The 137,159-nt window shown below is 38.2% G+C and overlaps 5 protein-coding genes across 13 annotated transcripts; 3 read left to right on the forward strand and 2 right to left on the reverse strand.

The window, feature by feature from the left end:
- Window positions 1–463: 463 nt before the first annotated feature.
- Window positions 464–5,387, reverse strand: csrp1b (cysteine and glycine-rich protein 1b). 2 transcript variants are annotated; one of them, XM_063473527.1, is made up of 6 exons: window positions 5,280–5,387; window positions 4,342–4,451; window positions 3,723–3,891; window positions 3,347–3,476; window positions 3,160–3,253; window positions 464–2,324 (listed from the first exon to the last, which is right to left on the reverse strand). In XM_063473527.1, exons 2-6 carry the CDS (start codon window positions 4,448–4,450, stop codon window positions 2,248–2,250), a joined length of 579 nt encoding a protein of 192 aa, XP_063329597.1. In that variant the 5' UTR covers window position 4,451; window positions 5,280–5,387; the 3' UTR covers window positions 464–2,247. The 2 variants fall into 2 exon arrangements, with proteins under 2 accessions (XP_063329597.1, XP_063329596.1); XM_063473526.1 differs by having other exon boundaries at window positions 3,347–3,494.
- A 6,848-nt stretch (window positions 5,388–12,235) lies between these two features.
- nav1b (neuron navigator 1b) lies at window positions 12,236–82,506 on the forward strand. Of its 3 annotated transcripts, none has more exons than XM_063473529.1 (31): window positions 12,236–12,544; window positions 26,872–27,680; window positions 27,980–28,068; window positions 43,154–43,256; window positions 45,356–45,715; window positions 59,701–59,851; window positions 61,229–61,529; window positions 62,799–63,558; window positions 65,284–65,694; window positions 66,375–66,416; window positions 66,502–66,662; window positions 67,154–67,327; window positions 67,906–67,958; window positions 68,331–68,354; window positions 68,887–68,964; window positions 70,706–70,789; window positions 71,225–71,336; window positions 71,431–71,552; window positions 72,605–72,783; window positions 72,988–73,144; window positions 73,353–73,551; window positions 74,045–74,145; window positions 74,245–74,340; window positions 75,721–75,889; window positions 77,166–77,401; window positions 77,531–77,682; window positions 77,768–77,839; window positions 78,200–78,396; window positions 78,506–78,624; window positions 78,847–79,044; window positions 79,145–82,506. In XM_063473529.1, the coding sequence occupies exons 2-31, from the start codon at window positions 26,899–26,901 to the stop codon at window positions 79,226–79,228; spliced, it is 5,766 nt and encodes a 1,921-aa protein (XP_063329599.1). In that variant the 5' UTR covers window positions 12,236–12,544; window positions 26,872–26,898; the 3' UTR covers window positions 79,229–82,506. The 3 variants fall into 3 exon arrangements, with proteins under 3 accessions (XP_063329599.1, XP_063329600.1, XP_063329601.1); XM_063473530.1 differs by having other exon boundaries at window positions 74,048–74,145; XM_063473531.1 differs by lacking the exons at window positions 12,236–12,544; window positions 26,872–27,680; window positions 27,980–28,068 and adding an exon at window positions 36,916–37,898.
- Window positions 82,507–82,868: 362 nt separating this feature from the next.
- On the forward strand, window positions 82,869–93,095 carry mybphb (myosin binding protein Hb). Its single transcript, XM_063472857.1, has 13 exons — window positions 82,869–83,064; window positions 83,320–83,340; window positions 84,032–84,169; window positions 84,341–84,475; window positions 85,102–85,269; window positions 88,360–88,448; window positions 88,533–88,728; window positions 88,809–88,948; window positions 89,120–89,279; window positions 90,301–90,437; window positions 91,651–91,837; window positions 91,969–92,022; window positions 92,712–93,095. The coding sequence occupies exons 1-12, from the start codon at window positions 82,869–82,871 to the stop codon at window positions 91,998–92,000; spliced, it is 1,599 nt and encodes a 532-aa protein (XP_063328927.1). The 3' UTR covers window positions 92,001–92,022; window positions 92,712–93,095.
- A 3,649-nt stretch (window positions 93,096–96,744) lies between these two features.
- Window positions 96,745–124,064, forward strand: LOC134627454 (synaptotagmin-2). Of its 5 annotated transcripts, none has more exons than XM_063473534.1 (10): window positions 96,745–96,897; window positions 97,003–97,062; window positions 114,065–114,293; window positions 114,411–114,571; window positions 116,553–116,684; window positions 118,314–118,481; window positions 119,394–119,561; window positions 120,622–120,739; window positions 120,952–121,085; window positions 121,226–124,064. In XM_063473534.1, exons 3-10 carry the CDS (start codon window positions 114,089–114,091, stop codon window positions 121,439–121,441), a joined length of 1,302 nt encoding a protein of 433 aa, XP_063329604.1. In that variant the 5' UTR covers window positions 96,745–96,897; window positions 97,003–97,062; window positions 114,065–114,088; the 3' UTR covers window positions 121,442–124,064. The 5 variants fall into 5 exon arrangements, with proteins under 5 accessions (XP_063329604.1, XP_063329606.1, XP_063329603.1 ...); XM_063473536.1 differs by having other exon boundaries at window positions 97,040–97,062; XM_063473533.1 differs by having other exon boundaries at window positions 96,745–97,062.
- Window positions 124,065–126,294: 2,230 nt separating this feature from the next.
- LOC134626954 (protein phosphatase 1 regulatory subunit 12B-like) lies at window positions 126,295–133,735 on the reverse strand. Of its 2 annotated transcripts, XM_063472858.1 has the most exons (7): window positions 133,422–133,735; window positions 129,445–129,461; window positions 129,129–129,267; window positions 128,608–128,709; window positions 128,373–128,423; window positions 128,243–128,293; window positions 126,295–126,697 (listed from the first exon to the last, which is right to left on the reverse strand). In XM_063472858.1, exons 1-7 carry the CDS (start codon window positions 133,521–133,523, stop codon window positions 126,611–126,613), a joined length of 549 nt encoding a protein of 182 aa, XP_063328928.1. In that variant the 5' UTR covers window positions 133,524–133,735; the 3' UTR covers window positions 126,295–126,610. The 2 variants fall into 2 exon arrangements, with proteins under 2 accessions (XP_063328928.1, XP_063328929.1); XM_063472859.1 differs by lacking the exon at window positions 128,243–128,293.
- Window positions 133,736–137,159: the final 3,424 nt, after the last annotated feature.

Here is a 137,159-nt window from a genome sequence, read left to right on the forward strand (position 1 = left end):
CAGGAAACCCTCAGCTGCAACTGGATCACCTACACAATATTAGCCATAACATTGTGGTGACTAGTGTATATTTATGTAAGCATATCAACAAAATGAGATTTTTTTTTTCCACATAGTCATTATGAAAAGTAAATACATGAATTGCTATAAAAGAGTGACGGTTTTCCCTGTAACACTTTGATGTTTGCGTGACTTTCGGCTGTAGTTTTGTTGCCTATGTGACTCACACATATTATAGATGGTGCCAAAATAAACAGCTCCTTTACAAATACCACCACCACAGCTGCATAGCGCTTTGGCCAGTGTGCCAACTCCTCGGTGCAGCCAGAGATGGGGCTGAGTACTATGGCTCTGTTGTTCACCACAACAATTGGCATGTTGCTAAGTTAGATGATAATTTAGAAAGAATATCAAGCACACTTGAGATCACATAAACATGCATGCTGATTTAATCAGATCTCAGTAGCAGACAAAAAAACAACAATGAAAAACTTTGCACTACAACAAGTAAGGAAAACTTTCACTGTTTGCTTTTGCCATTACGTTTATTTTGTGTTAGAGCAAAAAATGAATTTCTTAAGACATTATTTATAACACTTAGCAGTAAGAAAAGCTTCAGCACCAATGTAACTGAGGCATGATTTAAGACTGTTTTCTCACAGTTGTCAGTGTATAAGTGTATTTCTTCTTTTGTTCTTGTTGTCTGTTGTTTTTAGATGTTATTTAAATTTAGCACTCGATAAGCCAAGTTGCTTTTGTGTACGTGTTCTAGTACTGTTTAAGCCAAATTGTTAACTACTCAGTGAGTGCACACTTTGTGTTTCTACTAAAGTAGAATTAGATGTCAGTGTAACATTTGTAGAAGTGTTTGCTACACTTATGTCAATGTAGCAAATGTCAGGTAAATAGAATGCAATGATTTGCAAATCTCAAACTCACATTTTATTCACAACAGAATATAAAAAACATAGCAAATGTTTAAATTGAGAAAATGTACGATTTTAAAATAAAATATGGTCATTTTGAATTTGACAGCAAAAACATGTCACAGTGTTTACCGTGTTTACCACTGTGTACCAACTCGTCTTCCTTTAACGGTCCATAAAAGTCTGGAAATTGTTTCTGTGAACTCTGTATTTGTCTTCCAGCATCGATGGTGTCTTTCCAGATGTGCAAGCTGCCAATTTCACTGCTAATGATGTGCCCCCATACTATCAGAGATGCAGGCTTTAAAATGGAGCACTAATAAAAAGTCAGATGGTCCATTATTTAGTCCACAGGATGCAGTGCGCATGTTTTCCAAAAAGAATTTTTAAACTTTTAATCATTTGACCAAATAAATAACTAATTTGATTTTTAAAGGAGTTTTGGCACAAGTTAAGATGGCTTTTATTAGTGCCAGAATTGGGAAATTCTAATTGTGACAGTGGTGTTTCTGGATGGTATTCACATCTGGCACTTCTTTGGATAATAGAGGTTTAACCTGCATTTGTGGATGACACAGTGAACTGTGTTGAGAGACGATGGTTTCTAGAGGTGTTCCTGAGTACATGCAGGTGATATCCATGACCGTTATGTTTTTAATGTCATCTCGCTGAGGTTACTGATGATCACATGATTCCAGTACTGATTTTCATTTTTGTCCCTTGGACACAGATTTCTTCAGATTCTCTAAATCTTTTGATGATGGTATATTACTTTCTAGTAAAATTTCAGAATACTGATCATCAATTTGTGGATGCAGTGTTTTCCAGATTGTTGAATCTCTGTTCCTACTGCTTTGTGTTTTTAGTATTACGTTTGCACTTCTTTTGCTGTCGTCATCCCAAATTATTTGAAAGATGCTGCAGCCAGCAAATTCAAAATGACCTAAAATGTTAATGAAATAGTAAAATACCTAATTTTAAGCATGTAATGGCTTTTCTGTGTTCCGTTATGAATAAAATATAGATTTATGAGATTTGCAAATCACTTCTGTCCGTCTTTATTTATAACACATACATATCCCAACTTTTTTGGACTTGGGGTTGTATACACTGGAGTCTAATGCAACATCAAGTAAGGAGCAGACTCTGCTTGGTGAATATTTTCAAAGAGCTGCTGATGTGTGCTTCTTTCATTTTTCATTGCCTGTAGCTAAAGTGAAAGGGCAGAGTGAAATAAGCTACATGTTGACTGAGAGATCCCAGAAGCTGTGATATCAGAGCCCACCAGATGTCAGTCCCAGGTGAGCTAAGGCTTCAGGCTTCACTGGGAATGAGCAAGAGCGCCTGCACCCTGACCAAAGCCAAAACCCTTTGGACCAAAGTTCTTTGCATAGCAACCTGTAAAGGAAATTAAAATGAATGAGAATTCCTGTGCATAATTTGCATATAGAATATATAACTAATGTTGGAATTATGAGCTTGATAAGGATATCAACATTTAAGCATATGAAATATTAACTCTATACCGGGAAAATATATATATTTTTTGCTGTTTGTCAAGGGGTTTACTACGAATGCATGAAATTAGAACTGAGAAAGACCTATAGTGGACCATTTTGCAATGCATAAACATGTTAGTGCTTTCTGATGGAAGACAGAAGGAATGTGTGGAAAACATATTCTTAATTATCTACTGACATGTTTCTGTGATTAATGAATATCACACAAAGCATTGGATTGGCCTCATTGATCATTGAATATTGGATTGGCCTTACAGTCATAAAATCAATGAGGCCTGTCATTAGAATTGGTGTTAATTTAAAAAAAAAATGAATGCATAAATCTAATGAAATCTTTAGATCAGTGTGTTAGAGCTGCTGCCATTTGAGCATCTGTCTCAAGTAATTTGGCAGTGGACATGCAGTTCAACTCAAACATAGTTACACATTACCAGAGATATCATTGTGTTTTTCAATGTTATTTTGTCTTTTAACTAAGTTACTCAGTTGAGTGACTTTGAACAGAGAGATGGGAAGTGTTTAATATGCTTATTATTTTGTCAGTTATAAACTGACATGTGTGTTTATGGTCTTTATTTGGTAATTAAAATATGGTAATATCATATAAATGTACTATACACTTATTACACAAGGAAAAAATTGCATTTTCTATATTTAATCAGTGTGAACCAGGGGATATTTTTGTCTTTTATACAATACTTTTATACACAAACCTTTACAGTAGATCTCCCCATCTCTGTCAGCAAGGGTTGTGGACTCCAGTCCTTTTCCACATTTGGCACAGCGAAAACAGCTCTTATGCCATGACTGAAGAGAGATGAAATAAATGTTTTAAATCGTCATCTACTTTTATTTTGAAACAAGACTGCACATTGAGACTGCAGCTTTTCTCTTTCTTACATTGCCTCCCCCAATAACCTTCTCTGCTGCATACACTGTTTTCCCACAGCGTGGACACAAGTCTGAGCCTCCTGCTTTCTGGGCAAACTTGGAGGAGTTGGGGTTATTTGTAGGGCGATGAGGAGCTTGTCTGCCATTAGAAAAAAAGCTTTTCATATGGAATTAAGAAAAAGAAATTCAATGTATTTCTTTCCTCGTACTCATCTGTCATTTAAGCTTTAAATACAGAACCTGAAGAGGTTTGGTGTGTTTTATTATATCATGTGGTAATTCAAACATAAATAAAATATTAGTCTTTGTTTTGATTATAGAGTTCTTTGTTATATATCTGAATGTTTCAGCAGTTGAAGAAAGGAGTAAGCTATGTTTTTCTCACACTTCAGGCTTGATTCCAAGACCCTCTCCCGTATCCATATTCAGCGTGCCAGCTCCACCTCCGTAGCCATAGCCTTTTGGCCCATATTTCTTGCCATAGCAGGATTTGCAGTAGATCTCATCCACATGAACAGCCACAGTTGTGCTGTCCAAGTTTTTCTTACACACCACTTAAAACAGAGATAAAGGGAGAAAAACAAATATACACATAGTTTTCTTTCGTTAGTTCTCAAGCATCTACAGCATCAGCTTATCTTTCAAAAGCAGTCACCCACCGCAAGCCACCATTTTTTTTAAAAACAGATGTTTAGCTGTGGCATACCCACAAACTCTGTGTGACAGAAGAGAATGGTGTATACCACAGTGGCTGTCTCAGATAAATACTGCTCAGTGTTTGAGACTGAGTGTGTGTACCTTCCTTCGCCATAAAAGGAAGCCCAAGTATTTGTCACATGTTTGCAGTGGATCCAAATAAGGACTGAGATGTCTTAGTGAAAAGCTGTGGATGCTCACTTTACTCCTCTGATGCCAAATACTCTGCATTCCTGCCGGGCACTTCTTATGATTTAAAGAAGTTGTTGATCAAATGATTCGGATTACCTTAAATTCTCAATACTTACTGCACAGAAAACAGGATTTATGCCAGCTCTTTCCCTCACACTGCACTTCCTCAGCAAAGTAGACAGGTTTCTGGCAGCAGCCACACTTATTTCCTCCCCCTAAAGGCATTCTGCAAACACACAGGAGAGCTGCTCATGTATATTTCTCATCCATTGTATATATAATGTTCAGATCATTCTTGGTCAGCAGACAGAGGCCTTCTGCAGCACTTGAGGCTAGATACAACAATTCCTATAAAAGGAGAAGCACCAGTTTTCTCTGATATATTGCTCTTTCTTCCGTTTTCCAGTTTAAGCCTGCTGGGTGGAGTGGATAACAGAAGGGCTGTTCAGACCTTATTGTAAAATGCAAAGTATCTTGCATTTTTTAGATAGCACTAAACCACCTTACTCAGATAAAATGACGTCAGGCTCTGTATAAACACCACATCAATATCGCTCTGGGTTTCAAAAATTCAAAGCATTTTAATGGCAAACACACTATGTGACATTTCAGATATGCCTGGCTCATGCTGTCATACACACAGAAATCAAATAATCTACTTTCAATTCAACAGCATTGTTAACAACTTTTGGCAACCCAACATTGGTTTTTTTAATGTATAGTTAATTATTTCTAATCACACATAAAGCTGTCTCAAAAAATGAAAGTTTGCTTGAAGGTATTTTTTTAGCTATTAAACAGCAGTTATTTCTTATTGGATGTCAGTGCTACTGATGCTCAGGAAAAGCCTCTTGACTATTTCTAAATTGTATGTCTACAGTGCTTCTTTTATGTTAATATATTTACTTCCCAATTTAAAAAAAAAAAAAAACCATTTCAAGTAAAAATTCCATCGTGCATTTCTTGCTTGCACAAAGTAAAGACAAGTTTGTGCTGCAGCGTGAAATTGTATGATTAAGTGCTGAGATATAAAAATTATTCAAATTTATCTTACCTGTAACAAGTCAAAGCGACGCTCCTCTCGGTGGGTGTTTGATGAAACTGTGAGACAGCTGAGCTGAGAAGAGACACTTGTTAGCAGAGAAACAGAGGGAGGCCCATGTTGAAGTGAGGGAGGAGCTGCGACAAAAAGACACAGAGGGAGAGAGATGCAGGGAGGAAGAGGAGGAGGAAGATAATGAGTAGTTATCGAGAGATGGGAGGGTGGGAAAGAGAAGGAGTGAAGATTCACTGTCTTGACATGTGTTTTATATTGTGTCCTTGAATCAAGGTGTGTGTGTGTGTGTGTGTGTGTGTGTGTGTGCGCGCGCGCACACACACACACACACACACACACACACACACACACACATGGTCAAAGCAGCAGAGAGACAGGGCTTACATTGTTTGCACATGTGCAGAGGAGGAATAGTAGGTATTCTGGGTAAAGGATGTTGAATATGGAGCTGCCAGGCAAGAGAGAATGATTAAGACCTCATAGAAGGATGAATGTGGTGATGAAGGAAATGCAGAGGGGTGGTGTGACAGAAGATGGTCCTGAGGATAGAGTAAGATGGAAGCAGATGAGCCGTTGCTGACCCCTAAAGGGAGCACCTGAAAGAAGAACAAGAGGAAGAAAGGCAGGGCAATGGAAATGCATTTTTTTCAAACACAATGTATTTTGAAGTACGTTACATAAGCAAAGAAAATCATTAGAATATAAAAAGACTGAATAAAATTCTGAGAAAACTAAGCAAGATATAAAGTACATGTACATCCTCCACAAGTCCCAGTGACATAAAATATATGCTTTAGGTTTACCTTCTTTGTAACCATAGAAGTAAGAGTGCACTAGAGAAACCAACAATTAAATAGCACAAAAGAGCAGCAGAATTTTTCATTTAGCTGTGTGATTTGTCAGGAATAAAGAAACCCATTAGAAATATTTAGGAACCCTTTTTAAAAAAAAAAAAAATCCATTTGTCTGCCATGTTGTAGCTGAGAGCAGCTTTAACTGTTTTGGTTCTGACTTTAGATAAGAGCATTACTATTATTCTTCAGGGAGAAAGACATTTGTGTTTGTCTAAATGGGAAAAGTGCACATCCTCATGAAATTACTCTGAGTTTTCCTAGTGCTTGCACACATTCCTTCTCTCAGATAAGCATGAATAATGGATAAAATATGTACAGCAGTGACATCAGAGGCTGCCTATAAATCTGTCCAATCAAAAAAGAAAGAATGGGGCTGTATCCTTACAAGGTGTTTTACTAACAAGGTGAACGCACGCAAAGCTACTGGTCCGGACGGGATTCCCGGCCGCGTCCTCAAGTCATGCGCAGCTCAGCTGGCTGGAGTGTTTACACACATCTTCAACCTCTCCCTCTCTCTGTCTGTAGTCTCAGCCTGCTTCAAAATGGCCACCATCGTCCCTGTACCCAAATCCTCCACCATCTCCTCATTGAACGACTGGCGACCTGTAGCCCTGACCCCCATCGTGAGCAAATGCTTCGAGAAGCTGGTCAGGGACTTCATTTGCTCTTCACTACCCGACTCACTGGACCCTCTACAATTCGCATACCGCCACAACAGGTCCACTGATGATGCCATAGCCCTGACACTCCATGCTGCCCTGTCACACCTGGAGAAGAGAGACACGTATGTGAGAATGCTGTTTGTAGATTACAGCTCAGCATTCAACACCATCGTTCCCTCGAAGCTAGACAGGAAACTGCAGGATCTAGAACTGAGCAGCTCCCTCTGCAGCTGGATCCTTAACTTCCTGTCTGACAGACGCCAAGTGGTCAGGCTGGGCAGCACCACCTCATCCCCCATCACACTGAACACTGGTGCTCCACAGGGGTGTGTACTGAGCCCTCTCCTGTACTCACTCTACACCTATGACTGCACGGCCACTAACAACTCCAACATCATTGTGAAGTTTGCGGACGACACTACAGTGGTGGGTCTTATCACCAACGGTGATGAGACGGCCTACAGGGAGGAGGTCAGCGCCCTGACCCACTGGTGTCAAGACAACCATCTTACCCTCAACGTCGCAAAGACAAAGGAGTTGATAGTGGACTTCCGGAGGTGCAGAGGAGTACACACCCCCATCACCATCAACGGCGCTGCTGTGGAGAGAGTGAGCAGCTTCCGCTTCCTTGGTGTACATCTGGCTGAGGATCTTACGTGGTCATTACACATAAAAAAAACAGTGAAGAAGGCGCAGCAGCGCCTCTTCTTTCTCAGGAGACTGAAAAGATTTGGCATGAGCCCCCGCATCCTCAGGACCTTCTATCGCTGTGCCATTGAGAGCATCCTCACTGGATGCATCACCACCTGGTACGGCAACAGCACCGCTCACAACCGCAAAGCTCTCCAGAGAGTAGTGCGGTGCTCTGAACGGATAATTGGAGGTGAGCTTCCCTCCCTCCAAGACATCTACAGGAAGCGGTGCCTGAGGAAAGCGGGGAGGATCATCAAGGACTCCAGTCACCCCAGCCATAAACTGTTCAGACTGCTTCCATCAGGAAGGAGGTTCTGCAGCATCCGGTCCCGTACCAGCAGACTGAGAGACAGCTTTTTCCACCAGGCCATCAGACTGCTGAACACGTCATAGACACCTCACCCTCACTACTGGAACTTCAACATTATGCACTCCACACTGTATATAAATGCCACTTGTTTTGCACATGTCCAACTACCAACCTCTGTATATTTTATATATTTTATTTTATTGTTTACTCTATTTAATTTGTAAAATATGTATACACACACACACACACACGTAGAAAAACATATTTAGTATACACATCCAGTAATGCATACACTCTTATATTGTACATATATTTATTACTCTCAGATTTAGCCATTCTTATATTTTGCTTGTTTTATGTTATTGTATTTTTTTTGCACACCTCTGTTGCTTGTGAAGCTCGCACACAAGAATTTCACTCGCATGTACTGTACCAGTGTACCTGCACATGTGATGTGACAATAAAAGTGATTTGATTTGATTTGATTTGATTTGATTTGATTTAAAGAGATGCAACATTCTTTTTCCCTCGGTACTTTCTCCAAAGACATCCTTGAGTTTAAGTGATTGATGCAACTTTGTGGGCAGTAGTTTAGATTTTCTCTCGAGTTGCATTTACTTCACATGTACACTATATGGACAAAAGCACTGGGCCACCGTCACATTACACCTACAGGAGCTCCTTGGCCATGAAGCTACTGGTGCACAGTTTTTGTGCTGATGTTAATGCCAGAGAAGGTTTAGAATTCTGCTGTTGAGTCAGCAGAGCATTGGAGACTTTTATGCACAATGCGTCTCAGAACTTGGAATCCCCACTTTGCTGTGGTTCCTAAATGCTCCCACTTTGCAATAATACCGCTTACAGCTCATCGTGGAAAACCTAGGAGGAAAGTGACATCCTATTACAATGCCATGCTCAAATTTGAATTCTTTAGAGCAACCTGTTATTTCACAAACGTTAGTAAAGGCAGTCTGCTTGATTTAAGACTGAAAACACTTTAATTTAAAAGTTAAGAGCTGTGGTGCAATACTTTTGCCCATAATGTATGTTTAGGAATGCACTAGTTGTGACATTTTGAACCAGTGCTGATACCAGTGTGTTTGATTATTTTGTTTCTGTTCTTTCATTATTATTATCTCCTTTTGTACCACTGACATAAAATATATGTTATTATCAAAAAGTAGCTGAACTGAAATGAATTAACTTAATCGCGCTATATTTAAACATTCAGCCAGCTGAAAGCTGATCTTGTTTGTTGAAATATAAAATTTCATAAAAGCAAAAGACATTATGTGAAAAAGAACTGAAGCTAAACATGTCTGTACGTCTATTAAGGCAGACTAGCAGCTTTGCATATTGCAGCATGTGCATTTACCTGCTTCTGCTTTAAGAACAGTTGCTGACATTTTGCTGCTGATCTTGTGCACTGTGACATTCAACAATTGTAGAAGGCATTCCCCTTCTTGGTGGAAAAAAGAAATGCACGCATGACCTTTCAGATGGAAGAGATTGATGCATGGTATGATATAAATCATCCCACTATTCAGTAAATCATAACACGGAGTCACAGTTTCTTGTTTTTTGGATTATTTTTTTAATCTTTTGCTTTGTCGTTCATTTGTAAAAATGATTGATGCTAGGTTCAGATATCTCCCTATGAAAGAGACAGATAAGGAGAAGTGAAACCGATATGGAGATTACAGCCGATGCAAGGAGAGAAGTAAAAGCCAGCAGATAGTGATGCTGTGCCTTTCTCCCTCCCTCTAAGCCCTCCAGGCTCTTCACCATCATACGAAGAGACAATGATGAACTCAAGAAGCCTATTTATAGCCTGCCATTGGCTAACACTAGCCCTCTGTTTCTGCTCTGTGGACATCCGCCTTGGCTAGTTGTAGAGTATGTCTACATGTGATTAGCTCATGACAGAGAGGGAAACAAGAGGAAGAGAGGGGTGGAGTGACAGCTACTCAATGGATTAATCCAGAGGAAGAGCACAGACTGAGAGGGAAAGCATGATAAGAGGCAGTGACGGAGCTGGGCTGTGGTCCATCCATCAGTGTGTGGAGGAGTAGTGATTGCTCTTGAAGTCTCATGGAGGAATTTGGTCCTTTTTTTAAAAAAAACAAACAAAAAACACCTGACTTAAATCCAGCACTTCTTTGCTAATGATCTTGCTTTTGGCAACATTTCTTGCAGAAGCTTTGCCAGTTATCAGGTGAGGAGGAAGAGGTGAGCTGACTTCACACTGAGAATGTGTTTGTGTTGTGTTGGTGTATTTGGCTGGGTACACAGCAGTGTTTCGTATTCAACTGATTGATATTCATAGTTTGGTTCATGTTGTCATGTGTTACTTCTGCCAAAACAACCTCATGTAGCCTAATTTTTTCCAATTTTTCACTGGTTGTTTTTGTGTTTGTTTTCATTTCACTACTTAAGATTAAACTGTTTAGTTGAGGAATCTTTAAAAGTAATCTATGTCATTTTATAAGCAAAATGCCCCAAATTTACACAGCTGAGCTTCTCTAATGAGAGTACTTTCTGGTTTTATTTCACCTTATGTCTTTAGTTTAAACAAGCGCTTTAATATGTTACCTTCATCTTTATAAATTTTTATGGCAAGTTTTTACTTTTTGCTGACCTTTTCCACACCATTTAATCAAACAGAGAAAAAGGAAAAAGAAATAATAAACAATATTGTTTTGTAATTTTCTGATTAACTTCCTTAAATATTGCATTTAAGGATCAGACTGATGCAAAAGTCATTGGTTGCACTAGGTGCCCTTTTCGGCACATTGAAAAGTGTATTGAATTTGAACTTTTTAGCAGTAAACCTGTTCTCCCTCCATTCTGAATCTCTATTATTTTGTGTGAGAAAGCAAAAATAGCTTTTCAAACACAAGTAACCAAAAGTGTTTGCAATGTTTGGTCTAATGTCATTAGAGCAGATTATGATGGAAAATTATAACCGTGATTTATTCAGCAAAAACACTGGATGTGTTTAGGGTGGGGTGGGAATGAGATAATTGTGTTTAGAGGGATTTTTGGCAGGATTTCAGCACTGAACAATCCTCTCTGTCTGATTCAGGGAGCAGCAGTTTGATGTTTTACTGAATCCATTGCCAAGTCCTGCTTTGCAGCACGCACTGTGGCCATAATGAGAGGCGTAGAGATGTAGCTACACGAATTAGCCAGCAGAGGTCACATATGGGCAGAGCTTATGTTTGAGACACACCCGTATTTCTGTCTGTGTTATATGTGCTGTATGCTGCTGCAAAAGGTGACAAGGCTTATTATCTGAGGCAGCACATGCAAGCATCAGAGTGTGAAGTGCACAGTTAATAACGTGCAAGGGTACGTAAGACGATGAAGGATTTTTTTTATCATTGCAGTTCACTTGAGATGTTTGTACCTGCTTGTAATACTACTGATTGTTTATCTTGGCACCTTTAATTAAGCTGTGACTATGTTCAGCCCTGTGCGAGGGATCTTATAATGTAGATAGCAATTTGTATCTCTCAAGGTCAGACAGCAAACGTGTGGAGTATCTGTGCAGCATGAGGATTAATTACAGTTTTCTGACAATTTCTGCGTCCAGCCAGTGCACATCTTTGACTGTAATCCTCACTTATCTCCTGTTTAAGACTCAGACACAGAGGACATAGGGGTCTAATTTCTAAACTGCCACAGTCTATAATCTCCCCTTGTGAACTTAAGTCATCCTGCAGAGCGATTTAACTTCAAGGGCAGGCAATTTTCTCAAATGTGCGAGAATTATGGCGTACCCCACCATCAAATCACTCATTGCCCTCTGTCTTCACACCCATTTGAAGTGTGTAGTTTCATTGCTTTCAGCACAGGTTAATTTTAGTTATATTCCACTACATGTCCTTAGCCTGCACATATTCAACCTTGTAAGCTGATCATATGACTCGCTTTCTAATATTTGGTTGTACCACACAGAGAGGGGTGTCTTAGTCACAGTTTGTAATCCCAGCCTCAAAGATTATGAGGAAAAAAATGTGTGAACCCATGCTGTCACCATATCATCGCTCCTGTCATTCTTTTTTTTCCTGAGCTGACACCTCTGAGCCGGCTTCCTTTGGCCCAGATTCTCAGTAGGGGTCGTGCTGAGGGAGCCTGTGCCCCGTAGGCAGCCAACTATAAACATGCATTGACAATTCAAATTAGTCCAGTTCACTGGCTCTAGCTGTGACTCAGGACATTGAGCGCCAGGCAGAAAAGATGCATACGCAACCCGCCAAGCTATGCAGTGACAGAAAGCGCCAGAGATTACTAAGTGCAGAGTATGAGGCTGTTTTATGAGCGTTTCACCAGGTATATGACCCAGTTTAAGCTCAGCACTTTTGTTCAGAAAGACTTGGACTGGAACAGTGCCAGGTCCATTTGCAAGTCAGAGAGAGATCGCCTGGTAGCTAAGTAGTCCCATCCCCAGGCACCAGCAGCAGCTGAGGATGTGTCTAGAGTATTGTTATGCAAGCGGGAAGAGAGCAGTCCCACTTTGATCCAGGCATTGGACAGAGGCTGAGATGCTTCAGAGCTGGAAGCTGCTTCTTTGGTGTTCTGGGTATTTGCATACCGGACAGTAGACTTCCACAGGACTTTGAGCACATGGGCTGTAACGAGGATGGACTGATGGAGGTCTGGAGATATTGCTCATCACTCAGCATCCACATGTTCTGAGCTTGCTAGCATCTCATTAAGTTTTTTCAGCGTCAATTATAGGTAAGTTTGGGTTTCTTGCTTAATAAATAGAGAAAACAATGTCTGTTTAATAATCCGTTATAATAAAAATAGACTAGCAAGAAATATGCTACCTGTTAAATTATTTTGAATTAAACTGGACTTGAAATCATTTAGTTAATACTAGCTTTTTATTTCCTGTTCTCTCTAAACATCTCAGTTGAATGATTCTACTACCATAAGTGCATTTTGATGTAGTATTTGTTGAGCATGCGAGGAATCGGCACACACAGTCCTTTAACAGCAGTGTCCTGTGGAGAGATTTCTATCATGTGTATGACAAAAAAGAAAAAGAGCCTGAGGGGAATAGGACACAGTCAAACAGCTCAACTAATTCCTGCAAAGATTTTTTTTGTCCGTGCCTTGTACGGGGAGTCATATGCCTAGTAATTGTCTGGGATATACTGCTGACTCATAACTGTTTGTGCTGGAGGCTACTTCTGCGTCAGGCTCATCCATATCACTGCTAATCTACTAAGTTTACACTGAGCTCCAGTAGCCTGTGATTATTCATGTTTTGGTTTTTGATGTCCTCATCAAAGACTGAATCAATATGAGCTCTTGTTTCAGTGCTGGAAGACAAGACTTCCTTTGAAATTTAAAGATCCTGTGATGGCAAAGTTTTAGTTTTAAGGAGGGAAAAATGTTTAAATATGTCATTAAAAGTCCATGTGCTAATATATTGTGTGATTTTAATGGCTGCTTCAATGCCAATAGGCCTAGATTCAGCAGAGTATTTGGCAGCCCAAAATTCAAAATATTTCTTTGAGAGGCTGATATAAATTCAAATATTGGGTTTTCACTGAGCTCACTGAGTTCTTTTCATTGACCAGTAATCCAACTGAAAGAAAATATCTTTATAACTGTTTACAGCTTTTCATCTCCGAACGGCCAAGACTCAGCTACAGTTTCAATGGCAGATTAAAACAAAAACAAGCAAACAAACAACTTCTCAGATGTTTAATGGTTTCCCAAATGATATATAAAAACTCTTCCACAATGCAGTGGAAAACAAAAAAATTCCTGGAGACTCTGTGAGGTGGTTGTGTAAGCTACATGCTGCACTCATCATGCTAACGTACTGTGTGCATGCTGGCACTTCCACTATGCTGATGTTTAGAAGGTAAGCTTCAGTATCTTAGTGTAAAGTGTTAGATTGATAGATTTCCTATCTGTGTAACATCAATGTGATGTTTAGAGGGATAAAAAAAAAACAAGAAAACAACTGACAAAGCATGCTCTATCAGCACTTTTTTTTCAATTTGGTACTTGGTAGTGCTTTTCCGCAGACACATGCTGGTCTGTACTAAACAGAACTGAAGTGCCATTCAACATGAGCATGCACTAATGCATACAGTGCAAACCATAAAGTAATTCAATTCTGCAAAGGGAGTCCATACATGGGGCTTGGCATAATACTATAACACTAATGGTGGGTGATGTCATTCTAAATAAAACAGATCTATCATGTATGCAACTTGAACTTAACTAATTTCAGTGTTGCTGGATTATCATGACACAACACAGAAACAGTGGTCTGTGGTGAGACATTTATTACGGTGATTTTTTTAAAAAATGTAGCTAAGGGCATATTTTAGCCTCTTCCCAGGAGTACCCATCATGTCCAAAAGACTTTCAGACCCGCTGCATTTGCAGATGCTTTGTAGTTTCCTTTTCATCATCCTGTCAAAAGAAGTAGCAGTGTAGGCATTCTGGTCAGTGAGCTACTGAACAGTAAAATAGCTCATTTCAAGTTACAAATACCATCAATAACAATGACAGTTGTGATGTAACATCACACGCATGCACAATGATGTTATGATGGGATGTTTTCAAATGCTGGAGACCATGATGTTCAAAGGGTGATTTATTTATTTATTTTCCCTTCTCGTAAATGCCACGTCTCAGAGCGTCCTGAATCCAGTGTGTGTATGTGCCAGTGTGTGTGTGGTTTGTCTGGTTTGGAAAATCTCGTCCACAGACACGCTCCAGTAGCAGACATGTTCCACCTTGGCTAACCGAAAATGACATGTGTGCCGGCTTCGGAAAACTTGATACATATTTTATATGTTCCATATAAAGCTGTTATATAATAATGGGTGTTCAGAATAAACCTTTGTCAGAGCTCAGACATGACAAGAGGTGACTTCTCCCATTTTGTGCATGTTCTAGCTTGATGTTGTTTATGCAGGGTCAGTGATGGCTGCCAGGGGAAGCATGCCAAAGATGGCAATCGTGGGCTGCTTCTGGGTGACAATGTCAGGCTGAGCTGTGCACTCACATACGGTTTTTCTGGATCATTTTTATGTAAATGGCGTGGAGGAAAGATTAATGCATGTCATGACTCATTCTAATTGCTTTTTGTTAAAGTGTACACATATAAAAATAAAGAAATGATTGTTTCGACTAAGAAAACCTCCAGGAAGAGCAGCGCCTCAGTTTTAAGTCTTCTGGTTACAATTTATGTCGCTGTTGTCAGCTGCTGAGTGACATGTTGCAGGCACACTGACATTTCAGCGCAGTTGCCCCCCCCATTCTTCCCCTATTCTTCCATCAGTATCTGCTTAGCTGAGCAGATACTGATGGAAGAGCATTTTTGGTGTACTGTTAGTGAAAACAGTATGCATATTAACCTAGGGAGGTTCAAATTCTTTATTAAGTATTCACAGGACGCCACATTGCTGGATGTGTGAACTGTGTTGAACATCTGGCAGCTGTGGAGGTCTCTTGCTGGCAGGTATGTGGCTGAAGCAATGGACTGTGTTTTAAGTTAAACAGTATCACCAGTTTCTGGGAAAAGAACACAAACTCTGAACCCCAGATGTGCAGTAGCACTGGGACAATGCATTAAAAGGGAGAACTGTATAACAAAAGCACGACTGTTTCACTTTTTTCTTGTGTTTCATGTGGAAACCTTAGCTTCTTGCGGAAAAGTTCAGTTTGCTGACTTGACATGCTTCAGCTAGGATTATGTTAAGACCCTACTAGGAGGAAAGCTCAGCCTTGTTTGAATCTGGACTGATAACACTGACAGATGAAGAAGGTTAAAATTTCCCTGAGTTTTTGTTCACCAGTGTTAATGTACACAGTTTTCACTACAACTTTGTAAACTGTTGTAAGCAGTTTATTCCTTTCTGGCTAAAGGTGTGTTGTAGTTAAGAGAATTCTTAAGTGAATGACAATTACCATAGATATATCATAGTGAAGCACCTTGGCATACGGTACAATTTTCAAGTTTGTGTCAAGAGAAAGGAAAAAAAGCCCTGGCTTTACTCTGCCATTCATTTTACTGCTGGCTATTGTGACAAGCTGATTGTGCTGACAGCTTTCGGGAATGACATGAGCAGATGCTCAGTCGGTCATATCAGCTTTGACTTTGACTGTGGCAAGTGAAAGAAGGACTTTGGTGATTCTGAGTTTGACCATGTACTGTAAAATAAATGTCTGCAAAGTAAAGACTGTCACTGGCAAACTATCTGCTTTATTGTACATGGTATGGTGTAAGTTAGTTCAGTGTAGTCAGTCAGTCATCAATCATATAGTTTCAGAATGTAGATAAAGAAAAGAAACTTGTAAATCTTTTAACCTCAGGCAGCCTGGAAGATGAAAGTAACAAATCATGTCTTACTTTCTTATGCATGATCTGAATCACTGTTTCTATTTTGGGTGTTGCTGGAGTTTGGTCCATGATTAAAGTATATTTTTGATCCACATTTCCCCTCCTACCTGTTCTAATAACCCAGTTCACAAGGCTGTTGAACCATCACAGACAACTGCCCACACTTAGACGCATCACGGTGCTGCAGCATGCTGGGCAAACGCTTTCATTTTTCTATATGAGTTTCTGTTCACCTCAAACAACCGTGTCAGTTGCATAACAGCTCCATAACTACAGCAGCAGGTTGTTTTAGTGCGCTTAAGGGATTTCACAGCTGAACATACCGCACTGCTCATAATCCTTCAGGGCTGTGTATACTTTTGTTTGTTGTAATTCAGATAAATTAAATCATTTATGTCAAAGAGGCAACATGATGTGACATGTCTACATGAAATGACCTCACTCACTTTTTTTAAACGACAACTAATTACTAAATAATACAGTATGTTACTTAATTACTTCTTGGAGAAAGTAATTTGCTACACTACCCGTTACATTGCTTTCAGTTTACTTCCTAAGATGTCACATAAGTGCCAGTTAACAATATAAACCGTAGGCTGCAGTCCCACATGCTACACAAACCTCTATCCTAATGAGGGCACACATCCATTCTTTCTTTTAGTGTATATGTATGAACACTGAAAAGCTGAAAACCAGTTCAACACAATTACAAAGTGATTATCACTGTAATTCTACTATAGAAAGATGTACAGGTAGAAATGCAGGCCACAATGCTGCAAACCTGACTTACTGCCTTTGTGACTTGTTCAAGTTCAGGGTCTGGCTGCTGGGTTGGGGTCAACATAGACTCAGCTTTGTCATCACTCTGGGTTATTGGCTTGCTTTGTGTTAGCATGCTGTCTGTGTGGATAGTTGGAGTCGATGCTCTTTCTAAGCATCTGCAATATAATGTAGCTGTTTCTATTCTGGATGCAGCTTGCACTTTACCATCATGCGCCTGTTCCCCCTTGTTTGTCCTCCTCCATGCGCAGGAACCGAAATCGGCTCATAATAGCTCAAGTGCACAGAAAATTACAGAGATTAGAGCCCTATTTTATACATGGCACTTGCAGTATCTGTAAGAACTGCTGCTGACATGCATCCAACAATCACTTTAATCTTAAGCTTGTAATCTGTCCTCTGATCCCTTATTTGTAGCAGAAGGTTTTCCTGGATGCCCCCTAGGTAATTCCACTATAGGATCCAGTACACTGAAAGGAATTTAGTTCAAACTCATTTATAAAGAAATAAATGAACAAAAAAATGAATAGTTTACACTTGAAAGTATAACAAGATAGTCACATTTTATCCAAAAAAATTCTCTGAATTGAGTTTGTGGTAAGACATCTTTTGGTAGAAGGAATCATTATATATTTGCTGGTTGTGGCGATTATTCCTTATCATGAAATCATAGGATTTTTCATGATAGCATTCTCGTTGTTGGAGCACTTGGCAACATATGCTTCTGTATTGGTTGCCGCCTCATGAAGGCATTGCATGATGGCTCAGAATTTGACATCAATGAACTGCACAGATCATTAAAGCTAGCAAGATAATCACTACACATAAGGTGATAAACTACAAGCAAACCCATGCATAAATAAACTACTATTATATGCAGTTAACATCTCCCCAATACATATCCATTACAGTTCCTCCCCTCTTCATCTCTGCAAGCCATGCATTGGTCGTTGACAAGAAATGCATAACTACCAGTGCAGGGAAAATATGCTGGGATGCAACTATGAAATACTGTTCAGTACTGAGAGTTTTACTTCATTCTAATAGGATTAGTAAGCATTTATTTCGCCTATTTGACAAGAACATGAATGTATTTGATGCTCATTTATAAGGACAAGTGCTCCACTCAAGCTTTAAAACATATAGATCAATACATCACCAGTGGCCCATAATATGGACTTAATATGTAACTTTTTAATGCTGTTGATCCTGCCATGGCATTATTGACCATGGTTAATTACATAAAGTGACTAATAAGGGTAAATCCCTGGATTAATGCACTTGCCTAAATGTCCCCTCTAATCTCAACATCACAAAAAGTACAGCTTTAATAAAAAAAAAAGACAATATGTCAGTAGTTAATAGTTTCAGGGTAACATTTCACTAATTGAAGAACAACAAATATCTACAAGACTAAATGAAGTGATGAGAAGTTGGAGATCACAAAACTCACTTTACATAACAATGTACATGCCTTTCTATGTAAGCAGACACACACGGCAGATGAGTGCTCCTGCAGAGTGCTATAAATGTGTTAGTCAGTGTGATGGATTGAGGAGGGATTACTTAACTATTGTGTTGAAATTAGGGAGGTGATGTGATCGCTAAAAAACTTGCAGTAATTCCCAAAATAGAAATACAGCGAGTTTTTCAGTTGGGCACTTAAATAGTTGCTGTAAATATATTAGATGTTCACAAAAACGTGTTTGAAAACAAATCATAATTTGTTCTTAAAATTAATTAATATGTCATCAAACACACAGGAATAAAATGTGATTTGTTTTTTATATGATAGATGCATAGAACCACAACATCTAGTACTCGTCATTTGTTAAAATTAACATCTTCCATATTACTTAAACAAACAACGGTGCAAGTAATGTGTACCTGCCAACACAGATCAGGATCCAGTGTACTGGAGAAGGGCAGAAGTTGCAGATGAGAGGCAATAACCATGGGTGGGTATACTTGTGTCCACTATTCAGGTTTTCACAGGTGAACATCAGGGGTACTTCCTTGCTTTTGTTTATTTTTATGCACCGGCCATCTTGGTATCTATCAGCAAGGTGCTGAATCATGCCCAATTTATAGACTCTTTGTGGCAGTGGCACTGAAACCTTGAGGGATGTGGTTGGTAGGAAAGACCTGCTTGATTCAAACATGAGTGGCTCTTTGGTTATTGGAACTCTGCTGCAGTTTTGTTACAGTGTTCCACCATAAAGATGTGTAGTATTGGTTATTATTTATAAGTGTAATATTGGGTATTAGACACATGATTGCGGGCTATTTGGTCCAGGTACAACCATAGAGTGTTTGGTTTGCATTAAAAGTCAGACTCAGTTCCCAATGGAAGTTAAGCTTCACCAGGGCTGCACTTTATCAGGATGTTGTTCACAAGTAAGGGGGGATGGAGAAGGAAATTTAATTTAAAGGACTGATGCCATGTCTGCCATGGTGCTTGTGCCATACAGCTTTATTGTAGTGTAAAGAGAGCTGCATGTGAAAGCAAAGCTGTCAGTTCACCAAACAGTCTGCCTTCCCCATTTTATCTATGACCACAAGCTGTGGGTAGTCAACAAAAGGATAAGCTCATGGATACAAACTGCAGAAACGATCTCCTTCTGAAGGGTCTCTGCACTTACTAGATAGCTTACAGTAGCACCACTACACATCTACACATTGCAAGTACCTAGTTTTAGATAGTTCAAGCCTTTGACCTGAATGCCTCCTGTGTTTTATGATTGTCAAAATGGGAGGAGGTTCAGAGGCCCCGTGGACTTGTAGAGATTATGGCTCTTGGCTGGTCTGGGAATGCTTTGGTCCCCCACAACCACTCTTCCACCACTCCAAGAAAAGCTGGAGGAGGTGGCTGGGTAAAAGCAGATCTGAGTATCTCTTCTCACACTGAATATGAATGAGTGAATACATTGTGCTAATCAAAGTTCACTCAGTTTACCCAAATGTGAAAGTGTAAAGTTAGTCAATTGACTAACTTTGTGAGCTCCAGTCACACAACACTAATGTGGCTAAACACAAAACATTGATTATTAAGCAACAAGATAAATCAAATGCTACTCTTATTTCAAAAAGCTGATTCTTTTTATTTAGATAAACAGAACCAACTTTTTGGGATGTCCTTGCCTGGATGATTGAGCATGCATCACGATATTTCCATCAAACATTGAATGGCTGCAAATTTCGTCCAACTCAACAAGGGGAAAACTGAAGTCCTCATATGCGCTCCGGACAGATTTTTATTCCAGATAGTGAAAGCCCTTGGTCTTTCAGTGTATGTTAAATCCTCTATCAGGAATTTAGGTGTCACTTTTGACTCGACTCTCACATTGGATGGGCATGTGAAATCTCTGGTTCGGTCTTGTTTTTATCATTTAAGAAGTGTGGCTAAGTTAAGCCCTATTTTATCTCGCCCTGAAGTGGAGATTGCTATACATGCATTTATTTCCTCACGCTTGGACTATTGTAAATCTATGTTTATGTGTCTAAGCAAAGGTTCTCTGGATCGTCTGCAGGTTGTGCAAAAAGCTGCAGCTAGGCTGCTGACAAAATCCTCCAAGTATTCACATGTGACACCATTGCTATTTCAACTACACTGGCTTCCTGTTGAATTTAGAGTACATTTTAAGATCCTGGTCTTGACATTCAGAGCCTTGCATGGACTGGCACCACCCTGCATCTCCGATCTGCTACAGGCCTATGTCCCTAGCAGGTCCCTGAGGTCATCTGATCAGGGCTTACTTGCTGCTATAAAACAGACTAAGATGAGGACTAAGGGTGACAGAGCTTTTGCCACTGTGGCCCCGAGACTCTGGAACTCTCTCCCTCATACATTAAGAACTGTGGACTCGGTAGTTGTTTTTAAAAAAACAACTCAAAACTCACCTTTTTAAAACTGTTTTTGGTTAATTTTTGCCTGTTTTATATTGTCTGTTTTACCTTTCTATTATTTGTTATCTTTTGTGCAGCACTTTTTGACTCTGTCTAGAAAGGTGATATATAAATAAAATTTTATTTATTTATTCAATTTTTTTTTAATTAGCAACTTTGATTTAACATTTTTTTGTTAACTGGATTAAATTGTATTCTGGAAACTGGATCACTTACACTGTGCCTTATACCAAATATAAGAAGAACCTTCCATTAGTTACATATTTTCATAGTGCATATGCATATATTAAATTTGGATGTGTGCATCTGTGTGCTGCTGATCATTCTGAGCTGACCTCAGTTCATATTTCCCCCAGCAGAGTTTCTCCTTGGCAAAGCTAGGTCACAGAAAGAAATGGTGAAAATCAGGAATCTGGGCCTCGGTGCTATATATAACAATTAGATCAGGCAACTTGCAAAAGTAGATAATATGACAGTCTTGAGAAAATTGAATTATGTAGATAATGTAATGATGTACTCATTCAGCTCTTATCTATTGGTGCTGGGCTACATGGGGAGAAACGTGAGCAGCAAAGAGATTGGGACTGTGCATTTCTCCAGCACCAAAATTAGGCCTTGCAAGCGAAATAAAGTAGTTACTATTTTGCATATGATATTAGACCAAAATAATAATTATATGTGGCTTGATAAGCATTTAAAAGGTTCACTGAATGTTGATTATTTCTAGATTTTTTTCATCCGTATTTCAGACATTTTCCAAAAATGGCGTTTCATGAAATTTAATCTGCTGATGTGTTATGAGTACATTATCAGTCCTGACATTATCAGCTGTACAGGGCTCCTGGGCAGTCTGGAAACTTTAGAGTAGAGTAAACTGATCCTCTGCAGACATGATGTTGGTCTGTTTAAGTATCTTTAGTCTGGCCTTCTTGCTTGATGATAGGTTTGGAAAACTGGGGTAATTTTAGCTCCTCGTAGAGTTGGCAAGGTGCTTTGATGATGGCTTGCTGAAAGACTGGCATGTTTGTTTGTTTGTTTGTTTTTGTTTTTTTAAAAAAAAAGCTTACAGTTACGTTTAAATTGTGACACATGATTCCAATGGCAAAAGACTTAAGTATGACTCACTAATCTCTGGTCATAATAGGTAAAGTGGGTGTGTGTATATGTGGCCTCGGGGAAGAGAAGAGAAACTAGAGATTGTTGAGCTGTTGGAGACGAAGGTTTCCCTCTAGTTTTCTCACTGACTTCTCATTTGCCAAAGCTCTCTGCAAAACAGCACTCTTAATTTAAGTTGCATCTCCCTATTAGGTGTAGCTCATCTATGAGATCCAGTTAGCCTGCACATCACACTGCTTATTGTCTCTTTGTGGAAGACAAATTTTGGACATTCCTTTATTCAGGTAAGATGAAGAATTTATTTGGCTATGCCAGTGTAGATTTAAAGCAGAATATTCATTTGAGATACAATTAAAAATGTAACTTTTTTCAATGAGGATGATACCCTGCTATTTATTTAGAAAATGTTCAAAGTGAAACTTAAATTAAAATAAAAAATAACAAAATGGAACTAATATAAGTTATCTTTAGCATTATGATTTGGTTCACATTTGCAATCTTTTAAATTATCAGTGGTAAATTGTTTGTATTTGTGTGTTGTGGCCTTAATTTCAATATGACATGAAAACCATTGTGTTTGTGTGTGCATATCCATATGCATGTATTTATCTGTGTGTGTGTTGGTATAAGCTGTATTTCTCATAAACTGAAAAAAGAGCATGTTGGATTTACTTAATTCAATAGTGGATATTGGTTGCACACAATTGTTTTGCTTTGACAGAAACTTAAACAACTGAGTTAAATCAACACAATTTAAACCTGTGCATTTTGTGTTGATAAAACCTGATTGAAACATGTTTAAATGAAGTAAGTTGAGCTCTTGGAATATTTTAGTCCTTCACAGTTTTGTCACTTTATTCCAACACTATTCAATAACTTTTACCCCAATACTGCTCGGTCACTTAAATACTTCAATAATTAAATGTTGTCTTCATATTACATAATGTTCAACAAAGTCTAGAGTCTGGTTAACATAAAAATTGAATGGATTTACAACAACTTCCATCCTCCTGTCTTTATCCGTGTTGCAGGGGGCATAACCCAGAAGTTATAGGGTAAGAGGCAGAGTACACTCTGGACAGCTCGTCAGTCTATCACAAAGAGACAAACAACCATTTGCACTCACATTCACACTTATGGGTAATTTGGAATCACCAATTAACCTAACTCTAATAACTGCATGACTTTTAACTGTGGGAGGAAACCAGAGTACTCAGAGGGACCCCACTGCAAAGTAGCCAGATTGTGGTTTTGGACCCATGACCCTCTTGTTATGAGGCAACAGCACTAACCACCACGCCAACAAGCTGTAAATCGAGGCTTAACAAAAGTAGGAAAGCTATGATTTCAAGGCTTGATGCAGAATTTTCTGTACGTTTTTGTCCTTGACAGGTTAAACCACAATAAATAGTGATTGAAATACATATGGTGTGTGTGTAGTTGTCTGCCTCTTATAACTCCACTGATTTTCTTGCAGTTTAAAATGTCATGCGATCTTGTGAATTTCATGAGTCCAGGCAACTAACCACTCTTACTAGATCCTATCATGTCATCTCAACAAGAACAAATTAAGTTGTTGAATTTCATGCACATCCTACATGATTTCATTATGTTCACCATAGAAACATGAAATTATTTTGTTCAAATTACAAGGTTAGACTTTAGTAAATGTAACAACCACCCAATTTCCTTATTTTCAGTGTACGTATCAGGGTTTCAAGGCATCACTCAAGTAATACATAAAAAACCCAATAAAACACATTCAAGTATTGTGCAGATTTTAGTACCAAATATTATTTAAAACTATCATTAAAGCTACTAGTAACAGTTATTTATTTAGACTAAAGTCACATGTTTAATCACATTATAGACTAAATTAATGGAATGAGCACTTGCAAAACTGAATCTCGGCAAACTATTGGGAAGCATGTACTTAACTCACACAAATACAGTAAACACAAAATAAATATGTTTTTTAAATGCCAAAAAGTACCTTGCTTTGGAAAAAGAAAAATGCAAAAACCAGTTGTTACACACTGAAACAACTAGTGCAACAAACTGAATGAATGATTTCTATATTAAAAGACAAACATGAAGCGCTTGAAAACATTTCAGGAACTTTTTTTTATGAGCATTGTGTAGCTAATGGAATGTCTACACTACAACTACACCAATGTATATTGCAGCATTCCCACTGTTAATCATAAAAAAAAAACAGATACTAGAGTCATGTGAACAAAGGAGGGGTTTTTTTTTTTGTGTGTGTGTGTGTGTGTGTGTGTGTGTGTGTGTTTTTACATTGGCTTAAATGAGGTTTTGTATACATATTCAGAAAGATTAAAAGGGCATGCACATTATTTTCCTTTCTGTGTATATTTAATCTGAATCCACTGTAGTCTTTGTAGTTATCTGATTATAGGGCTGAAACCAATTCTTTGTATTATCTACAAACCATAAATTTTATATTTATATCTATGAAACTGTGTCAGAAAACTGTGAAAAGGTGCATCATCCCCTAAGTGAAATGTCCAAAACAGATAACCATCTAGATTTTAATTTACAATGATGTAAATAGTCAAATACTTGCACAATATTTGTTTTAGTTGTTAAATGAACTATAAATGTGTGATTATTCCATCAATTTTATCTGTTTTGGTGTTGAATGTAGCCTTATGCAATGTTGAAAGGGGTTCAGAAACATCACTATGTCTGATCCAGTGGTTGGGCATTTTGATTTCCATCATTATTACACAGAAAATAGTTAAAATATAGAGAATTAAAGTTGCCGAGCTTAAAAAGGATTCCAGTTTTGGCTGAGGACTTTAATTACAGAAAGTTTTTCTAGTAAAGAAAATGTGAATCTGCAACACCTACTATACAATCCATTCAGGAAAGTCATCCTCATTGAGTCCATTGAAGTGGTATATATTGTTGAATCACTACATTGTATCTTTGGAGGAGAGGTGCTGTCTGCTGGCCATGACAGGGACAGACGGTGTTGGCATGGCCTGAAAGGAGCCATCCTCCTACCGCATGTGCCAAATGGTGTCAGTCTGCCACTGGCTTTCACAGCACGTTTCACACTGGAGGTTGTGGGTAAAGGACCAAGAATACATTAGGCAAAGCTGTTGAAGCATATGGCACATTTTGAAATGCACATGGTGCTTTGATTAATTAGAAATTAGGCAGTTTAATTGTTTTCTTCTTATTTTGATCAAAACTCAAATTAATCTATTGTATCTTTTTAGTGTTGTTTTCCTTTCATTATTATTAACCCTGGATTTTATTTCTTGCTTCACTGCTTCATGTCGAGGTGCAATCAAAGGGCACACAAACATCATGAGACTTTTCTGATCTTGGTGTTTCTCCCCAAACAGGAATTTGAACTGGTGACTTCTCTTTTTTAGACCTTCAGGCTACTTTGATGCTGTAATCGATACATAATGGTATAATGCTCCTTCCCCTCAAACCATCTTCTCCTCTTTCTTCTTTCCCACTCACTCATGTTTGTATTCACTCAGTAAGTCATGTGGTCAGAAACTGTGTCTCTGAAGCAGACAGCCTGGAATGTGCAGCTGTTTTACAGTATTTAGTAAGATAAAAATCTCTAAAGAACGCTAGTTATCCATCATTCACAATGTAGCAAAGATAAATGTCTACGCATAAACATTTGTATATTTGTGTACACAAAGATTTAAAATACTGTTATTTTTTCAGTATATAACAGTAAGAAGGTCACTTAGATCTATAGATTTTTCAGTGTCAACTGATTTGCTATTCTCTTATTGAGTAGGATTTTGAAAGAGTATTTTGTGAAAAATGTAAAATAAAATCCGAATCATCTTAATTTGGCTAAGTTTGTACACACAAACAAAGAATTTGACTCTGGTTCATATAGGAATATAACTGAAATAAAACCAGATGGAAACCAGTTAAGTTTAGTAGCCTGTAACAAAAAAAAGGCATCAGAGATGAGTTTTCGCTCTCTGGTGCAGATTGATTGCAAAGTGCTGGCAGTCTGGTTGCATTGATAAATTAGATAGTAATTATTTGAAAATCTTAACTGTAGTTAGTCAAAGTAAGATCACAATTATCTAGAGACAGTTTGCCTCCAGCCACGTGACCTTGCAGTCAAAGCGGTCACACTCTTAACCTCTGGTCAACTAGTTGGTCACTCCAGCTACTTGCAATTGGTTGCTTACGGCAAAAAAAATTCAGTCCAGTCACCGGGCAAAGACGTTGTGATCCCATGTACTCTAGTGTGACTTAGACCTTATGTTAATGTTTAAAGGTCTGCATCCAGTAAATAAATGCTCACTGATTTTTCTGTTTCTAACACTTCTTTTCCCCACACAAAACCAACTCTGTCATTGTTTGGTGGCATTATTAAAATCTGCAGAATGTTTATCACAAACTGGCTAAAAGTAGGTGGCAAGGAGTCCACACAAGATGTTTAATTGAAGATAATTTAATAAACATAAACTAATCAAGCCACAGACATTAAATAGGGTTAATGCAAGGTGAATTGGAAGTGAGAGACTGAACAGTTCATCTGAGCCAGCTTATTTAGCCTGTGAGGCCCAGATGAGTGCATTAGCTGATGGCCCTGCCATATCAGCCATTTATCAGTAGAAGTACTCACCCCATCCCACACCAACCCACACCCCCCACCTCTTAATAATCAAGATTCAACCTTGACACTGGAACTGAACTAATCAAAAATAAACCAAAATAACAGAAGGCAATATTGAAACATTTGAATATTTATTATTACACATAATACTGCTACAAACATGTACTACTATTGCTGCTGTTGTGAAAATATATTTTTATCTTGTACTTGTTGTAACTGCTGTACTGTATTTGTCTTTCCTGAATTCTTTTCCAGATCTCAGAGCAGTGACTGTCAACAACCATGAGCAGCGGAGTGAATATCAAAGTCATACCTCGGAGGCAGAGTGACGCAGGTGTCAGCTCCAGTCTGCCGTCACCTCGAAGCACAATGTCGGTCTCAAAGGCAGAGCCCAAAGAGCAATACGGTGGGCTCCCTAATCCCACAATGCAGTATCAGCACAGCGCAAAACGACGGCCTACATATTCTTCACTGTCTGCTTCTTCAGGAGCTGCAGAGCTGCTGAGAGGTGCCGCTTTAAAGAACAACCTGCTGCACCAAAAGACTAGCATCTATTCACATAGAAGCTCAGCAGCTGCAGGGCGAGCTGATGGAACCTGCTCAGCTTACAGCAGCCCTCAGATACCAAAGAGGGAAGTTCCACGCTCTAAAGACACATCAGACATCCGCAGCGACACAATAACCCAGAAAGCTTTGAGAGACCTTCAGTTAAGAAGAAATACTAACAAGAACTGGACATTTGGAAAGTATCGTCAGAGGAGTGTGGACAATGCACAAGAGGGTAACACTTTGCGACACCGCCCACCAAATCCTCAGGTAGGCTACGGAAGAGGACGTCTTCTTTATAGTAAAAATGCAAATGGAAATGAGATACCAGGAGTATCTTCAGCTGGAATAGAGAACTTCCAAAAAGAAGTGAGGAACATCTCCAACTATGACCTGGAAGCTTCTGACAGGGAGCTTTTCAACAAATCAAAGTCTTCCCATCAAACATTCAACCTGCCACGCAGAGGGAGTGAGCCAGGAAAGGTCAACATGGCTGCTGTTGCTCCATTTAGATTCAGGTGAGGGCAGTGTTTCACCTTTTAAGATAGGAAGATATACAATAGATTGCAGTTTATTTCTAGGACACAGAGAAAATAATGCACACTCATAATGTCTCATAGTTTTTATTATTCATGGTCTTATTAAAAGAAAGACAAAACCAAAAAAAAAAACCCTGCTCCCTGGTGTCTGTTAGTTTATGCATATAGCCTCACTCTCTTGAATGCAGTATTCAGTGGTCAAAGGTTATGTCTAAACAGACATGGATTTAAACCACCATGTGTTTGTTTGACCCGTTTGTTTCTTTTTTTTTTTGTAGGTTTAAGATTCACGAGGATACAGATACCTCTCTGGATGATCTCAGTGACTGCTCCTCTGACTCCATGGAGGTTTGTTGTGATGATCTAGGTGAGTCTTTTTGAAATTCTTTCCATTAATCTTTCTAGTGTGGGAACACTGGACACATCTGTTGTTATAAAGCAGTTGTTCTTCATGTGGGATCTTGCACCTCTAAGGAGTTACCAAATAACTTTGGAGGGTCATAGACTTTGGAATTTCTGTGATCTTTGCTGTTGTCATATGAAATGTTTAATTATTCTCATTCATATGAGTAAATAAATATAAGAAAAATAAACAACTCTTTTGTGGAAGTGGCATCAAATTTAAGGTAAAACTCATTAATGTTTTATCTGGTATTCCATTTCTCTCTTATGGTTTATTCTTTGCTCTTTGATATTCAGTTAAGGCAAACAAATCACCTCCAAATACATGAAACACTCACATGTGCTGCCCAAACTTTTAAATGGGTGTCAATATAAACCCAGTAAAATTGATGCTTAATGATAAAAAGGGTGAATTCAGGATACTAAAAATTATTATTATTATCAGTCTTTGACTTAAAATCAATTCACTCTTCTTCTTTTCACTCTTTAAGTCTTTTCTAGTATTGTTATCCCCAAAGGACCTACTTAATTCACTAAAAAATGAACTTTTTTTCAATTAAAACTGAAAGGGTCAGGCAGTTTATGCAAAAAAGAAGGAAAACAAGAAAAAAACCCTGTTTTTCCATTTGTATTATATTGCATCGTGTAACACCCAAGCTTTTATATGGCTGACTGTTGACACTGGACTCAGTTCAGCTTGACAGTTGTTCTCACCAAACTGCCGCCAACTCGCAACAAAATCTTTATACTGCTTGTACCACCTGTTATGTTCATCAGGATTTCCTGAAGCACTTCACTTTTTCTTTGTGTGCATGTGGGAAAACAGATTGTTGGCAGAGAGTACTTCTCTCAAATCGCACACCACTGTTAATGCAGCATTGTTTATCAGTGTTTTTGACATCTCTGATGTGCCATTACAATCAAATTTCCATTTTTTTGCATCCCTGCTGTGTAAAACATAAAAAGTTGAAAGTTATTTTTGCATCAGCCCAGTTCCTCACACATCCTGTTGCTTGGACACTGTAATACAAACATGACGTGTGAACATAAACAGGCACAGTGTGTTAAAATATTTTGTATGGTCACTATTACATTGTTTTAAGGGATACACTTTTCCAAATGAAGATTCAACATGAGCAGTTACCAGCATGGCAGATCTGTTAAATCAAATTAGAGAGAGACTATTTCCTTAAAGCTCTACTGTAAGTAAGTAATATTAATTAAGAGAAATAAACAGACATCACAGAACAAAATTATTATTTAAACCTGTATGTTGTAAGACTTTTACACAGAAGCTTCTATATTTTATATTTTAATATTAAAAATTGTTTTTAATCATTGTTGGAGAAGGACCAAGTTCTTTTAGAACTGTCACAATGATTGACAGTAATAAACTGGTCGAACATGAAAAACCACTAATCTTTTCAGACAACAACACACAAACAACTAAAACTCAAAGTGTGAGCAACAGAGTGTGGAGCATTTAAAATGTGGACCCCACCATGATGTAATCGTTTGTATCTGAACTCTTGAATTCTTGATTGTAACATTGTGGTTATTTTTTATTATTTACTTTTGACCCAATGTCAATTATATTTAGAAAAGAGAATGAAGAGCATCAGCTAATTTAACTTGTTTGGGCAGTAAGTGGCATACATACACTATAGTGTTGAATCGCATAGCTGCAGATACCAGTTTATTTGTGTTTCTTACATACAGGAAGTCTCTGTCTGTCTGTGAACTCCTACACAATCAAAAGCTGAACATCAAAACTTGGCACTTCGGTACGTTTTAGACCCCTAAAGGTTCTTATTTTTATCAAATATGTTATCATGTTGCCTATCAACCACTTATCAACAGACTGAGATGACCTATTTGTAATGTTTAGGCATCTATAACAACTTATAAAGGCATTATACTTAATTTCAAAACAGCAACTAATTTATATCTGCAAAATATTTGAATTCTGCATGATATAGCATGATGTCATCATGTTGCCTAGCAACCACATATTAATGGGCTAAGATGACCCATTGGTGGCATTTATGGACCTCTAACACTTTATGAAGGCATTGCTTAATTTCAATTTCATGACAGTAACGTCTAAGTTTTAGATTCACTAAATGATATTATGGTCTTTTATTTTTAGTAGATATTATGACCATTATGTTGCTCAGCAACCGCCTACCAATGGACTAAATTAGCCAATTTTTAGCATCTTTGCACCTATAACAGCTTATGAAAGCATCTTATCATTTTTCTTTCACCACAAAAACATCTTTTTTCTGTTTGTGTGGGTGTGGCCTTATTTTCAACATGTTAAAATCCCATCATTTATAGCCAAAAAACATGAATATTATAGTGTGCTATATAGGACATATAATGAGGCCATTGCATTGCAGTCAACTAGCAATGAACCAAAATTATATTTATATAGTATATCAGGACATGGGCTTGGACATGTATGAGTATTACTGGCATGAATTGAATACAGAAATCAATAACTACAACTGGACCAGATTTAGTCTTGGTTGGGCAACTAGTACATTCAGCCTGACAGCAAGCGATATTGACTCAAATTAACAGACAGTGATGCCCTCATTAATGATTGAGTTAGCAAAATTTGTCCCAGTAAAACTGAATTTACAGGGATGCTTTCAAGTATTTTGAATTAGTTATGTTGTTTATTTCTGGATCACCCAAATCACACAGACTTTGAAAATGGCCTCACGTGAATGCCACAGGCTATTTGAAAACCCTTTAACTGACTTCTTAATTATCTTAATCACTTCGAGGGTTGAGAGCCTTCAGCCAGCCTCCTCTGGGAGAGACCAGACCAGCAACTGAGTGGTCCTCTGCCGAGGGTGGACAGATGCATGACTGAGAGACTGAGTGGTTTGATGGGAGGATCAGCTTTCACCTCCTGTCTGGGAGTTTCTCTTCTCCCCAGTGGAAAGACTTAGGGAACGCTTAAATTCATAGAGATGTGTCTTTGTAACCTGTCATATGTCTTCAGCTACATAGCTGCAGGGGCGGATCTAGAGAAATTTTCTTAGGGTGGCATGAGGGTGGCAAAGAAATCAAATGGGGTGGCAAAATTGAAGCTTTTTTTTCAAACATATGCAGGTGGTTACATATGGTTAAAATAATTAAAATGCAGTAAGTATACACGTTTTTCATATAAATATAGTCTATAACTTAATTATTATCTGTAGCCCACATAATTACACACTTTAGTTACATAAAACATGTGAATTTTGATTCTATGTACTGTATAGCCTGTATAATAAATAAATATGTAGCCCAATAAGTATAAAATCCAGAAAGCTACACAACATGGGGCGTTTCATTTAAAAACACAAGTCTAACTTAAGTTTCACACTGTTTTTTGTTAGAAAACAATCACATTCTTACAGCTTAAATTACACAAAATGTCAGAAATCTGCACTGTCATGAACAAAATTTAAACCTAATTTTTCATGATTTGTTGGATTAACCCTCTGAGGTCTGAAATACAACCTGAAATTTTCCCCTGCCTTGTTTGGTATCATTCTTTTCAGCTCAACTGAATTTAGTTGTTTTTTTCACTGACATACTGCATTAGTATTACTGATCTGAAATCACACAAAGAACTTAAAATCCCAGTAGTATTTTTTTACTGTAAAAAAACAGACATGTTGAGTAAATTTTTATAACCTAAAATGCAAATATAAATTGTACATTTTGTAAACATATACAACTATTTATCTAAAAATGCAGCCAATACACCTGCCGTTTTTTTCATTTTCTACAACCATTTAAAAATATTACTAAAACTAAAATGAGAGAACAGTCAGGTTTCACAATAAGATGCCCCACAAATGATGTGTACCAGTGGAAAAAAAAAGTTTGTCCACCAAAAGACAGATGAGAACAGCACAGGGATAAACCTGCAGGCCTGACAACAGGAGGTGTATCACTCCGCTGGTTTTCTACTTAGTGACAGTGTTTACATTGCAAATGTGCCTTTGTGACATTCATTAGTGCCCTCACTGACACACAAAACAAAACGACTACACAACAGAACGACTACACAAGACAACACAACACACTAAGTATACACTCCACACTAAACGTCACAAATCTCCCACATCTAAAAATTCTCTCTCTCTCTCTCTCTCACTCGCTCGCTCTGTCTCGCTGCCGTTACGGTCACTCCCAAAACTTTAACCTCTTCCTAAAGAACCAAATCCCACGTGTTAACTTTTTTTAAATTGGTCGACATGGTGCATTTTTCCACCGATAGGAAAGCGGTGGCTTTTTTTCCTTTCTTTACTGTTTTCGCGCTGTCCTTAGAAAACACTTAAAACACACACACACAAAAACGTGACGACAGTATTTAGAAAAAAGCGTGGCTTATATATATTACCATAACTCTGGATTTACTGGCCTGTAATTAAAATTAAAAAGTCCGAACTTTCAATGTGGGCTGAAATAGAGACTGAGCGTGGCTGCAGCTTGTTGCTATGTCAGCTTACATCAGTCATGTGATTTGGAGGTGCAGCATGTCCGTGGACCACAGAGGGTTAATAACACTCACCTTCCTTCCATTTCCAGAGTGTAACATCCAACCACCTGTGTAAAAAGCGAAATTCCCATGGTGTTGTTCAAAATGTGCTCGGGCACAATCATAAGCATCGTTTGCTACTGAAAACAAGAAAAAAGCCGGTCCTGCTATGGGCTGAACCATTTGTTAATGGTGGAGGGGGGGAACACTATGCAATATATTCAGTTTTAGCATTTATATTCACAGTTGACTGTAACTACGCTCAAACTGTTAATGCTATCTTATTTTAATAAACAACACTGTCATATGCAAAACTGGGGTGGCACTTGGGGTGGCAAGGGATCATTTTAGGGTGGCACTTGCCACCCCATGCCACCCTTCTAGATCCGCCCCTGCATAGCTGGAAGATGAAGTACATGTGTAATACTGATGGTTCCATTCGGCAGAAATAACTGTTCAGTTAGAAAAGTTTCCGGATAGGAAGACTCACTACTTTACAAACAGCAAGTAGTAGACAAGACCATTTAACCTTTGCTATTGTGTCTTGCAGCTTGAGCTCATCAGTAGACTTTCGTTCAGGAAAAAAAATCATAATTATTCATCCCTTAGGCTTCTCACATTCCAGCTAACACAATGATTCCATTACATCTGTATTTAGAGACTCTTGTATCGCATTAGTTACCATATGACTTCAACACAATTTTTACATGTGCTTTTAATTCTATGCTTCGACCTACAGCTCTCTGCAAAAGGTATACTTGCACACATTATGTCAAGTCACATGGCAAAGAGGCTGTTCAAATCATCTTGGACAGATGGTTTCTAATGACTTTGGCTGTATGGTTGTTGTTTAATTGCTTGGATATGATTCTTGACAATATTTTGTGATCAATACGCTTCAATATCAATTTCCGTATAATATATGTTATCCCACCTATTTGTTTACATATGAAGCAGGAAGGCAGTTGTTGTTTAGATCATTTGCAACACTGATTTTTCATAAATCAGAGATGTTGTGTTCTTTTTAGGCACACACATTTGTGTTTCATTAACTGGAAATAGCAATGGCACGAGTAAGTGGAATATGTAGTAAATCACTAGTTGATGGAGTGATGGTTGCTGCTTAAAAAATTTCAATATATTCTCCAAACTCAGCATGGCACAAACCATTACAAATAAACACTTTCAGAATGCAATAGGCCTTTTTCACATTCTGTCTGAAAGCCCAGTAATGTCCATGTGACTCTTTGTGGTTTTCCCCTTCATGCACATGTGTTGGTCTGCCTGATGTTCCTCAGTGCATTGCATCATAGCAGCTGAGCACCCCAAAAATGATTACACGTGCTGAAAAAGGGAAATACACCACAGACAGCTGTGTAGCTGTCCTGCCATAGAAGTGTGTGCGTATGCACACACACACACACACACACACACACACACACACACACACCTGCATTCACATATGGCCTCCTGGAGGATGTGAATCAGACCCACATACAAAAGAAACCAAATTAAAGATTCAGCTCCACACACCTCTCGCTTGATGATGCAGTTTTAAATTTAAATTCAGTTTTTATATGTTTTCTAAAGGTGACAGTCACTGATGAGGTTTATATGTTGTTAATGTGTATTGTCTTCTTACTAACTTCCAGTAATAGGACTTATTCATGTTTGTAATGCTGGTATTAATTCAACGTTTATCTTAGCTACCACCAAGGAAATTTATAACAAAACTATTAATTAAAAAATAATGAAATCTGTACATTACGACCAGTGTTTGGTATCTGTACATTTTATCTTTGTTATGAATTGTTTCTTTTCCCCTCGTTATGGCAAATGTCTCTGCAATCTACCTGCACAAGCATTTAGCACCATCGGGCCTCTCTTGGCTTTTTGGAGGCTTGCACACAAATATGTCTTCACAGCATCTGTGCGGCTTGCGTTCCCGGAATCTTTCCCGCTGTTTTGCCAAAGAGCTAAGCAAATGAACATATGACGTGCCATAAATCCTGCATCAGGCAAAAAGGGATTTTGCATATAAACCCAGTCAAAACTTTATTTAGATGTTAAGTTTGTTTCTATGTTAGTTTCAGCATGCTAACATAATTAACCCTGTCATGCATGAATTATGACAACCTCAATCAGGATTTTTTTCTTAAGTATTTTTATTCATTTTTAGGCATGAAAAGATGAATAAAAATACTTAAGAAAAAAAAATCCCCATTGAGGTTGTCATAATTCATGCATGACAGGGTTAAATAACAATAATTACAATGAAACATGGCATACATCTATAGTAACATTAAACGACCAGTGGGTGGCAGGGTATGGAGTGACACATCAGTGTCCAATGTAGTGGTTTATGTGCAAGTATACAATCAACACTGACACAAATACAAGAAAACAGCCTTTGAATAGCGGTCCACTGTAGTGACCACTATGTATAAAAGGGTTAACAATGTCGTAAACCAGAAAATTACTGGATAAAATTGAAAAGGACCATTAATTCTGAGAGGGAATGGCCATATCTGGACAACATTTTTAAATAAAGTTAATGGGATTTATACTCTAAATGTTTTTTGGTTTTTCTAAAGTTGATGTTGAATTATTCCTCTCTGGTCCAAATGAATTAGTCGGCCCACTTAAGGGACTTTCAACATCATTTGATAGAAAGTATTCATTTTGTCAATGTCTGATGCAATCTTTATGCATAGGAGGCTTGTGATCCTATGATTCATTATGAAATCCCCACTCCCTAAACAAACCAGTTATTCACTGCATCGCAAGGGTGAGGTCACCGGCAGTGATCGAAAGTCAGGCAGGGAGGCTTGGATCTCGTGATGAGGAAGAACAAGAGTTGACATTGTTCCAGAAGCTAATTGCTAGATCAAACAGGGTTGCTAGTCCATGAGCCACCCCAGGTGCTCTGAAAGCCTAATAAAAAAGGCATTGGAGTGTGTTGCCAGCCTATTGTGAGAGTTAGAGTTGAACCCTCTCGACACTTAAGCAAGCAGGTCAAACATATCCGGTGGATTTGCACCATGTAGCATTTTTTTAGTCATGCTGGTTAAGTGAATTGTGTACTTTAAATGATTTTTTTATTTCATAGAATGATTACATCATTACATCATCAACATGTTCTCATTTTCACAGTTAGGTGTTTTGGTTTTTTTTAGCAGCTGTGGTTGTACATATCTGGCGTGGATGACATGCAGCATTTGCGAAAGAGTATTTCCATAGAGCAGCCTGCATGCGAGTTCTGCAGAGCCTCCTGAATCCTCTTCAGAGACTGCTGTGTCTAATACTGAATGATGATTACACTCGTATGTCAGCAAATAAACCCTGCACAAAATGATGTGACTGGAGTTGCAATTTGAAGTGTGTGCGTGCATGCATGTTTGCATATGTGTGTGTGTGTGTGTGTGTGTGTGTGTGTGTGTGTGTGTGTGTGTTTAAATGCATCTTTTGGTGACTTAAAGATATTTCCAAAGTGTGGTTTTGGGTGTGTTACTTGCTTACACTGGCACATCTTGTTGCTCTCTCAGTCTGCAAAAGTGAAGTCACTCTTTTGGCAGATACACTACATTTTAAGTCATATTTCCTCTTTCTTTTTTTTTTTCAAGCAGTGAACAAAACTATTCAGTTACTTTTCCTTTTTTCGTCTGTTGACATTAAGTTTAAATGATTTTGTGCTTATTGTTGATATAGTATGACTAAAGGTCCACTAATCTTTTTTTGGCATAAATCAAGAATAGATATCTTAAAGGAATAGAAATCCTGTAGATAATGAAGAGGTTCCTCCTTTTGTTGCAATCTGCCAGCCATCCTAATTTATGCTATAAGATGTAATTACATATGTAAATGGGTATCACTTCACACATTAATAACACCTCCACTAGGACAATTCATGCACCACGTTAGGAGTATTGAACAGTGAGTGAAGAAGGGGGAGGGGAAGAACAAAGGAACCAGAGGAGATGGTGCGATAACGTGCTGTGTTAGAGGAAAATTGTGCCGGTTTAAAAAAAGCCGCACATGATCTATTTTCCTCATTCTGTTGTATTTTACATATCCTGCTGAGACACAGCGAAGCATCTTTAAATGAAGGAAAAATGAGGGAAGGAGGAGGGAGGATGGGAGGGAAGGCGGAGGCGAGGGAGAGGCAGCAGAGAGCAAGGGGAGGAGGGTGCACTGTTGCGTCTTCCGCCGCTGTCATTCTGCTGCTGCGCGGTTCAGCGGCATGAGGGTGTGCTGAAGGGAGGACTGTGGAAAAAAGAGGAAAGGAGGACTGAAAGGAAGGAGAGAAAGGGAGCGCCTGGGCAGCACTGCAACAGCTGCAGCTGCAGCAGCCTGTCAGGAAGAAAAGGAGACAGAGGGAGACAGAGGAAGGAAAGAGAAGGCTGCAGGATTGCTTTAAAGGGACCATTTCTATATATGATTTTGCACAAAAAGAAGGAAGTGTAGAAGCCTGTTTTCTTCCTCCTGATGCTTTTTGATATGGTCTCATGCAGGAGGAATGCTTGGAAATAGTGTGAAAGACAGAGAAGGAGATTTAAAGATGGAAAGGACGGATAGCACAAAGGCATACGGCCAAGCAGATGGCAAAGGAGTTGGTATGGCAGCTAAGAGGGCCAAGTCTGGAGTGCCCCAGAGCACACAGAGGGGAGAACTAAAGGTTTACCGGGCAGGTAGCTCTGAGGGCAGGATACCAGTGCCCTCTAATCTCCGCAAACAGAGGTCTATGACAAACCTGGCTGTGCTCACTGACGCCGAGAAGAAGTTACACCTTTATGAGCCAAAGTGGTGTGATGACATGGCCAAGCCTGGAGCAGGGCAGATCAAAACGGGCAAGCCAAAGACAGCAGGGGGTGGCAGCAGTGCTGGAGGGGGTGCCCCTCTCTCCCGAAACCTATCCAAATCTGAACACTCACTGTTCCAAGGCAAACCCAAGCCCTTTAGCTCTCTGGCTGCTCCCTCTGCCCTGAACAAGCAGAGCCGCATACCTCGTGGTCCTTACGCTGAAGTGAAGCCTTTGAGCAAAGCACCTGAGGATGGAAAATCAGATGATGAGATCCTGTCCAGCAAGGCAAAGGCCAATGGAAAGAAACCTGGAGCTGGAGCTGGAGGGGAATGCAGTGCCAAGGGTCAAGGAGAGGAAGGAACAGACAAACCTTTCCTGAAAGTGGACCCAGAGCTGGTGGTGACAGTGCTGGGTGACCTGGAGCAGCTGCTCTTCAGTCAGATGTTAGGTGAGTACAGCCAAGAAGCCCTAATGCCTTTGCCACCCCTGGGCTTCTCAAATACGATGTGCTATGAACCAAATCTGCAACACGCCCCCCTTTGAAACAGCCACCACACGGCACCTGCTTGCTGCTCCCGATCCACATTTCCCCTGAACGGATTTTACACAGCTCACCAACTGTGGGGGGGAAAAAGCACAAAGACATCTTCATGCTTGCAAAGCATGCTACTCTTATTTTATTGAATACAGGCACTGGTTAGCATTTTAACATGAAGCTGAAATGATTCTTATTCCTCTAGCATGTTACTCAGGTTTTTGTGCTTCGGTTTTGATCGTGTGAAATATTTTCGCTTGCAGTCATAACATTGCTGCCTGATTGCATTAGGCCTGGGGGGGTTGTGGATTATTACCAACAGGCTGATCTCCTTCCGAAAGACTCATTTGTGGCAACATGTGCAGATGCACTCGAGGGTCCATCAGCTTCTCCACATATGCTTCCATAAACCAGAAATGGGAATAACAGCATGCCATATTAAGTTCCTTTTAGGCACAGAGACACACATTTAGCCTCCTCCCAGCTTCATTCATCTGCAGAGCACTGACAGACGGCTTACACCCAGTGTACTACTACACTGCAAATGGCAAAGAAAATGGCTTTGTCTGTGGAGGTGTAGGTCAGGTTTTGTATTGGGAAAGCTTTTATGATTAATACAGGTGTTGATTATAATATAGTGGTGATTATGATTCTGATGATTAGATGTTGTATTTGTTTATTTTCTAAATAGATAGCTTTGTATTTAATTGCAGATGTGTTGTGTATCTAATTATAATCTAATTTGGATGCACTGAACATCAAATCTAATCGTGAGATGTATAAAATGGCATGTTGGAGTGTATGTATTTCACAACTGTTAATCTTTGCCCTTATATACATTGACAGACAAGCAAGCATGTCTTCTTCCATTCAACTCAACATCATCATGTTTGCTTTTGCGTCTTAATGAACACATCTGTAATGATTTGATCTGTTATCCACGCTTCATTAGTATGTGGACATTTATCATTCATACTGGTTACACTTACATACTGCAGAGACCAGTGGGAACTTTATACTGTGCTGGATATTATACATGTCAGCTGCTCGAATCCCTTTTGTGTAATTAACTGTGGAGCCACAACCAAAATTGCTAAGAGTTCTGGAGGTTCGGCACCACACCCATATCTGCTTTATTAGCTTAAATTTGCAGCTCAGTGCTTGAGGCTGATACATCTGTATTTTTCTGGCTCAAATGGAAGACATTTTTGAAAAAGTTGTTTTATCGTTTTAATGAACTGTGAAAAGAAAAATAGCCTTCCAGAAACAGGATACATGGAAACATGGAAAGACATTTAAGTTTTAGCATCGAAGAAGAAATAATAAGCAAGAAACTGAGAAAAAATATTTTCATGTTACAGTAGTAATGTCATTGTTTTGTGTTGAAGACAGCAGTGACAGAGTTATAACAGAATGTTATTTTTTACCAGTTTACAGAACCTTTACAGTGAACATGCCTGTTACTGCAAATATTTCTTTTCATGTCTGCAATACATTCAAGGCCTGGTTAAGGCTTATTTCTGAGCTCTGCATCAGCAGTATCTCTCATTATGAGCTCCTTGAAAGGATGCATTTATTTATGAGTATAGTGTGTCTCTTTGTTTTCCAATAGGGCAAGAATGGTCATCTTAGTTAATAGGGTAATTTATTAATTTAACCATTTATGTTTGTGCAGGACACTGGAGCATTACTGTACATACCACTTCCTCATCACAAAGCAAGGTTTCATGCACATGGATACATAAAAAACTCCCTCCTAAGATCTAGAATAGCTTCACAGAGCAGCAGAATTTGGAATAGAGCAGGAATAAATTAAAAAATCAGTTGCATTACATTATTTTCAAAGTAAAGCACATACAAGAAGTCCACAAAGTAGTAGAGTAGTACAGACAGAAATACATCTGATGAAACCCATCTACCCTAGACAACATGGGGATGAACAAATCTCATTTTGTCATAATTGGAATCTGTCATGCCAGATCTTCAGAAATGAAGCAGTGGTCTATATCTATCACAGCGGATCTAGAGATTATGGTTATGTTTGCCTTTTTTGTTGAAGCTACAGAGGCACGCAAGTGTCAGAGAAGTTCGCTTTTACACAGGTTATCATAAGGGTAACTTTTTAAAGGCCACATTATCATTCTCATTTTACTTCTTTTAAGGTGGTATTTCCAGTGTAATAGTGGGAAACTCTTGTTATCTCATACTTAGAAAGGAGTATTAGGGCCACAGTAAGAAAAACAAAAATTGTATTGATCATTTTGAGAATAAAGTAGAAATTTTGAGATCAAAGTTGCTGTTTCAAGACAAAATTCTACTGCTGCTATAGCCTCTAAAAAATGGTGTGTGTAGACAAATTGATCAGCTGTCTTGTGATACAACATCCATCCTATTTATTGCACGAGGGTGTAAGTGTTGGTATCCTTGCATCTGTCCATTGCCAGCTATTTCATTTTGTACAAAACCACCAACTCTTCATGTTTGTGTGGTTTCTCCATCTGACCAGATGCAGCTTTCTGCACCATATTATCAGTGCCCTTATACTTATCACCACCACTAAAACTGATTCTGAAGTACGATTTCACAAACTCTACACAAGGCATGTAGAGGGTGTAGGAGCCGTGGCACTTTGTCTTGAAACAACAACTGTAATCTCAAAATTTTGACTTTCTCAAAATAGGATTTAGATTGTTTTCTCGAAATATATTTTTGACTTTGGACTTTTCTCAAAACTTCTACTTTAATCTCAAAAAGATTAACATTTTTTTCTTAATGTAGCCCCAATATTCTGTTGCACATACCTGTGTTTTATACATTTTTTATTTTTTTAAATGAAGAAGCAAAGACACTTAAACTCTTACACAATATTTTGAAAAGGTAGGAACTAGAGATTAAATGGTTATATGTATTTTTACCACTCCACAAAGATAGATTGTTTAACAATGACTGTTAACCTTTTTTTTTTTTTTGCACCATTAGTCACAGTTCATGTTTTCTTAGAAAGATAAATATTTTCCAGTTGTCATCTACTACATCTGCCTTTGAAATAAGAAGGTTCATGTGAGCTGCAAAAAGATCCTGCCCTTCCTTTTGCCCCAAAGCAAAAACCTTTTTTTCCTCTTTCTGTCAAGTTCTTATATTTCCATGTGAAATTTAACCCCCTAAACAGGCATAAAAGTGAAATGTGGAGGTTGAAGAAGACTGCAAGTCCCTGCTGTTGTATTTCTCGGTGTTTGTAAGGTTAATTACTGAGGACCTCTAGCTATTTTAGAATGAGTCTTTCCAAACTTTTATCTTTTCCTACATTGTGAGTATAAGGAGTATCTCCTGAGATGTTGCATCATTCATAGGACTTTCCCATTTCAGATCTGCTTCAGTATTCTGTCTGAGTTTCCCTTTCTCCATCCAACTGCAATGCAGGGTACCACAGCACTACTAAACAAGAACACAACACATTCATCTAATACTCACAGCAGATGGGATTCACATGGGCACTTTGTGTCTAGCATTCCTGCTGAAGTGTATCCCCCAGAATTAATCGCAAAGGAAATGAGAAGACTGAATAAGAATGCAATATGACAAAAAGATTTATTGCTCAGTGGACACCTCTGTTGATCTCATATTAAGGACATATTTGTGTTAGCATTGCAATTTCAAGATATTAATCTTCTTTCTGATAATATCAAATATATTAAAACTATTTGGGGTCACGTGAAGCCTATGCTTTTCCCAGAGTATAGTGTTTAGAAGAAGGCCACTAGACTACAAACAGATAAAGAACTGAAGAACAGGATGTTGACTATATACCATTTTTATTTGAAATTCATGTCATATCTGCTAGGAATCTCTCAAAGCAATGTTTTAGATTGTAAACACTCAATGATTAGCAATTGTGCAAGAAGATGATTACATTTATGAAATAAAATGCAAAATAATGAGTGTCCAAAAGTGTCCAAAATTTTTTATTTTCTTTTGGCAATAGCAAGAACTGCTGAGTATCTTTTATATGGGGAACAATGGAGTGAATTCTTGGCTGACTTTAGCTGCGGTTTGTACTGTAGCATTCCAGCTGCACTGCAATCTTTACTCAAAAAAAGCTACCAGAGCCAGACAGTTTTCTGTCAGAATAGCACTGAAGTTGAAATCAATATTTCATTCTGGTCCAGCTCTCGTGTGCTTATAAATTAGTTGTTGTCATTTTTTTTTTTGCAGATAACATATGTAGCTACTGTATATTATAGTACCCCAAAGTACACACCATTCAGAAAGCTCACTGTTTTTTCAGAGTGGCATAGTAAACAAGGCTTTAGTTTGACTTGCAAAAATCACAATAGTGCATTTCAATGTGTAAAGTCAAATTGAGGCTTAGAATTCACTCTCTGTGTGCTCTGCTGATTTAGTTCAATATCTACTTATGAGAAGAGCATATGATTTGACTTTTGGTCCCCTGACATCCTCGCCTCTGCTTCAGCTTTTGCAGCTAATACAGTGAATATTAATTTCTTTCTGCCTGAGGGTTTTTGCCTCAACATTGCTGGGGAAAATCCCAACTTCCTGCATTTATGTGACAGGGGGTTTCTCTCATTTGTTACAGCTACCACAACAGCGCTCCTAATTGTACTGTAATATTGATTTGACACGGTCACAACCCACTGACTCTATATTTTGCAGTGCACAGAGTATAGTCCAAATAAGCTGACCTTCACTGAAACTGTTCTGGCTGCAGTTCAGCTTATAGTTAGCTGTATTACTTGAACCGAGTGACTCTGAGGTATTGCTCAGCAGATCAGAAAATCTCTAGAAAGAAAGTAAAAGCGATCCTGGTGTGGCATGAATCCCCCTGGTGGCAGGTCAAAGTCAATGGCAGCCTTCCAATGGTGCATTTTTAGGCTGTACCACATCAGTTCAGTGGGGGGTAGAGCAGGGGTTGCCATGGTGAAGCCGCCTATGGAGTAACATTTGTCTGCTTAATGATGTGAACAAGCATGGGAGGTGTTCTTACACAGAGGATGCAGGTCACAATAGTCCAAATACAAATAATAAAAGGAAGAACATGCATATGGAGATGACTCAACATTAAAAAATAAGCTCAGAACACCATGTGTCTGGCTTTTATTGTGATCTTCTAAATGTTTTATAACCTTTGCTTCTGCATCATTCGCCCACAGACCCCGAGTCCCAGAGGAAGCGGACTGTGCAGAATGTCCTTGACCTACGCCAGAATTTAGAAGATACAATGTCAAGTCTGCGGGGCTCCCAGATGAGCCATAGGTAAGTAAAGTATATATATACATGTATTGATAAAATTATGAGATAAATCCATTTATTAAAGTCAGTTTAAAGTGAAAAAAAAACACACTTAGACCCTGCTGGATTGATGCATAACACAATCATGTGTAAGCAGTTGTAGTGTGGCTGCTTACAGTGTTGCCACTTGGTAACAAGATAACAGAAAATTGGTTTATTGCACCAAGAAGGTAATCCTTGGTGGCATATATCTGCATGGTGTGCAGTTTTGAGGACAAAAGAAGAAGTGGCAGGCCTAAAAAACTATCTACAGCAGAGATACAAAAAAAACCTGAGATAAGACTTAGAGAGATTAGACTGACCTTCAGTTGATCCAGCGAGTGTTTGCTAAAGTGCTACCAAAAATCTTCTCAAGTTATTATTCAGCAAAGGAAACAATGAGAAAGGGCTGAGGTATACCAAATTACACAAATACTAAACTGAAAATCAGTGGCAACAGGTCACATGGAGTGATGAAAACAAATGGGAAATTTTTAGTTCAAATCATTGTCAGTATGTACGGAGGAGGTCAGGGGAGAAATAAAATAGTCAGTGTCTACAGATAACTGTACAGATAATTGAACTTGTGTCATGGTTTAGTGCTGCATTTCACCCAAAGGTGTTGGTCTTATCAAATACCAGATTTTGATCCAATATCATCTGGAAAGCATCTGATTAGAAATTGCTTCATTTTTCAACATGTCAGTGATCCTAAACACACTGCCAAAAAAATAAAAGCATAACTAAACAGAAAGATAGAGTCATGAACTAGCCTCCCCAGAGTCCAGACCTCAGCATTATTGACTTGTACAATCTGTTTTTGCCTTATGTGCTGCATTTCCATTTATGTTTCCACATGTTTAAAAAAAATGCTGCACCCCTTCCCCATTTTCTTACCTTCCTTCTTCTTACATAACTTTAACACCAAACCCATTGCCTCTAGGTTTTAAAACTCTCTTGGATAACTAATGTCTTATGTCTTATCTATAACAAAGTTTTAGTTCTAAACACCCACATGTGCATCATGGCACTGATTACAAACTATTATAAACTACCTGCAAAATAACTGACAGAGTTAGAGACTAACAGATATGTAAAAGTTTGGCACTAATGTTTTCAGTTCTATCCATTCAGAGCCTATCCCAACTATCACAGGGCGATGCTATTCTGTCTTTTAGATGTTTAAAGAGGCTGTTTGGCCTGGCTGTTATTATACCAGAAAGTTGAGAAGTGCTGCTTTAAAGCATTTAGTTTTAATGTAATTGCTTTGCTCAACCTCTTTGAAACATGTTGTTTAACAAAGAGTTGTGATTATAGTAAATACTCATTTGTGTGATTGCACGCTAAATTTTTCTTAGGCAGCTATCAAAAGGACTTCAGTTAATCAATGACTGACCTGAGACTTTGTTAATGGCTGCTTGCAGGAACGTCCTGTAATTTTCAAAATCATAGTATTTTAAAGTCACTGACAAATGCAGAAATTCTCAGCCTTCAGGTTGATGAATTATCCATGAAGAATGGATAAAAATACTTGCATGGTCGTGGGCACTGCAATATTTATTTGGGTGACTCGGTCCATCTAGTTATGTAATTGACAGACACAGTAGACGCTCCTAGCCATTTGGAGGACGTTTCTAATTCTGACCCACTTACAACAGAGAAAAATTTTATTAATATTTTCTGTGTGTGGTCCTGAAAAGCAGAGTCCTTGCTATCCTGGAATACTTCCTGGTACACAAAAGCAGTATATTGAAGAAACGAGAGTCAGAGAGAAAAATGCTATATACAATGCAACACAGAGATATCAATTTATCCATCTTTTAGTCTTCTCCTAAGCAGCATCTTTTCTAGTTTTACTCCCTGAACTTGATACAACACAACTGGTGTATCTAGGTCAAGAGCGACTGAATGCCACTGTTGGTTTCTTTGAAGAGAAACTCAGAAGAAAAAAGAGAGAAGTTTTCTGGGTGTGCTTTGCACATCTGGAGTCTTTCTTTTATGTTTCTTTCGGGACAAGACTGTTAACCAATTGCTTTGAACATGTTTGTAAACCACCCTGACCCTCTCCCTGTGTGTCTTTCTAGCTGTCTGGACAGCAGTAATGTGGGTTATGACAGCGATGAAACCAATGCTCGCAGCATATCCAGCCTATCCAACCGCTCATCACCTCTTTCCTGGCGCCACGGCCAGGCCAGCCCTCGTCTTCAAGCTGGCGATGCCCCATCCTCCACAGGTGGCGGATACCAGGGAAGTAAGAGTGGTTCCCAGTACACAGCCCATACAATGCCTGCTCGCTGTTCCAGTCGACTCAGCAGCACGTCTCGTATTGAGCTCATAGAAAGCCTTGATGTTGATGATCCCGATCTCAAGTCTGGTTACCTGAGTGACACTGACCTTCTAGGAAAGAGCCTGCCAGATGATGATGATGACAACCTGGCTAACGGGTAAGAGCATTTAAAAAATGAGAACATGAAGCAATAGTTTGCTGCAGATGGTGCATACTGGTTTGTCCTCCATCTTTTGACTTTAAGAAAGTCAATGAGAAGCTCTGCTGCATTTTAATAAGTAGGCACTCTTCTTGAAATGCTGGACATTACCTCATACTATCAGTCCTCATTTGCAAATATGTGCATATTTTGCTGGTCAAAAAAAAACCTTCATGAAGGAAACTTTTCACGTCGACATCATGAATTTCTTTGTTGCTGGAGCCTGATGTTGCTTGGCAGGCTTATCAGAGAGCTTTCATCAGCAATGTCTATAGACGTGCTTGGTATTTTCTTGCATTTTAAGGACTTCTCAAACTGCCCAAGACATTGTCTGAGTCTGTTTTTGCTGACCGTGTGGAAAGCTTCTTTTAACTTTTTCACTGAGGAGAGAAGTTATCTGGGGCTTTCTCAGTCACACAGTAAACACTCCCTCATTTCTGTGGTGTTGGAATCTTGAAAAGAGACACAGTATATACAGATGCACTAAATAGCTCTGATGACATATGTAGAAAGCTGCACCTGTGTAGTTTTTTTGCTCTTCTTCTCACTCACTTTCCATCTTCCGTGATTCCCTCATCTCACATTCTTTATCTAATTCCCACTCACAACTTGACAGCCGACAGTGAGCGTGAGAGAGAGGGGAAGAATCCAGGACACTTCTCCAGTGTAGCAGCTTTATCACTGTTGCACATGCAGTGGGACTTAAGCTCTCTGGAGCACTCCAAAGGCCCTGCATGCCAGGTCACGTTCTTACTATGTGCACTAAGGAGACGAGAGGAAGTGAGGCACAGTTTAGATGAGTAGAAATTGGAGCATAGAAGAAGAAAATGCAAACTAGAACAGGGCTAAATTAAATGAAATTAACATGGAGAACTGGCTTCACAAGTAAAGATAGATGGTTAATTTGAAGGAGAGAGGTGAAAAAAGATCAAACAGCAGAAGGCTGATAAGGTCAGGATTAAACAGGGATTATGTCAAATGGGTCCATTCCTCACAGTAACATCCATGCACTAAAAATCCATTTAAATCTGCCCTGTATTTCTCCTTGTTTCTCGCTGCACTAGCTCTGCTGGAGTGTTTCAAATTCATTAGAGAGGTGAGCGGAGAGCCTCACCTCTGCTTTTTGACACCGCAGGCAGCAAAAATGCTAATCATTTTATGTAACACTAGTTTTAGAATGCCTCATCATGCTCTCTGTATTAGGCCACCAAAGTCAGCAATCCCTAGACATGCTTTCAAGGTGACTGGAAGAACTCTTGATGGGAAAAACGGGTCCCTATAGAGCATTTGTACTATTTATACCCAAAGCATGCTATGGATATCCCTCCTGTTATGTGTAATAACAAGTCACTCAGTCTACAAAACATACCAGGAAATAGAAATATTTTGTGCTGTTTTCTCTCTAACCTGACTAACTTTCGTGCTTATACTGTAGTTGGAAGATTGAAATCCTTCTAGTTTGTTGGCTTGGACGTGACTCTCCTGCAGGACTAATAGGGTGCTAGTGCTCTATATCAAGAATGAATTGTGCCACAGAAACATACCAACACCCTTTGGTGTAGATAACAAGCTAATCCAGTTTCTGAAGCAGGCGCTGCAGCACATGCTCTAATTTATTTTAATTATTTATTTTTTTACAGTATTCTCTGTGATGCATTTGCATTTACTCCACATCCCCTGTCACACACTTACAGTTCAGCTCATTGAGAAGCTACCAGCTCTTGAAAATAGATCAGGCTCCTCCTGCGTAACCATGGAAACCCGCTGAAAATCAACTGTAAGGAGAGGTGCAATTTCTGCTCCCCTTTCAGTAAGGCCCCAGTTTTACATTTTCATAAAACGTATTGATCTGAAATGAGCACCCATATAATCAGCTAGATATGAATGGCACATTGAGAATGTCAAATCACTAATGCAGTTGTAGTATGTAATACTTAGATCATGTAAAAAAAAATCTTGAAGGCTCAAGAGAAATGGGCTAGAAGTGGAAAACTGAGTCAACTGTAAAAATGATAAAACAAAAGGCATGTTGTTAAGACTAACTAGCCTAATGGTACTGCAGCACATTGGTCAAGGCGTAATGGATATTGATTAATCCACACCAGGGAGCACTGCTTACATAAGATGTTCACAAAGACCGTTATCACTGCTACGGTGTATCTTCATCATCAATAACCTGATACATAAGTCAGTCTCCTCATCAGCTCCAGCCTTCTTCAGACAGGAGAAGTCTGAGGGAAAGCTGCAACATGTAACCTAATCATAAGCTGGTTTGTCCTAATTTAATTACAAAGAAAGGATACATACCCTCTCTAAAGACAAACAAGACGATCTGGGGATATACAGGTACAGTTCTGCTGCTTCCATTTGTCACCATTCAAATCTTAAGCCATCCAACAGTGCAGTGTACACCTACAGTTAATGAAATATTAATGACTTAACACTTCATAATCAATGTTTGTACACTGATAAACTCTGTGGAACAAAGACAATCTGGCAGACTTTGCTGTGGTCTAATCCATCGTTTTTGTCAAATCACTAATACAAAGGAGATGGAATGGCATTATTGAATTTCTGAGCCCTATAGGAACAATGAAGTCCAGCATCTCTAGCTCAGCAATCCAGTTTACTTCAATTTAATTAATTTAAATAACACCAAATCGCAACAACATTCACCTCAAAGTTCTTTATACTGTAACTTAAAGACCCTAAACAAATACAGAGGAAAATACAAACAGTCAGATGACTCCCTATTAGTAAGCAGTTGGTGACAGTGGGAAAGAAAAACTCCCTTTTAACAGGAAGAAACCTCCAGCAAAACCATGCTCAGGGAGGGGCAGCCGCCTGCCATGAAGACAGGAAAAAAAGACAGTAGAAGAAGAGAGCAAGAGACTAATAATAACTAATGATTAAATGCAGAATGGGGTATAAACACATGAAAAAAGGTGAGTGAAGAAGAGACACTCAGAGTATCCTGGAAAGCCCCCAGCAGCTTTGGGAGAGGATGTTTCTCAAATCCAATTTGGGAGCTGGTTCCACAGAAGAGAGGTCTGAAACCACAAGTGCTATGAGGTCTTTAAGATAAGATGGGGCCTGTTTATTCAAGACCTTGTATCTTAAGCCTTGAATGTGTATGTGTGTGTAATAAAGTTACAGGCAGACAGTTTGTTCTTTAGTTTATTTGATATTTGAATTAGTGTTGAATACTTGATTGGCAAAAACCAGCACCGGGGAGAAAAAATGTTTGAGCCTTTGTACAACTTTCTTCATTAACTGGTTACTTTGTCTCTCTGTGATTTAGCACTGGCCATGTAGTGGTGTAGACTTATGTAAAGGTGGACATGGCTTACAGGTTGGAAAAGTGAAGCATATCTTCTAATCATCCTCAGCTTCCTTGCTTTGTCATCTCAGTTAATAGTTTCAGGTGTTGTTTAAAACATCATGAGGTAATTTCATAAATTGCGGTCAAAAAGAATGATCAAGCAGGCTGAGCTTTATAGAGGCCCTACCTTGTGATTTTGAAGTTACTACTATATGGACACGCATGCTCTCTGTGTTTCTTAGCCAAATCCACCCTCACTCGACGCATCTGGTTTCAAAACACCAAGATGGCAATCCTGAAAGCACTTAGATCTTGTCTTCAGCTCCTCTTCTCCATTAGGTATAGATAAAAGCACTGCATGAATGTGTGTGTGTGTGTGTGTGATTGCGCAAATGAAACTTACAGCAGAAAGCATTTTGAGTGCTCAAAATTTAGCAGAGGTAAAGAAGTACCAGTCCATTTCCCATTTCTGCAAGTTTTCTTCTTGACTGTTCTCTCCTAAAAGGATGTGTTTACATTCAGTTACAACTAAAATTGCCATAATTACATACAGTGTAATAACAAAATTGTACATCATTTTCCATTTTGCCCTCAGTAGACTCGATGTCTGCTTGAAATGTTGGCTGGCAGTGAAGCTAACAAGAGTTTTTGTTTTTCTCATTTCACTAGCACTGCTCAGGAAGTGAGTTGCTGTGTTTCAGCTTACATTAGTGTGTTGAGCTGGCTTCTTATTTAGGCTTGACCACGTCAGGAATCATAAATGTTTCCTGTGGCTGCCTTCTTCACACCATATTGCCAGTTTTTAACCATTACTTATATGATATCATCCCGTTAAAAGCCATATTTTGAGAGGCTGGTTTATGAGTGGACCAGTAATCACATTATATTGATGGCGGTTTTTTCCGTATCTGGTATTTACATTATGACTCCTGTTCAGCATTCAGTGTGATTTTTAGTGGTGTTGAGTCAGTTGTGGTTGATGTTTTACAGACATTCAGCTGTAGTGTATGTAAGCATTCATGTAAGCAAGCTTTTCATGTCTAATACAGATGCTCATTAAAGAAATTACCTAATGGGATGACTAAAGCCTCATTTTTGTATTTTCTCAGAAGATCAACAGTTTGAAAACCTTAAACTGGAAGAGGAGAAAAGCAAATAGGTTTTAACCTTTCGACTGCTTTCAAATTATTATTTTTTTCTTACAGTAGAGCAAAGGGCACTTAAATTCAATAATGAGCTACTGATAACCACAAGAATCTGAGGTCATTTTTTCTGTCTTTTTTTGCTTTTTTTGTCTTGACAAGGAAAGGTTTTTATGCCTTTCCTCAGTCTCTTAATATAAGAAATAGAAATGTGAGATACCTCACCTCTAATAAAACAGAACCATAAGCTTTTCGTTGGCTAGGAGACTCATTTTGAACTTTTGAAAACATTTTTTAACTTTTATAATTAAGTGCCAGTCATTATTTGTTGCTCTTACACATACAGTTTTCTATATTAGCTTTGTTTTTTTCAGGAATACATAAGGAGGCTGTAAACACATTAAAATAAAATCAATACATCAAACACAATGCGGCAAATACATCATCCAGCAGACACAGCCATCATTTGGAATCATAACTCAGTCAACCAGATTCATTTTGATCTGTCTGCTGCTTGATGCTGGGCATGTACAGTTAGTTTATCAAAGCCTTTTCACTTAAAGCAGTTGCTAAACCAAAGCAGTAAGCTCTTAAGTATTCAATGCTTTAAAGCTGTAACAGACTCAGGACACTGTTATTTCTGTGATTAATTTATTTTCCCTGCTTTAAGCCATTGCTGTTAACATTATCATAAGACTTGAATGAATAGTACATAAATGGTTTTATTAGCAAATGGGCAAATTTATTGAATGTTGTAACCTCATAAATAACACAATATCATTAGAGTTGCTTCATACAGATGAAATACGGCATAAGAAAACAAGAGAAACATAATAGTTTATCTCTTTCCGTTGTCCTGTGATAATGTCTTTCTTTCTTACTGCTAGAGCAGAGCAGAGAAAGGGGGCTGGTTCAGCAGCATCACCCTTCTGATCATGCGGCAACATGGCTCTGGATGTGCTGCCATGGCAACCGTCTTCCACTGACCCAGTGATGGGGCTGCCTTGTGTGTCAGTGTGATAGCTGCTGATTTGATGTATGTGTGGAGGATGTGTATGTGCATTCTGTGCTGGTTTGTTTGAGATATGGCGAGAAAGGGTGAACAAAATATGCAAAGAAAAAATGAGAGAATAATCGATAGACAACGAGAAGCTGATGTAAAGACAGCATGATAACCACCAGATTGTTTTATATCTGGCATTTTGGGGGACAGGTGCTTGTATGAAAGGGCATTGTTTGTATTTCTGTTTGCATTATTGGATGATAACCGTGATTTATTTTTAAAATAAGTGTGGGAAACAATAATTTTAGCTTTTTTCCCCCTTTTGGATCTTTGGGCCCTTTTAAATACTGATTATATGTCATTGCTATCTTTGCCTTGCTATATATTGTGGGATAAAAACTTGGCTTAGTTTGCTCACCATTTCCATGGTTAAAGGCTTGGCGTGTGTGAAAGTGAGTGCAGTTTTCTAATTTTTAAAACATTTCACAGCTTTATGGAAACTATGCGTGTCGGCAAGTACATTCTCTAATGCGCACAGGGTTTGCTGCAGTCCTCTGATCCTGGATAGATGCCCATGCTAGTCTGCATTCAATTTCCCTTTCCTGACTGGGCTGGACCTTTCTATTGTCACCAAGTGCTTCCTCGACAGTTGAGGCCTAACACGTTTTTTAAAACCCACTTAAACACATTTGCTCAAGAGTTGGTCTTAGGCTTTTCTATTCTGGTTCCCCACAGGCACTGCTGGTATTACAGTTTAGTGAGCCAGCACTTGCAGTTTGTCATTTATGGGCTAGAGCTCAATAAAAAGGGATTTGATTTTCTTGATTCTGTCTACTACACACATTTTTAAGCTAAGTTAATTTGAATTTGTTTCAAAATGGTTAACAGGGAGGCAATAATGGAAAAAAGCAATCTCCACTATACTGTCCTTTGTGTTACTGTTGAGTAGGACAGATAAATAATGCACTCATTCTTCCAAAGTCAGCAGCTCGAACGCATCTGGGGTCAATATGGAGCTCATTCGGTCACTAACATACTGACTCCCCCAACACCAGTGTGCTTCCACCTTCACCATCGTCCTCAGCCATGTGAATAATGGACGATTATTGCAACACCCGGGGAAGATGAATCATCCATGTATCATGTCTGCGTGTGGTCGTCTGGGTGCACAGTTTGGATTCAGACGGTGTTTAAACTCAGCCCCAAGTGGAAAATGTGATACATCAACTTTTTCCCCCCACAATGGTATGTTTAAAAATGGGAATCTTATGGCATTTGTTAATCTGTGATTCCCCACTATATATATTTTTTTTCAGAGTGGGAGTTGTCAGATTATCCGCTTTTGAATATGACTATTGAAGTCATTTTAATTTAAAATGTATTTGCTTTATATTGGATTTGGTTCTGCTTCAACTCCCCTGGTACACAAGTTGCATTACTCAGACAGTAAGCAGTTCAAGATCAGAGTTAAGTGCCACATTAATAAGAAACTAAAAACAGAGTGCAGGACAACACAATGAAACAATACAATGTCATAATACCAGCACAGCACAGATTTCCACACTATCAGGCTGTAATTGTGGCACCAAAAGGGACTGAAAGCCTCAGAATTAGGTGTGGTGTCTATATTGTTTGTTATGTCTTTGATGGTTAAGTCTCCTATGAGGTCAATGGAAATGGTACATTAATTTTCCAGTCCAATAATCAGACGATAAATACATTTTCTGGGGATCTGAAGAGATAGGTCAGCTGCAGTCTCTGAGACGGTCACTGATGCATCCCAGGCCCATTTGCTTTACTGATGTGCCACTGCTCTGTGCCGAAGGCTGCCCAGTCCTATTTGCGTAGTTATGGTCAACCTCAGTACAGATCAGAATTGGGGGCTGTGAAGATCTGAGATGCATAGCTTTTTCATCTGCAGTCTCTCTGAATGAATGATATTTAAGCAGACATAAATCACTGAACACAGTGCTGTCTTTCTAAAGCAGTTTCCCACATTGTATTTCTGAGCTGAACGCACACAACAAAGGAATGTCGGCTCTTTCTCGCCATCAAAGGTCTCAAAATCAAAGTCCTGCTTTTTTTCTAAATGCCAAGTGGTGCCTCATTTTAAAACACAGCTGCAGAGCATGTACATTAAACTGTAGCCATAGCAGGCACAGCTTGAAATCATTGTGCCTCCTGCTGGAAATCAAATGTCATTGCACCACATTGCTGGACTCACAGCTTTCATTCAGGTCTATTTCTATCAGTCTCTTTCACCATTACTGAGTTCACCTACTTGGATACAGTGCAGACTTATAATGAAAAGATACTCTAATGCTGACTTCGAAATGGCTTTGTGGTCAAGAGCAAACAAATTTTGGCATTAGTAATGTTGTTTTGACTGAATGGGACCAAACTAGTTGAGAATGAGAACCTTTCAAAAAGACTTTGGATCTTTTATAGATTTAAATTGTCAATTGTTTACCTGTCCACATACTTTATGCCACTGATGGTTTATTACATATTGTTTTCCCTCAGGGGGAAAATGCTTACATGAACTCTTATTATGACATCCACATTATTCAGTTTGCTACTAATTTGGATGCTAGTCTTTACTGATGAATTCAAACTGAAGAGACATCTCGCCACTGACAGAGATAGAACCTGTTCATTTCTTATCAGTTTTTAGTCTTGCACAATGCAACACACTTTACTGCACCAGAGAAATATGGAACAAATGATTTAGATCAAATATCACAACAGTAGAGGTCGAATCCTGAAAATGGTTTTCTGCCTCAGTAAAAAAAACAAGGTGCTGTGTCTTCTCTCAGATGGGTTTAATCTGCACTTTATGAGTCTGTAAATACTTATGGTGGCATAATTACTCAATAACTTTCCATGTAAGCAAATGTACAAAGGATGTTTCTTACACATGCCATGTGGTTATCAGTGCCGGACAGCTGTTACTCTACAGCACAAACATGACTTCAAGGCTTTTTGGATGTCATCTTGTTTATTACCAATGTGGCCTGGCTGAGATAAACAGGAGATGTGAGTAACACACGTCTTTCTTGCACCGTAAACAGTTTAGATCATTTCACTATTTTAAGCAACAAAATAATCATCAGTGTTTAGCTATTAGAAAGTAAAGTTTAGAAGTAACCAACAGGTATTTAAACAAAATGTTTCATGTTGTTTGTAAGCAAAACTCAAAGGGCCACAGTCTGAGAAGCTTCTCTATCTACTGAAAAGCTTCTTTTCAGTAGATAGAGTCACGGATATGAAAAGAAGGAGACAGACAAAACAAGATTTTATCAGGTTTGAATCTCATTCTGCTAAAGATATTTTGAGGGATGCCTTTATGTCTGGGAGTCAGGCTGACGGCAGTATAGCTGTTTATTTTTCACAAAAAGTAAAACCACTGTCCTTTAAAATTCCATTCAAGCTGGCTCTGAAATATTCCCCAATGTGGAAAATCTTCTTTTTTGTTTTTTCCACTTTTTGAAATTAGCAATGATTTATTGTCATGTTGCATATAAAGTGTCTTGCTACTGCATTTCAAATGTAAATGATTTTTGTTAGGCACACACTGAACTGATTTGTAACTGATGATGTGGACAGGGTGTGTGGGGCTTTCTTGGTCCATAGAGCTGTTACCTCCTGGAGAGGTTTACAGAGCTGAGATCTGGTGAGATCATCACCTCTGCCAATGAAAGGGGGAGGGAGGCCTTTCAAGGCTACCCATGCCTCAGTGGAGGTCCTTGTGTCATCTGTGGGCTTGCGGTTGCACTCACAGTGATTCAAGCCTTACCTTGGAATGACTTCTTTCCAACTAGGCCTTAGAAGTTAAGCATCTTTAGGGAAATTCATCATGATAATCTTCTCCTTAATGTAAAAAGAAGTCAAAGTATAGAAATATCTGTTTACATAGTCTTTTTAAATGCTTAGTCCTTTTGTAAGCATGTTTAAAAGATTTATTTCAGCTCTATGATTGACTTTGTTTGTACTGAAGTCAGTGGATATGAGTGATTCTGAAGTTTTATATAAACAATAAGCACCATTCAGCAGTTGTTGGATACTAGAGAAAAGAGAGACTCCAAAACAAATTTACACCAAGACACACTTAATATACATCAAGATCACCCTGTTCTCATGACTAAAGTGGAAAATTTCCATTGGAACACGTCCTTGTAAATTAAACCAATTTTTTGACGCAATCAATCAAAATTATACAAGGAGCTTGCACTATTGCATTATTGCATTATTAACAGGACCCCATGTTGCTAAAAGCACCCTCTCAAATCTCCCTTCTTGTTGTAGGCCTAGTGGCAGTGTATCTATAATATGTAGCTAAGCTCATTAGTATTAATGCTACACGATATTGTTTATGCTGCCATAATGGGTAAGGTTCATGGCATCCATCAGAGGATTAAGAAAGTCTGCTCTCAGCCTTACTGCCAATTATAGTTAGTGTCTGTTCATTTTACTGCATTTGGAAGAGGGGGGGGAGCACAAGGAACGCAAAAAAGGTGAATCATTTATTACGCTATGCAGTTGTGATTCGTGCATATTTAATGTATTTATTTAAAAAAAACATACTTTTTTGGCTTATGCAACAGACAAGAAATGTTTTGAGTCTGGTATTTAGTTGTTGTACAACCACATGTACAATTGGTGAAAATTAATATTGCTATTATTATTATTGCTGTTGTTGTTGTTATTAACACATTCGATGCTTCTGATATTGATACAACAAAGTGAAAACTGTTTTTAAAAAGAACCCATGCATCCATCCAGTGTTTATTAAAAAACAAAACCAAACAACCAACCAAACAAAAATGCTCCCAGTAGGTTCTGCTTAAGTATAGCCTGCATTATCTGCCTTTATGACTCTAATGGGGATCCTAGCTAACAAAATGAACATATTGATATATTCATTATGTTTGAAACTAACATAAACTCATCTGCACATCAGTGAAGGGTTTAGAGAGGCCATAGGTCAATGGACATTGGTGGTGGTTTTCCCACAGACTTGTAAAATCGGATTTTTTACAACCAGAAGCGTCGCCCCTGCATGTCATTAAAGTTCAAAGCGATCGTGAACTGGGTTCCACTCTTCAGACCTTGCAGCTGTTTCCATCTTCTATAAACCCTCTCAGGTTTTGCTATGCATACCTGACTTTTAAGATGTTCTTTATTATAGACATGAAAACTAAAATTCATATTTTAGAAGAAAAAAATGATAACGGTACTTAGACTCATTGGGATAATCTTTTTAGCGCTTCAGGTGAAGCAGAAACATAAATCAAAGTATTCGGATTACATGGGGCGAAGTAAAGGATTACACCACAGGGAGTAATTGGAGTTGCCATGACTACCACTCCGCTCCACGGCAATTGGTCGTTGTCTCGCTGAGGACTGAGCAGCTATCGGGGTCTCTATGATCTCCTCGTTCGTTTTCTTTTTTTGCCTTTATGGGAGGGGGTGTTGCTTGAATGCTGAGAGGCACATTACTTCTTTTCCTCTCGCTGAATGAGGGAACAGGGGTCTTTGCTTGTGGAGTGACTCTGCGTTCACTCTAAACCCGTACAAGTCACAAATGAGCGGGCGTGTTTTGGTCGGTAAAGTGCCACCGCTGCAGCCGGCGACGCGAGCAAGGAGGACTTTCCTTTTAACTCCAAGGTAATGTATCATTAATATTTAATCGCCGTTGGCACATTATCTGCCTTTATTTGCCCCCGACGCTAATATTCTGTTTCTCCGCGAAGAAATGAAGCTCTTCAAACGATTTAGATTCTTCTAAATATGACTTTATTTTTGAGCATCAGTGTAATAGCATAACAGTGTAATCGATGAAATCTAATTAATATATTATTTTTAATCATTTGACTTTTGCCGTTCACCTGTAACTTTTTGCGCCATGAAGTTAAATGTCACGATCAGACATTGTTTTTGCAGTTGAAGTTATAGCATCTGTGGAAAAACACAATTTTATTCTTGGAGGACACGGGAGTGCTGCTACCACAGCTATCTGTATAATGAAGGATGTCTTCACCACTCATTCAGCTACAGTCATGCGCTCCCAGGAGCCATTATTCTTTTTTTAAGCCGAAACTTTGCAGACACATTGCCAAATTGACCTACAAGATGCTTCCTCCCTCCCGTGTGCTATTTAATCTGATATGATAGTTACAATATTATCAAAGGACGGTCCCTGAGAAGCCTGAATAGCTTTTTAATCCTAAAAAAATTGATTTATTTTTTGTTTTTCTTGTTCATCCAATCCACCATCCAATCCACCAAAGGTTGTTAAATCTACTTCCAGCTCCAGACAGTGACTAATGTCCACACCGTGCTCTGCCCCACCAACCACCTCTCAATCTTATTAAAACAGAAGAAATATTCACACTATTGCAGCTCACAAATCACAAATGGGCTCAAATCAGATATGCGTAGGAGTTGTGCCAGAGAAAACAAAATGTTAATTGCCGCCCAATGTATGAAGTATGCACTACCCTAGCCTACTCCCACCCTCTCCCTGTCTGGATTTTACCTCCGAGAGCAGACAGCTTGGCTTGTAATATCAACAGCCCACAGGCCCTCCTGCCTCTTCCTAGGCTGACATCCCTGTGGGGTTATTCATGGCCCCTCTGTCGCCCCTGACAGAGGAGGTATTGTTCAAACATACCACAAACATCTGTGCCTAATGTAAATCATGAAACTTTTCTCACTGTTATTCTTACTGGTATGTAAGAACTTTTTCTAAAATCCAACATTTATTTTATGTTACACTCTTGTTGTCAAGAGGTCACATATCTGTGGCCACAAATCACTTTACTAAAACGCTGCTTTTATACATCAAAAAGCCTTAAAACCAGCACACAGTGTCAAGAAAAGCTTCTTCCCTGTTTTACAACTGTATCTATAACTCAACTCATGCCATGTGTTTAAATCCATTCTGAATGTGTGTATAAACCATTTTTGTCTCCCTCTATTTTCCTGTGCAATTCCATGTTCCATGGCTCTGCTAATTGCAGACTGCAGACCCACAAAGAGCATTTTGAGCTCAGTGGGGAAACCAAAGAAAGGGAAAAGAACTGATTCAGCTCAAGCAGTTACTCTGCTTTTAAGAGGCATATTAATTTACCTTTTCCACTGTGCAACATTTTTGAGCGCCGACACAAATTTGATTACCACCTGTGGCTGCCAGTAGTAATGATGGGGAACATAATTATACCAAATATGAGCTGGACTTGCATTTAGCTCTCTGGAGATACCATTTTTAAGTTCACCATGGCATCATTGCTCTTCTAAAGCACATAAAATGGTTTACTCTTCAATTTTAAACTTCCCACTCAGATTGAACTGTTTTATCCTGTGATGTTTTGGTTGACTGAGAAGCTTTTTCTTGAACTGTATTTTCAAATATGAATGCACCCAGAGACCTGATGCCCAGTGACCAGTTTCTCTGGGGTGTGCAGGGACTGCCCATCCCTTCTGGCCTCAGGAGAAGGGCCAATGTGGCAGCATCTGTTTCAAGGCAAGACAGGACTTCATTGAAGGCTGTTGGGAAGGGTCATGCAAGGTTCAGGAGCCTGTCACTCTGATTTCTGTCATTCTGCTTCTTTTGAGCATAACAGACTGTTTTCTAAACACTGAACTGTCAGTCGCAGTACTTTTTATTTACCACGATTCATCAGCATGTCTTGAAGCTGTGGTGAAAAACTACAAAGAGTGCTGTCCTAGCTGTGCTGTCACGACGATTTATTAAAATATGGTAAAGTTCACATTTTTCTGACTTAAAATTTACTGCCCAAACTGACCATTTTATTATGATTGCTAGACTGGAGTTTCCCCACATGAGTTGTGGTGCAGTGTGTTTAAAAAGGTTTATTAGCTGCTGTGAAGATTGTGAATGGTGGGGTTTGTAGATTGATGAAAGTTTCAAACGGGCATAAATTTTATGAAGTCAAGAAACCCAGGGAAGCAACTATTTGATGACGTCTTGTGTTATAATTTGGCACTTTGTGGTAAAACACAGTGTTATGATACACAGCTCGTTTGATAACTGCCACAGATTCTGGAGTTGTTGAAATGAATAAATTGTAATTTACACTTTTATTAAAATATATGGGACTTAACAAGTAGGTATGGCTTTAAATCTTATTTTTGAAGTTCCTAAAGACAGTGTTGATTTATGTATACCATAAATTAAAGAAATCTTCTGGATATACGCCTGACGAGTTGTTCACCATATGGTCTTGAGCTCTGATGTGTTTGTTAAATCAAAGCAAAATAGCCAAGTTGGAATTACCTGTTTGTTTAAGCATGTGGCCTCCTCCAGAGACAGCCTGCTGAAGCCAGATGGACAAATTAATGTTGCTGCAAGACTTATCTTCTCCTCAAACACAGAGTTCTGCAGCTTTTCGTGCTTTACATTCACACTTTCAGTGGCACATTTTTGCTAAGTGGTTACTCTGTCTGGTTTCAGTTGGGATGAGAGCAGCTCCATTAGCAGTGGACTCAGCGATGGTGATGGCGATGGCTCGGAGAATCTCAGTTCAGAGGAATTCAACGCCAGCTCGTCTCTCAACTCCCTCCCAAACACACCCTTGGGATCAAGGCGCAACTCCTCTGTTATGGTTAGTGAAATACTGTACCGGCCTGTAATACAGCATGTGGCATGTGTTCTTTCCCACAACTTATTTTGTTTGTAGCAAAAGATTGCTAAAGATTGCAGCTTAGTTCTTTACTGAAACCATTTCCAAAGCCACACCATGTGATTTAGTTTGTTGTGTGTTAAAGGCAATCCTTCGCTTTGGCAGAGGCCACAAAAGCCACTACAGAGCTTACCTTGTCACGGTACACACAGCTCTCTCCTGCTAGTCAGAAAAAATGCATGTGGCGGGAGCGTTCCTCCACTCATGAATATTTTGGGGCTTCACTGTGCAATCATCATCATCATCATCATCTTGCAGAGTTGCTAGAGTTTTCAAATGCGTCTAGTTAAGGATTCACTGCATCTATCACACAGCAGAAGTTCACTAGCTGAATTAGGTGACCCTGGCTGAAGAACCAGAATTTGAGTACCTAGTGTCATTGTGACTGTCACCATCGAAGGGATTCCAGTTCTTCCACTATTACTGCACTTCCACCTTACTGCTTCCCAAGGCTTTACTTATAATGCTTTTCCCAAAGGAAGGCGGCTGTGAGGATCCTATGCCCTGCCAAAGAGCAACCTGTAGTTAGTCCAGGACTGCTTATTTACTTGTATACTTGCCTTCATATCTGAAGGCCTGGGAGATAGGAGTTGTCTCTCCACATAACACTGTGCAAAATGAATGCAAAATATTAAGTTATGAATTTTTTATCAGGTCTTTTATTGATGTTTGTGAAGAAAAACATATTAGGTGCCATGTAAGTATTCCATTCCTAAAGGATGTTCTGTTAAATTTGAAAAAAAAATGAGCATCAAATTTGATTTGGTTAAGTGGCCGCACATTCTACCTTGTTCATAGGTAAATGTTGTGCTTTTACTTATTTAGAAATTGGTCTCTTGGAAGAAATAAACACTAGAGCTACTCAATGTGCCATCTGTCGCTCTATAACAGGATAACATGGTGCCAAAAAACAGCATGCCCAATTTTGCCCTCCGTGCTACCTCCTCAGTGCACCACATGATTTTTCTATTGTTGTGTAGCAGTTTTATCTCTACTATATAGCCCTAAATTACAAAAATAATGCTCTAGCTGTCCTCTGCTGTAATATTTTCTTTTTTACTGTTTAATGTGTTGATCTAACTCTTAAAGTGTTAAATCCTTGAACATGTTTTTGTTCTCCTTTCTTTTGTCTCTGTGGGGGTTTTTTTTAATCCCCTTGGGGCGTATCAGTTTATCTCTCCCTCCTTCCCACTGGAATGCAGCTCAGATGGGATAAAGATTACAGAGAACAGTCAATTCCATAGATAACACAAACCATGTCTGATGGTTACCCACATTGTGTCCTTCCTCTCTCTACAGCTCCGCACTGATGCAGAGAAGCGCTCTCTGGTGGAAAGTGGACTTTCTTGGTACAGTGAGGATGGCAAAAGCACCCATAAGCTTGATAGCTCCAGCTTTGACTCAGGAAGTCTCAAGACAGAGGCACCAAGCAAGTGGAGAAAGAAGCCTCCAAGCCTTAGTGAAGATTTGGGCGGTAAAGGGGAACTGAAGAAGCCTCAAAGTTTGGGTCAACCAGGAAGTTTCAAGAAAAGCAGAAATCCTCCTGTGGGTGTGACCTCCCCTATCACCCATACCTCCCAGAGTATGCTCAAAGTCGCAGGTGACATTTTTTTTTTTTAAAAACTTTTTTTTTTTTTGCATCTGCGTGTATTTTATCCCTAACCGTTATTTCTTCTGCTTGTCTCATGTAGTAACTTGGTGTGTGGCCAATGTTCTTAAATGTTTATAGCTTTAACACTTATACAGTCTATTATCTCACTTTTATGTGGAGTCCAGCAGTCCATAGCAGTTTATAGAACAGTTGATGTGAGTTTGGTAACAGAAAAAATACAGAAGTTTACTCCTAAATGTAAGCTAGGCTATGATTCATACATAAGTTTAAATTCATTTCACTTAAATAAAGAAAGTATTGCAGTTTCAGTTCCAGACCTTCTATTATCTTAAAGCAAAGTGTGTTACTCTACATGTCTGCAGAGGCACTGCCTTCCATCTGCAGCAGCTCAGTTTTTTTTTTTTTAAATGTCCTCTAATCCCTAACAAAACAAGCCATGATTAAATAATAGCTTAGATTTGAGTTCCAGTAAGAACATTTGGCTGGCCTGCTTTTCATTTTAATTTCCTCAACCTAATTTTAGCTTTAAAAATAGTAAGTCATTAAAATTATATCCAGTTCTGTGTAATTTGGCTGCAGGTTGAAGGTGGAAAAAAGTTCTCTTGGCTGTTGTATTTTAAACCGTATACTATATTTGACAATGACTCCATAAGTTAGCTGTTTTTCTATCTGCTTTCATGAATGTACTGTAACCTGAACTTTAGCTACTTTAATGCTAAAGTAGCTAAAGTAAAAAAAAAAAGTAAGTAGAAAAAAATATCTGGTTTTAACTCTTTTTGTTCAATATACCCTCTTAAAAATGATTTACTTCCATTTGTCTTAAATGAACAAATAAATTTAGTTGGTTAATTCACTAGTATAAGCTTTAAAATATTGTTAAAACTTTACTTTTAGTCCTTTTAAATAAAAGTTTTTTGTGAGTCACTCTAAACATCAAGGAATATGTAAAGGTTCTTTTAGTGCAGACATATGTGTTTTGTTTTATCTCATCAATAATAGCAAAAATGACATGTATTTCTACTCTCATGTGGTTTGCTAGCCCATAAATATCCCTCCACAAATAACCACCCATTTATTTTTTTGAATACTTTCTTCTGACAGGGTGTGATTACATTAAGAGGAAGGCTATGGTCATTGTGGCTGAAAGACAAATAGAAGAAATCACATTCCCCAAAATTCCTGCTGCAAGTATTTAAGTTATTTAAGTATTTAATGTCAATGTAATATGTTTTTTTTTCTTTCTTTCTGTCTAACTAGCACCAAAAAGTGAGAAGCCACTGGACAAATCCAAGATTTCCATCAGAACTGCTGGTCTGCAGCGTTCCCGTTCAGATGCTGGCAGAGATCATCATGGAGAGCACCGCAAGCCCCCTTCAGGTCTAGTTAAACCCACTGCTGGAACCTCCTTTGGCTACAAGAGACCACCAACAGCAACTGGTACAGCAACCGTCATGACAGCAGGGGGTGCCACCATCTCTAGTGGCTCTGCTACTGTGGGAAAAACCCCCAAGTCATCTGGCATCCCTGTGAAACCTGTAGGAGGAGGAGTACCCTCGGGTAGAAAGAACAGTTTTGATGCCAGCAGTGAGCAGAGCTTCCTGGGGCCAAACGCCCGAAACAGCATTCAGTACCGCAGCCTGCCCCGACCGGCCAAATCAAGCACACTTAGTGTGATTGGGCGCCCCACAACTCGCCCTGTCAGCAGTACAATTGACTCTAGTCTGTTGTCCTTGAAACCTGTACCCATAACTTCTTCAGGCCCCAGGGTTAAAGAACCAAGTAGCTCCAGCATTAAAATAACTAATCGAACAAGTACTGGCCCAGTAAACCAGACAGACCGAGAGAAGGAAAAGGAAAGGGCCAAAGCTAAGGCTGTGGTTGCAGACATCGACTGTGCTTCTCTAAAAGGAGAGGACACCCCATCCGAATCAACAGGAGAGTCTTCTGTGAAATTGCACGGCCTGAGACGAACTAGCAGCAGCAAATACCCCGAACTATCTTCACCCACCACACCGAGGTTTGTCATTTTATTGATGTTCTGAGGGTTTTTATTTTCATTTTAGTTCTATTCAGTTTTATTTATATAGTGGCAAATCGCAAAAAAAGATGCTTCAATGCACTTTATACTGTAAGGTAAAGACCCTACAGTAATACAAAGAAAACAGAGAAAACCCCAACAATCATATGACACCCTATGAGCAAGCACTGTGGTGACAGTGGAAGGGAAAACTCCCTTTTCACAGGAAGAAACCTCCAGCAGAACCAAACGGGGGGGGGGGGCAGCCATCTGCCGTGACCAGTTGGGGGTGAGTGGATGAAGACAGGACAGAGACATGCTGTAGAAGAGAGCCAACGATTAATAATAACAAATAATTCAATGCAGAGAGGTGTATAAACACATTGTGAGCGAAAAAGGTGACTGAAGAAGAAACACTCAGTGCATCATGGGAATCCCCCAGCAGCCTACAACTATTGCAGGGTAACTAAGGGGGGCTTCAGGGTCACCTGATCCAGCCCTAACAATATGCTTTATCAAAAAGGAAAATTTCAAACCTAATCTTAAAAGTAGAGAGGGTGTCTGTCGCGCCAACCCCAACTGGAAGCTGGTTCCACAGAAGAGGGGCCTGAAAACTGAAGGCTCTCCCTCCCATTCTACTTTTAAATACTCTAGGAACAAGTAAGCCCGCAGTCTGAGAGTGAAGTGCTCTAATAGGGTGATATGGTACTGCAAGGTCATTAAGATAAGATGGGACCTGATTATTCAAGACCTTGCATGTGAGGAGCAGGATTTTGAATTCAATTCTGGATTTAAAAGGGAGCCAGTGAAGGGAAGCCAATACAGGAGAAATATGCTCTCTCTTTCTAGTCCCTGTCAGTGCTCTTACTGCAGCATTTTGGATCTGCTGAAGGCTTTACAGGGAGTTTTTTCAACATCCTGATAATAACTAATTGGAGTAGTCCAGCCTCGAAGTAATAAATGCATGAACTTGATTTTCAGCATCACTCTGTGAAAGGATGTTTCTAATATTAGAGATATTACGCAAGTGGAAGAAAACAGTCCTAAATATTAGTTTAATATGTGCATCGAAGGACATATCCTGGTCAAAAATGACTCAGAGATTCCTCACAGTGTTACTGGAGGCCAGGGTAATGGCATCTAGAGTAAGCAACAATAGAGTAAGTACAATAACCTCAGTTTTATCTGAATTTATGTCTTTAAGACATTCCTGCAGTTTAACTAATTGGTGTGTGTTATCTGGGTTCATGGATAGATAAAGTTGTGTGTCATCTGCATAGTAGTGAAAATGTATGCTATGCTTTCTAATGATTCCACCTAAAGGAAGCATGTATACTGTAAACAGAATTGGTTCTAACAAGGAACCCTGTGGAAGTCCATAATTAGCCTTAGTTTGTGAAGAAGACTCTCTATTTACATGAACAAATTGGAGTCTTTTAGATAGATACAATTCAAACCACTTCATCCCATTACCTTTAATACCTACAGCATGCTCTAATTGCTGTAATAAAATGTTTATGGTCAGCAGTATCAAAATCTGCACTGAGGTCTAGCAGGACAAGCACATGGAAGTGGGAGTGAATAGTGCTAGAAAAAAAAGGCAAAATTGAATTAAAAAAAAATATTTGGGCAAAAGGCTTTAAAATAAACTGCATTCAATACTTAACAGGTTTTAAAACGTTCAGTTTCCTTTTCATCATCATGTCTTTCATGCTTCGATCCTAGGATGCTGAACACTAAGTCTCTAGGTCGTCCTCCTAGCTTGGCTCACCTGGACAAGGTCAACTCAAACAGTCTCGACTCCTGTGTGACCATACAGGACCTTCCACCCAAAGTGCCCCCATACTCCAAGCTCCAAGACTTGGCTAGTTCCCACACGGCTACCCGCCTAACCCCTAGCCCAGCGCCAGTCCTTCATATTGATTCACCCAGCCCTTACGCAAGTGAAAGCCTGAGTGGATCGCCGATACTCTACCCCAAACTGTCAGGCATGCACCGCAGCTTGGAGTCCCTGCCCCTCCAGATGAGTGTGCCTGCAAGTGCAAGGTTTGTTACAACAAACACCCGTGATAAAGAAGAGAGGAGTACAGGAACCTGGGGGGCTGGGAGTAGGACGTCCCTCACCCTCTCAGACAGGCAAGTGTCTGAAATATGTAATGTAAACTGTGTCAAAACTGATATGTTTGGGGAAAAAAGGGGTTATGCAGTTTTTTTGTCACCAGTGTATGTTGTTAGAGAGTTTCTGCTAAAGAGTAACTCTGAACGGACAATTGGTTTTGTGTCCTTAGAGGAGAAAAAATGCTTAATACTTCTGCAATTAATTTGAAAAAGCATCAAAGTTTAAAAAACAAACCCTCAAAAAACTGAAGCAAAACCTTTGACCAAAAAACTATTTTATTTTTCATTTTGCTATCATTCAGGGATTCCTAATTCAATTGGCAATACAAGAAATTCTCATTGCACAAGAATTCAGTTATAAAAATGTCCACATGTCTTTTCATTAGAACAATCACAAGAATTTGCATTTATCCTACAAGCAGCAAAGGATAAAGCCCCAGCTAAGATGATGTTTCTGTGTGATGGTTTGGCTATACGTTTCTGGGCAGCTGACACACATTTCACTCATATTATATGTGCCTTTTTCCGGGAAAGGAGAGTCCAAGGTCTCATTTTGAAGATGAAGAGCTGCATCTATCACAAAATTTCTCTTTATTGAGATGGAGATGGTCCAGATAATTTCCTGCCAAAGGAATGTATGTTTCGGCTGACCCAGGCCATGTTTTCTGAAAATTATGTTTTTATTCTTTTCTTTACAGCTTGCAAACAGATCGGAATACCTTGCCAAAGAAAGGCTTAGAGTATGTCAAAACACTTATTGTCAAATTGTCTATTTAAAATCATGCACTATGCTGCATCTTCACGTAAATAACCTTTCTTTTGCAGACGCTATGGCGCAAACCTATCAGAGAGTGAAGAAAGTAAGCCAGGAAGACGGCACTCCCACAACATAGTCAGCATGACAGAGAGTGATAGCCCCCCTCAGTGGCCTTCTCCTACCCGCACCCTGCACCCATTATCCAATAAGATTCCTCTCACCAATGTGGGTGAGTTTATGTGTTCCATTTTGTCTGGCTAACAAGTTTTAAAAACCCTCACTTTTTGAGCTTTAACATTAATGGCTAATTTTTGATTAGCGATGCTTCTTTTTGTTGAGCTTTGAGAGGACAGGGCTATGGAGCTCGTGCTGAGAGAAAAACTTTTACAGTTGAGCAGGATTTGCACATGTTGTCAGTAATGCATTCTGTATTGTGAGTGAAGAAGTATTGGCCAGATGTTTTAAAATAGATTTTTTGATCATCTGAATTGAATTATGCCATATGAACATCTACTTAAACTTGAGTTTAGGTTCAAAATATGCTGGAGATGAATGCAACAGGGGTCAAGTGAGGCTATATATATTGCTGTTGTGTCAGTGTTGCCTTACACTTAGTCATCAGAATGAGAGTGCTATACTGTACCAAGGTGTAGGACTGTTTTGTATGTATATATGTATCTGTGTGGAGCACTGAACCATACCAACTATCTGTTATGATAGTTGCCCCAATTTCCAGTGGCACCCCAAGGATATCGCGGTCCAACAGCATAGGCCCCCCAAGTGATTCTGCCTGCGATCTCTATGGATCCTCCCCTCTGGGCAGCAGTATGTCCCTGGTTGACCGTCCAAAAAGCATGATGCGGTCTGGGTCTTTCCGTGAACCAGGAGAGGATGGTGAGTCTGTTTGACTCACTTCCCTGTAGGGGAGCTTCCCAATATGACCTCAAATGAAACAAAGCTGTCTACTCATACTGCACACAATCTGTCTATCTGCAATCTAAGCAGAATGTTAGACTCATTTAAGAGCATAATCTGTGGTGAAAATATATACAAAACAGCAACATTTTAATCCTGCTACAACTCTTAGATAATTTACAGACATTTTAATACAGAGTCCAACATTAGGATACCCTTAACTTCAGTTTCCTAATGAATTGGTTTGTTTTTACACATTTAAGTATTTTTTTTAATTACAGAAATCTGAATGAATTTTAAACAGGATATGCTTTATTTTTGCCTATATGAAGTCAGCTAAGTCACATACTGTTTTATAATGTTATAGAATATTGAATAGGATTTGAGGGAGCCTCTGGTAATATTAAAAAATATTTAATTTCTAGATTCTTTAGTCATTTATTTATAATTTTGGTCTATGATTATTTCAACATTTCTTTGTTACTTTGCAAATTAAAGCTGCCTTCTGTGAAACTAAATTTTAATATTAAGCTTACAACTCTACCTTGTGTTTTCAGTGCATGGCTCTGTGCTGTCTTTGGCATCTAATGCTTCATCCAACCATTCCTCAGTGAGTATTTACAGTCTCTTTTTTGTAGCATAAGAAATGTTTTACTCTTAATCTTGTAGCATTGTACTTACTCTTTATGTCTACAAATCGTCCAGGACGCTGTTTTTTAAAAGTATTTCCTGTGTAGGATAAGGGTGCATTTCTCATTAGGAGACCAGCTTCCATAATTACAAGTTATCAACTGGTTTGACATGGGAAAGTTCTTGTATGCATTTATGAACTGTCCAGCTGATTCCTAAGCCTCTTCATGAGCTGGTATCGGGGTAGTGATAACTATTCTGAGTTATATTTACTTTGATGACTAGTTTTAATGACTGCCCATGAACTGAATCCTCTACACTATCCCTCTTACTTTCGCCATGCTTTCTTAAGAATGAGGAGAGGATACAAGGGGAGGTAAGGCAAACATGCCATACATCTTCAGATCCCATTTTGCCTTTGTACTCACCGTCTGTCATTTCCTGTTGAAATGGGTTCTGTCATCAGATGGTGTCATTGGTGCTTCAGAAAGTCTGAGATTATATCTCAGAAGCTCATAACTCAGTTCATTTAGTTTTATCTTTAATATTTGTGTTCTTTAACGATACATTCTAACATTTCATAAAGACAGCCAGTTCTCATTAAATTCTGAGTGCATGAGAAATATGTTGAAAAGAGACTTTCATCCCATTTCTGTTGGTTTAGAGTATATTTCTGGATTATTTTGATTGCTGTGGTGGAGCATTAACCTTCATGTTACATTGTTTGTACATTCTTTGCACATTCTTTGATTTAACCAAACAAAGCTATGCATTTAACACATTCCATTACTGCATTATCATTATCACAGTTTGTGTTAACATCTTCATCAGCTCTGGTTTTATGTCTGAGGTATTGTGTACGGTGCTGTGGCCATACTGTTCAAACTTGATTTACTATTTGTCTACAGCAAATCCGCAAGTTGAGACGGGAGCTGGAATCCTCCCAGGAAAAGGTTGCCAACTTAACCATGCAGCTTTCTGCCAATGTACGTAAGCCTTACCCCTACCTCCTGTATCCCTCCACCCTCGTTTTTTGTCTGTTTTCCAAAGTTAATCTGATAATAACTTGGCCACGTAACAGGTATTCACTCAAAGTGCTCAACCACAAATGTAAATTCCACTTGATTTAAGTCACTGAACTTTTGTCCCACAACCAACTAAAAGCAGGTGTACCCGCAGTTTTGTGAGGCTTATCTGGGTGTGTAAATCTTTGCTAACCTAAGAAAATAAAAAAACTACATTAGTTAACTTTAATGTAGTCTAACTGTAACCCTGGCGTCTACTTAAAGAGCATGCTGGACACAGAACCTAAGATTTACCACCCTAATTGCACTTAGGCCGTATTACGTCTTCTCTCTCTATAACTACTTTCCCCCCGCATTTATTAAAATCTTTATCCTCTTAAACAAAATCATGTAACCCTACACCCGGCTACTCGTTTGTAACTTTGTTTCTACCAGCTTTCCCATCCCAGCTACTTTTAATTATCTTATTGTACAGCTTGTGACCCTTTAATCTGCAGTTTCTGATCCATCGAGTACACAACATTCTTCTTTTGCACATGCACTAACAGGCTTTGCTGTTGACTAATCTGGATGTTTTGATGTATGTATGGGGAACTAAGTGTGTTTGTTGGTCTGTCCGTATGTTTTTGTAAGAGGTTTTCGCTCTCCTAACACCGTTATCCCTCTCTTTTACAACCTGGGCTGCATTGACTGCTGGACTCACTGCTGCCCTCTGCCTGCCTCCCACTGTCCTGTACCTCTGGATGCTGTGTGTAGCAGCTAGGCCAGGTTTGTTAGTTACTTTCAGAGCACCCTGTCTCACTCTCTTGTGACATCTGACATGGTGGTCTTGTGTTGTGGTGTGGCGTAAGCCTTCCAATTTGAATGCTAATTTTCATTTTAAATAGAGCTACGACTAACAGTTACATTCATTATTTAATATAAAGCAGCTGATCTAAAAAAAATGTTGCAGCACAGTTTTCTGAGGCGTCTCTTTGTATAGTTAGACTTTTCAAACTTTGACTTATTTTTTACTTTTAGGTTTTAGATTTGTAGGCTGACATGAGTTTTACTGGAACGTCTTTCCGGTAGTGTAACATATTAGGTCTGCTGCTCTTAGCCACAATTCAGTAGCTGACTGCTCTTTAATTAAGTGGTTAGGATAGCTTTAAAAGCTTCTGGGGAGGTCAGCAGCAAACCTAAGGATGAGTCAAGCAGTATGAGACAAAAAATGTATTTTAGGTAGCTCTAAATGTATACCAGAGGGTAGTAACAAGTGGACTTTTGGACATGGATGGTATTCTGAAAAAATAAATCTGCACAAAGATGCTTGTAGAAACTATTTATTGTAAAACAAAGAAAAACTCACATATACCTGTTAAGTAATTAAATGTGATTTTTGTCATCCATGGCTTTTGAGGTTAACAACCTTTGTCCCATAGTGCTACATCCCCTTGAACCTTACCACCATTACCATAATGTCCTTTTTTGTCTCTGACATCATCTGCAGCTGTTGACTCTTCCATCCCTTCTATCCTCTCCCAGCAGATGAAGAAAGCTATTTGTTTGACGTGGTGTGAATGTGTGAGGCTGCAAATCGATTTGTTTCAGCTGGTGACTCATACCTGTCTGCTGCCTCACCATCCTTCACACACACACACACACACACACACACACACACACTCTCTTTGTAGCCTTTTAACTCTGTGTCTTTCTCTCATAGGCTAATCTGGTCGCAGCATTTGAACAGAGTCTGGCCCTGATGACAGCACGCCTGCAGACACTGTCTGTCTCCTCAGATCAAAAGGTATTTTGGCGATATTACAACGATGATTGAATACTATAACGGTAGCGAAGTCTGTGCCAGTCTCCATTTATTTACATGAGGAAATTTGATGAGAAAAGTGTGTAACACTAGAAACACGCCATAAACAATCTCTTACATGACAGCTAAAAGCAGACAGAAATTACTACATAATCAGCAAATAAATTCCAGTGATGTTAATCATAAACTATGCACTCTGCTCATTAGGTTAGTTTTGTGAGTGAAAAAGAGACCAAGTTGCATAGTTGTCATGAAAATGAGATGTGAGTCATGATAGGATTTCGATGTTGTCACTCAACACAACCTGACATCCTTAGTGAAAGCTAAGAGGCATTCCACAGTCCTTGGTACAGAAAAAATCTTGGCTCAGTTACTAACCCATCAACTAACATGACTACATACTGATGTTTCCTTCAGGACTCTGAGCTTACTGAATTGAAGGACACCATTGACATTCTGAAGGCCAAAAATACTGAAGCCCAGGAAATCATTCAGGGGGCCCTCAGTAATCCGGATGTCACACCCAAAGGTACAGACTGCGCTGTATGATATACAGTAGGATTTTGACTGTCATGTACTTCTGTCTCCTTGTTCAACACTTCTATTATCTTTTGGGTATTCAGAGCTGCAGATCAATCGCCAGAACTCCTCAGAAAGCCTCTCCAGTCTTACCAGCACCACCAGCCACTCGAGCATGGGCAGCCTCAAGGAGCAGGAGGCCAAGAAGAAGAAGAAGAAGAGCTGGGTGAGGAAACACTGGTCACTGACTAAATTTGTGCCTAAGAAGTTCACCAGGAGTCTTAATGTACCGTCCTGTATGGCATCTATGCAGGACAATATATGGCAGGAAAAACAAATACATTTTCATACATTTCATAGTTTCATACAAATCATCAGGAAACGAGATGAAAGTAACAATATTGGTATCAATTTAGTGATTCCAAATTGATCAGACTGACCACATTCAGTGACTGTGTTGATAAAACTGGGTCTTTTTGTTCTTTTTGTGTTACATACACATCTGAAATGTATGGTGGAGCTATAGAATTATAATTGCTTTTAATTATGATTATAACAATACAGCTCAATGGTTATATGGATGAATATTGTAAATGAATGAACATGTCTTGCTTCTTTTTCTTGTTGTGTTGTGTCTTGTGTGTTCAGACTGGAAAAGTCAGTTGTTGTCCTACTTTACGCTCCTGCATGTGTGTGTGTGCGTGTGATTCGCCTCCTGTCCTGTTCCATCTTTCTTATTAAATATGACTCTGGTCTCTCCCTCATGCTGCCCCGCTTTTTTATTTTAGGTCTTTGAGGTGAGTGATGTCGCTACAATAAATAAAACTCAAACCTTTTCCACTCCAGCCTGCATGTGCTTTGAGTCATACTTCCTAAATGTTGGGAAATGTTCTGTCATCCCTTTTTTTGTTTGTTTGTTTTTCAAACATACACAATTACTGTATGATTTAATCATGCTTTATTATTAAATGTTTATTATTAAATTTATTGTCTTGTGGACTTCAAACTGCTGTTACAGTTTTCAGAAACTGAAAACCCCAACATACTAAATAGTTTTATTAAACTAGTTTGCTGTAAATCTAACATTTCACCAACTTTTTTTTGTTTGGAAATTTATATTTGCCTACTTTTTGTTTAAAAAAAAGCCACATTCTGAGAACTCTCAGGTCATTACAATCACTTTTTAAGAATTTCTTTTCAGCTGTCTTTTGCTTTTATTCTTGTTTTTTTCCAGGCTTGTTAATTATTACATCTTGATTTCATGTATTCTCCCAACAGTTACGCAGCTCATTCAACAAGGCTTTTAGTAAGAAGGGCTCAAAGCCAACTGGGCCATATGCTGACATTGAAGAGATTGCCACCCCAGAATCCTCAGCACCTTCCTCCCCCAAAATCCACCATGATGGAGATAACCCTCCGATGTCAATGAAATCCTCAGCCTCAGCATCATCTTCAAGGTACCATACAAGGATCTTTATCATTGTTCTATTTATATGCATATCAAATAAGGAATTGAATCACAATATAAATAAATACAAACTTCTCATAGATGTGAAAACAGAATATCACAGAACTCTGTAAAATTGTTATTTTCCTGTCATTCCTCTGATCCCTGCTACAGTACCATAATGATAATTTTCCCATAATTTCATTGTCACCAGACTCTCTGAAGGGAGTGAGGCAGGTGATGATAAGGTTGTAACAGACCTGCGCACAGAACTGTGGGAGAAGGAGCGTAAACTGACAGACATCCGCCTCGAGGCTCTGAGTTCAGCCCATCAGCTGGAGCAGCTGCAGGAGGCCATGAACAACATGCAGGTATATGTGATTTTGTTTTTTGTTTGTTTCATAAAAAGGTTGACCTCAAAGTGCATTTCATTTTCCAGGTGGATGTTTATTTTATGAAGATTTTTGTCTAGATCAGTTGATTTGCTTTTGTAAAAATATTAACCTTTAGTGTTTTGTATTTTGCAATTGGTAAACAGTGCAGTGATCTGTAATTTTTTTTTTTTTTTTTTTTAAATAGAGGACAATCGAAAACCTGAAGGCTGAGAACGACCATCTGAAGACAGGTACAGGTACTCCCTGTCCATCTCCTGGACCCTCCAGCTCTGTTTCCCAGTCCTCAGGTCTCACTGCTCTGGGAAGCTCATCACCCCGACAGTCAGTAGCCATGCACGTGCCTAAAAGCTACAGCAGAGGGCTGAGTGAGGGGAGCAGCTCAGGTACAGCTCAGTCTTTGACATTTATATTTATAGGCGATAGGAGTAAGACTGCAACAATGAGTCACATAACTGGGTATAGTACTTAGATTTAAAAAAAAACCAAAACAGAACAGTGAAAATAAATAATGTGAAAAAATAATTTGATGTAATTCAGTATCACTGAAATCATTGGATTTTCTAGAATCCCTATAATTGCCTCATGCCATTATTTAGAATCTATATGCACATAGATTAAATGTCTGATAACAATAAAAATTAAAGTTACAATGTCAAAGCAGTCAAAATCCATTACTTGTTTCTGTGGTCATTTAATACATGGTGATGTAAAAGTCCATGCTTTTGTTTAGAAGTCTATAAAGTATGATCTTTTAAAATTACAGTTCAGCAGATGAAGAATATAATGCAAAAAAAACACTGCTTGTTTCAACTTGTGTTGCAGATGCCTCATAAGCTTTCTTTTTTCTGTTTATACACTCTTTGATTTACTCCTTAGCAGACATCCACACTGCAGATTCTCTCAGCCTTTCCTCACAGAGAGATGACCATCGTGTCAGGGTCGTGGTTTGTGTTGCAGATCTACGTGTCTTTAAAGATGTATGTTTTCGTAAATTTGCTTTTTCTAAATCCTTCCTTTCCTCTTAAATTGCCTCTGTCACCTGTTAATCACCTATTAACTTCACTTTGTGTCAACAGGAGGTTAAACAGCAGGATTTCTTTGTCGGCACTGTCAGAGTGAATGGCAGGATGGATTGGGTGATGCTTGACTCAGCTGTCAGTCAGGCTTTTAAGGTGAGAAATCCTCACTCACTGCAACCTGTTAAAAAGCTGAATGCAAATTTGAAGCATGCTTACAATTACAATTCAGCTGTCACATTAACTTTAGCATCAAGAGGAGCATCAGGAGCGCTGTTCAGAGGTGTAAAGTAAGACACAGAAAACATACATACAAGTGCTTCTGAAAATGGTATTTAATTCAAAAACTCATATTTTCTACATTCACATAAAGTGAAATATTTAAAGCCATTTCTGTTTTAATTTTTTTGATGACTCTGGCTTAGAGTTTATTAAAATTAGAAATCCAGTCTCTTAAGTTATTATGATTTTCCCAAGATCAATCAAAAAGAGTTTATAGTAGAGAAATATTCAACATCTGTAGTATCCTCATCATGGACCAGCAACCACCATTAAAACCAGCAGATGATATGGCACCCCTAATCACTGTGGAAATTTCACACTGGACTTCAAACATCTTGGATTCTCTACCTCTCTACTCTTCCTGCAGACTCTTGGGACTTGATTTTTAAAATGTAAACAGTAGACAGTAAATCTTTGAAATGTAAAGTTTACGGTCATCTAAAAAAAAGAGACTTTGTACCATTGAGCAACAGTCAGGTCCAGCTGTAGTTGTAGCACCTTTTCTGAAGATATCTATATCTTAAACTAACCTCACTTCACTCCTTGTGAATCTCTTCCAAGTTCTTGAATTGACTTTTTCAACAGTCCTCTCAAGACTGAGGACATCCTTGATGGTTGCACACCTTTTCCTACCACCCTTTTCCCTTCCAGTCAACTTTCCATTAGTATGCTTCAGTACAGCCTCTGAAGACAGTCAACCTTTTAAGAATAACTTTCGCTAGGTTACTCTCCTTGTGGAAAATGTCAGTGATCATCGTCTGGACAACTGTCAAGTCGGTAGTCTTCTGCATGATTGTGATTGCATATACTGAACTGAAATGACAGGTACACAGTATTCATATCATTTTAATAGCACTTTACTTAAACTTGAATTGAAATATTTGAATATTTTGAGTTATTTTTTTTTATGGTAGGAGCTTTAAGGTTTAACTATCAAAAATAATATTGAAAATTTAATATATGATAGACTAAATGGAAATTACAAACTTTTTCATAATTCTAGTTTTTGAGCTGCATCTGTAAACTTAAAATAACTTTCTGATTTTGTTATGAGGGTAATGGGCTTGAAAGATCATTCATTTTGTTTGTGTGGTGGTAATAAAACCAAATGTGTTGTGTGGAGGAATAGCTCTAAAACTTTTCTAAACTTTCTAAAAAAAATTTGTTATACTGTACATATTTTTCTTCTTGTCGTGGCAGAGTTTTCTTTACTTAGTTTTACTCAGTTCTGCTTTTCTTTACTTTTTCTTCCAGGTATATATAGCCAAGGTGGACCCCACCTCCAGTCTGGGACTGTCTACAGATTCCATCTACAGTTACAGTATGGGCCACATTAAGAGAGTGCTGGGAGGAGAAGTTCCTGAGACACAACCCTCTCGCTGCATGTCACGAGGCCCCAGTAGCATCACAGTGGCACTGAAAGGTTTGCAGAAAATGTATAACTTCTAAAGTTCTACTAAATTTAAGATATGTTTTATTCACAGAATTAGAGGTAAATTCATTCAGATCAGTATTGAAATATAAAGTTTGGAATTCAACATCCCAATTTCCTAATTCACAATGATTTTTGTATGAGGGTTTTTTTTAGCTTGAGCCGACTTCTCTACAATCATTTGCAGTCAAAACCAATGAACTGCACTGTTCTGATCCTCGGTCAAAGCAGCTGATGAGGTCATTATTTCTCCCCAAATGCTATTTTATTAAAATAATTATTTTTGACAGTTGTGACCTGAAACACTATACTTCATGTTATCCATATGTTTGTCTGATTCAAACACTGAATTATATTTAAGGAAGAACTAATTAGAATTTAATGGTCAAAGTGTTTGTTTGTTTTACCCCACAAAAATGATTTTTTTGGCCTTGATCCAAGAATTCAAATGCATTCCTTAATATATTATAACAAAGTTCAACAAATATCAATACAATAAAATTATGTGATTTATATCTAGAAGGTCAAAGGTGATGTCTAAACAGATATAGATGTAAACAACAACGTGACCTGTTGTCAGAGGCTCACTTGGTTGTGGGCTTAGCATTATCACTAGGATTATATATTTGAGGTATATGTATTTACCCTTTAGCACTGTTTTGTTTTGTTGAGTTGCACACATGTTGAGCCCATCAGTGATTCTAAACCAGAGTGATGATCGGTGGGAACAGTCATGGTTCTGGTTTGGTGGTTGACCCCGCTCCACCTTCGCATGCAGGAATGCGAGGAGCCAAGTGCTCGGAGAGCTGGGAAAGCAGTGGCAGCCCAGACAGGGCTCTGAGTAACATGATCTCAGGGCAGTCAGGCCCAGCTGGTCGACCAGCGTCAGACACATGGGCCCCATAGATGTTAAGGAAGATTGCACTTCTGCAGGCTGGGGGATGGGGGTGCAAAGACTTCCTACACTTGATGCAGAACTATTTTCAGAGTGAAATGCTTGAGCTCTGTGCTGATTATGAAGGACGTGCAAAGTAATATAAATCTGTTTTCACAACATCTTCCGACTGAAGCCAGTCCTGTTTGCAATGTGTATTTTTTCTGGTATAGATATTAACAGAATTCCAATCGAGCATTTAAATATCATGTATCAAACTGCACTTTATCACCATCGCTGATACATCCAATGTAATTAGCAGATAGTCATCAACTTTGTTTATTAGAGCAGTTGATCATGCAAGTCATTCTTTCTTTCCTTCACTATGCTCAGGTTTGAAGGAGAAGTGTGTGGACAGCCTGGTATTTGAAACTCTCATTCCCAAACCCATGATGCAGCACTACATAAGTCTTCTACTCAAACATCGTCGTCTAATCTTGTCTGGGCCGAGTGGCACTGGGAAGACGTACCTCGCTTCCCGGCTGGCTGAGTACCTGGTGGACCGCAGTGCTCGCGAAGTCACGGATGGCATTGTGGTCACTTTCAACATGCACCGCCAGTCATGCAAGGTAACAGAAACTGATGTGCCATTAAAAATCCCCACAATTCTTCTTCCACAGACTGAGTTTGTCCAGTCTGCACCTGCATGATTTTACTCTTATCATTTTGTATTGCAATCTCTGTCTCTTTCTTTGTAGGATCTGCAGCTTTATCTTTCTAATTTAGCGAATCAAATAGACCGGGAAAGCGCAACGGAAATACCATTGGTGGTTATTCTGGATGATATTCATGATCCTGCTTCCATCAGTGAACTTGTCAATGGTGCTCTAACCTGCAAATATCACAAATGGTAAACTTCGTCTCCATGAGTACAACTTAATAAACCATAGTTATGTAGGTGCTGAATGTGGCCTTAACTGTGCAATATTGTTTAGTCCTTACATTGTTGGAACAAGCAATCAGCCAGTGAAGATGACCGCAAACCATGGCCTGCATCTCAGCTTCAGGTTGGTTATAAATGACTATGTAACTAATATATAGCAATAACCTGTTGAAACAATTAATGCTGGTTGAAGAATTTTTGCATGCTTCATTCAATAATGCTGTCCCAGTACTATAAGTAAGAGGATAATGATAGCCTTCTAAAAGCCAAAAGACCAAAATAAAAAGGCTTCTTTATAAATATTAACATTAATAGTAGTTTATAAAGAATAGTTCATTCCTATCATTTTAACATTAACTATAAACTACAATGTATCTAATGTTGGTGTAGCTTAAAGGTAAACCTGCTTAAATAATGAAATAGGTTGTTAACAGACTATTAAGTCTAGTGTTGTGACATGCAAATATGCTTTTCATTGTCTCAGGATGGTGACCTTCTCCAATAATGTGGAGCCAGCCAATGGCTTCCTTGTGCGATATTTGCACAGGAAGTTGATGGAGTCCGAAGATGAGAGGAACTTGACCAATGAGGATCTAATCAGGGTGTTAGACTGGGTTCCCAAACTGTGGTATCATTTGCACACCTTCCTAGAGAAGCACAGCACATCGGACTTCCTCATAGGTATGACGCACTTGAGAGAGGATAACTTTAGGAATGAAGAAACAGGTTTAGTTTTGATGTGATAGTTGTTGCTGCATTCTCACTCTTCCTTCTGCTTTTTTCTCTTTAGGCCCTTGCTTTTTCTTATCCTGTCCAGTCACAGTGGATGAGTTTCGATCATGGTTCATTGATCTTTGGAACCACTCTATCATACCATACCTGCAAGAAGGGGCCAAGGATGGCATCAAGGTGAACCACTTTAATCATTTAAAGTGAAAACTTTTAATCAGCTTTTATTGATTTTATAGCTTTTATAGCCATAACAGCAAAAAAATAAGTAATTCTTGTTGGAATAAAACTTGGTCAAGATTAATTTGCAGTTTGATTATTCTCTGAAAGCACCATCGACTTTCCTTTCACAGGAAATGCTGTAGTCTAATTTTACTTTGGTGCTATGTTGTGACTCCTCAGGTCCATGGCCAAAAGGCAGTATGGGAGGACCCAGTGGAGTGGGTGAGGGGCACCCTGCCTTGGCCATCTGCCCAGCAGGACCAGGCAAAATTGTTCCACCTACCTCCTCCCAGCATCAGCTCCAGCAGCCCCTGCCAGCCAAGTGAGGAGAGGCCTCACAAGGAGACTCCGCCCAGCTCCATGGAAAATGATCCTCTGGTAATAGAGACAGTGTCCCAGTACTTTCTATTATTTCTTAAACTGATCTGCAAACTGAAGAAGTTCTAATTTCCCAAATCTCTCTTTTGTTTTTTTATAGATGGCAATGCTTTTGAAACTTCAAGAGGCTGCCAATTTCATTGAATCACCAGACAAAGAAGACCCTAGCCTGCCTAAACTTTGAATACAAAGCTCACACCTAAACACTTAGCTCTCCAATTTTTTTGTTTTTGCTTACTGTACTGCAGTGTATGCAGTGCATATTCAGGAACAAATGGACCCTCAGAAATGGTTGTGGGGCTATTAAAAACCATCATTCCTGCAGGAGAAGTTTGAAAATATGACTTATTAAATCCAAATCATTTAACCCATTCAGTATTTTCAAAAAAACTGTTCAAACGTGTTAAATGAAAAGCTGTGTTCTCTTACTTAACTATATATTTAAGAATCACTTCACATAAATCAGATATCTTTACCGGTATGGTAGCCCTCAGTACTTTTAGATTGGTGCTAGTGGATTGTTAAGAAGTCCATCAGCTCAGCACTTCAGCTTCAGGGGACTTCTGCAACAAAACACACGGTCAATCCTGTTTTATGCTCAAGGGCACCTTGAAGTGTTTGTCAAAAAGAGCCATTGGAAAAGAGTATGACAGCATCACAGATACCAGTCTTTCTTGCAAAGTTCTTTGGCACATATCTACTGTATCAGTCTTTGAAGGCCAAATCTTACATATATGCAATCCTGAACTCTACAGCCCGAGCAGGTGAAACTTATGATATGCCTTAAGACAAAGACATCAATGTCACCTCAACTTAAGCAGAATATACTGGTGCTTTTATCAATAACATCCTAAGACAGTCTTATCCTAAGCTGTTTCTTCAGCTTTCTATATTATATATTACAGTTCATCATGGTTACGTTTCACAGCAAAAAAAAAAAAAAAATCGGAACACTCCAAGAGGAATTTTCAAAATATATTTTTACTTTTTCCCATCTTCTTTATCATTTTCATAGTTTATGAGTTAAATCTGCTGTCATACTCTTTTGCATAAAACAGAACTTATTTATCAGTGATGTAAGTTCATCACTTTGTCGCTGCACACTTAATTTTGTTTTAGTCGCTACTTAAGTAGTGCCACCAATGTCGCCATATGTATCAGGTATTAGATACTTACTACACAGGGATGATATAACTTAACATACAACCTCTAATGAAGACATAACGAGTAAATGTTATTTAAATCCAATTCAAGATTGTTTCTCTAGAACATTTATGTAGGAAAAGGCACATCTATTTCAAGTCTTTCCCCAAACATTCAGACTAGTTACTGTGTATATTCTGTAAATACAGTCAGATTGCATTGCAGTTACTTTATCTACATTAGTTGGTGCAATTATCTAATATACTGAACCAAATACTGTACTTTAATCATGCATATTGACTGTCAAGTTAGGGTTTTAAGTTTAACTATGAATGTATAGAAAATACCTATACAGCAGCCGTATAACAGTCATGTAGGAGGTGCTTTTAAAGTAAGCCTTATCAAAGTTCTACTGCTAAACACTTTTATTAATGGCTGAGCAGGGTGGCTTTAGAGCTGCCTGTTTCCGTTTCATTTTTTACGCGCTTCACAAACAAAAAGAACATTTTCTCCCCACTCATGCTTAATTTTATTTAGGTACGGTACTCATGGTGCTCTAAAAATGTCCCAAACTGTTTTAGTGTTGGATAAAAGCTGTATAGATGTTCTGGGTAGGTTAGCAAAAAGTTTTCTGTAATTTCTGTCAACCACAAAAGAAATATGAAATATATTTGGAAGAAAATGTGTGACAGTTCATAGGAGATGTTATTAAAGACATTCTGTAGTGGCTGAAGTCATGTGAGATCATATACCCGTGTTGATGTCCTGCAGTATTTACGTTTGACAGGATTTTGGGCACATGATGCAGAATCAAGTAGTAGAGAATGCTTATTCCAAGGCAAGAGTTAAAAACAAAAGATTTAAAATGCTTTATGCAGAATTTGGTGTAGATGTGTGTAAACAAGCCCCCTATGGAGTAAATGACAGATTGTTGTGTAAGTGGTGTTGAAGTAATTCTTTATCCCCAATATTTCGGTGCTCAGACTAAACTTCACCTGAAGTAAAACCTGTAAATGAATGTTGGACCACTTAAAGACAGCTCAATAAGAAAGTCTAAAAACTTGTTTCTGAGATTCTTCATGCTTATTTGCTTTATTGCACTGTTTGTATAAGGCTGGTTTTAAATTTTCAAGCTAATCTGCAGCTCTTACTGGTCACAAGCAAACTAAAAAATGAATGAAGAAAAGACATCGAAGAGCAAAAACGATGTCAAGTGTCTGGGACTCTTACCCTGACATCATGCTAACTTTGATTACTGTAAATATGTGCGGTATCAGACTGTATTACCAGCCCCTCTCTGATCTGTTTTGCAGGTTAACTAAAGCCATCAACTCCAGCTTCTCATTCACTGGTTGTTGTGCCTGTTGTTCTGTGGTAGCTGTGATTTGTGTTTGCTTACTAGTGTACTGGGACTATGCAGCAACTTCTACTGGTGTTGGCTATCAGCAATGATGAAATTCACAAACAAACGCTGTGTTTTCATATGGTCGGGCTTTGAGTTCTTAATTCGGACCAAACTGCACCACAAGATAAAAGTGTCAGCTGGAGATACAGAGCCTTAAAGAGAGGAGGATTTGTTTGGTGATACGTTGAAGACAGGGTTCATAAGTTTAGCTGATGTGTTTTGTCCTTATGAATGGCAACTAAAGCGATGCAGCTGGACTTGTAAATCGTCAAATGACAATAAAAAACGAAATAAAAAGCAATTCAGTTCCAGTTTATTTATATAGCGCCATATCCCAACAGTCCCCTCAAGGAAGGTTAAAAAATCAAATGATGAGGTGGAAATAGTTCGCAGTTAGTCTGCATTAAAACAAGTAAAAAAAAAGTCTGACATCTTAGGCCAATACATGTTGCTGAATAGTCATATTTTCGCAAAGCTTGTTGTGGACTAAGATTAAAAAAACAATGTTACGCTGTATGCAGTGTCACTGATGTGCAAATGTCAAGGGTTTCTAAGTGTTGTAAATGCATGTAAACTTGCTGTGTGATGAAAAAATGTTAACATTATTGCATTGTTTAGGAAAATCATTGATATTAGATGATAATGTTTTCTTTTTTTAATACTCAGATATTTGATATTTCTTTTCTTTTTTTTTTCTAAAGAATCCTTTGTAAAAGTTAATTTCTCTATTTTGTACAGAGCATCATTGTAAAGTCTGTAAATATGTCAGCATTCTGGATGCGGCAACAATCACTGAGGAGGAAAAACTAAATCTGTGAGAGAAAGATATATTTCTTCAAAGTTGGGTCCAATACATGGATAAGGCATGCTTCTGAAGGCTTTCATCCACTTATCACTGTTTGTTGAAATTAATAAAATACATGTTATATTTATTCTGTTGCTTCTTGTTCAAGTTGACATGAGTGACCTGTTACTAGGAATTGCAATAACCATTAAATAATAGAGTTCATCATCATATCAAATTCATTTAAAAAGGCTTTTTTAAAATTAGTAAAGCAGTTAATAATGTACAGTATGTACAGTGAGTGTACAGACTGGGACAAATTGAGTGGGGTCTGAGTCATACATGGTGTCGGTATCTATTACATGTAATACATTAGGGGGCGGCGTCTGAAAGTGCCGAGCCACATATAAGCCTGCCACCCCCGCAGGAATGATGGCACTGGATACCGTTCGAAGGACTTAAACGAGTTGGGAATTAGCTGCCATCTCCAACATGCCGTCCAAGCCTGCCCCAATCAAGAAGGCGGCTAAGAAAGAACCAGCCAAGAAAGAGGAGGCAAAGGCTCCAGAGCCGGTTCCTGAACCCGCTCCCGTGGAGGCCCCCCCTGCTGAACCCGCACCGGCTGAAGCTGCGCCTGCCCCAGCCGAGGGAGAGGCCCCTGCTGCCGAGGGAGAGGCTGCGCCACCTGGTAATTACCCGTGCACAGCAGTGTCTGAAACGTCACACGGCCCACCTTTAATCATTTTTCTTGATGGCTGAACTTTTGATAAGTCGGTAACCCTTTAATTGATCCAATGGTAACTTTTTAGACACGTTCACTTCTGCGGGCTCAGTGTGAACTGTTCAAATGCTTACTTTTGCCCTTCTGCAGAAACATAATGACGCTAACTTGTTAAGTTCCTCCTATTATGTGCTTTCATGCATCACCTGCATGTCTTACAAGCAGATAATCCTAAAAGTCACAGTGCATTATGAAACGTTTGTTGTATGAATGTATGTTGACAGTGCATGTTTATCGACTAAAATACGTTTTTCTATAATCTATAACACTTAAATTCGTCTTGTTGAAGACTGATTTTGAAATCTAGCGCCAACATCAATGCTCCCACTGACTTGACTCACAGTCACACAGAGGAGTATGTGTTCATTTTTATTTGAATCGTTTAACTCCATGCTGAAAATGCACACTCAGTGATGTCTTCTACCATACAAATGTAGTGCACTAACCCTTAATATCAGCTGCCACTCCTGCTTTTGAGGAATTGCCAGCTGCCTCCACTGATGATGGTAAATTAAAGGACTTCACTTGTTCATTAGTGTTTTAGCAACTACTCTAAGTGACTTGTTGATAAAACTTTCTGCAGTGCTTAGTCTCAAAACATGTTCCACCTTCCTCAATGCATTAATTGATAATATATAACACTTAATAATAACTACTGTGAGTGCAGCAATACAGGAGGCTGCACCAGCAGCAGTCTCTGCTGGTGTTAACCCAACCTGCAAAAATAGAAAACGTGTTCCTCTTCACTCCTCTCTCTTTAACAACTGAGATGATTTTGTCATTTGAGACTAATTGGATGGAAATTCTCCATGTGATAGCATTGTTAATCCTTTGAATTCCCAGCAAAGGGGACAGAGAGCTGTGAGATGCATAGCTGGATTATATTTGATGCTGTCGCTCTGCTCATTATATGCTGCTAACAATAATACAAATGCCTGTTTAACATCAGCTGAAGCTGCTGAGGCACCTGCACCAGAAGAGCCTAAACCACCTACGCCCCCACCACCCAAAGGTAACCTTTTCTTGAAAGTGAAAACTTTATTTAAAAACCTATTTCATTGTTTTTTGTCATTTGCTTTGTGCTTATTACAACATTAAAATATGAAAATGTATTCCAACATACTATAAGCTTTGTCTTTAAAATTCATTCATGTAATAATTGTATTTTATGTGGCATCTGCAGAGCCCACAAGCGCTCCTGTGGATCTCTTTGTTGAGGATAAGAACGACACTTCGGTCACTATCATTTGGAGCCAGCCAGAGAACATTGGGCCTTCAGGTCTGGATGGGTACACCATTGAAGTCTGCAAGGATGGAAGTAAGCCCTGCTCTTCTTTGAACCACGTGCATCATATAGCAGCATGTCCACGAAAGGGGTCAGATAGTGGTATTAATATACCCTGACAGAAATGTCAGCTGACCTTTGAATTACTTTTTCAGCTGCAGATTTTAGGGTTTCACAACGTGCATCTTTAATTGCACCATAGTTTTTCATTTTTATTTTTTCAAAATATAGTCAGGAAATTCTTATTTTTTTCTGTTTTAAAGTGTGTCAGGCACATCAGCAGCAGCTGTTCCTGAAGTGTCAGTCGCAGAGTTATATCACGAGCTACCTAACTTCTCCCTACAAGGAAAGAGGCATTTCAGGAGCCGCTGCAGTCTTGCTGGACGTTCTGCATTTAGACTTACAGCACTAAGCTAATGTCAGCAGCAATACAGTGCAGGCTTGATTTAGCAGACCCACACAGCAATTTAATGAATATGAACGCTGCAAAAAAAGGAGTGCTCACTGTCCTACATTTTTCTTAGTGCCTGATAATTTGTATAAATTCACTCAAAATCAAACTCACTCTTTCTACATTTTGCATATTGGGCAGACTCTTCCTTTGAAAAACAACAGCTTTTTAAACTCATTCATCATTGTGTGTAATTTTTCTCATCCAGCTGAGGATTGGAAAGCAGTCAATGAGGAACTGCAGAAGTCTTCCCGCTTTGTTATCAAGAACCAAACCACTGGCGACCGCCTGAAGATCCGAGTGGTTGCTGTGAACGAAGGTGGCCGCAGTCCTCCCGTTAGCCTCCCTGAGCCTGTGTTGGTGAAGGAGGTCGCTGGTAAGAAGTGTTTCCAATAGAGAACATAATCTGAACATTTTCTATAAGGGAATTTTACCTCTTGGAAAACCAATTATTTACAAGATAAACTAAAGGATACTAAATCCTGAATTAACAATACTATTTAATATATTGTCCATACTATTTATGTATTTAATGCCATAAACAAATTGTTTTACAATTAATCAACCATAAAAGCTGTAAAAAATCATTCCAAAATCAGGCCATTCTCTACTCTTATTTCCCAATTTTTACATCAGTGCTGTTTAAGAAATCCACTAGAGAAGGGAAATAAAATACTAGATAAACAGACGTTCTACATCATAAATATGAAATTAAACTTCCTCCCAGGTGCTAAATGATTAAATTTAGTGTTTTAAGAGGACAGTGCGTACCATCTGAAACAGATATAGCCTAAAGTTTATGGCGCTATTTATCACGAGAAAGGGGAGTTGCAAAGTGCAGGAGTCAAAGCTAAGAAGCTCAGCGATGTTTTTCCTCTCAGCTGTCCATGTCCTGTTGGCACATGCCTGCAATGTTGCATTTTAAAACTGTGGTCTTCTCTCTTGTTTCCACTTTGAGTTGAAACCCCGTCCCAGCTGGCAACAGTGTGATAATTACACACTTGATAAGTGGACGGTTTTACTGTTGCTGCACACCTTACAGTGTTAATCATAGACAGTATATGTATCTGAGCTGAATTGCTGTGAAAGATGATTGGACCCTGAGGGCTTTATAAGGAGGAGCTGCATGACTCTGGGTCCCCTCACAAATCATCGTTATGTGTAATGGAGAGTCAAACAGGGAGGGAAGGCAACTTGATCCCAGCTGAACTGGCAGTCTTTCAGTAGTCACATTAACCATCGTGTTCACCATAGCGGGTGGCCTCCATATAGAATCAACTTATGAATGGTTTCCTACAAAATTACCACAAAGCTTTAGAAAATAACTGGGATGTCTGTGCTGTTAACACAGACTTTTCTATGAAGGGTTTGGCATTGCTTTGTGATCCCTGCCAGGATTCACGCTGAGGGGAATGTCAGGCTCCCTTCTCCAAGATCGATGGTGTCAAGTGATCTGACTGCAAGCATTTGGGGGAGGGTTAAGAGCAGAGAGGGGGTGGATGGTAAATTCCAGCGTGTCCTGACTCAGAGTAGAGAGGGGGTGGATGGTATCCTTCTAACCTCTCAGATGACACCTAAATCTCATGACACCGCTGGAGATTCACTGTTTATCTTGAAACATGCCATGGACTTTACAGCACAAATCTTTATTAAGGTTAATCCTCTCCACATGAAGTGATAAGACACCTAACATGCAGTGTATACTTTCTAATACCTCAGCTTACCCTCTTTTTGATTTTTTTTTTTTATACAGTTAACAGTTTACATCCCATTTAATGTTTACTCATCATTTGCTTTTAGGAGTGTCCAGATGAGTGTCTGCTTATCTCATCTGCGATTTTAATGCATTCTGATGTGAGTGGGGGTAACTGAATCTCCAAATCATGCGTCATGAGAAGTGATATACTGACTACAGTACGCCTGCTTTATTTAGAGACCTGACAAATGTTGCTGGGCTGCACTCAGCAGGTGTTGCTTCTCTGCAGATCACTTTTACAAACAAGCTACAGCAGGACACTTCCAAGTGTCTAACCATCTGAAACATTTCTGTTTTTCATTCACTGATTGTGAGCTTTCAGTTACATCGCACAAAAGAGACTACACAGCAAGAAACTAAACAACAAGTGTAGATCAATTTTTGTGAATACGATAATAAATAAAGCAACAATTAAGGCATTCAGATCAACTTTATGTTAATTTGATTTATATTGATTTTGGCATGAAAACATACAAATGTAATGTTTGTAAAATTACATGTTCATAGGTCTCAGTTTATTCTTTCATATGCAACTTCATGTGTATGCCATATTAATAAAGATGCATATATATGAATTTTCATGCCTGTACACTCAAATACTATCTTGCTTAAGTACTCTCCTATGTTGTTATGCACTAAATAGATCGAAAGACTGTATATAACTCCTAATCGCTCCCTCACTTACCGCTAATACATTAAGCCCCAATGTTAAAAACAACATCAGCTAATCATCAGCTAATCATATATGACATTTACACAGTTAATCCCATACAGTCAACTATACAAACTCATCAAGAATAAATAAAAAAAATCACAGCTAGTGTAAATAACAATAACCCATTTTTAAAAATGACTACTCTTGCTTGACAAAGACTGTAATATATATTTTTAACAAGACATAATGCAGGCAGCATGAGGATGTGGTGGTTAGAACTGTTATCTCTCAGCAAGAAGGTCCTGGGTTTCAATCTAGTGGGTGGGACCTTTGCGTGTTCTCGCTGTGCCTGTGTGGGTCCTCTCTGAGTATCCTGGCATCCTTCCATAGTCCAAAGCCAAGCATGTTAGTTTGAATAGTGATTCTAATATGTCTGTAGGTGTGACCTGTCCAGGGTGTATCCCACCTCTCACCCTATAACAGCTGGGTTAGGCTCCAGCTTAACTGTGGCACTGAATTGTATAAGCGGAAGAAAATGAATCAAACAGATGGATGAATGGACAATGCGATGTTAAATAATGGTTCCCATTGAGAGTAAAACAAATGATAAATAATGATAAATCAGGCTAGTGTATAGGGCGACAGTACCTTATGATTCACAAGTCACTATCCTATGACTGAGCCTTGTTCCTGGTTTCTCTGTTCAATAAGGACAGATCAATAGAAGGAATTGAACATGATTTATTGATCTACAGAATTCAATTATGCTATTAGCGATTAGACTCTGATGGCTTAACACAAGAGAATGAAATCCCAGCGGTGATGGCATTAGGCCACAACCCTAGATGTTGGTGGTGGTGAAGATAAGATGGAGCCTGGGATGGAGTGACTTACGTGAGGCAGAGATGGGGAGGAGGTGGGTTCCGAAAGAGAGAATGAATGATTTAGACTAAGCAAGTTGGAGGGGTCCTGCATTCTCATATCTTGCAAACAGCATGCGAAAGAGAATAATTAGAATAACCATTAATTATTTTCCTCATTGATTTTCTCTCCAGATCGTCCCAAGGTCCGTCTGCCTCGTTTTCTTAGGCAGAGATATGTCGCTAATGTTGGAGACAAGATCAATCTGACCATCCCCTTCACAGTAAGATTGGAAGATTTCTGTGCATCGCTCCATGGGTAATAAATAGCACATTGGAATTCACTGTCTGTTTGCTTCTTCTCTCAGGGAAAACCCAAACCTGTGGTCACCTGGACAAAGAGCGGGCAGCCCCTTGACACAAAGAGGGTGAACATTCGCAGCACCGAAAGAGACAGCATCCTGTTCATCCGTGCGGCTGAGAGAGAGGACTCTGGAGTGTATGAGATGTGTGTGAAGGTGGATGACTTTGAGGACAAGTCTCAAATTACCCTTCAAATTGTTGGTGAGTAAATTTCTGATACTGTGTGAGATGCCTTTAAAACTGTCCTATTTGATACTCAACCCATGCCTGTTTGTTTGCAGAGCTGCCAGGGCCTCCTGCCAGTGTAAAGATTGTGGATACCTGGGGTTTCAATGTTGCTCTGGAGTGGACTGCACCCAAAGACAATGGAAACACAGAGATCACGGGTTACACAGTGCAGAAGGCGGACAAAAAAACTGGAGTAAGTATTCTGTACCAAAGGGCCGCTTGTTTTCAGGTCATAACAGCTAACTCATTCTGATGATTAATAGTAGCATCCCACTGATAAATTACATACTGCATGTCCTGAATCCCCAATACGTCTGCTAATAATCCATCATGTCTGTGTGTGTGTGTGTGTGTGTGTTTAAAGGACTGGTTCACTGTGTTGGAGCATTACCATAGACTGAATGCCACCATCTCAGACCTCATCATGGGGAACACCTACAAGTTCAGAGTGTTTGCTGAAAACAAGTGTGGAATGAGTGAGAGTGTTGCTGTTACAAAAGAAGAGGCCAAGATCTTGAAGACAGGTACTTTTTTTAAAGAGCTATAAGGCATTTGAAGGAAGATATCAGAAATGTTTTAATTTATTCATTCATTCAGCAGTGGATCCTGCCTTAAATTTGAAATTGTTGGAAATTGTTGGCATCTGCCATCAGTAGGCCTTTCTTAAATTTAAACAAAATTTAAATGAGAGCATGGACAGTTGTTTGAAATAGAACTAAATGAATCAAAAATTCACTTCTATAGCGTGAAGTGTGGTTGAAATGCCTGACAGCTAGTCAGGGGACCAATAAACATTAAACTATTTGATTACTATTAAGAAAATGTATCACCCACTAGTACAGTATACTGTAATCCCTTTAATCTTACTCTTAAATACAACAAGAACAGCTGGATTTCCATTTCCTTTATTGGGAGGAAATCAATTACAGGAACCGCAGACAATCTAGACAGTTCAAAATAAAAGATCTTGTGCAGACTGAATGCTCCACTTCTGAAATCTTTGACAATTTTTGAATTTCTATAAAGGACAGTTCTGGAGTCAGAAATGAACATTTTGATTTGTTTTACAATAAAAACTAAAAACCAAAATCGATTTAGCTTGCTAAAAATTTGTATGAGTTAAAATAGCTTTTGACCCGGTTAGTCACATTTCTTTCCCTGGACAACCTGGTCAGGATTTGTTTTTTCTCACATAAAACAGGAGACAGCCCACATTAGATGTGTTTCCACTAATAGAAACACATCTGTTATGTGATCCCCGGACAAAGTGTGATGCACAAGGCAATATACACAACAGCAAATTGTTTTTCTGACATTTCACTGGATAATTACCTCTATTTTTCTTATGAGCGGACAGTCAGACATCACACTGACTTTTCACTCAGAAACTAACAGTTTAGAAACCATTTGATGTGCGATATGACTGCATCAGACAGTTTTGTTCTCCATTACCTATGTGAGGGGATGTATAGAAAAGGCCATGGCTGCAATTCATGTTTCTAATTTTTTTCATTCTACATTTTTTGTGTTTTCCTCTGTTTTCAGGCATTGACTACAAGCCTCCTGACTACAAGGAACATGACTTCAGTGAGGCACCCAAGTTTACCACATCCCTGGCTGACCGGGCCACTACAGTTGGCTACAGCACCAAGCTGCTCTGCTCCGTCAGGGGATCCCCAAAAGTATAGTAACATCTCTCTCTATTTGCACTCTATTAGCACTTCAACAGCACCAATTGTAAGCTCTTGTTGGTCTCAAGACAACAGTAGTGTGCTTTTTAATTTCAGTTCAGTCTACAGTCATTAACTTGATGGACCAAGTTACTGCTTGTAACTGCTTGTAAGATAGATCACAGAGATCAATTGAAGCTTTTTTTTTCATAAAACTTGCTTGATGAATCCACGTGAATTGTATTTATATTCTTGTAATTCTCTAATTCAGTTCATATATTCATAATACTAATATCAAAAGTTCACAGCGACCACTGTCTTAAGGTGCTTTATACTGTGAGGTGGAGAGTGAACATCAGTGATCAGTCTCCTCTGCTTGCTTAAATATTTACAGTTTTTCTTCTCCCACTAAATATCACATTTTAAAAGGATAAGCGAAATAAAAATGCTCTATGTCAACACCCCAATCCAAATATCTACTACAGACAGGTGTGAAAACTATTTCATTGGCTACTTTCTGGTTGCAGTTTTGTTTGCAAATCATCGCCATATAAAAGTGTGGGGACATACCCTTCTATTACATTCTTCATACAGACTTTTACAGAAAGAAAAAAACCTCACAATAATCGCAAGTAATGCTAAAAGGATAATAACTAGGTAAGAATATTCGAAGAGCTGATCTCATGTAAAACCACACCCCAAATGTCCACCCGGGGTTCATCATACTTCAGCACTGTAATTCACATTTATTATTAGGTCCCTGTTTCTACTACCTGTTATTAACAAAATACAGAAGTTGAAGAATGTTTGCTTTGCTTAGATAATCGCTACATATGTAGAACCTCTTTAAAATATTAAAGTCTAAATGTGCATGCAGATTAGATTTGATCGCAACACCAGAGGTGCCAACTAGCTAGACTGTTCCATAGGCACCTTCTTCTTTAAACATGCGGAAGCTGCACCCACCTTACCTCTTCTTTCATGTCTGCAATCCACTGGGTCACCAACAGGATGTAGGATAAATGGTACTAAGCACAGGACGATGCAAAGAGGCCACCAGATATTTATCATCTTTAATGCCATTAAACTCCCAAACTGTGTGTGTATGTTGTTTCTGCTTCAGTCCCAAAGCCACAAATATGTCAACAATACTTCTGTTCATAGTCTTTGCAAGGTGTTTTGCTCTTTACATCCAGTTATACTGTATGAATCGTTTTTTCTACAGCCCAAGATTGAGTGGATGAAAAACCAGATGATTATCGGAGATGACCCCAAGTTCAGGCAGATCTGTGTCCAGGGTATCTGCTCCCTGGAGATCCGAAAGCCTGGCAACTTTGACGGAGGTGTGTACTCCTGCAGAGCCAAGAATGATCACGGAGAGGCAACTGTCAGCTGCAAGCTGGAGGTCAAACGTAAGTCAGGATCTTAAAGCTGTACTAAAATCCGAGGTCTTTTGGATATGTGTAAAAACTCTATTTCAGCTGTAGGACTTGCTTTGCCAGTACCCAGTATCCTGAATATCACGTGTCTTTGTGTTATACAGAGCCAGTGATTGCAGATGCCGACAAGAAATAAGCTGACATTGTGACGCTCACAGGTGAGAAATCTGATTTTTTTTTAATACTTTGACACTTTATTTGCTGTCAGAATATCAGTACACCAAGTATACAACTTTGTCACAACATTTTTAACAAAACGGTAATATTTTGGGGTTAGCTTTGATTGTAGTGCTGTTGTAGCTGGACATTTGTGTTAAAACAATTAAATAAGATCCATAGGATAGGTTGATCTATGTGTGTCTTCACCAGCTGCCTAAATGACTTGGTGTCCATACTTGGAGAGAACTAAACTTGGAAAACGTGGCCACTGCCACTGAAATGGTCCAATCAGTAGCACCCATAAATTAAAACTGTAATGACTCCCCATGCACTCAGTTAGGAGACTTAATCACATTTCATCAACTCAGCAGAAGTAGCTGCAGTAGCTTCCTTTAGGAGCATTTTATTTGTAGGTCACGTCTTAACACTTAAACAGTACAACACATTAAAAAAATACAAGAAAATTATTTATGTGTGCTTTGTTTCAAATCACTGCTGTTTTTGGAGCTTAATTTATTTCTTAGCATATGTTTTTGCTATTTGTTCAACTGATCCAATCCCAAATTAGACTCAGAAGGAAAGGGGCCTTTGCAGTCTCAGGTGCCTGACAGTGTTTCTAAAATGGTCATCCACACTGATATAAAAAAAAAACTTTTGTAGTTTAAATAATGTCTTTGTTTCCCTGCAGGAAGGTGCTGGATTCCTGGAAGAACATGTATATATGGCTGGTGACCACACTGCCTAATGGATGTAGACTGATCTATCGCCAAGCGCTAACAAATATTATGATGAACAATGAATTATGATGAAAAATAATTACAATTAAATATTAAATATCGTCACTATCGCTACAACTGCATTTTTAAGTCCATATCCTTGCCCACAATCAGCTTTTTCCCCAACAACACAGTCTATGGTAACTAAATTATGAATTTGTCAGACACTGTACTTTCCTATTTTATCATCTAACACCAAGAATTTTGCAGGATGGATCTTCTGTTCCTCGTAGGAGAACTACATGTAACATCAATGAGTTTATACCAATAAACTATTTAATTTCTGGTTTTATTTTTTCAATACATTGTTTTCTGTAAATTGTAACCACTGCCATGTAATGGCTTCTATTGTGTACAGCAGTTTAAATAAAAACTTAATATTGTGCTATGATAATCTGTAAAAGCTCTATGGAGGGAAAAAATAAAGCAGGGATCATACATGGAGTACACTTATGGTGTTATATATTTATATAGATTGCAATTGTTTACGTTGATAAAAAAAAGCTATGCTTGCTGAGGTTTTTAGAATGTAGTTACACTTCATTTTTTAGGACTGTTGGTACTGATTTACTTTATTTACTAATTAAGTGTGCTACTAATTTGAGCAAAAATAAAGAATTCAGTTGTTCCAAATACAAATAATGGATTCCATGTAATTGTACACAAAGTCTTTGAGCAGGTTAGGTAAGCCAAACACATTTAAAAATGCTGTTTTTAAAATTCAATACTACCTGAAAGATAAATACAGGTTTAAATTATATTTTCTTTACAATTTTTTTCATATCCACACTTTTATCTAATACCTTTCCTTTTCAATGTCAATACTGCTATTGAGTATATGAGGCTTCTGGATGAAGTCCAGTAAGAAACTGGAGACAGCAGTGTTGTTCATGTGACTCTTACAGACCCAAAAGTACTACAGCATGCCAGAACTTCCATAATAATAATACCAGTGTATAATACTGAACTTGTAACTATTTGGTCTTGAAGTTATTGGCATAGTGATACAGTACCAGGCAGGATGCCAGAGATATCCAGGTTATAGAGACACATGGGTTCACACACAGGCTGACAAAATTAGCCCTAGTGCTCCATCTCCCATGGGTTATTTTAGGGATCAGTAGCTCAGCTGGCAAAATGTGCTTTTAAGTCACGGTAGCCAACTGATAGAAAATTTTTAAAAAGGAGTGGATAAATAAAATAATTCTGGTGGCAAAGGAATAAAAAAGGGAAAAGTGTTCAAAACCTACATCATAGTGAGTGACCCAGCTAAAAAAGAAAAGACAGCTTTATTCAGATTATTTGAGTGTGGCGTCCTCTAGTGCTTCAATTAGGTAATGACATCTAGAGGAACTAGAAATAAAAGGATAGACTGTCAAATGAAAACTATATTCATAAGTCACAATAAAACCCGCAAACATGACTTTTAGAGGTCAAGAAAGATCAACACAGTCAAGTGTAATTTATATGTCTTTAAATAGATAGGCTCCACTGTTTCCTGACATTTTAAGGTACTTGCATAATTTGCATAGTGCAGCTTTAACCTGTGGGCTATGAGCCATAATGGGTCTCAAGCCTACTTCTAGCTGTTCCCTGGATGCTGACATGCCGCAATAGGGTCATGGAGCAAGAGACTTCCTGTCTAATTTAGATCCTGCACTGAAAAGGTTTCCAGCTCCCAATGAAAGGCATCATTAAATCACAGATGGATTGTGTAAAAACATGTATTAAATAATATAGTATATCCACAAAAAAATATATTGATAGTAGAGTGAGGATTACGGGGTTTTTTCTACTTTGAGATCAAAACATTGCTGCAAGGCAAAAAATATATACTGCAGATATCCAGAAATTCTGTTAAAAAATTGTTAATGTAGTTTTTGGATATATTCCAAATAGCAGAAAGAACTCCCTAGAAGAAAGAGATCCGTGGACGGCAGCCATCTGTCTCAAACAGTTACTCTGAGTGAGTGGAGGGAGCATTGAGGGAAACCACAAGGAAAAGCACTGGATATGTTGGTGAGGCCAGCAACTGCAGACCAAAAATGTGTGGTTACGAAGATACCTGTAGAAAGGTAGCAGGGAGACGTTTGGTTCAAAGCACAGCTGTTCATCCTCATAGTGCAGCTAACATCATTGTATTCTTTGTCTCATTTCACTATTACATCTTCATTTTATATGTGAGCCTCATTAGACTCCTTGCTTCACCTTTATGAAACCAGACCTTCACAGCTGCTTCAGGCACATATTCTGCCTCTAATCTCCATGTTGAATTACCTCTGTGCCTCCCTTTCATCTATTCCAATTTATTGCTATAACGTTCAGCAGGAGGCAATCACCAAATATCTTCTGGCTGAATAATTGGATTCTATCAAAACTTTTTTTTTCTCCATCATCCTCCCCTCTGATCAAGAATGGGAGCAAATCAGCACAGCAAAATGTAAAGTTCATAAAAAACCTGGATGCTTTAGTGATGCAGCATTTGTGACACATCTTGCGGTGTTGCTCTAATTGTGGGTAATGCGCCGAGCACTGCCCGGTCACTGCTACAGGATGTCAAGGGTAACGCCAAAGGCAATGAAATGGTGCGTCGCTCTTGAAGGGTAGCCTGACTGCCATTTGCTGCAGAGTTTTGGCAATGGTCCCAGAAGGTTTAATAAGCGTAATGGTGAAACTGGCCGTCACAACAGTGTCCTGTCGTTGCTTTTCATTAACAAATGTTGCACCAGTAAATCAGCTGGATAGACTGTCTGAGCACACTTTTCATTTGCCAAAGATTTAGGCTGTTAAGGAGGAATGAGAAGTGGATACTGTTATGCGCAAACAAACACATTCCTCCTCATTTCTTTTAAACATTTACAAGTACTGTTTGGGGAAATTGGTGCCGCTGGAAATTGTGTATTTTTATGCTTCTCCCCGGCCACACAGTACATGGATTTTTCTGGAGGAACCTGCAGAGGAAGGCTGTCCAGCTACCATATTTCAAATTAAGATGGCAGAATGAGATTTCATTTAGTCAGTTTCATTCTTTTAAAACCAAGATACTAAATAGATATGTGAAAAGTAAAAGAAACAAAACAAAAACAAAAAAACAGCCGTTTTAAAGCTTATGTTATAGCACAAAACCTTAAAGAGATGGCCAGTAGACAAGTATACAGTAATATGCTGTCAAACCAAACTAGACATTTCTCTGCTGGCATCCAACTGCATTAAAGCTCTTCATATATCACCTTGACTCACTGACCTTTGCACTTTTTGTTGTTGAATACTATCTCCCATGTGAATGACACAGTTATGTGTCTCATCCTACCTTCTAAATTATTTACCAGTTTGGATTTGGATGCTTCTGTAGAGTGGATGAACTACTTTGCCATTTCTGCCTCACATTAACTGCTTCAGAAAAAAACAACAAACTTCCCATCTGTGTTCTGCTTGCCTCTATACTGCAGCAAAAACAGTCCAAGTCACTCCCCCTCTCCTATCCTCTCTCTCCTTTTCACCTCCTCCCCCTTTTCCTCTATCCTTTCTGCTCACACCTCACTGCACTCAGGTTCCCATACAGTTCTTGCAGCAGGGAGGTACAACACCTTAAATCGAGCTCTGTTTTGAGAGGCACTGCAGACTGCTGGTTTCCATGTTCACCCTTCTTTTCATCACTCATCGAGCCCCCTGTTTTTATAGTCCCTTCTGCTCCTCTCTTTGTCCCCCCCCCCCCCCCCCCCCCCCCTTCCTGGTTTTCCTCCTGCGTCTAATTCTCAAAGCTCAGCAGTCCCTGTCTGCTTGTACTGAGGGAAAAAGTGATAGAGTGAGGAAGAAAAGAGGAGGAGCACAGCTATTAGTGTGCCAAAGAAAATCTAGACCCCTCCCTATCCAACTGATGACAAGGAGAGGTTTTATTGAGTTGCTCCTTAGCCAATGAGCGTGCAGTGCCGGGAAATACAGCAGTGGACCTGCACCGGCTCTGATGCTTGTGCTTATTTCAGTGTGTTAGAACAATGTTAATGAGTGTATCCTCTCCTCCCTGCCCGATCTGAGCACGCATTAGCAACAAACTGAGTCTCGTTTATGTGTGTCTTCTAGGATAGAGACCTCCCCCAGGTGACACTGGGACCTGCTACTACTTTTTTTTCTTTTTTTGCAATGTATTTCAAGGGTGGGATGAGTCAAAGGGCAGACTATTAAGACTTCTCTCATCTCTTTAAGAACATATCTGACCCTGTTTTCCGCTCTCCTTGGTTAGGAGGAAGCACATCTCTCTGCAAGGTAAGCTGCATTTTCCCTCTATGTCCAAGCATTCTGTTACTGGTTCTTTTGCTGTGTGGCAAGTTGTCACAGAGGCACCTAGCCTCATTACACACATCCTGGATGAATGTAGAAAAAAAAAGCCCTGCACACAGAAAAAGAGAGAATAAATGGCTCAGGGGTAATTAGAGCAGACAGTCTTAGCACTTCTCCTTTTAATGCAGGGTCTCGTATTAGAAAATCTGCTATAGTGGAACTTTTAAAGCATGCCAGTAAGTCCCTTAATGACTGGTGCGTAGCATCATGTAGCGCTGCAGTATAATGTTACATAATAAACAAAGCACGTATGAGTGAGATAGAACTTGAGAACTGAATTTTTTTCACTCTTAAACAAATATTAATTGACTTTCATTGGCTGATTATGACAAAGATGATTATAAACTGATTAACAGTGAGCGATGATTGATTTTTAGTGCGCAAACATTAAATTGTTATATGTAACAGATTTTCATTTGTTTCATTTTATTCATTTTCTCACTGTTTTGTTTTTGTTTCTGTTATTTTATTGGTTTGTTTTAGTGTGCGAATGCTCTATAGGGATGATGGTACTCAGTTTAATGTTATACAGTAAAAATACACTGGGAGTGTGTGCAAAGTCAAATTTGCTGAGCCAGCAAGAGTGAAGGGCCCACATAGAGTCTGCAGAGCTCAGTGTTTCAAATGAATCTGAGTCATCTTATTAGTACTTAGATTGGTGAATTTAAGTACTCCATTGCAGCCTTTTCTTTAAAAAAGATTAGATTTGCTTGGCTGAAGGTGATTGAAGGTAAAGCTCTCTGCATTACAGCCTCTGATGGATACTGAGTTAGGAGGCACATTCTTCATGTTAAGCCCCATATCTCATCTCCAATATCTGTGTTTTTTCTGTTTTCTTTTTTAGTTTCTAATCAATTAAAAGTGACTCACGTTTTGCTGCAGAAGAGGGGGAATACTCTCTTTTGCATCGTTTGTTCCTGGGCTGATTATGATGCGAAGGTGTGAACAGGTCAGGTGATGCCGTAGTCTCTTTACTCCCCAGGGATATTATAAGTACATGACAGGAACACTCCTCAGAGTGTGTGCCAAATGAGGATTTTCTTTATACATTAGCAGAGATGAATCAGTGCATGTGCAGGTGCAATATGTTAGCAGCTGCATACATATGGCGCATTTTGTGCTGCAATAGATGCTTAACAGAGTAACATCTTGTTTTTTGGTTTTTTATTTGGTGATTTTTTTTTAAAACTGATTAACTGTACATATCTTAAAAGCAATGGAAGACATGTACTCTTGTTTAATCCTAAGCATTCTCAATAAAATATGCATTACTTTTTATCCAGTTTCCTTAATGAAACCTCAATAACAACACTAAATATATTTCTGATTACACAGAATTTATACACCATGTAAAATAAAAAATATAATCACATATAGTTTTGGCAACTTTATGACTTTACAGCCACACATCAGTGCTGATTGCAAAATCTGAATAAACCTGGAAAACTAAATCTTGTAACTTTTATTATCCCAAGAAGTCTGTTTTTAATTTACTCTTTCAATATCAACTCCATTGATTTAAATCTGCACATGCATATTTCTGCTTTTAATGACATCATAATAACATTATTTTAGTTTTATTCAAATTGCATGATTCTTTTCAGGTGTATTTTGTTGACCCTTTGTTATCCATGGACATTGTCTGTGAAGGTTCTCAGTCATCCAGGTCATCGTAGTCAAAGGAGTTTGCCAAGAAAAGCGTCTGGACTTCTTTAAGTTGCTTGAAGACGTTTCACCTCTCATCTCAAGAAGCTTCTCGGATGAGAGGTGAAACGTCTTCAAGCAACTTAAAGAAGTCCAGACGCTTTTCTTTGCAAACTCCTTTGACATCCATGGACATTACATTTATATGCACCACTGACATCACATGTCATTTTTTTTCTATTCTCATCTTATTTCCACCCAGCTCTGTCATTCCATTGTTTTAAAAGCATTTAGACATTTATCTCTTACACACCTGCATTAGTTTTCTTTTCTGTTCGGTTTATTAATTGTACAGTTCTTATCATAAACTATAAAAACTGGAAGATGGTCAATGATTTCATACACCAGTTATCAACTATCAGCTATGCCAGTTAGAAGCTCTATCTTCATATATCATGGATGTATATATATCAGTACTGTGGCCTAACAGAGTCTAGAGTTCTTCTTTTAGTATTTTAAATAAACACAAATGACTAAATGTTGATTTGTTTGCTTTCTCATATCTTTTATACATCTCATCTGTATGACTTTTAAGATGGTCCAGATCAAGTTGCTATGGTGACTAATCAAAAAAGAGTGACATATTTTGAGATTAACAACAAGACTCCAAAGTTGTACGAGACATTAAAAAATGGTTCAACTACATCAGTTGAGTCATTTCTAAAATGTCTAAAGAATCTTTGGACTATGAGAAGAAGAGGATAACATCAGTTTGTATTGTTTTGCACTGCACAGTTTTTGTTGCTGAAGTAGCAAAGAAGCTGCATACAAAGAGGACACACAAGGACTTGGTGTGTTGTGATGAAATCAGTATGGCATTTCACTGGGGGGGGTCTCCAGCTGTAATTTGACGGAAGTAACGTATCTATTAAATGGTTAAGTGTTCAGTGTGATTTCCTAGTGACAGTGTTTTGATCTTTTTTTTGTTTGAATATCAAATCAGTCTTACAGAATTTATCATAATTTCACACAAAATGAGGTAGCCCACTGGCATTTGTTGTTCCCAATAACATGTATCACAACAATGCAAGTAATTTTTTTAATTTTTCCCAGAGTATCACATGGGCTCCAACTTTGCAGATTAGTATGAAATGTTTGTCCTCAGTTATTGGATTACTATGGCATTCAAGTTGGCACCATCATGAGGAAAAGATCTACACTGTCCAAAATTTACTTTGTGACTAATTACTACAAATCCACCAAATATTAGAACGCAACTATCCTACTGATGGTTTCCTTTGAGGCCTTGTCTCACTTTTGAATGCTGATAGCAAATGGGATGCTAACCATGTAATTATGAACATTTCTGATAAATTTTGTCTTTGCAGTTTGTAGACTAAGTGATTCGCAATAAATAAATGTATGATGGCTAAAAGTAATGCCATGACTTTTTCATGTCAGGGTGCTGATGTTAGCATTAAGTTCCCAGCTGCTGTTAACATAGGTTTATTGGCCCATTTCCACTCTTACCCGTACACACTCTTCCTCCACCACATTAAGTGCTTTTCAGGCCAAATAGCCTCAAATCAAAGTGTGATATGCATCAATGGAAACTTATCAACCAGACTCAGTTAAGGAGTAGCATTAATTGTCCAAATAAAATAGAAATTTTCTACAGGTTGTTAAATGGTTTTGAAAATTGCTTCATGCTTTATTCATTTTTAAATGTTTTTATTATATATGCTGATAATAAAGAACGTGAAAGAAAAAAATAATTAAAAAACTGGAGCTCCATTAGAGAAAGGTTGTGGGATCTTAAAACATGCTTCTATATTTCTGCCTTATCTCTTAATCAGAGGACTCTTTAAAAGATGCAACTCCACATGGAATTACAATTATCATACAGTGGGAGGTTGTAGGGGAATTAAAATATCCTTAAATAAATATTTTAAAATATTAAAATAATATGGTTTTAAATTTGCACGTTTTTTAATTCAATTTTTTTTATTCGAATGACCCTACTGGTCTATAACCAAATAAACCAAACAAACCATATTTCGCTGCATGCCATAGCAACTTAATGACTGAGTAAAAGTGAAATTACCTAAGCCAGAATATCACTAATGTTGTATTCCTGATTATAGACAGTTGTTTGTACTCAGCTCCTGATACTCTGAGTTTCCACATTACATTTCCAGGTTTGCATGCCTGGGGCACTTCTGCTGCTTGATGGTTCATGAAATGGGAGGCTGTTCTGCAGTCTATAATCCCCCTCCTGTCAACCTATATCCTCATTCACAGCCTGTCAGGTGCATCAGTGTACATGAAGCACACTCAGAATGATGTTTTTCATTTACAGATAGCGACGTTTGTGTGTGTGTGTGTGTGTGTATGTGTAGAGTGCACATGGACCATTTACTGGTACAGTGAATATAAAGAGTGCCATGTCACAGCATGACATTTGATGATTTTTTTTCATGTTGATAGGCAGCATTTTCACAGCATTTAAGTTAAGAGGAATGTTTTCCAGATATTGCTGTAGTTTTGCTGTGAAAGCTGCTGAATCAGTGTCTTTGCTGGTGCTGCAGTATATTTCCAGTTGAATTCCATCAGTTTAACAGATAACTGCTCAGGGATAATAGGCGAATGACTGGTCTGTAAGGATCTGTTCTGTGTGCCAATACACAGCGCCAATACTGAATCTGACTTCTTTTGCTTGAACTGCTTTCAGTCCGCTGGCAACACAGTCAAGAATACATCAAAGCTTCTTGTGGTCAGTTTAGGCGCTCAAATCAAGCTAAGCCAATCGATGCAGACAAGTGCAGATTGCAGTAACAATGTAGAATACTGCAAGGAATGAATGCAAAAAAGTAGCTCACAGCAGGGCATCCTTTTGTCAAACAAGATATTTATTATTTTTACTGCATTTACTATAGTCTGCTGGTCATTCAGTCTTACACTGGCCAGATGCAAAAGTCTGGAGCATTGCTGGAGCATTACCTCTACTACATCTATTACACCAAATATCTGATCATGCAAAAAAACAGAACAATAAAAATGATCCTCATGTCTTTTCACATATTGAGGCAGAGTGCAGACCTGTTTGTGAGGATTTGCTGATGAGAATTATTTTTAATGATGCCAGTTTGTCTTATCCTCTCTCAGCATCAAACCCTTGACAGATCTGGAAATTTGGTGGAGCAGAAAATGGGGGATGTTAAGATTGATATATGATGGTCTTTAAAGATTTTCAGATCTTTTAGATTTTAGCAGACTTATATATCCTGTAAACATTGTCCTGCAAAAATGGAAGCTCTGTTATGTATGTTTTTGAGGAAGAATAAGTGGGCAAATTATTGCTCTTTGTTTAATTAGCGAGAGTCTACAATGAAATCTGATGTAAAATGGTTTTGAGGCTAGAGGAAATGTAGAGAAGTCAGATGGATCATATAATTAGCTGCTTACTGAACTAGTGCTCCTCCTGGCTTCTCTTTACTCAGCACTGATTTGTCTTGTTGTCCCAGATCTATGCATTTGGACAACTCATCCTTCACTGGTGGTGTGGTGTATTCTCTCTCTTTTTTCTTCCTTCTTAGTCTCTAAATGGCGCGCCCCTCCTCCCTTCTACTCACAGCCTATATGTACTAGTGTAAAGTGCAGCATTTGATCCAGCTTAAACAATCTTAAATCTCAAACAATTGGAGCTAGAGATTGTGTGCTTGTTAGTTGTGATGATGGTCTCAGTTTTCCTTATGTACACACTGAATCTTTGTGCATTCATGGCGCTTAAGCAATGAGAACTTACAGATCCAGTCTTAGATGGGCCAGACTTCAATCTAAAACACACAAGTCCTGTCTTGTATTCAACCATGTTCATGGACTTTTATTTTTGACTTTCTGTTTCCACTCAATATTTGTTCTAGTTAAAGACACCAAAATGACCCAGTTGAATTTAGAAAATGTTTACAATGTAGATGCTAATACAAACTTTTTCTGTAACAGTCTCCTTCATTGTTTTCTTTAACACAATGAAAAGTTTACATAAGGGCGACCACACCAACAGAAAACATTCAACTATGATTTTAATTTCTCCACAAGATTACATGCAGGCCCTCTATGGTTGGTTTCACACTGGACCAGCTGGAGGGCGGCTCAGCTGTGATCTGGTATTATGTTGTTAGCTGTACCTGACTTAAAATTCCCAAAAAAGCAGATAAAGACAGATGTGTTGAAAAGGATCTAAAACACAGACCAGAGAATATGGCCAGCAAGGCTACAGATTATGACCACTTTGTCAATATTTGTACTATACTTGATTAATACCAGTTTTTATTGGCTTGCACAAAGAAGAGTGTTGGGATATTGTCACTTTTAGGTGTGAGACAATTTTTTGAATGAAAAAACAAACAAACAAGCAATTGAGTGCAAAACTTGCTGCTATGAGCTTTATAAAATTTCCAGAATATCATCAAAGACAAAAATAAGTACAACAGTAGAAATACTATCCATCTGACTTATCTGATATATAAAAACTTCTATATAAACCTATCAACCGAGTTGAAATATGTTCCTGAAACCCATTAAACTCTACTCTGCAATCTGTATCATGTAGCTTCCTTGTTTTCTAACTTCTTTAAAGAAAATAATCTATATTTTCTTTAAATGGCTTAAACTTACAAATGATTACATTTCATTATAACCAGGACATTAAGTGTAGATACAGCAATACTCGGTACTTTAAGTCTTCTATTTATTGTCCCCCACTGGGTATAATGGAGAGATGTTAAATTTAGATCTTTTAATTTGGATCTTTACTGGGGCATTCTTTATCATTTGCCACGTAGCATTTGTCACCACCAGTTTTTCCATTATTTATTTATATTCTTACTTTTGAACTGAAAACAGCTTCCTGTTGCAGCTGTAACAATGATGTAAAAGTGGTGAAACAAGAGAAAAAGTTGCAGAAAGTTAAGAAAAGAAATGCTGCAGACTCTGGTGATAATTATCAAAGTCTGTGAAATGTGAAAAGGCTTTTCAGTGACCCCTTTTATATTGTCACAGAGTTGTTTTTTTACTTGTTTTTTTTCATATTTACAGTTCAATATATGCTTAAAGTTCATGTAAAACATGTCTTTATTTTTCTATGAAAAAAATGGAGATAGTGGGTTTATTGACACCTTTACTGACCTTAACCATATTACTGTCTGTAAAAGTATTGTCAGTCAGAATTTCAATCATAATGCATTATCTACTCACAGTGGACACCATCAAAACAAAAGAAAGGAACTCAAAAGAACTAAAAAAATGTATATTACTGAAATGTTTACTAGACAAACTTCCATAACAAGGCTTTACAGATTACCCCCCAACTGAAGATCTGCAATCTGTTTTTTGTCTATCATTTTTCTTTTATCCTCCAATAACTTCCCATCACAGAGAAATAATCTGTGGGCGTGATAGTTGCAGTAGTTTGCCTGTAAGCTAATATACATGGATGCACACAGGGGAAATTTAGTGGAAAGATGCTTTGCGGTTATTAGCTTCTGTTAGCTTTGCCCATGTGAATAGGATTATTTTCCACTAGTAAGTTGATGGTAATATACTGCATTATAAAATGTGCCTTCTATTTATTCCGGACAGCCGAACTTGAAGTTTGATTTTATTTGGCTGTTGTTGTTTATTCATTCAAAGGACACGTATGTCTGTGAAGGTTCCCAGTCATCCAGGTCACTGTAGTCTAAGGAGCGTGGAAAAACAAAAGCGTCTGGACTTCTTTAACCTCCTAAGACTCGAACTCTTTCATGGCATGCATTTTTAATTTTTCTTTGCTATTTTGTTTGATTGCGACCTGATGAATTTAAAAACAAAGAATTACCAGATTTTTTTTTTTTACCGAAATTTTTGTTTCTGAGAAAAATGAGATCCACATATGAGGACATTCATTTTAAATTTTGATAGAACAGTGGCAGTATAATGTCCTCGTAAGTGGATATCAGGCCCTTGTAGAGGAAAAAATAAGTGTTTTGGTCCAGACATCCCAAAATGTGATGTCCACATATGTGGACACTAGGTCCTAGGAGGTTAAACTTTAAACTTAAAGAAGTCCAGACGCTTTTCTTTTTCCAAGCTCCTTAGACTATCATGACCTGGATTACTGAGAACCTTCACAGACATATTGCCATGCACTTTGGGAAGAATTCAAAGGACACACATTTCTCCTAGAGATCAATTAGCTGTCCTCTCATTCAGCACCTTTATACCACACATATCCAACATTATTTGTTTTAATTGCTCCCATGTTGAGTTTACTGTGCTGACATTTCTTTCATTAGAGCAAAAATAAACATGTGGACATTTATTAATCACTGCTGAACAAGAAGTTATCCAGTAGGTGATCAGAAAGACTCCCAAGACATTTTTAAAAGCCCCAATAGAAAAGAAATCATAATAAAATAAAATAAAAATAATAAAATGAGTCATGGCTGAATTTTTCTCAGCTATATCAGTTTCTGTGTCCTGTTAAAGTGTATACTCACTTTATCATGAAAATTTCACTATCACAGTTTGAACATTTGAAGAAAGCGGTTATTATTAATCTTAATAGTTATGAGAACTGAAAATGCCTGCGGTGAACATGTGCTGTTCTCATAACTTTGTACATAGATAAAAACAAAACACAGCCATTCTAGAAATTGGTACAGTCTTTGTGTTGTTTTCAGTCCTCCATTGTCAGTGTCCCCGAATCCACAAGAAACGTGTGGATCTGCCTTTGTTTGTGTCACATTTTATTGTACTGCTAGCAAATGCCAAGTACTTAGATCCTCCACAAATGTCAAATATGTATATGAAGCACAGGTGTAATTAATAATGTTTATGATGGCTGCTTTCCAGCAAATTGTGTTTGCAATATATTGACTGCAAATAAATACTATGACTTGAACGTTCAAGTCAAAAAGGGGAAAACATGTTAAAGTATTTTGCAGACTGTCTTCTACTTGTTCTCTCTGTCTACAAAATTTGTAAAATCAGCTCAAGTGATTTCACTGGAGTGATGGAATACACACTGATATACTCTGTGCCATCTTTGCTTGATTATCATGACCTGCATTGCCATATGTAAGAAAATCAGTAAATAAACAAGTAAAGTCTAGAGACTCACAGTCCACTCATTTTCTCTTACACTTCCTAATCTATTCTCACTTCTGCATTGGCATGGACAAACAGGGCTTAATCTTTATCACATTATAGTCAGGTTTTCCACATCTCTGTGTGTGTGTATCTCAAACTTTTATTATTCTTGTTAGAACATGGTGTTAGCTGGACCTGCTGACTATATGTGAAGCAGAGGAAAAATCGGTATGAATGAATCAAGGGGACCTTAAAATGTAAATGAGTTATTGTTAGACCTAGTCTTGTTCTCATGCTATATGTCAAAGTCAAAATGTCTGTCATAAACAGGGTCTGTACGAGTTGTGACGGCTGTGTTGACAGTCTAAATATATGGTGCATACCCTAATAGCAACATTCCCATTTCAAGTCCAGCTTCTGGCCTGCTTAATTATTTGGCTTTAAGACTTTGCCCAGCAGCCCTTTTGTTTTATTAATAAAGTGACTTTTTGTAACAAATTCATTAAAGTGCCCCAGTTTTCAGCATCTTCTTTCACTTGATCATGTTGACATTGATGGAGTTGTCAAGGCTTGCCCATCTTTCACTTAGATGAATGACATCATTCCAGCTACTCGGTGTAAAGTGTACACACAAACACACACACACACACACACACACACACACACACACACACACACACACACACACACACACACACACACACACACACACTGTCCCCATGCTGACCAACTGCTACTTCTGAGACACCCAAACACTGCAAGTGATGTACAGAGCCAACTACAAGCATATGGTCTTTTCTGTGTATTGTTGCCTGTGCTGCAGTAATGACTGGCCAGAAGATGATGACTGCTTAAGTGTGTGTGTGTGTGTGTGATAGAGAGAGAGAGAGAGAGAGAGAGAGAGAGCGAGAGGGATAGAGAGAGCAGGATACAGTGTATGCGTGTGTATGAGTGGTACACAGAGACATGGCTGGAAGGAAAAATGCTACGACGACAGGCATAAAAGATGAAAGAAATTAGGAAACAAGAAACAAGGGATGGCAGGAAGTAGAGGAAGAGAGTTGCTAGCTGACTATTGGACAATCTGCCTTCTAGCTTCGTATTTCTCCATTACACCCCTGCATTGCAGCACTCCCTGCAGGAGCCGGGAGAGGTGCAGTTTTTTCCACATCGTCTCTGCTGCCTCAGAGGAGATAAGTCATCTCAACAAAAATGTCCCAGCACAACTCAGCACGGGGAACACGTTGTCAGCAGCTGCCCTCTGCATATGTTTACTATGTGAGGCTTTGATAGTAGCTGTGTTGCTCTTATTGACCTCCTAATGTTGCACAGTGCTCAGGCCTGACTCATCCACTAGAGAGCAGGGATGAATACTAGAAAGGGAGGGAAAAGTTTATTCATTCACAGGTGCTCATAAAAGAATGCAAGAACCAGGGAGAAGCTGAGTATCCCACAATGCAGTGGGAATTTCAGTAAACCATACTGTAAAAGCACAGTGTTTGGGGGGGTTAAGGGCAGAATGAGAATTTTGCAACAATCTAGTCACACTGACTGAAAAATATACTGTAACAATTTTAATAAATCTTTAACACCTATTTTAACATATAGCTTTTTAAAAAAATCCATCCACAATCTTTTAATCTGACTGGTATTATTTTATTGATTGAGCATTTTGTTTTTGTTTCATTGTTTGTTTGTTTTGGTTATTTTGCGGCCATCTTGTGATTTCTATTTCTTGATATCTATGGAAGCTCTAATGCTAATATGCTGCTAATATCAAAAATAAATAATTTATTAAAAATAAATTTCATAAGAATAAAAAAGCAAAACAGTCACTGAATTCTCAGAAGAGGTTTTTACAGCTTATTCATATTTTCCCTGGTTTCGTTAAATTGCTCTGCCACGAGGTGTCAGGCCATATCGGGTCACTCCAGAGAACAACCAGAAATCAAGTAAGAAAAAAAAAGAAGGACAATAGGCATATCAGTTTCATGAAGGAGCCCCATGCAATCTAGGGCAAGGCAAAAGAGTGTCTTAAATAAATAATTAAAGATGAGATAATAACATAAGATATACTTTATCATAAAGAAAAAATAGATTGTATAATATCTAATAGTCTTATCATTTACTACAATCTCCTTTATTACAATGGCTTAACTTAAAAACCTTAAAAAGTGCAGACATCACTACTTAAGCAGTAGTAACTTAAATGCCCTATATCTTAAAATATCTTACACAAATCCATGAATTGGCCATATAACCCACCTAACCTCACCCTAGCTGCTTATTTTCTTCAAAGCCAGATCATTTCTGCTCCCATGGCCCCACTGCACAGCCATTTCACTCTACCAATCCATTAACTTCTAATTAAAGCATTAAGCTTTTAAGATGAATGCAGCATTTTTTAATTCACTCCTAGAGCGAAAATGTTAAAATAGTCTTTTGAAGGATAAGTCTTTTGATATTACGAGAAAATCACAAAAAAAGCAGGAGAAAACATTAAGGCCTATTCAAGCATAATACTGTGGTGACTTATCCACAGTTTAATATTCTATCTAAAAAGAGGAACACTGTGTCATTTTTTTCCATAGCTAAATGCATTTAGCAGATCAAAACTGACCCTGCAAAGCAGAGAAGACAAATGTCTCTGGGCATAACTTTGCAGTTCCCAGAAAGAAAAAAAAAGAATATGCTCTGTGATGCAGCAGTTTTATATGAGATTCCTGCCCTCCTCTGGTAGAAGCAGCTAAATGCACTGCAACCTGACATACTGCAAGAGTAGCCACATCAAGCCAGGCATCAAACAGATGACAGCTGAACTTAAGCATTTAGAAAGGTATTTCCCCAAGGAGAGCACTGAAAGAAAAAAGTTTTCAGGCAAAAGCAAGAAAAAAAAAAGTTAAATGCCAGAATTGCAAAGAGTTCAAACATGTACAAACATAAATGCTTTAGGGATGTTGAACATTTGAAACCCATTTATCATGCAAGGTCGAGCTACAGGCACCTAAAGTTTAATTTTTAAACCTCATATGTTTACTTCTGCATCTGCGTAGGTCTCTGGCTCAAACAGCACGTTTCATTATGTAATAGTTTTAGCTCAATACCGTGGGATACGTTTTGTTTGTATTGTAACTCGAGAAGATGCTTTTGTTATCTCCTCACTTCTAATCATCACTGACAAGTCTCCTGAGGGATCAGTGAACACCGGACAAATAGGAGTAATCACTCTTTGTTTCAATTATTCACTCTGAATGACTTAACAGAGATGGGGTCTATTCAGAGGGTTAAATCATACTTCTGAGATCAGTTGTTAGCAACCATTTAATTGCATGGAGTAGATCTGATTTAAAAAACAAGAACAAGCAAATAAAAAACTGCACCGCCTTAAGACTTTTTCAGCTGTCCTAGTGCATACTTTTGCTTTTTATTCCTGACTTGTGCAGGCTGTGGCTTTATTAACATGAACCTCACCCTAGAGTCTGTGCATATTGATCTTTTACAACTGCCCTCCAATACTAGACCGTAGAGTGGCATGCTGCAATCAGCTGTGTGAGCAGCATCACAAATGAGGCTGGGGGAATGAGAAAGATGGAGAGAAAGAGGTAAAGAGGTTGCGTACATAAGTACATTGAACAGAGAGACAGAGAGGGTGTAGGGAAATATGTGATGGGAGGGTGGAAAATGGGGGAGATGGTGTGCATTGGACAGAGGAGGAGGAGGAAGAGGAGGGGGAGGAGGAGGGGTGTAGTGCTGCAGTGGAGAGAAGTGAGAGGAGACTGCAGTCTCTGCTTATGGGAGAGATCAGACTATGTTACCACAGCTCTGAGGAACTGTAACCCAAACACTTCTTGATTGGATGGGCCACCCCACGAGGGGAATACCACATTTGACTGGTGAGTTTTGTCTTGAAGATCTTTGTAGATTAAAAATGAGTTAAGATGCACAACTGGACCACAGTTATCTTAGAGGAATCTTCTCTGCATTTTAAACTGGGTAAACCATATCAAACTGCTATGGTTGCACTGTATTCTCCGGACCTGATTCTACTTGTGAATGGGGATGTGTCAGAGCCTGTTTTTTGTGACTGAGTGATATCGGCCAGTGGTGAGCTGCCGAAATCCAAGGGAGATAAGGACTGAGTGCTAATGGCACAGAGGTAGAAGGTAGGCTAAAATAAGAGGGGAAGGTATGGGCATATTGCATTCTATTTCCATTCAGTCACTTCTCTCATCACTGCTCTTCTCAGTGGAGACAGAATTAACTTAGGGAAGTTCGGGTAGTGGAGAAAATAATATTTGACTTAATGTTAGGCTTTTTTTGAACATTGCAGTCTCAGATGTGCTTCATTTTAGGGGTGAGGACGGGTTTAGAGACAAATGAAAGATACGGGCAGGCGATGAATATAATGTTTTTGAAGAACCTTTGCTGGAGCAAAAACTTTATTCATAACCATTATACATTTCAGCTCAGTGGGAGCAGTCTGCATTCATATCATGTCATGCCCACCACTTGGGCAGTGACTTGACACTGGCCTTGAGCCAACTGGTTATTTGATTGGTTGGTCACTTCAGCTATAGACGTTATCAGTATTGCTTAGCAACAATGATGTGCTTGCCCACAGCACATAGACCACCACTGTATGTGAACAGTGCACAGTCTACCTTACAGCAATAGAAATAGTGCACATGTTGAAATGCAATACTTATCGATCTGTGGGCTGCAAATCAATTAAGATTGGGTTATATCATCATTATGTTTGCCATATTCTGACAGTTCACTTTTACTTTGAGGTACTGATATCCTTAGCTGCGTACCACTTCCTTTGATAATGACACATAAACTCGCTGTAGCAAATCTCTGTATGACTAGAGGAACTTTTGTGGATACAGTTGAATACTGTAAATGGTGATATCTATAGAAAAAAACATTAACATCTAGCTACTGTGCATTCATTTAGTGTTTTTAGACTATGATAGTTCTGTATGTGCATCTACTATTTGCATAGCTGAGAACAGCTAGCAATGAGCCACAATGGCTGAGACTCCTGAAGCAATTAATCACAGTTTGACCAGACCTCTTCTTTGTGCAAGCATTTCTCTAACCAGGTGTTGCGAAGAATTATGGGGAGCTACCGTACAGTTCAAGAAAGACAATAAACTGGATTCACGTTATATGAGGAGGACATGTATGTACATTTCACAGTAATAAAAGTTTGATAATTACAGTAGAAACACTGTAAAATAACAGTGTAATAGCAAGCAAACAGCTGATAAAAAGCTGATAGTATTGTACTTTAAAGCTTACACAATAAAAAGTACAATCTTTTTTTTAGTTATTACATTTTTTATAGTACGAAACTCGTACAGATCACAGTAGATCAACTGAAAAAAAGGTGTAACGCTAGCAAATTTAGTTGCCAGTACTAATTCTATACTTGTCTTACATCCATAGCATGGATATAAAACATTCCTAATGTGCTTAGGAATTAAAAACATATGTAAATCATGTTACATTTTCCTTAGTTGCTTAAACACATCTTAATTCCGTGACCTTTTCTCTTAAATTGCTTTATTTCTTTGAATTCTTTACCCTGGAGTGGAAAACAAATAAACATGGAAACATTAGCAGAGTGACAAAACAAATAAAAGGTTGTCAAGCTGCCAGTTATTCTTAAGCACTATGCTGAGTTTGTGAGGCTCATGAAAGAGTAAAGGCAGCATCCAAATCATATTATTTAGTTTTAAAAAAAACGTATCAGTCAGAGTAGCAGCTCCTAGAAATATATCACACTGTGGTAAATAAGTAGTCTTACTGACACAATTTAAACCATTATGCTCCTGAGATATGCGTAGTAATCAAATAAATGACTAAATGCAATAGGAAACAATCCTGTCCCAGCACTATAATACAGTTATTCATAGTTAATTAAAACTAAGCAGGTGTTTTCAAATTCATCTAGCGATCTGCAGCAGTTTGACAAACAGCAAGCCTCAATTAGACAAGAGCATTGACATTTGTGCTCAGCAGTAAATGTTAGTGTTGTTGCTGCCACCAGCAGTCATGCAAAGAGCAAACAGAGAATGCATAACATAATGCTCACTTGGGGCTGAGAGTTAAATTGGAGTTGTCATCTGTTAAAAGAGGGCCCTTCTGAGAAGACACTCATTTTATTAGAGTGTGTTGGGAGGTGAAACTGATTTAGATGACTGCCTTCTTATGTTATTTAACATCACAGCTTAGATCTCCAGCTACCTCTAACCCGTTAAATTCAGTCTATAAAATTTCAGAATCTATTTTAAGATTGATCTTAAAACATTTGAACTCTTAAGGTGGAACCTTCAACTATTTATTGGTCTGATCACTTCAAAACATTGATTAGTCGGTTATAAATAATAAAAATAAATACAGATTAGTTGGTTGGTAGAAGAAAACCCCTATTACCAAAAGTATTCAGTCATTTACCTTCAAATGACTGAACTTGAGTGACATACATTCTTCATCCATAGGGTTGTGTGATGCCGGCCAAACATTTGCAGCTAGAACAGCTTAAACTCTTCTGAGAAGGCTTCACACAAGTTTTACGAGTCTGATTTTTGTGGGAAATTTTGCCCATTATTCCAGAAGTGTATTTGTGAGATCAGACACTGACATTGGACAAGAAGGCCTGGCTCGAAATGTGAACTCTAATTCATCTCAGTGGTATTTTGTTGGGTTGAGATCAAGGCTCTGTGCAGGCCAGTAAAGTTCTTCATCCATAATTCCCTTTCCACCAAACTTTATACTTGACACAATGCAGTTGGACAAGTATCGTTCTCCTGCCAACCATCAAACCCAGACTCACCCATTGGGTTGCCAGACAGAGAAGCGTGATTCGTCATGTCAGGGAAGGTGTTTCTGGTATTTTTCCAGAAAAATAGATATGGTAGATATGGTTCTGTCACATATAATAAGGTCTGTCTTAAGGACCTCTAAAGCTCACTCATCATATATATTTTTAAGTAACAATACTCCGTGGTTTGACAAGCAACTGACATTTGCTAATTTTGAGTTAGCAGCTGTTTTCTTCTGGTTCAAGTCATTAAGATAAGCTAATTATTCATTTCTAATGTCTCTCTTTATACTTACCTGACAAAATGATGCTGTTTATGTATCGATTATTCTATAAAATCATTTAACAATTGTGCCACCATGTACATGTACAGATGCTCACATATATTGAGGACTCCTTTAATTTTGGATAACTTTTTAGACTCTCCTTTAGGTCTGGAAGATCATTGTGTTTTAAGGTGGAGGTGTAATCACCTCAGGTCACAGTTTCACACACACTAAATTCTCATATCATCAGCAACATCAAGGGCTTTCAACTTCTGTGACTTGTGTGATGAGTGTGATGAGTCGCAGATGAAGCATTGTTTTCATACTCCCCATCTTTCACAGAGTTGAGAAAGCTTATTGCAGCTCTCAAGGTCATCATCACTCAAACATAAAATTAAAAATTATAATGGAAAGCTGAGGTAAGTCAGAATAAAATCAATTTAGCAGCTTTCTGGAGTTTTAGATTACTAACTAGGTTAATAGTTAGCAGGGAGAACCAAAAATCATGCCACCAACTGCAGTGGTCTTGACTGATATGTGGAAAATTAATTAATTTTTTTAAGTGAAAGTGTCTTTCTAACTGTCTGATCTGCTAATCTAGTAGATACTCTACCGTACCTGGAGTGATTATTCGGCTATAAGTTGTACACAAAAATGCATTTCAACAATAATAACCTTTAAGTCTTGTCCATATATGAAGTTAATCACTGTTGCATTTCACCTTGAAGGTGAGGGTTGACTCCTAGTGGACATTGTTGGTTGCTGGTGAATAGGTAACCTAATGTATTTACCACCCCTCTTAAGAAGTTACTTCAATCTTTTGCCTCTGTTGTTGGTGCAGATGGCTAAATTTGATTGACGTTCCATTATGACTTCCTGAGTCATAATGGAAAGTGAAAAATATTGAATGTTGAATTAGAATAAAGTCATTATGACTTCCTGAGTCATAATGACTTTATTCTAATTCAACATTCAATATTTTTCACTTTCTTTGACAAATCTTCCATGATCCCACTAAAGCAATTTTTGTTGCTTCATATCTGATCTCTTTGTGTTTCAGGGACGCTGTGCCTAGTCTTTGACAATGAAGTTCAACTTGTTCAGACGGCCACAGGCCATGGCAGCGGCCGAGCCCACCAGTGCCCCTACCATGACCATGGCTCCCACCTCAGCTGCCATGTCCACCTCAGCACCAGAAACTTCTGGCTCGAACAATACAGAGATCAGCAAGAATGACATGTTTGAGGAGATCAAGAGCAAATTCTTAAATGAAATTGATAAAATCCCATGTAAGTAATGCTGCAGAGCTTTTTACATCATTCCAAGCATTGCAAAACATTAACACTTGGCAAACACCAAAGTTCCATTCAAACTCAACTTTTCCTCGTTTATTTTGAAATCAACAGTGCCTCCGTGGGCTTTGATTGCCATTGCTGTAGTGGCAGCATTGCTAATCCTCACCTGCTGTTTCTGCATAATCAAAAAATGTTGCTGCAAGAAGAAGAAGAACAAGAAAGGAAAGAAGGGAAAGGATGGCTTCAACATGAAGAACATGCAGGGTGGTGAGGTATGATGCCTCGCGCTTCCTACACGCTAAAGAGTCAAGGTTACAAGATGCATTGGTGAAATTTTGTCGCTTCTTGTCAACAATAATTTATTATTCAAGTTGTTATTATTTATTATGATAGTTATTGCCCAGATTTTAACAATGTTGCTAACTAAATCTGATCTTTTACCAGCAGCTTTTTTAGCCCAGGCTGTAGAGGACACAAGGAGAGCTCTCTTCCCCTCAATTTGTGTTGTTGTTGTTGTGGTTGTTTAAACGTGTGACGTATTCCATTGTGCTCCATGGTGAAAAACGGCACACTTTATTGCAATGTGGCAAAGAATAATGAGCAGAGAATGTTTCGTCAACTTACAAAACAAAGCTTATCATATTAAAAGGTAATGAATGAAAGGATGAGGCCGGCAGAAAGATCAGGAAGTTGTGAATCAAAGTGCAATAAAGTGAAGGATAAATTCTTAATTCGATGGGCTAAACAGCTTATATTAACATAGACTGCCCTGTGCTCCACTGACAGTTAATTAAAGCAATCAACTGCTTGTGTCCACAATGTGAAATTATCGCCCTGAGCCTAAAACAAGCGTGTCATTTCTCATCATGATTGTGGTGGTGGTGGTGTTGATTGCCTCTCTTTTTGAAGTGTGTTTGGTGTCTTGTGAGTTGAATCTCTTCCTCTCTCTGCTCTCCTCCTTTTCCGCTTTGTGTCTGTCTTGTGTGTGCCTCGTGTTTCTTGACTGTGGTGGACTCCTGCTCTACGGTAGGTGGATAGCTCATGTCGATGCTCTCTGGCCCCCAGGGCGGAGGGGGGTTTCATGGAATGAAAGTTGTAGCTTCCTTTGCTATTTTTTCTTTCTTTTTTTTAATTTCCTCCCCATTACTTTGTAGTTTTTTGGTATGATAGCTTGAGAATGTAACAATGGAAAGCTATGATGTGCTCCATAAACCCCAGAGAGGAGAGTCTAACCATCTAACACATTGTTCTTGGGACAATGTTACTGTAAATCACACCAATATGGAAAGTATTGGATTAAAATATGATATGCAAGACTGTTAACACTATTAATCTGTGCATGTGATAAAGGGCATGGCTGGTTGTTTGGGAGACATGGAAACGGTGATGATAAAACTGCATGGTGAGCCAAATATTTGCAAATCTCTTCGTTTTATGGTAATACTCAAGGAGGAGGTAGGATGTGACGACACTGGATGACCCAAAGAAAAGATTACAAAGTCAAGATCACTTAAGTTACTTAATAAGAAAAATCATATTGAAGCAGTAAGGCTCTAAAAAAATTCAAATAGCTAGCTGTGCCCTTTAATCCTGATTTAGTTTTGTAATAATGGTGAGGTGAGGTTGCCACATTAATTTAAAGAGATGCAAGTTAACAAATTTGAAGTCTTAAAAATAAATCCTATAAGATAAGATACATCCCCTTGCCCTGAATATTATGTCATATTTTTATTGATTAATATGCATTTGTTCTTGCTGTTGAGAGCTAGTTCCTTAGGGGTCTATCCAAACCTATATCTCCTCGCTCATTTGTTAAGATCTAAGGCCTTTAACAACAAGAAATTATTCTTATTTTCAGTTTCACTATTAGGATGTGGCATTTATTACCCCTCTTAGTGGAACTAGCATGCAATGCCTCCACTGACTCTGGCTGTCACTGTACTGCTGAAGCATGTCAGATTTAAGGACTTGCCCACTGATCCACAAACACTGAGACAATCATTTCTACAGTTTCTTAAAAAAAAAGTAGGGATACCGATTACAGGCAGCTATGTCCTTGTAAATGATAAATTCCTGGTTTTTATCATCAGGTGCTGTGCAGGTAAGCAGTAACCAAAACATGTATCTCCCACATAAAAACTCCTGGAGCTCCAGTGTCTGTGGCATGCTGGCTGTTATGGGGAACCCTGTATCCTGACATTTTATACTCTTACCTTTAACATAGCTTTTTGTTTTGTTACCTTTACACTGCAGAAACATCAGGATGACGATGATGATGAGGGAGAGACTGGACTGACAGAGGAAGAGAAAGAGGAAGAGGAGAAAGAGCAGGAGAAACTGGGGAAGCTGCAATACTCTATAGATTATGACTTTGAGAATACAAAGGTCTGTGGTTATCACATTTTGTGAACTACAAAAAAAAAGCTCTAGAAATAATTAACAATTTTGGAGGGAGTGTTTCATGTTTTCTGCTATATTTAAATTACCCATTTGAAATTTTTTAGTGTTTAAAGACATGTTTAAATTAAAGAGTTAGATGACCCAATTAATGTCATCTTCAGTATGGAACTCGCTTTAGTAGCTTGGTTCTGTGTAAAGATAATAAAAAAATGTAAAGTTATAGTAATTAAATGAATGCTTTTTCTTGTTTATTTAACCCAAAGTGCAAAGAAAAAACAAGCTTTTTCTTTCATGGGTGTCATGAATGAAACATTTTCTTTACCTGGGAGATGCATAGTAGCAATAATACCACATAATGCCACTGTGCTGAGTAATCCAGCTCATAATAGGGGACTCTAAAGGTGCCAAAATACTAAAGCAAACATTTTAATTGAAAGATAATACCATAAGATTTCTCTAGTTCATTACTTACATTAATCCAATTCCCAGAAAGCTGAAACTGTTCGTCTGGACACAGTGTTTTTAGTGGGAGAAACATTTTTTCACTCATCCAGGCCACTTCTTCAGTCGCATTCCTCCCACCGCCACCCATGAGCGGTATCAACTTTCTGGGATTTCCTTACCTGGATCCATCAAGACATTAATCAAATATTTGTATTTATTTATTTTTTGTAAAGTCTTCTGAAATTTCACATTCAATTATGCAAATTAGGCATCATTGCCAGTTTTGAAAACTTTTCTGGAACAGATATCTGAACATTGGTAAGAGTGAGATCAATGAGACTCGGAATTCTTCTTTCATTCTTTTGATGTATTAAAGTCAAAAGTTTTTACAAAGGGGATATTGGATGGCTGTTTTTTATTACTCCATAAATCAGAAATTACTGTCAGCAGCCAGAAAAAGAGTAATTTTCCATGACATTTTGAGGAATAGAGAGTTCCCTAATTCAGGCTTTGAATGATATATGAACAAACACCAAATATAAACTTCACAATTTTAATAGCAACAAAACCGGACAGTTAAGTTGATGTTACTCAAGGTTTACATTTACATACTATACAAAACCTGAACAGGAGTATGCAGAAGATGAACATTGTCAGTAAGACCACAGTTATTTTTAGGGCTGAAAAGACAAAAGAGGCTAAACCTTAAAAGGGTAACTTGTTATAGTGGCTTGAGGTAAATGAAAAAACATTTATCTAACCTTGGTACTTCCAGCAGCTTAACTGATTACTCAACAGCATATGAGCAAACCTTCATGTGCTCAATCAAAATGCCAATAATTCACTAGATATGAAACACAGCAGAGGGTGAAATGGCTGTATTTTAAATGTATCTGTAAAATATAGACAGCTAAAATCTGTATTTTCTAGCACACAGTGTAATACATTTTTTTTAGAAGTTATCACACTGTGACAATTGGATGACACTGAGGAAAAGCTTCTGACATTCAGTTTGTCTCCAGTCAGCTGAGACGCTTGTGGTGATGGATTGCGAGGCTTATATAACCAGTCTGAGGCAGTGACCCTCAAAGAAAAGTTGCATTTTTGCCTGATAAAATTCTGTTTTCACTGCTCCTGTTGCTTACATACACCCTCATTTTCTCCACACAGCTGACAATTGGTATCCTTCAAGCTGCAGATCTCATGTCCATGGACTCAGGTGGAACCTCAGACCCTTATGTTAAAGTCCTGCTCTTCCCTGACAAGAAGAAGAAGTTTGACACCAAAGTGCATAAAAAAACACTGAACCCTGTCTTCAATGAGACATTTGTTTTCAAGGTGAGTCTTGTTCTTATATGAAAACATGCAGCTGTAAAAAAAAAAGAAAAAAAAAAGAAACATAAATCTTATTTGAACAAGTTTTTTTTTTTTTTTAAATAACACAAATAATTATTGCAGCCTTTTGTGTATGAAACTGACAGTATGTCAGGTTTGTCTGGCTCTGTGTGTGTACCCACTGGCCTATGCAGCCTACATGCTGCTCTTAGCTGCTCCTAGCTAATAAGCCCCGCTGAGACTTTGCAAGTCTCTCTGGGTCAAGCTGCAGGCGATACCAGTCTGCAAAATTTTAAAACTGCAGCAGAAAAATGTCTTATTGTACAGGCTGCCCTTGCATCTCCAGATGCCTCCCATGAGAATTTCACTGTCAGATTTATTGTTTCTCCATCAAAATTTATTCCAGATATTTTCTTTCTTTTTAAAACAGAAGATGCTTATTTGTTTTTTATTTCATGTATGCCTATGCAGGTTGTAGTAGAGGTGTCCTCATCTTCATTTTCACATAAATTTCAGTGGGTTGGAGTGTAATAACTTATTTTTCCTAATATGTTTGTTGTTTGCATTTGAGAAAATAACCGTGCATTTCATTTAGTGCTTTTAGGGCATATTATTTGTCTGGTTTCTCAGATTATTTTCTCTGATAATTTGTAATTTAACATTTTTAGTTCACTTAGTTTTTTCCATTTAGTTTTGATTATTGGCTGTTTTCTGTATAGCAGCTGCTAAACACTATACATTTGTAAGCAAGTATTTGTATCATTTAATGAGGTTTTTTTTTCAGTGGGACTAACTCGCCCTTTTCAAGAAATCCAGAGGCAGTTCATGTGAAGTTTAATGACATTAAAAATAAACCTATTTATCCTGTGACACAGATAAATACAATCTATAACTGACAATGTGTTTCTTGGTCAGGTACCCTATGAGGAGCTTGGTGGAAAGACCTTGGTGATGTCTGTTTATGACTATGACCGATTTTCAAAACATGATGTTATTGGAGAGGTAAAGCTGCCCATGAACACCATTGACCTTGGACGGCCTATTGAGGAGTGGCGGGATCTCGAGAGTGCTGATCAAGAGGAGGTGCTTATTGAACTGATTCATTCTGTGCTTTTTAAAGAATAGACCATTGATATCCTATACTTTCTGAGTGTCAACCAACACTAAGAAAAAGCCCAAAACCAATTATGAATTGATGCTACTATCAAGTATTGTCTGTCTAGACAGAGATCAATTCTATCTTATTTTTCTGAGCCACAATGCTCCACTGTTGACCAAAAATCAATTAAGAACACATTGAGCTGCACCATTGCACCAGCTTACATGTTCCTTCATTATGATAAATGGTTCCACTATAGTTTGTTTCTTGTTGGTCTTTCATGCTGCTGCCATGAATACTTATTTGAGCACTAACTGTGTATCAATTCAGGGTTAAACACAGTTAAATGTAGTTCACCATAAATGCTCCCTCTTTGTTTATTTGCATTTAATTTTACTTGGAAACTACAGTTCGCATTATTTCTCGGTAGAGCTGAGGGGCTTGATGTTGACTCGGTTGGAGAAGTCAGCAAGATTTTTATGGCACTGGTTGATTATCCTATATTTAATATTCAGAAATAATTCAGCTCATTGATTAGTTTGCATTTCTTAAAAGATGGAATTTCATAATAGTGCACAAACATTCAGACACATATAGAAATCAAAGATTTTATTTATGTCAGTGGAGCAACAAATTTCTCTCCTTGCATTTCTACACCTGTGAACAATGATGAGATAGTGAGATAGTTTGCTTGAATAATTAAGGAAATTATCTCACTTTTTTAAATTTATCAGAACTGATTACATACATAACCTGCTAGTATCTGTAGTCTTTTCCAGTGTCTTTTTCAAGGTTATCCCTGCCCCCAGTCATCAATGTGGATTTTCAAAGTCTAAAAGCTCAGAGCGATCATAAATCCAGATAGAGGGGTTTTATTCCAAATAATGTCATTGTTGCAGCAACAAAAAACCCTCAGTTTCAGTCTAAGATTATAAATCTTGATAAATAACAGCTATGTTTTGCACCCACCCATCACAGAAAATGCAATTTATGAACGTCCGATGAGTATGTGTGCTTGTCATTTCTGTGTCTCTTACTGCTCAGCCTGAGAAACTTGGAGATATCTGCATCTCCCTTCGTTATGTCCCCACTGCTGGAAAACTCACTGTCTGCATCCTGGAGGCAAAGAATCTGAAGAAGATGGATGCCTGCGGTTTATCTGGTAGAAAAACCCCCCACATAATACTCTCTTCCTTTGTGAATTTTCTAGGCACATGCAAGAAAATTCAATTCGAAGAGAAAATTCAAAGAAAAACCATTTAAAATACAAACAAACAAACAAACAAACAAAAAACAAATTAAAAAACACTAAAGGTTGTGTCATTGACAGAATAAGTTTTTCTCTTTTGTTCATCATATTCATGTTTTTTCCAGATCCTTATGTAAAGATCCAGCTGCTCCAGGGTGGTAAGCGTCTGAAGAAAAAGAAGACTACAGTAAAGAAGAACACCCTAAACCCATATTACAATGAATCCTTCAGCTTTGAAATCCCCCTGGAACAGATGCAGGTACAGTACAAGTCATACAACACCTTTTGGACTTCACTGATATGTTATAATAGCTCATGAATGAATCTCCACTACAGTTTGAATGATGAAATGCCCAGAAAACAGATAATTGATTAAATTTTCTCTTGCTGCCTTCTCAGAAAATCTTGGTGGCAGTCACAGTGTTTGATTATGACAAGATAGGTAAGAATGATGCCATTGGAAAAATCTTCGTGGGCAGTAAGGCTACTGGCTTAGGTCTGAAGCACTGGTCTGACATGCTGGCTAATCCACGCCGTCCCATTGCCCAGTGGCACCCATTGCAGCCAGAGGAGGAAATTGATGGCCAGCTGGCAGCCTTGAATGCAAAGAAGTAACACGCCTCACCAACCAGCTAATGCACTAACTCAGAAATCCAATCTTCATCCCTACTTTGCATGAATTTCATGACTTCACACATGACTATTTGTCAAAAGTCCTGCTCAAAAAAAATATATTAAAAAAAAGACATTGTAGAATATCTGAAACTCTTTTTGAGCATCACATTTCCCACATTAATGTATGCTGAGAAGAATGGTGTTGAGTTACCGGGTGACTGGTTAATGAATGATCGACTTTTAGTCTTTCCTTCATTTGAAGAATCTCATTCTTAGGGTGCTGACACTTTATGAAAGTATTGGTGAAGACAATGCTGGATATATAAAAAAAAGGCTTTAGTTTAGTTTATAGAGCATGCTTTACTTACCTCCCCACTGCTCTGCGTGCACCACGCCCAGTATTGTATCTTGCTAATAACTGTGCTTTAACTTGCAATAGAAAGTACTGTAATTTGGGGTTATTTCCTGCATAAAGTTTGTCTTAAGTCTATCAATGTGAAGAGATTCAAGTGCAGATGAATCAGGTTGAGATCAATGAATGCAACAATCAATTCTGGAATACATATGACATTTTTCTTGATTTTATCAGCTCACATATGAGATGGTGCAAACAGTGCAGCAGAACCATATAGCAGGGATGATGCAGTTGTCTGACTTAAGTTGCTTGTTTTGTGTTGCCACGAAGGCCCATCTATGCATTTAGCTTCAACCCACATTTCTGTGTCTTCAGACAGGTGTAATGTAAGACAGGAATACAAGGGTGCCTTCCTGATATGACACTTTGAGAAGTAGTGCAGGTTTTATTGTTTATTTTAAAGTGGTTGAATATTGTTCAAAATGTGTCGGGGACACTGTGAATGTGCCATTTGAAATCTGGCTATGTTGACCACTTGGATGTAAAACCTTACTTATCCATTGTAGAAGTAAGGCACTAAAAAGGATTACCAATGATGCTGAAAACAGTACTGACTATGCTTCTTTGATTTCTGTTGTTTAGTAAAAGACAGTGCCATTTTGGTCATTATGTTTTGACATTCATTAAAACGATTCCATGTCATTGGCTGATGTTGTAGTTCTACTGTAATTCACTTCAATATTTCTGTAGTTTCTGCTGAAACAACATGAGGATTTCTGTCAAAGACAAAATGTTTTTATAGATTATTGAATTTGAAATGTAAGATGTAGCTTTGATTTTTAAAAGGAAGTATTAATGAGGTTTGTAGAATCTAAACATAGCAACTGTATCATCAAACATATACAATACACACATCCTGGACCATCTGCTTGAACCAAATAGAGCTGCAGAGTAGAGCATGTATCATGCCTCGCAGTATTTTGTCTTGTTTGAATCACTCGGTCGGGACACAAGCTTTTTGATCCTGGAGACAAAGTGCTGCAATATGGTGATGTTGAAACTTGTAGGCAAATTATTAGTGTAATGTCTAGTGGCTTGGAAGCAAAAAAAGGATACAAAGAATTGATTATTATAAGGGAATGACTGAGGATAGAACATTTAAAATGTTGACATTTAAATTCCACTGAATTTACCAATGACCTGATCTCTTTCCTGTAGCAGCTCCTCTTAACTAAAGAATCATGACTGTCCCCATATTGGTTTCTTTGAGTTAAATGTAGACACAAGTAGGATTAAAATTGTCATTTATTGCAGGAACCAAAACCCCCCAAAAAATAGCTTTAGAAAATGGATGACACTTTCTCTAATCACACGTGGTGACAACCTGAACCTGAAAATCTTCCTAATTTACCGGGAGGGAAAAGAGTCAGTATCACTTTCTTATTATTCAAATCATTGTAACTGAAATCATTATTAATGACAACTAATTTCTGGCTTCAAACACTGTCTAGAGCCTCGCTGTTGCTGAGTTTCACTGCTTACGTAGGTAATTTTGGATTCTGAACTGGCCATGAATTGATGGAACTGGACACATGTCCAGGGTTTTACCCCATCTCTTGTGGATTAGCTCCAGGGATTGGCTCCAGCCCACTCATCCACTCAACCGGAGTTGATACATTGATGTTGTCAGTGAATTCTAAGTGAGACAAAATCAGGGAATCGGTGTTTTGTGAATTACTTTCTTTAAATCAAAAAATCCAAAATCAGATCTTGGGAGGCCAACACATTAAAATATTTTCTCAGAATTTCAGAAACTGGAAAAAATTAACTCATAGAAATTTGTGTCTACATTGAGTGCTTTTAAATGTCAACATAGATTTTTCAGGACATTTTTATAAGGGGGCAGTTTGTTTAAAAAAAAAATGTTAAGGCAGTCGTTCGTTTGCATCCACGTCGCCAGCAGAAGTATCTAATGGTGAGCAGCGGCACACTGACAGGTTCATCCACAGTACTTCTTTACAATTGTTAACATATGCATCCCGCAAAATTTGTTAATAGGCTACAGCATGTATTTACAAGATGATGTAAATAGTGGCATGTTTTAAAGAGGAACCATAATTATATTGTGTATGTGTGTTTGTGTTCTGTGTCATTTTTATAATAAAACAGAGTATAAAAAAGGATGCACTGACTGCAAAGTGTATGAATTTCTGCTGAATGTATGTCTGAACAATCCATGTTTGGCTTACCAGACTCCATGAATGCCTCAGTTAAAAACACAGCTGATTCAAGTGTCACATGGAAATCCATTGCGTTTTCATCAAACTGCATGATCGTCTGATTTTCCGTCATTGTTTTTATGTGTCTCTATGCTAGTGTGTTTTTTCCTCAGGCTACAAGTCATGTAATAATTGTTCGTTTCTGAGTGTATTAATACATAGTCAGTTAATTGTATATATTTCAAAACAGGAGAATACTTGTTGTCTCCTTAATTTTCTATCTCAGTGTACCTAAGTGTTTCCTTCATGTACTCCTGCCAGACGGGTGTCAAGTCTTAGTTAATCAAATGTCAGTGCCGTACATTAGCTAACTGACTTGTAGCCCCTTTTTCGTCACACTTCATTAAATTGTACCTCCTCATCTTGTTGCTTTTCAAGCAAATTAGCTTTTATTTAAATTGGAGGATAAACTAAACTGAATTCAGTTGTTAATTCATTATTCAGTAGTGTTTTCTTTGCTTCATAAGTAATTAAATATTATTACAGCATACCAGATTATTGATGCTGTTCTTTTAAGTAGCTACCATCTAATAATCAAGCAATCAATATTTTTTTTTCATTACAAATGCCACTGTATGAACTAATATACTTTAACTAAGGGATTACAATAGGATGAGTTGGTGTTGTGTTGCTTGTGCATGCTCTGAGATACTGACGCTGTCTACCACATCATTTACAATGTGGACCTTCATTTTTCTGCTTTTTGAGTCATTATCATTTACGATTAGATAAAGCCTCATTTATAAGATGGAGTGCATGGAGATGAACGCGTCTAATCCTCTCTGCACTCTATCTTTCACATTAAGACTGTGTTTCTGGTTTCGAGGAGATGAGCTGAAGACAGAGGATTAATGTCTAATTCCAATATCTTTTTTGTGGAGAAGCACTTCATTACATCCTTTAGTACACTGTGTGTCAGCACATCCTCTACTCATTGATATAGAACTTATATTTTACATGTGCTAGTTTATGTATTTTCAACAGGAGTGTAGAGCCGGCATTCGTTAAATGGTCTTCTGTTAAGGTATGTTAGCGCTTCTCTGCGATGCAGGCAACAAAATCCCTGTCTTCCTGGGTCTCACAAGCTGTCTTGAGCACAGAGCAGACCCAAACATTCATTATTCGAAATGCAATACTGCCAACCTGCTGCTTCGGTAATGGTTCCTTTACAGTCATGATCCTGTTAAGTCAACATAGCCATATAACAGAACATCCAAAGACAGTCCAGCTCGCTTATATATTCACTTACCCAGCAACATAGACAAGGGAAATGCTTGAATGTCGTTCGTCATTCTTGTTTTGTCTTGTTGTAGAGGTGTGTCAATAGTTGTGCCTTTTTGTGAACTGCATGATTTAATTATGTACAGAATCCATGTTTTTCCAGCAGAAAAGCAAACAAAAAAGACCAAAAAAGTTGTACTCATACATCATTCTGTGTAGAACTGAAGTACTCAAGGGAACCAAAATATGAGGATGTGATCAGAGCATATCTCTGTGTTGTCCATATGTAATAATAGGAAATAAAGGCATTTTAAGTAGCTTTGTCCCATGTTTTGTGTAAATGTATGTAGAGGATGCTTTTCCACTTATGGTCAGCGGGTGGCGTTGCATGCATAAAATAAATGCCAAGAAACAGCTTAATAGTGGAGTGTGACACATAGATGACAGCCTAGCGTTTAAAAAAATGTAAAAAGACATAGTTTTATGCCTTTAAATAAAGGATATCATATTCACCATTTACCGATAAAGTCCATGTGATTTGATCAAAATCACCACAACTCCTACTTAATTGACGCTAATATGACAGATTAATAAGTGCATGAGATTGAGCTGATATTTTACAAGAAAGCTAAATTTGTTTTGACAGTTTTATAGGGAAAAAATACATAATTTTTAAAACATTTTTTCTATTTAAACTTGTAAGCCAAAGACCGTGTTACTTGCAATATCATCAGTCAAGGTAAAGCTCTTAAATCAGAGATGACACTCCTACGTTCCTAAAAAATGTTTCTCATCCATCACCCACTGTCCCTGATAGTTCAGAGCTCATTTTCATGATCTGCATATGGAATAGGCCAAATATTGCTGTTTCCATGGCAATGCTTCTTTGGAAATACCTGCAATATTTTGTCCATTTTTATGTCTACTCAGTAACAAAATTTCATATACTGTTTACTTGAGGACAATTTACTCATGTAAAGATAGTAATAAGAAACACATAAACTGGCATTTGCCTTTATTTAGAAATATTTAGTGAATTTACATTTAAAATTTTAACTTGATGTATTGTGCATTTACAGTTGGACAAATGTGTCTTCTTATAGGTGAACAGGGGGATGGAAAATCAGTATTAAATCAACATCTCTTTCATCTTTCTAAACAATCAGTAGAAAGGGCTCAGTTTAAAACATTCTGCTGACCAATGTACATATCTTTTCAGAGGATGGACTTATGCTTTCAGAAATATAAAGGATACAGATTAAAATATGACTTCTTGAATCCTTCCCTCTTCTTCCCTCCTGTCTGCTTCCCTTCTCACTTGGAGAGTTTGGTGATGACACGGATTAAAGCCCCATTCTCATCCTTTAGTCTCTGGTTTTCCATCTTAAGCTCTGCTTTAATCTGAGGGAATAGAGAGTATAAAAACATAAGGGTGGACAGAGTATCTAAAAAGTCCTACAACTCGTCCCAGGTAGAGCATTTCTGCTTACAGTGGTTAGTATAAGGATTTGCTTGTTCTTAATTTGTAGTTTAAAAGTAAGTTCATATTTTGGTAGTGTCTTCATGGGCTACACACCAAGGACTGGTTTTTATTTCTGGTCATGTCAGTAATCTTTTCAGCCTTGGTCACATCAAATGGGAGGTAGCAGATTCAGAGAACAACAGACCACCCGCAGAACACATGCTAATCTACCTCTTAAAACAAAGGCATAACCTTGGATTCTTGCAAAACCACAAGCAAGCATTTTTTTTTTGCTATAAACAATATTTACTTTGAGTACAAAATTTGTTTCACTAGATTTGATCGATAGTGACCACAACACCCCATAACTGTCATAACATTTACATACAATATTAATAAATACAATGAATCTTGATCTGTGCAGAGACCACTTTTAAAAGTTGTGCATAACACAGGAGAGGGAAACACGGGGATACAGAAAGGTGTCTTCTAAGAGAAAAAAAAAATCATGCTCATGAAGTGGACAGTAACAAGGTCCTACTTAAAGTGAAACTCAGTACAAGTTTGCTGGTGTTTATAAATGATGGACGTAGCTTCAGGGTCTGAAAAGTGAAAGCAATGCAAAAGTGCCTTAAACCTACAGTCTGTCTTATCACCAGCATGAGATGGTTCCTGCATGTTCAGCTGTATAGTAATCTATGGGAAAAAATGCTTTTTGGCTCCTTTGATCTATGGCCAGGGTAAACACTCTCCTGAGGTCTTAGTCGCTACTTTTAAGTTCTCTTTTTAGATTCTGGACCCCATTCAAGTCAAATAGGATGGAAAAAAACAGGTATGCTGCAGAGAGGACCTACCTTGTGACTCATAGTTTGCTACTGTATAAGTGTTCAGTGCTTCTTGGTTTCTCAATCTGATCCATGGCCTGAGGCTTCTAAACCTATTTCTAACCAAACCTGATATCATACTGACTATGGTATGTCCATCTTTTATGTACATTCTATGAAGGTTTCTGGTTTCTACTCTTATTAGTAACTGGTACAGAAAGAAAACTGGCCTAAAGAATAAAGGACAGACTGATCTTTATTAAACAAATACAATAATGTGTTCATACACACCGACAGACAGATACTTTTAGACCAGTTTTGAATAATTTCTCTGTTGTAAAGGTATATTTTTAGACCAGCATCTTTGTTTAGGTCTCTCATTCACAGACAACAAGAGGTTTGTGTTTGCATTCACTTGGGAAGAGCACAGCAGACATTTGTGGGCTTTACGCTGCAGATGAATACTGATTGCTCAGTCGCTGCAGTGCTCACACATTCCACAGCCAGCAGAGCATAATGGTGACAAATGATGTCAGCTAAAGCCACTGAAGACAAAACAGCTGAGACCACAGCACCAAGTTACAACCAAACACTTACTGTATATTCTCAAAAGAGGCTTAATGTTAAAATTCAGTTTTAAGGCATTTATAAAACATTTACCTTCAGTTGTTCTTCCATATCTGATATCCTCTTTTTAAGGCTCCAGCTTTCCTTTAAGTATAATCATTAAAGGTAATTAAAATAAATGAGTAAAAATGGTTAAAAAACACTTCTCCTCTTGAGTCCATACCTTTTTTTCTGCTTCTAGCACATTGGCCCCACAGTCATCCTGTCTCCCCTTCTGCAGCAAAGAGAGATTACTATGAGAAAAGATTGCAATTTATGGAAACAGCTTGATTATGGAGTCTCTGTTATCAATGTCTCATATTTATGTAAAAAAATGGACTGTTGCCCTTTTTAAACAAATGGTTAATTTGTTTCTCAGTAGTGTTTCTGGATCATTACTTCAGACTTGCTTAGAGTACCTGTGCTCTCTCCAGCTGGTCTTGAATCATGGTGAGTTCCTGTTTACTTGTTTCCAGTCGGGACTTGAGCCTTTGATTTGTTGCCAGTGCCTTTTCATACATCTACAAAATACCCACATGTTAGGATTTCTACCACCAAACACTGCCACCAGGACTCTTTTTTGTGGTAGTTTCAGTTTTCATAATTTGCCATCAGGGTCAGATTTCTTCCTTAAAATATCTTGACAGACATTAGATTGCCATTAGGTTTAGTATATGTGTTATTAAATTTACATACTTAATTTCTATTTGAAATTAGATTTGAATATTATCAGCAGTAGTTCCCATTCTATTCATCATTTTCATTAAATCCAAATGTTATGAATTATTGAGCCCACTGAATCTCTGTGTGTTCTTTTTATTTTTGTTCTTTTATTACAGTACATAAGCATCTACAGTACTGTCAAAAAGTAGCACTCAGAATCTACATATTACAAATCTATAACAGTCGTGTATATTTGTATTTAAGGTGTATCACATACCTTTTTGTAGTCATTATTTGCTGTCTCTTCTTGTGCCTTTTTCCTTGCAGATAGTCTGTTCTCTCTTTGTAAAAAGTAGGACTCAGCATGGTTTGTTGATGTGTCATTGGAGACATCAGATGATCCAGATGATCCCAATCTGAAGACACAGGAGATGTATTAACTCTTAATTCAGATTTAGCACACTCTTTGCCCAATTGAATGGATATACTCCTGTCAGTAATGGATAGATTCCTGTTTTTGCTGTCATTCTGGTAATATGTGGTAATGCCTTTTTTTTTTACTGATGGTGTAAATCAAATTAGAAGAACCTTACCTAGACAGCCTCTCATGCTGAAATGAGAAGAAAATGTTTTAGAAAGGGGTGCAATCTGACCAAAGTTTTTTTTTAAAAAAATACAGTATGACAACCACACTAAGCACTTTTAAAAACATTCCTGATTATCTTAACCAAGATATCAGCTGTGCTTAACCCCAACTTAAACCTTACATTGCATAAGGAACCATTTCAACCCCATTTTCCAGCAAATGCATCAACATTTTCTTCTGCATAAGACTGTTACACTAAAATAAAGGTAATTTGGACTCAGAGCATGTTTTATTACATGTGCAATGTCAGCAAATATAGATACAGACTATATTATCAATATTCATGCAATCGCATGTCTGGGTTTCTGGAAAATTACTTGTTCAAGAATTATGTTGAAAGGGACTTTTAGTGGGGAAAAAAAAGGTTTATGGCAGTCTGAAATTCTCAGCCAAGTTAAAGGGGGGAGAGGAAATGATTCCTTAAATAAACTGACAAGCACAGATAGCTAAAACACATCCAAAAAAGGTAATAACTACTGCACCGGCTACTGCTTACCTCTAACTTAGGAAATAATTTCCTTAGGAGATGACAAAGTATAGGATAATACATCAACTTATAAGGTTAGTAAATATAATATAGTATAAAATATAAGGACTATATATACACTGGTACAAAGTCTTCCACACCAGTTCTGCTGAGTTGACAGTTGACATCCAGTGACTGGGAAGGCCATAGCATATTTTTTTTAAAGTTTGTTTCCTTTTGTGATTTGAAATTTTAAAGTTAAGTCCACTAGCAACAATAAGAAGAAAAAAGTGGTTGTAAAATGTACACTTGTGCTGCCACATTCAACTGTAGTGAAACTATAGACTGTATCTAAACAATGGACTTAGCTTTCTGTTCTGAAGACTGTAGCCATTGTAAAAGTCCCTTGAGCCTCTATTCTTTAGTGGCCAGCAACTGGCAGTGCCTATGATTGCAAATAGAAGTCAGACTCTATAGAAAACATCCACTGGCTCCTCTGATCCATGAGCTCAACAAACACTCTTCTGCCCCCTGAATAGTCTCAAGCACTTGCTTGAAATATGTTTACCATTACTGCAAAAAATTGAGGCTCAAATAGAGAATTGTTTAGAATAGGCCTATCTTGTCTGATAAGGTAGGTCTTTCTCTGGGGAGCATGTTGTTATGTTGTACCCGTGCCTGCATGTGTTTTTGGTACTGGCACTTAGGCTTTCTCTCAAGATATGTATTTGTGGTTTATCTGTTCATTTTAAATTGGCCATAAACATGAGGTAGATAAAGTACTTAGATTATATATGCTTGTAGCTCGTAGCTTGTAGTCCAAAGCACTTTGAATGGTCAGTAAGACTATAAAACACCACATGAGTTCCACTCCATTTCCTATGAGCTCCTTCAGTTTAATGCCACTCATGAAATTTGGTTTCAAAACAGCTAGCAGTGGCAAACATGCTCAGCTAGAGGTTTCACTGCAGGACCAGTTATAGATGATGTCACAGTGGCTATATCCAGCTTTATCTACAATCTATGAGTGTAACTCAGCACCATAGAGTATAGGAAATAAAGTTGTTTTTTAACATGTGTTTACTGCTTTTTTTGTGTATTTTAACTCAGATTGCTCTTGTTATCTAATGCTAACCAACTAGTTTCTGTGTCTGAATTCAACCAAATAGCAGGAGGAAATGAAAAATAAACAGAGAGCCAAGGCAAAACTAAACAGTCATTTTAGAAAAAGGTCAGACTGGAGTCTTCGTTTCAACAGTTGGATGTGTTTGCAAATGCTGTTTCTTTTGCTCTCCATGCTGACTGCTTACTTGCATGCACCCAGACCTGCTAAATCATCGGTCAATAGCACTCAGACTACAAGCAGCCTATAAACAGAAACATTTTCACTACCAAACATTATGTCCCTTGCCTACAGATTATGGATATCCATATAAAGAATTTCTTTATTAAAATTAGTAGGAACAAATTAGCAACACTATTATGTGCTTGGAGGACTTCTTGGATACTTGTTATTGTTATACTTCAAAAATTTGTCTGCAATAGGTATAATCTGGTAAGATTTTACCATTTGATTAGCAAACGTTATGGCACAAACATCCTAACCTTAGAGAGCAAAAGAAAATATATGCCCAAGTCCTGTGGTGACATTAGCATTTAGCTGAAAGCACTGCTGTGCCTAAATACAGCCTTGTAAAGATACTAGCATGGCTGCCCACTTTTGTGTGATGTGAGAGATTAAAAGGCAAGAAAACAAAATACAGCCTCCAGTAGACAAAAATAGCTTTGCCACGTTTCTTTTCTAAACCCACCTTTTAATCCTCAAGTGTGCTTTCTGTTTATTCATCACAAGAAAAGCTCTTACTGTAACTCTTTTAGTGCAAACAATACGTTTGTTTAAGGTTGTAAAAGTAATGAGCTTGCTTGTTGTCTGTACTTCTGCATTTTGTCTTTTAGAAAATTCAAACAGAGAATTGACTTGTTAATATAAGACAGTCCACACAGTTACAGTTTACACTGCATCTTTATTCTTTCAGAGACCTTTGTAAAGACTGTAGTATAAACTTAAGCCAAAAAGCAGATATGTAACCTATGCCTGAGGGCTACATGTCATGTAAAACTGATAAAGTAAGCTGAATTCTCTAAAGAAGAGACAGGGTTTTAAGTTGAAGGCACATTGTGTAAACACAGTGATACGCTTCACTTCAGACATTTATGAGACCTTTAAAGAGATGACATCCAGTCATGTCTGCCATGCTAGGTAAATGACAATGAACAATATACTGTATTCAGACTTGGAAAAAGCTCTGATTTATATTAAGCAGTATCACACAGAAACAGATGCTGATCAAAAAGTTTTTGTGTCTTTGTCTCATGAAGGACTGACTCCATCTGAAATCTGTCCTCCAGCCTTCCCAGATTCTGTGGGGGACTTTTTGTCTAATGACCAGCTATTCCCAAATGGAAAATATGAGCTTCCCTTAGGACTAGCAGAGAGATAAACATCCATAAATACTGGGTTCCCACAAGTCAGTCCTCCAAGCACTCTGTCCCTCTTTCCTTCTGTTCCTCTTCATCCTGTCTTTCATCCCCCCTGCTCTGTCTCTCTTTCTCTCTATTTTTCTCTTGCCTCCTCCTCCTCCTCTCTTCCTGTTGCCCTCTCTCTCACAAACTTTTCTCTGCGTCACACCATATATTTTTCTCAAGAGGTTCTTGGTTTGCATAAACAGATAAGACTAACTGCTTATTACAACATTTCCTTCCAAGTTTTCTGCTCCCTTGCTCACGAACATCAATGTGTAGCTTTATTTATCAGTTTATGTGTTACTATGGTCATTTGAACTATCCCCATATACAGTAATGAACAATATAAAACTGCACATTCTCCACGTGGTTTATTACAAGTATCTAATAATCTAACTGCACAGACCCTAGAGTGCAATAAAATAAGTAATCCTAAAGGTAAGCTATTCTAACTTAAAGGAAAACACACGATTTATTTAGAATGTAAAAATAGCACATTATTGGGTAAATATTACACTTTGGGCTGTATTGGGCTAAATTACCACAAAATCACCTCTGCAGTGATAGAATGTCAAACTGGAGTACCAAAATAAAACATTGTAATCATGTTGCAGAAACAATTGAAGACACATGAAGTCCAGCATATTTTGAGAAATTCTACTTCCCTAATTTTTCCTAATTGCACTGCATAAATCATATAAAATGATTAGCTAATGCCACACAATTATGTCCAAAAAACAAAACAGACCAAAAAAATAGAATTGGATTGAAGGCAGTGATGAGTTATGTGTGTTCTAATGCTCAGAAATACCTCTGTGGCTTGTTTTCAACACATTTCTTCGACAATGACCGAACCTCAAAGTTAATGTTTTCCTTTTATGGCATTTCCTGCCACTAAACAAACACTTAAAAGATTAAAGACAATCAGGCCTTACCCGCAGGCTCTTAGTAGTGGCAACAGAAGAAACTGGACAAGAGTCAGAGAGTTGCTTTCTGATGCGTGACGGATCTTTGTTGTGAGAAGGTAGAGATGACATCGCCCCTGGGCAGCTGGAACCACTGCATGCAGCAGTATTGTCGTCAGAAGTAAGTCCAATTTTTTTTTTTTTTAATGTTCTTTTTAAACGGAAGAGAAGTAGAGAGATATGTATTTTTTATCCAGTAAGATTAAAATCAGATTTGTTTTTTCTTTGGTTAAAGGACAATCCAAGCGTCTTCTTCACGTGATAGTGAGACATTGCATATCAGAAGAGAGTGAAACAATTGCACAAGTGTGAGATCTGTGGGGGGAAGTGGTGGGAGAGGGGAGTAGGCGGGCTGCAATGTGTGTGCGTGTGCATGCGCGTGTGTGTGTGTGTGTACCAAAGGATTTTAGAGCAGTATTGTGTAAAGGAATTAACAAACCAGAGTAAAAATTACAAATACAATAAAAAGTCAAATTAATAGTGTTTTGAAATGAATATACATTACATTTTCTTTTTAAGAAAAGCCTGTTTTGTATATTATGGTGTAACTTTGATGCAATGTAAATTCTGTAAATGTGATACTGTATGTAATGCAAAGGGAAGTAAACTTATTTCAAGGCAAAGTATTTTTTCCTTGTGAATTAAAATGTGATAGAGTCCTTTAAGCAAAAGGGAACCAAGGCTTTTACATTAAAATAAATAAATGAAAACCTATCAGTTTAAATAACTAGCGGAAGACACATCTGAATGTACAGTAGTAAAGAAAGGAAAAGTAATAATAAAAACATATAGGGTGCTTGGCCATGGAGACATGTGTATACTATGTCTTACAGTATATTCTGTCGTTAAAGGTTGACCGAGCTCCAAGTTGCATGTGTCTGTGGTTACATTAGTTGCAATGCAATGTAACCAGCTCAAAGGCAGTTTTCGGCATTCATTTATCTAAAAAGGGTACATTTTCTGTGAGTTATTCACAAATAATGCACTGCTGTAAATGTGTGCCAGTGGTAAAGACACACCTTTTTAGCAAAAATATCTGATTCTGAGTAGTTTCTCAGCATTATGAGAGGTGAAAGTGTTAGGAATCTTAGTCATACCAAACTAGGGCTTGGTTATATTTCTTGTTTCAGCCTCAGTCAGTGTACACGTCATCTCCATGTACTCTAATCACATTAAAAATCTAATAATTCTACAAATTTAAATTTTTACAGGAATGCTGAGCACATCGTACATGATGTAACTGCAACTACAGAAGAATTCTGGATTATTCTATTTATTTCATGCTGGACAACAGCGAGACAGTACAGTTTACATAAAGTGCAACATCCTAACAATGCAGGGGTCAGTCAGTCACTTATAAAGGGCTTGCTGTTGTCTTTTAATCAGTTTCAGTTCAAAGACCGAAGAAGGATGACAGTAGTCCACTTAACATGAGAAATCTGAGGTATAGATACATTTAACAGTAACTTGCAAATTGGCTACAAAAATAAAATAAAAAAATAACGATATACGGCACATATCCTCTAGTTACAAAGGTTTTGTTTTCTCCATATCCCCTTTATTCAGTATGCTTCATCATCATATGGTAGTAACCAGGCACCACCTGCTGGCAGAAAACAGTACCTTTCACAAAAGAACTTTACATTGAGAGAACTGTGTACAGTGATTTCCCGTTTTTAAATTGCTATAACTGACTTGTTGGCCTATAATATGTGAAACATATGTCAAATGTATCCCTCACGAATGATATCAAGTCATCTTGAGCCACAAACATGACATTCTTGTCATAAGGTAGAACCCACAATTTGGGAACCTTTATGTATCCTTTATTTATCCAGTTAAAAAGTCTAACTGACATTAAAAATGTCTTTTTTAAAGAGAAATCGGACCAAGAGGATAGCAGAAATATAACCCCTTTGTAAATCCTGTTCACTAAAGTCTATTTACTACTATAAGTAAAGACATCATATTACACATAAAAAAGCACATGGAAACATCAAGATTCGACACATTCACAGGGCTTCATCAAACCGTCATTAGGTATCAACAAACTAAAATGTGCTGAAAAGAACGGACACTGCAAAGCAAAGAAGAACACTGCTCCTGTAAACGGGCACTAGCTACTGTCTAGTAGCTTGAAGACCCAAATACTGTCAAGACACACCTCACCTTAGGCCTCTACAGGCTTGGCGTTCAGACTCAGACGCCCAAGCTCACCACAGCACTGAAGCTGCTTCACACCGAAGGAGTTAGCAGCTCTTTAACAACTTTTACTGTTGGGTGGCTAATTGCTGAGTGAACCCAGCTGTGCACTGGCTACTCGGGGGAAATGGTCAGGTCAAAGTCAGGTGAGAAGGAAAACGGGACACACTAAAACACATAACAAGTTTGCTTGGGCGTAACAGTTATACGTTTGTCTATGAAGAGAAATTGCAATGCTTCCATTATTTTATTTATATCTTGGTGCCTTGTTTTTAAACTCGTGTATAAATGACGTGTGTGTATGTGCGCGCGCGCTTGTTTTAAAGCAACTTCCGAAAGAAACGCTAAATGAACTAAGTAATTAGATAAGTACTTAATATTAATTAAGAGTCCGGTTGATTAGAGGTGATACAGTTAGACAACTTCTCTGTGCTTCTGTGATCTCCATCACCTGCTGGAGGTATTGCTGTTGTAAAGACAGTTTCTTAAGATTGTTGCACATGAATCCCTCTTCTCAGAGGCCTGACTGTAAAGGTACAAAGGACCAACACTAGCATTCACCACACTAGTTTCTCCAACAGGTGGAAGCTGCTTCTTGTTGTGGCTGCTTTGATTTTTACTTCACCATAGAAGCAGCAAAGGGAATTAACCAGAGTTGGGTGTCTTCTGTAAACGAGATTCACTTCATAGCACTTTTTTACTCTACTGGAGCACTCAAAGTGCATTATACAACTTGCCTCATTTACACAGGCACTTTTTTCTATGCTTTTTCTACTTGAGTGCTTTCTATCTAACCTTCACACACATTCATACTCCGATGGATTCATCAGAGATCAACTTGGGATTAGTATCTTGCTCAAGGATATTTGGCATGCCACCAACCTTCCAATTAGTAGACTACCTGCTCTACCTCCTGAGCTACAGCAACATATGTTTTCCCTAATATCTTTTCTGTTATTTGTAAACATAGATCTACCTATAAATCATAAGCCTAAGTAGCTTAATTACCACTAAATTACTACAAAATATGATTGTGAGGAATGTTTGAAACTACACATTTACATGGTCAATAAAAGAGGAAAGAGCTTGACTTGTAACATTTTGCTGCAGTTCAAACACTAATATATTAATACTAAAGCCTTTTCATTTTAAACATATAAAGTTAGATGGAAATGCAGTCTTTTATGTTTTCTGTACCTGGAAATATTTCCATCTCTCTGCCATCTGATGTGACTGTCTTTAACTCTCAGTTATTGTGGCATTCAGGTGTCACACTGCACATTCACCTCAAGAGAGAGCTGTTTCATCATAATTCATACTAGTTGCAGTACACAGTTAACCTGGATATTTTGTGAATTGCCATAGCACACCTTAACACGGAAAAAATTATAAATGTAATCTTAAGATACTAGCAATGGCACTTCACATTTGTGTTGAAATGTTCAAACTGTCTTTCTTTCAAAGTGCTTTGGATCCCTTTCCAGAATTAAAAAAACAAAAAGCAAT

Source organism: Pelmatolapia mariae, linkage group LG5 (assembly GCF_036321145.2).
Source record: "Pelmatolapia mariae isolate MD_Pm_ZW linkage group LG5, Pm_UMD_F_2, whole genome shotgun sequence".
Taxonomy (NCBI): Eukaryota; Metazoa; Chordata; class Actinopteri; order Cichliformes; family Cichlidae; genus Pelmatolapia; species Pelmatolapia mariae.

Excerpts from the sequence above, each read along its gene's own strand:
- csrp1b (XM_063473526.1), bottom strand. The coding sequence starts at position 4,450 with ATGCCTTTAGGGGGAGGAAATAAGTGTGGCTGCTGCCAGAAACCTGTC. Across the intron at positions 3,254-3,346 it reads AGGTTATTGGGGGAGGCAAT|TCATGGCATAAGAGCTGTTT; the intron begins GTAAGAAAGAGA and ends ATCTCTCTTCAG. Across the intron at positions 2,325-3,159 it reads TGGGGAGATCTACTGTAAAG|GTTGCTATGCAAAGAACTTT; the intron begins GTTTGTGTATAA and ends TTTCCTTTACAG.
- LOC134626954 (XM_063472858.1), bottom strand. The coding sequence starts at position 133,523 with ATGTCATCTCTACCTTCTCACAACAAAGATCCGTCACGCATCAGAAAG. Across the intron at positions 128,424-128,607 it reads ACCAGCTGGAGAGAGCACAG|AAGGGGAGACAGGATGACTG; the intron begins GTACTCTAAGCA and ends TCTTTGCTGCAG. Across the intron at positions 126,698-128,242 it reads ATATGGAAGAACAACTGAAG|ATTAAAGCAGAGCTTAAGAT; the intron begins GTAAATGTTTTA and ends CTATTCCCTCAG.
- mybphb (XM_063472857.1), top strand. The coding sequence starts at position 82,869 with ATGCCGTCCAAGCCTGCCCCAATCAAGAAGGCGGCTAAGAAAGAACCA. Across the intron at positions 83,065-83,319 it reads GGGAGAGGCTGCGCCACCTG|CAGATAATCCTAAAAGTCAC; the intron begins GTAATTACCCGT and ends ATGTCTTACAAG. Across the intron at positions 88,949-89,119 it reads AGGCGGACAAAAAAACTGGA|GACTGGTTCACTGTGTTGGA; the intron begins GTAAGTATTCTG and ends GTGTGTTTAAAG.
- LOC134627454 (XM_063473533.1), top strand. The coding sequence starts at position 114,089 with ATGAAGTTCAACTTGTTCAGACGGCCACAGGCCATGGCAGCGGCCGAG. Across the intron at positions 114,294-114,410 it reads TGAAATTGATAAAATCCCAT|TGCCTCCGTGGGCTTTGATT; the intron begins GTAAGTAATGCT and ends TGAAATCAACAG. Across the intron at positions 120,740-120,951 it reads GGATGCCTGCGGTTTATCTG|ATCCTTATGTAAAGATCCAG; the intron begins GTAGAAAAACCC and ends TGTTTTTTCCAG.
- nav1b (XM_063473529.1), top strand. The coding sequence starts at position 26,899 with ATGAGCAGCGGAGTGAATATCAAAGTCATACCTCGGAGGCAGAGTGAC. Across the intron at positions 27,681-27,979 it reads GTTGCTCCATTTAGATTCAG|GTTTAAGATTCACGAGGATA; the intron begins GTGAGGGCAGTG and ends TTTTTTTTGTAG. Across the intron at positions 66,417-66,501 it reads TTGCCAAAGAAAGGCTTAGA|ACGCTATGGCGCAAACCTAT; the intron begins GTATGTCAAAAC and ends TTTCTTTTGCAG.